Here is a 144179-nt window from a genome sequence, read left to right on the forward strand (position 1 = left end):
CATATTTTTTTGCAATGGTACAAGTCTGAAAGGTGTACCTGCAAGAGAGCTAAGTTCCCACTCGGCCATTGGCGGAGGTGTTTGCCTTTCCTCACGTTGCGAAGGCAGTCCAGCAGAACCCGGAGAGTGAATGCATTCCAATTAATCTTGGATATACGCTTCACATCGTCCACCAATGCGTAATATTGCTTTGGTACTATCTTGCTCGACATGGGAGCAAGAACTATTCCAAGCAACACGAGGACAACTCTCCGAAGGAAATCGTCGTCGGCAGATTTATTGTTTGTGATGTCCACAATCAGATCATCAATGACTATGTTACCTGTGGTCTTGCTCAGGAATTGAGGCGGCACTCGATCTTTAATATCCTCACCTTCCTCACCGAGAATACCTTCTGCCGACAGTCCGTGGTTCTCCAAGGCCAAGATGCACTCAACATCCACGGCACCGAGAGACACTTCGCCAACCAAGTCTTGTACAATGAATCTGCCCTTGCTAGGATCAAAAATCTCAACCATGTACTGGATCAACAGTGTACGCATCTTCAGCGAAGGTATCTGAAGCATGCTACGGAGTGGTGTTTCGGCAAGTGCGGCCCGTTGACTGGAAGATAGACCGGCAATAAGTTTGCACCATTTTTCAACGGCGCAAACAATTTCTCCGTTGAGTTCATCCATCCTGTTAAAAAAATATACTTGGTTACAGTACCATAAATTATGTAATCAACTTTTTTCCTAACATATTGTTGCATAAAACATAATAATGGAATACACTATCCCACAGTAGATAGAAAACTATACAACATAATTTATTCATACTGAAACATTCAGCGGAGACACGTGCAGCACATAAAATGACAGTTTAACAAGTACTTATTTAACCAATTAGTTTCATAATCAAAAGTAACATAATTTATCTAATCATTTATTTTCATATGGTACTGTACAAATAGATATAAGAATCGGTGACAGTGCCTAATTAACAGTAAATCGAAAAGAAAAAAACAAAATTATGCATACTGGAACATGCATCAAGCAAACGTGCAACACATACAAGATTAGTGGGCGTCTCATAGTTGCAACATGCATGTTTTAAGGCATTGCTATAACTTAAAGTGACTATGCTATAACTAACACTGATTAAAAATTGTTGTTTATTCATCAATCCAACCTACAAGTGAAAGACAACAAACAACATGCAGAAACTAATTTGCAATCGTAGGGCTATCTAATCTAATACACGCACAAACAAATCTAGTGTCATACGCCTATCTAATCTAATACACGCACAAACAAAAAACATCTACTCCAACAGATGTAATGCGAAGATTATGCGCTAATTAATCTTAGTCCTATCGAATCTAACACACGCACAAAGAAAAGCATCATGGATGCGGTACGGTTGCCAACATACTGGATCGCTCGATGACGATGGAAGTTGTCGGCATTGTAACGTGGACGCAGTTCGTCCACGACGGCCAGCACGCGCTGACGATCTGGATGTTCTCGACGATCTTGCTGGAGTTGGGCCGATGCTAGGGACGCAGCTGTCGTCGACTCGGCGGTAGGAGCCGTCGTAGACAACATGAAAGACGATGCCGAGACTATATAGGAGGAGGAGGATCTCCTAGGTCGTCGTAACCACCAGGGAAAGTACGTCCGTGATCTGCCTTCCTTGGTTGAGGAGAGGCAGTACGTGCTCCTTAATTAAAGGGATAGGCTTCCCACGCTCGAGTTTTTTTTGTAGATTCCGATCCGGGAATTGTGTAACAAATCGCAGCTGCTCCTCTCTTTGAGCGACGAGGGGCTCGTTTCATGTACTTTTTTTCTTTTCTTTTTCATATTAGAAAATTTTGATATCAAATAATTATTTAGACTCAACCAAATGGCCCCAATTTTTTCGCACAATGGGATGACCATGGACATCATGGATGCCAATTCTCATCGATTTCCGACACTCGATGCATTTACTAGGATTTTGCCGGTGAAAAGAACCCGAAACGCTGCCCGGACGTGACGCAACGTTCGTTCGGTGTCAGGAATGGCTCACATGTTGCATGGGGGCCTACATTGGGCATCCTCACATGGTGCCAAAGTTTGGTGTCATTTCATGCAGGCCATCACATAGCACATGTGCAATCACCATCATTCGGGTCTGCCGGAGGGGGAGCCCGAAGGACGTTGTTTTTCTGGACTCAACCAAATGGGCCCAAATTTTTTCACACAATGGGATGACCATGGACATCATGCATGCCAATTCTCATCGATTTCCGACACTCGATGCATTTACTAGGATTTTGCCGGCGAAAAGAACCCGAAACGCTGCCCGGACGTGACGCAACATTCGTTCGGTGTCAGGAATGGCTCACATGTTGCATGGGGGCCTACATTGGGCGTCCTCACATGATGCCAAACTTTGGTGTCATTTCATGCAGGCCAGCACATAGCACATGTGCAATCACCATCATTCGGGTCTTCCAGAGGGGGAGCCCGAAGGACGTTGTTTTTCTAGACTCAACCAAATGGCCCCAAAATTTTTTCACACAATGGGATGACCATGGACATCATGCATGCCAATTCTCATCGATTTCCGACACTCGATGCATTTACTAGGATTTTGCCGGCGAAAAGAACCCGAAACGCTGCCCGGACATGATGCAACGTTCGTTCGGTGTCCGGAATGGCCCATATGTTGCATGGGGGCCTACATTGGGCATCCACACATGGTGCCAAACTTTGGTGTCATTTCATGCAGGTCAGCACATAGCACATGTGCAATCATCATCATTCGGGTGTGCCGGAGGGGGAGCTCGAAGGACGTTGTTTTTCTAGAGTCAACCAAATGGAATTTTGAAAATAGAATGAAAATTATATTTAAGAAGTGAAACAGAAGACAACATACATTCATGGCATTTTGATTTTTATAACTATAATAAGAAGTAAAAGACAAAACATATACTTCAATTTTAAAACTCTAAGAAGAAATAACATAGAAAAAATATATTTGATATACCTTTTTTGAAATAGAAAACAGAAAAGATATATTATAATAAAGATGAAACATATTATATTGCATTTTTTGAATTTTAATAGTGTGAGAATAACTGAAAGAGTAAAAATATATTAGATTTTAAATTATTGTACATATAAAAAGAAAATAAATATTTGATTGAATAAGTGAAATACAAGACATTAATTTTTCATACACATTGAATAAGTGAAATATAACACATTGAAGCAGCTCGGTTTTAAATGTGGTAATAATCTGCGCGCGGGTGATGCTGGCCTGGGACGGCCCACCCGAATTAGGCCCAAGCGAGCGTCGCGCCGGGCACATCCCAGGGTGCTGGGAGTTTAGTCCCACCTCGCCAAGCGAGGGGAGCTCGCACCGGTTTATATACCGGGCTGAGCTTCCCTTTTCAAGTTCCTTTCTAAAGCGGGCATCACATTGCCTAACCCTGTCCATCCCTGCCCAGTGGGGCCTACTAGCTGCCTATTATCACAATCTGGCGGGCCTGCATCCTGGCCCATTAAATGATTGGGTTGCTAGTCGTATGCTGACCGTTGAATTGTGAAGTATGCAGCTAGTAGGCGGGCTTTTTTTGTCATATTTCACTTTTTGCATTTGTCACCATTATTTGTTGTTCTTCAAATCACCTCATAAAAGAATATAACACCACAATTTTTCGCACATTCACGAATTTTCTAACTGTCAGAACAAATAATATAGAAAAAAATATATGTGATTTAAAATCATTTCAAAGATAAAACTAAAAAGAAATATTTTAATTAACAAGTGAAATGAAAGAGAACGTATTATCTTGCATAATTTGAATTGTAAAACTGTCGGAATTAATGAAAGAGGAAAAATAGATTTGATTTTAAAATATTTGAAATATAAATAAGAAATGAAATACGTAAACATCATGGCAATGCACACATTTCCATTGCAACCAGTAATTTAGGCTAACTAGGATTGTTTCCAAACACAAATGTGAGATTATGATAACCTTGCAGGGTTAAGCTATGTATTTGAATCTAGAACCAAATTAACGCAACCTTAGAGTTGAAGAACTGGCTGATCCATATATCAATAATAATGCTCTATTTTCACTTCAAGCCAGCATAAACCTACATAACCAAAAGCCAGGATGGCCTGCAGTCTGCCTAACCCATCATCCTAGGCTTACAAAGTTCACGAGGACAGCAAAATAACAGCAACAACTACTAAAACATCGCAACAAAGTAAAGGCCACATCTTCAGCAGGAAGTAGAGTCTTCTTTTTTTATCCTTCCAGTCTTGCCACGTTGATTCTCCACCCCTGCTTCGCCGTGTACACTTCACTTGCTACTCGCTCTAGCAGTCTTGCTCCCACCTCCAGCACCTTTTTTGTGGCTCGTTTGTCTGCAAAATAAATCCATCAACAATCCAATGGCTCATTAGTTTGATTACAGAGATAGTAGAAATGGGATTATTTTTGAAAATAAAAGGATAACATATGCATTACATTAACAACTGCATTACATAACTTAATAGTTTGAACACATCACATTTGCACTACATAAACTTCATCACTACATAACTTAACACTTACTGCAGTTCTCTGGGTTTGGTAGCATGGTACTATATGAACCAACGTATTAAAAACTACAGTATTCTTGCGTATACATATGAGATAACATGGTTTGACTAAGAGTATTTTGGAGTATTCACAATACATACAACTGTTTGGTATGCTGTAAATTGTGCTGCTTAGCCATTGCATTTAAGCACTCACAAATTAAAAAGAGGTTACATTTTTCATGCAGAGAAATAACTATAGTTTTCCCAATACTGCAGTACTAAAATCACATTTATTAGGGGCAACCAAACAACTCACTGTAAATAAAACTAACGTAATCTCAAATACTGGAGTATTCTCAAAGAACTTAGAACATAGTATGCTATCAAACGGGTCCAAACTGACTCACACAGATAGACTAACTGAAGACACTGACATGCCATCACTCTGTTTTCTTGTCCTTCAACTTGTTGATGCACTCTGAGTGACGAATGCCCATACGGATGTAGGTCTCCGCTTCAATCGGCATGGTCTTGTCTCCGAGCTGCGGGATCCCTGGACCCACAATCTGCACGTCCGCCGGCTGCTCCTGGACAACATCATCCTGCTCCTCCTCTCCAGCACTGTCGTCCAGCAGCAGAACAACCTCCTCTTCCCCGCTCTCATACTTGCTGTGCTCCACATCTTCGCTATCACTCTCATCCTCGCTCTGCTCCACATCTTCACTATCACTGTCATCCTTGCTCTGCTCCACATCACTGTCAAAGTGAACATTGGACTGATCAACCGGAGCAGGCACCGCGAGCAACACTCTGACAAGATCTGGCACTGGAATAGGAGGGGCGCGGCGGCGGGAGCGGTACATGTACCACCTCGCACGCCGACGTGGATCCGGGGAGTTCTCCGCATCGTTCATAGCTCAGAGGAAAACCTGGACTGGAACAACTCCTCGAGCAGGACCAAACAACGATTTCTTCTCATTGCCCGTAAGCACTTTGATGAGACCCCTACCGTGGTCGATGAACACCTGCAAGCTGGGAAACCAGCTGCAGATCTCCTCCACATTCGCCCTCTTCTCCAGATCGCCCTGACAGAACTTCCCAACTGCCTCCTGCCACTTTTCTTGAGCGCGGCGGCAATCACTTGCCGACCGCGACCTCCTTCCCTTCTTGGCACCCATCGCCGGCGACGCCAGATGTGAGATTTGAGCTCACAGAGTGAATGGGGAACGGAAGCAAAGACCTAGGGTTCGTATCTGCCAGATGAAATAAGGAATTTTCCCCCTCTCCAGCTGATAACCGCGTGTGAGGCCGGCCTGGTACGGCCCACCCAAATTAGGCCCAAATCAAAGCCGCGACGGGCACTGTCTCGGGGTGGTGGGAGTTTAGTCCCACCTGGCCAACGGAGAGGAGCTCACACCAGTTTATAAACCCAGCTGAGCTAATCATCTCAGGTTCCTATCTAAAGCAGACAGCTCATTGCCTAACCAGTCTCTCTCTGCCCCGTTGGGCCTACCGGCAACTTATATACATTCACCGCGGGCCTGCATCCTGGCCCAATGGGTTACTAGTCGTATGCAGGCCGTGGGTTTCATATAAATGCTGTTGGTAGGCTGGCATTTTTTTATTATTTATTTAATTTTTTTGCATATGTCACATGTCTAATTTTGCACACAAGTTTGAAACTTTCAATAATTTTATTTTAAATTAAGTAGAAATTTGACTAAATTTGATAAATGTTGTGACCAACATTGGCACCATGTCAGGATGCCCAAAGTCATTTTTTAAATTTGTATTTATTATTTTGCATATGTCACATGTCTAATTTTTTGCATATGTCACATGTCAAATTTTGCACACAAGTTTGAATCATTAAATTTTCAAATTTTAAATTAAATATAAATTTTACAAAATTTGTAAAATATTTGGACCAAACATTTCCACCATGTGAGGATACCCAAAGTAATTTTTTAAATTTGTATTCAATTTTTTGCATATGTCAAATGTCTAATTTTGCACACAAGTTTGAAACAAAATAAATAGAAATTTGACTAAATTTGAAAAATGTTTTGACCAACATTGCACCATGTCAGGATGCCCAAAGTCATTTTTTAAATTTGTATTCATTTTTTTGCATATGTCACATGTCAAATTTTGCACACAAGTTTGAATCATTAAAATTTTGAAATTTTAAATTAAATATAAATTTTAAAAAAATTGTAAAATATTTGGACCAAACATTTCCACCATGTGAGGATACCCAAAGTAATTTTTTAAATTTGTATTCAATTTTTTGCAGATGTCAAATGTCTAATTTTGCACACAAGTTTGAAACAAAATAAATAGAAATTTGACTAAATTTGAAAAAAAATTGACCAACATTGGTACCATGTCAGGATGCCCAAAGTCGTTTTTTAAATTTGGATTTATTTTTTTGCATATGTCACATGTCTAATTTTTTGCACATGTCACATGTCAAATTTTGCACACATGTCAGGACCACCTCCAAATCACCTCAAATTTGGGGCACATGATCTGTTGCACAAACAAAGCTAGGTTTCCAAGGTTTTATATATTTTTTAATTTTTTTAATTTATAATGCCCTCTAGACTGACTGGTCAAAACATCGGTCTATACCTCAAGGGGGCATTGTAAAATATTATGTTTCCAAATTTTCTTTCATAGCCATGTTTGGCACATGTGGGTCACCATGTACAAGAAAATTTGGGTGATTTGGAGGTGGTGGAAAAAAATCACCTTTGTTCAAAAACTGGCTTAAGTTAAAGACCAAATGCCCCCCCGGAATGCGATGATTTTTTCGACCACCTCCAAATCACCTCAAATTTGGCACACATGATCTCTTGCACAAACAAAGCTAGGTTTTCAAGGTTTTATATTTTTTGAATTTTTTATTAATTTATAATGCCCTCTAGACTGACTGGTCAAAACATCGGTCTATACCTCAAGGGGGCATTGTAAAATATTATGTTTCCAAATTTTCTTTCATAGCCATGTTTGGCACATGTGGGTCACAATGTACATGAAAATTTGGGTGATTTGGAGGTGGTGGAAAAAATCACGTATGTTCAAAAACTGGCTTAAGTTAGACCAAATGGCCCCTCCGGAATGCGATGATTTTTTCGACCACCTCCAAATCACCTCAAATTTGGCACACATGGTCTCTTGCACAAACAAAGCTAGGTTTTCATGGTTTTATATTTTTCTGAATTTTTTATTAATTTATAATGCCCTCTAGACTGACTGGTCAAAACATCGGTCTATACCTCAAGGGGGCATTGTAAAATATTATGGTTCCAATTTTTCTTTCATAACCATGTTTGGCACATGTGGGTCACCATGTACAAGAAAATTTGGGTGATTTGGAGGTGGTGGAAAAAATCACGTATGTTCAAAAACTGGCTTAAGTTAAAGACCAAATGGCCCCTCCGGAATGCGATGATTTTTTCGACCACCTCCAAATCACCTCAAATTTGGCACACATGATCTATTGCACATGTTGTTTTTTGCACACACACACCATCTTTAACTACTATTTTATTATTATTTGATGAAATGATGGAATATGTGCTCAGTTATTGGAATATTTGATCATATGATGGAGTATTCGCTATTTTTGCTTACTCAAATTATGGAAAGATGTCATATGTGTGGATGAACAATTTCCACTTACTTCACTAAACAACATTAATTAACTTAACGCAAAGTTTTACATTTGGCCCGATTTGCTTATGGGCAGAGCATGTTGCACATGGCCACAACATGGGAATTTATTGCACCATTGCCACAGCATGTTCCACATGACCACAACATGGGAAGTGTTTGCAGCATGCCTGATCAGTGAAGCAACACTGATGCGGCATGTCTGATCATTGTAGCAGGTAAATTCAAGAAAATCATACATCTAAGGAACCATAATGGCAAATTGAAGGGACACAAATATAGATAGCAATATATATTACTACCATAGATAGCAGCATCCACACAGCACACTTGCTGATGCAGACACCTCCAAGTTTAGACCACTAGCATATTAGATAAGTTTAGACCACACATCACAGTACTACACTTAGATAAAGATACATTACCACTAAAAGTTTCCACCATCAGACTACCACATAAAGTTCACCAAAAGAACTGAGGCTTCCTCCATCATACGACAACCAGGGTCTAGGGCAACTACATGTTAGGGTTTCTCAGGACCTTGTGGAGGGCAGAATGCTGAGCCCTGATCTTGTACTCATCACTGCTCATGGATGTAGCCCGACAATGTTCCATCAGATGCTCCAGCAACCCAGACCTGGGCTTGGGCCTGCTGCAGTAGGGGCACCGGTACTTGTCTGTCCTCCAGTTGTAGTACATAGCAGATCCTTGGCCCCTGATCTTCTGCACCACCTTCTCTTCAAAGGACTCAACGTTCCCCTCGACCACATCATCTCCAGATTGATACTACACACATTAATGACTGACTTTAATACATTATGCATTCAAATACTATAAACATCTAACACTAACTCAATGCACAAATAACATTTCAACTAGGCCTTACCTCGTACGGCTCATCCTCATCACTGTCATAAGGGTAGTACCCAGATGAGTCCCACTTCCTCTTGTTGCCAACAAGATCCTCCTTCTGCTATATTGTCAACCAAGCAAGTCATTTACAGGGAATTGAATTGCAGTTCAAATAATGTCATTACAAACAAGTTGATTTTGCATAATGATGGAAAGCTCCTAACTATATTGAAAAGGTGCAAAGGTTACACATGGTATGTACATTTCAACAACTAATTCATAGACTATATATGAAGCTATATAGATACTAAACAATAGGGTTATGAACATACAAGTTCGTTCATATGGACATACAAATTCAGATTTTGCTTTTGAACATGCATATGAAGGTATAAATGAATATCATTCCTCTCTTATTAACCAATGAAATAGCAGTTTTTGACAGACAATGCAAATAGGACCTTTATATATAACTTCACAAACATGTCAGGTTTTCATTTCATTTGTAAATATTAATAAATATTTAGTTCAGAGCAGTTCTCAATGAGCACTCATATGTCAGAATAAGTGAAATGGTGAAGCCTAACTCCTACATCTAATTAAAATACCCTAACTCCAGCATCTAATTAAAAAACACTAACTCCTAGATCCACTGGAACATTGAATCACAAAAATTTACTTACATATATCATTGGATGTAAATGAATCCAGTACAAATAACACTAACTCATACATCTAATTAAAATATCATAACTCTTACTTCTACTGCACCATTCGGTCACACCATTTAATTACATTTATCTCTGCCTATAAATGAATCCAATACAAAAGAAACCTAACTAAACATCTAATTAAGAAACACTAACTAGTACATCTACTACATCATTCAAGCACATAATCTATATAACTGTCTATAAATGAATAATACAAATAAACCTTAACTAATCAACTAATTAAAAAACCATAACTACTACATCTACTGGATGATTCAATCATAGATCCTACATATAACTGGCTATAAATGAATCCAATACAAGAAAACCCTAACTAAACATCTAATTAAAAAACCCTAACTACTACATCTACTGGATGATTCAATCACAGATTCTATATATAACTGTCTATAGATGAATCCAATACAAATAAACCTTAACTAATCAAGTAATTAAAAAACCATAACTACTACATCTACTGGATGTGATTCAATCACAAATTCTACTTATCAGTGGCTCTAATTGAATCCAATACAAAAAATCCCCAACTAAACATCTAATTAAAAAACCCTAACTACTACATCTACTGGATGTGATTCAATCACACATTCTACATATCAGAGGCTATAAATGAATCCAATATAAAAAAAACCCTAACTAAACATCTAATTAAGAAACCCTAACTACTACATCTACTGGATGTGATTCAATCACAGATACAACATATCAGTGGCTCTAATTGAATCCAATACAAAAAATCCCCAACTTAACATCTCATTAAAAAACCTAACTACTTGATCTACTGGATGATTCAATCACAGAATCCAAACTTAACCTTCACTATAAATCAATCAAACATCTAAAAACCCTAACTATCAGAAGGGGATGCAGCAACTAGCAACAACAAAAAACCGTAACACCTAAATCTACTGCTTAACGGGGGTAACTAGCAACGGAGGGGACTGCTGGCAAGGATTACCTGCAGGTCCACGTGCTCGCCGCTGGCCTCCGCAGGTCCATCAGACGGGCCGCTCGACGCCGTCACGCCAAGCTCCGGCACGGCTGAGTCCGCCACGGCCACCTTCTTCTCCTCCAGATCTGCCGCCGCAGCGACCGATCCAGCGCGTGGGGATGCAGCACCTCCTGTACCCGCGCCACCGACGATGGTCTGCACGGCATCTGCCATGGTCTCCGCGCCCGTCTTCTGCAGATCTCCGTCCGTGACGGCGGCTTCGCCACGGCCTTGCTCCATCCGAGCCAGAAGCAAGCAGGAGAAGAGAGGGAGGCGGCGGTGGTGAGCGAGCAGGTGGGGTGGCCGGTGAGGGAGACGATGAGGCAGAGCAGAGAGGAGGGAGAGGGAGGCGATTTGGGGGAAATGGGGTGGGCGATGCGGCCGGTGCCTGTTCGCCTCCTCTTATACTAGGGGCCTTTTTTTGGAAACTATCCACGCACACGTGCACGCGCACGACCGCGGGGAAACGCAACCGCCAGCGAATAATACACACTACTAGAAATCCACATTTTACCGAGTCATATACCCTAGGGGAAATAGGAAAAACCATAGGGAAAGACTTCACCTTGGGCTTGCCCTAGGTAAAGAACCCTAGGTATAGTATAGTCGGTAAAGACCCCTTCCCCTAGGGTGTATCTAGCAAGCTCTAGGGAAAATTTCTTTACCTAGAGGCACAAGCCCTAGGGAAAGATTTCCATATGTATGTTGCAGTCCACGTGGATAGGTTGTTTACCTACAGCCATGCCCTAGGGAAAGATTGTGGGGCCCTTTTGCGCCACATCACCATACTTTCCCTAGAGTTACATACTGTAGGGAAACATATTCCCCATATGCAGACATAATTCAAACGTGTAATTTAAATTTGAATTCATAACCAATAATTCAAATAATTCAAATAAGTCAAAATGGAGCCATAATTATGAAATGAAAATAACATCAAATAATTAGTGTGTGTGTGTGTGTGTATATATATATATATATATATATATAGATACCAATCGTCACATGCATACAGTAGATGCCAAGACATCACCAGCCATCACATGTTTGACCAAAAAATAGGCTTGTTAGCTGGAGTTTGCTACATCTAACTGATTAAGCATCTCAATTAGCACGTACATACTGATGTAGGTCAACTAGAGTTTCCTACATTACAGAACATGTACTAGCATGTTAACTATACATGCACCAAAATATTACTCCATGCACTGTACATCCAAGAACATCAAGGAACCAACTGACTGCTCAATAGCGATAGGCTTAGTGCACCGGTTCCAGACTGACTAAAAAATCCCCCAAACATCCCTTCATCGTCTACAGCAGGAACACTTGCAGTAGTAACATGTTCCTGAAAAGAAAGATTCGCAAAATCTCAAAAGCTGGAACATGACAATAAGAACTTATTAGAGGAACTACAGGCAACTCTGTGTTCCAATGAAAATTAGTGAGTTACATCAAGTCGACAAAGTCTAAACAGAATTTCCTATTTCCAGTAATTAGAACAAAGGCATGCAAAATCTGGTATAAATTTTGGCAGCATAACAACTATAAACTGGACAATTGGACAAAAAATATATTATGATCCCTCCAACATCCTCACACAGCCCCATTAATCAACATTAATCCCAAATGATCCAGCACCACACAGGCTAGCATCACACATCACATAAGCATGCATATTGTCACAAGTATGTGAATAGGTATCTCTCAACTTATCCATACACACATAACTAATGCAACTACACACGCTGCATCGTTCTGAATCAGTTCACTGGTTGTTTTGGTACAAATAAATGAGACCAAAGACTATACTGAAGGAAGGATAAACATTTACTACCAACAATAGCCATGTGAAACTATTATTTGCACACAGAAACAACAATATGTACTACTATGTTTGAAGCACCCTATGGTGCATTGCATTCGTGTTTTATCCCAATCAAGAAATTATACTACAAACAACTCTAACATTCTCTTCTGAAAAGGAAAGAAGGCAAACATGCATTGTTCAATATACCCCTCTTACTAAGTTATTTAACCCTGGAAGGTCACAACGAACAGACCATTACTATTTGTATCATTTGAGATCAGTTATTTAGAGCTAGGATTTGTTTCTTTTTGAGCACATAAAGCTGGCGATTCTTTGCTATTTTCTAGAATCTGCAAAAGAAGAGCCAGGTTTTAGAAGTAACCCTTATCATGCTTTAAATGTATTAATGTGTGTGTGTGTGTGTGTGTGTGTGTTTGCTTGAGATGGATGATTACATACTTGGATGGTAGATCGTTGTGGAGATCCAGGAGGAGAAAGCGAACGAAAAGGAGGTGGAACCGGCGGCGGTGGTATTTCTCCAATAGGCACTCCTTGCTTAGTTGCCAAAGTCTGCAAAAAAAGAAAATTAACATAGTGGTTACTTTCAAATGCTAGCAAATTAATTGATAAACATGGAATGTATAACCAGCACCTGAAGAAACTTTTGTATCTCATTGCAGTGCTCGTACATGCCAACACCCCATGACAAGACATTGTTGGCATAAGCCTCTGCTTTTCGAGTCTTCTCGGACTCCTTTTGACGCACATCTTCAATTTCTTCAGCTCGACGACGCTTCAAGGCTGCTGAAGATGTACCAGTAGCTCTCACCTCAGAAATGACCTCGATGTCATTGACAATGCCATTAAAGAGAGACCATGTACCATGTGGCTTCCCATTAGAGCAATCATAAAGTGCCTTAGAACTAACATCATTTTTCAGGATATCATAGTCCTCTCCATTTAACTCTTTAGCCTTTTCTATGTAAAGTGCCTACTCAAGAAGAAAACAAAGGTACACAAATGTTTAGGAATTTCAAATAAGTGTAAAGCTCCTATTACACAATTTCACAAGTGGGCAGACAAATTGACATACAAATTGGACAAACAAGTTGACATGCAAAAACACTAAATTCAGGCCAGACTTCATAAGGATGTGTTTGGTTTGAGAAAAGTATATATATTGGCATTATTCCATGGTATTGCTAAAAAAAACATACCAAACATTTAGTTGCTTCTGGTGTGTTGAGAATTAAAGGTTTGCTCTTGTCCAATCCTCTATGTGTATGCACCCAAGCCTGAATCTGGTTAACATCTTCGCCGGTTTGTTCGGACTGCATTACACAAGATTCAAGACATGTAAGATATCTATAATTCTTTATATGATAAGTGATAATAAAGGAAACTACTAAGTTTAGTTGATAACCATTTTTTGAGTTATAGTAGTCATCGAGTTGGAACCACCCTTGTGAGGCTTGAACTTTGAGCTGCAACGATTGACACGGTATTTCTTTGATTTTGCAATCCACTCTTCACTGCACCACTCATCAACTACAACAACCCAAGCTTCTTTTCCTAACCAACCTTGCCTTTGCACCAAATACTGAGCTCTATCCAAATAGTATTGCCCAGCAAGCTTGTCATTCATGTTAGTGTTCTCAGTTTTTCGAAAATGATCAATTATGGCTTGGATTCTTGCATAGTAAAATATACTTGGCAAAAGTGCCTTGCAACATCTTCGAACATGTTGCTTTGCCTTCTCTGAGTATGCATCTTCATACTTGTACCTTAGCTGCAATGAGAATTGATAGATGGTTTAATATAAATAAGAGAAAATTACCTTGGTCAACAAAAGAGAGCAATTTAAATAGTTAATACCCAAAAAACATCTTCAATTTTGTCTGCAACAGAATGACCATTCGTGTCCTTCACCGCATGATAATGCTCCCACTCCGTTGCAACCACCTTCGCACCATCATAATCCAGAATACCGGGATGGTTACTTTTCAGAAGGCATGTCAATACACTTGATGGTCTTCTGCCCTTTCGAACAACAGGAATGTCCTTCCAATGCCTACAAAGAAGGAAGTTGTAAATACAACAAACAAGTATTAGAAAAGGAAAACATATTGCAGAACAAGAAAGTACTTATACTAAATAATAAGACTTACGTCTTGCCAATAGGTCGAATGATTGGACGATTTTCATCATTTGGAATAGCAGCAGGAAGATCTGAAACTCCTCTTATGTACCCATCATAAGTGCCATCAGCAGCAGTAGTGTTTCGAGCAGCAGGCGCTGGTTTGATCGCTACAGCAAGTTGAGATGCTTTTCTTCCAATTGTCATCCTGTAATGTGTGATTCTTGAAACAAATAAGATAAAGATAGCAAAGAACAGTTTACAACCAACAAGACAATCATGATAAACATAACAATAGCAAATAGATAAGTGTTTCTTGCCAAGTCTTCAACCACCCAAATTACAAACAACGATAATAAATAGAAAATGGGCTAGAAATCATCATCATCTTCTTCAATTTCCTCAATGATCACTTCATCATAGTCTTCATCCTCGATAACTTGTTCCTGAATCCTTTCACCACCCAAATCATGTCGGTTGCTAATATGTGACAATTCGGTTGGATCAACCACCTCATCTGAACCACGTACTGTTAAGTTGTCAAGTTGTGATCCTACTTGTATAATGAAATCATTGGCATCTAAACTATTCTCTTGGAACACATCTGCATTAGTGGGTGTTGCTGTTGTGTAGTCATCATCTGTGGGAGTTTCTAGACTGCCTAGAGGTGGTACTCTGTAAGCAACTTGCCAATCAAGAAGACTTGCAAGGGAAGTGCAAGCATATGGAACATAATAGACTAAGCTCACTTGGCTGGCAATAGCAAAACGCTCATTGGCTGGATTGGTTGAAGCAGGTGCTACTTCAACTAAGCCAAATCTGTTCAAATGTCTCACTCCTTTGGTTGGATGAAACCAGTGACAATCAAACATCACAAGACTGAAGTCCTCATCACCATCAAATTTAAGTTCTATAATGTCCTTAATAACACCGTAGTATTCAAGCTCCTCATTGGTTGCATCATCTATTCCAAGAGCAAGAACGCCGGTATTTCTAGATGAAAGGTCCCCTTCTCTGTGGTTTTCATATTTCTCTGATCGAAATCTGAACCCATTAACTTCATACATGTCATATGATTTTACTCTCATGCTACAACCTCGCGAAAGATCGCGTAATTCTTTATTAATAGATGCATCCTTTATGCACCGCAAGAAGACAATATATGTATATAGAGTTATTAGGCATAGAAAACTGTAGGGCGCTTTATTTGCTAGTATGTATAGGTGCTTTACCAAAGTTTTGAACCAATCCAACAAGTTTGGTTTTCCTAAACCAGCACCATCTCGCCTAAGTTTATCAAGTTCTTTTGTACTTGGTTGTCGAGGACGCCTCCATTGGTCAAGTTCAAATTGTCTACATATTTTGTGTAAACCATCAGCACCAATTTTTTTAATTGTACATGATTGTACTAGAAATGCTAATTTAGAGAACTTACTTCACAATATCATCCATTTCAGGCATGTTTAGTAAGATAAAAATCATGGCTGTCTTGTACTCTTCATGTGATAAGATCCTAGGTTCCCCTCTACCGATTTTCCATCCCTTGTCTCCAAACAAACTAAGAGTACTTGTGCTGGTAGTGCTAGATTGTGCATAACGTTGGGGGCGATTTCTTGAGGTAGGCACATCATCAGGAAGGTACAAAGAACTAAAGTTTGAAATCTCCTCAACAAGAAATGCCTCAACAATTGAAGCCTCCACACGTGCTTTGTTACTAACTTTTGCTCTAAGCTTTTTTATTAACCTACATTGCCATGTAACAAATTAATGTCCAAATAGGAAATACTACTACCATATGGACAGAATGCATGAAGAACAAAACATACCTTTCATAAGTATACATCCAACGATACTTAACAGGCCCTCCTACTTTTGCTTGATAAGGGAGGTGTATCATTAGATGTTCCATTGAATCAAAGAACCCCGGTGGGAAAATTTTCTCCAATTTACAAATTAGGACAAGAATGTTTTCCTCCAATTTATCCATTTGGTTAGGATCTATTTCTTTTGCGCAAAGCAGCCTAAAGAAATAACTTAGCTCAGCCAAAGCCTCCCACACATCATTATCTACATACCCCCGCAGCATGACAGGCAGCAACCGCTCCATAAATATATGGTAGTCATGACTTTTGAGCCCATATATATTAAGTTGCTCTAAGTTAACACCTCGCTTCATGTTGGCCACATATCCATCTGGAAATTTGAGCTGAAGAAACCACAACAGGACCTCTCTTATTTGGTTCCTCTTCAAGCAATATGGTGCTCTAGGCTTTTCCCATTTATCATTGGGCTTTTCTTGAAGGTTGAAATCAGTTCTGCTACACAGTACAGCTTTGTCAAGGTGGGCTTTGGCATTGTCTTTTGTCTTGTTAGGAATGTCAAGGACAGTATTGAATATTGCTTCTGTAACATTTTTTTCGGTGTGCATAACATCTATATTATGAGGAAGCAAAAGCTTTGGGAAGTATGGCAATTCCCACAGCTTAGGAATGTGTGTCCAATTGTGTGTTACTCCATAACCTTCAAAATTGTTGTCCTTAACTTCATTCATGTAAGCAAAAACTTCATCCCCTGTTAACCTACGTGGAGAAATATCCTTCACTACTGTATCTTTTAAAAAGGCATCACTCTGGGTCCTAAATACATGGTCGGCCCGCAGAAATCGCCTGTGGCTATCAAACCAACTCCATTTGTGCCCATTATCCAGCCAAATTGTTTGTGGATCTGCCCCACACTCGTAACAAGCCAGCCCACCATGGGTAGACCATCCAGCAACCATACCAAAAGCAGGGCGGTCATGGACAGTTGTATGCAAGGTTACCCTCATATTGAAATTCTGCTTAAGGAAACTATCATAAGTTGGTACACCCGCCCACGCCTCTTTCAACTCATCAAATAAAGGCTCCATGTACACATTGAAGTTCTTGCCAGGACTCTTTGGTCCAGGGATCACCATGCTAAGAAAGATATTTCGTGTTTTCAAGCAAAGAGCAGGTGGCAGGTTCAAAGGAGCAAGAAACACATGCCAACAAGAGTATTGTGTTAACCCGAAATTAAAAGGGTTGAAGCCATCAAAGGACTTGACTAGCTTAACGTTGCGTGGATCACTTGCAAACCCGTCCACATTGAAAGATTTCCATGATTCACTATCAGCTGGGTGCACAATCATTCCTGGATTTTCTCGGTTGCCTTCCATGTGCCATCTCATGTGCTTAGCAAATTCAGGCTGCATGAACAACCTTTGCAATCTTGGTAGAAATGGAAGGTATCGCAGAACCTTACGTGGGATGGGTTTACGCTTCTTATTTGGGCAGTCATTGTTAACTACCTTATATCTTGCTTCACCGCAGAAATCACACTTCAGTTTTCTCTCTCTATCCTTATAGTATATCATGCAATGGTTAACACATGCATCTATTTTCAGGAGTGGCATTTTCAAACCAGCTAAGATACACTTGCACTCATACAAGCTTGATGGCATTTTATTGCCTTGTGGGAGTGTATCTTGCCAAAGTTTCAGTAAACTATTTATGCAGTCCCCTGACAAATTGTATTGTGACTTAATTCCCATTAAGCGTGTAACAGTAGCAAAGCGTGAGGTTTGGGTGAACTCATGGAGTGGGTCTCTAACAGCTGACAACATGGCATAAAAAGCTTTGGCATCTGGTGTTGGCTCCTCGTCTACATTATCAACATGCATTGCATCCCCAAAGTCACACAACATGTCCTCTAAGCAATCAGTGTTGACAGACTCCACTCTATCTACATGAACATGATGCTCCCCATGTGCAGTCCATCTAAAGTAGTTGGGCATGAAACCCCAATGACAAAGATGAGAGGTCATCGATTGTTTTGTTCTCCTACTACCATTGCAACATTTTGAGCAAGGACAAGAAACTCCAAACTTGGCACTACGGACACCCTCAAAACATGGTTCACAAAAGCATTTGTATTGCGTATCCACTCATCAGAATGCCTTCCATTATCCTTCCACCCACTATACATCCAGCTATGTTGAGCATCCAAAGACATGGTTTGGTTTTGTACTTAAATCTGAAATAAAAATGAATTGCTACGATCACGAGTCGCATCCCAACAAAAAATGAATGCATCATACACACTAATATAGAAAACCACTCATCACCAACAAAAAATAACCCCACATTCCCACATCATACAAGTGAACAATGCATTAATCAACATAGTTTTCATGGAAAGAAGAAATCATAATGCCTACTTGATTTAGCAATGCCTTTCTTCTCTGTTGCTTTGATGCCACGAGCAGGGAACTTTTCTTCAAGCAAACAACACCCGACACTTGTTATTTTCTGAAAAAATGTAGAAAACCAATGAAGAATGTTAGAGGACTTCCATTTATTCATAACATAAAACAGAGACTCGGGTGGAAAAGCCCAACAATTGCGGCTACTAGCTTTCATATGGATAACTAAACAACAATGGTAAAACGCACACGCAATTTTGTCTACATAACTACAGCAATCGTAAAATGCAGTAATCTGACCACTGTTAACACGAGCATATATAGTAATCAATGAAGCTATTGTTTTTGTCATTCATGCAATTGCAGTAGCTATGAACAAATTCAACAGATAAACTACATGAAACACTTCCTGTTCACTGTGTTTAGTGTCTGCATTCTGACCACAATTTACATGGTTGAATGGCTCATTCATGTGTTCGTGCATCTCCATATCAATCAGTTCTTCTATTTCTTATTTTGCTAGAAATTTCTTTTATTCCTATGACCTTCCATACACCTTTTAACCAAGATGTTTAAACTGAAAACCCCACCTGCTCGAGAAGATACTGAACAGCGTCCACATGTACTGAATAGTGCACTACCTACTGCTTCCTTCGGATGCTAAAACCAAAACAACAGTTTTAGAATTTTGCTAGAAATACACAAGTACAACTATCTAAGCCTGCAATCAAACATCTTCCTAAACTAGAGGGGAAGAGAGATAGAGACAACCTTTTGGACAGAAGCGGCTGCGTACAACAGAGCAGATCGGGTGCTCGTCCAATCAGCAGGGGCGGCACCGTCTCCACATTCAAAGGGCGACGCGGTCAGCAGAGTTAAGGGCGTCGCGGATGCGGTCACCACGGGTGGCACGGCGCCGTCACCCCGGCCGGCGTGGCCATTGCCACCACGCCCGTCGCGACTGTCACCGGTGCAGTACAGGGGGAAGAAGGGGCGCGACGGAGGGGGGCGGGCCGGGGCGCAGCGGAGCGTGGCGGCGCGGGGCGAAGCAGGTCGCGGCGGCACGGGGCGGAGCAGGTCGCGGCGGCGCGGGGCGGGCGGGGATAGAAGATTCGTGAGAGAGGGGATTTTTTAGTCTGGCAGCGCAGCGCTTGGGGTTTGGGTGAAGCGTGAAGGAGGGACCTAGCCAAAAAAAATTCCTCTACGCGCCCTTTTTCCCTTCGTTTTCTCACTGATCAGTGGGCCCAACTTGTGCGAGGGGAAATAATTGGCGCGCAGTGTCGATAAAGGAGCGCCGGAGGCAATCTACGTGGCCACATCGAGGGCTTCTCTTCGGTCTTTTTTGGCTTCGATGGTATGTACGTGGCACCATCCTAGGGAAAGTTTAGTTTCTAATTTTTTTTGGCTGGAAAGACATGTTTCCCTAGAGGGTCCTGTTCATTTCTTTTCTATCCCTGAGTTAGCTAATGAGCTCTAGGTAAAGAGGTTGACTCTAGGTAAAATGTGGATTTCTAGTAGTGACACGTACACGCCCGGCGTACAATAGTACACGGGCCGGCGCGGGCTCATACAGGGCTCTACCACTGCTCTACGCGCGCTCTACACCCACCTGAAATGACCATCGTACCCCTCGTTACGAACCGCCATCGACGCATCTGGACCGTCCTTGTGTTTTTCCCACTCGCATTCAGCCCGGGAGGGAGTACCAGAGCAGAAACGAGTATATATATATCTACACAGCACACCTATCAGGACAACACAAAAGAAAGAACCTTACTGCTCATCTTATAACCTAGTAAATCATCCAAGTCATTTAATCCTATTGCTTTCAAAGTTAGGCGAGCTGTTGCTGGCATCGCAGTACTTGCTCCTCCTCCTTGAGCCATTTAATCCTTCTACTTTGGATGAAATCCTCAAACTTCCTGTTGAGCTCGTCGATCTCTAGCATCTCTAGCTCCTCCTCAGTTACTCCGCCGCAGGTTTGCTCCAACTCCAAGGCGACGATGTTGGCATCGTCTTCCTCGAGCCCAGCTGACTTGAACCGCGATGACACCGGCACCTCCTCTCGTTTAATCCCTTGCTCTCCCGAACAGCTTGCCGACGCACCTTTGGTGTTGCTACTGTAGCAAAGGCTCCATTGATAAGAACCACATGCTTGAGCTTGAACGGAACATGGCGGCAGTTCAGAAGCCATGACGACATCGTCACTCGTGGACGGGGTGGCCATGCTGGAGGCGCCGGGGAAGAAGCAGCAGCAATCGGCAGCGAGGAAGAGGAAGATGGCATTTGAAAGGACGAACAGCGCCTTCTTGGTCGTGACAAAACCGCACAAGGCCGCAAGCCGAGCTGATAGGGCGGCACCGAAAGGGAGAGAGGATGAAGAAGCCCCGGCAGCGGCGGCGCCGCACAAGGACGATGAGATCAATGAGAGGAAAGCAACGGCGGCGAGCGCAAAGGCGACCTGCGAGACACCGACACCAGCGCTGCAACGCGTGCCAGTAGTAGCCATTGCGGCGTCTCTTTGGTTGCCGCATTGCTGGTGCTGGTCTAGATGCATCATGTGATCCATGCTCTCTTCTTTTATTGCTGTGAGAGCAGGATCACTCAGAAGGGGAGAGGAAGGTTGTGTGCGTGAGTGTGAGGGTGTTGGTGCTCCTGAGGGGAATCAGGTGTACGTACGGTATTTATACTAGTTTTCACTACCGTGCTGGGGACTATTATCGTACAAGTCGTGAAGCAATGAGTGATACATGTTTGTTGGCTGGTTTCATTGCTGGGATCTATATATTCTAAACAAACAGAGAGCAGGTTCAGATGCTTGTATTGTTGGTGCACTTTCCTTGCAGTTGTTTATGCAGCGTTGCCACCTATAGCTAACTAAAGCCTTGTCATCACCTCCTTAGAGTAAGTACACCAGGAAGTCTCATGGAACTTGCTCATGCCTCCTATACGAAGTAAAGTAACTACTACTAGTTAATACTGCTGGTGACCATAGGTCCAGTAGATGCAGTGGAGTTCACGGTTGACAGCGACATTTTTTCTGTATCGTTCCGTCGTTACCACAAGTTACTTGTTTCAGCTCAACGCAGAAATTGCAGGCCACGCAGGACGGCACCGTCAGAGTTTCGTCGGCGACAGTGATGTCATTCTTGAGACTTCCGAGCGAATTGCAGGCCAGGGCCAGGAAAGTGCCGGGAGCATTCCAATCAGCAGCAGCGGCGCAAAGCAAATACTAGTAGCAGCACTACTCCTTTAGTACTAGAACAGATTGCTGGGGACAAACGAACGAACGGCTGTGTGATCAAAATCGTGCAACTGCCAGCGGGAACAGCGCATGTGCTGGCAGACATTACCTTAATCTCTTTGGGTCGCCAACAAGTCACCAAAAGGCATTGCACTTTCTGAATTCTGATGGCTTCAAGTTGTGTTGGATCTTGGCAGCGACACGTGGCGGCGGCGGTGGTGTTAGATCTGCTCCGCCGCGCATGTAGATGTAGGAGGGAGACAAGCAGCAGCAGTATCTGAACAAGTTTGTTAGTATCGGTTTCTAGCCTAACAATTGTGGTTGTGGGAATATATGTACTGTATGTAGGAGGATGATGTCTGGAATCTATCTGGGTGTGTGCAGTGCAGGGGAGGGAGTGAGGGCAGCCCGACAATCGGCGACTCGTGTCTTGTCCCTGCCCATACGTGTAGGTCAGCCAAATCGATCGCATTTGCAAAGGGGCAGCACACCTGTCTTGTCTCCCCTGGCTTCTGAGCCTTTTATGTCTCATTCATGTAGTGCTCTCTGGCCTCTGAGCCTTTTATGTCTCCCCTGGCCTGTGATGTGTAGGGTTTGGGATGTTACTCTGCGACCTGTTTTCCTTTTGTTTTGTTGTTAGAGGTGGTGGGATATTTCTAGTTTCAAGATGTTTCAGACTGTGTAATAAATTCTGACCCGCTGTATGGTTTCGTTTCCTTGCATAAAAAAGGAACCGGGGAGGCCCCTGCTTATATACATATATAAAAAAAAGAGTTCTAAAAGGTATTTCCTTTGTCTCAAAATGTAAGACGTTTTTAACACTGTGAAAGAGTATGTGTGACCGGAACATTGGCCAACTGAGCATTTTTTTTGGGCAACTGAGCATATATATAGCTCATTTTACTCGCCAAATGCAAGAGAAGAATAAACATCTACAAGAAAGTTTTTTGTTTTGCTTTACAAGCTGAAGAACACAAAAATTGCCACGAAACTCGATAGGATGCATGACGAAGGGCAAAGATCGATTGGCTGACCGGCATGATAAAAGTACAGACATGTGTTCTCGATGCCGTGTATGTCGCCGAATATCGCATACCCAAAATTATCTTGCTTGTTTGCTACAGAACTGTTGGTAACAATTATATCATATTGTGCTCACTCAACTTATCATAGTTTCTTTCCTTTTTTTCCCCTTTGATGACCAGGTAGAGATGATAAATGATGCATCAAGACGCTCGTATGAATTCTGGTACCTTTAGACCCAAAAAACGGGCACTCCTCAACTAAAACTTTTTCATCTATGGCTGAAGCAAATTTCACAAATGTCAAGCCTTAGGGTAAGCAAGACAGAAATATCGCCACAAAAATGGAAGGTACAAGGGCTTACCTGCACAGCACTTACGTCGGCAAAATAGCAAACAGGGGTAACAAGACACAATAAAAATTATAGCTATATAGGAATAAAATTCCAACTCTCATCAATAATTCACACCACAAACAACCTCACACACGTAGAGGTTCTGGGTATATATATCTACACAGCACTCCTATCAGAACAACACAAAAGAAAGAACCGTACTGCTCATCTCAACCTAGTAAATCGTCTAATTCCTTCATTTAATCCTATTGCTCTCAAAGTTAGGCGACCTGTTGTTGGCATCGCAATACTTGCTCCTCCTCCTTGAGCCATTTAATCCTTCTACTTTGGATGAAATCCTCAAACTTCCTGTTGAGCTCCTCGATCTCTAGCTTCTCTAGCTCCTCCTCGGCTACTCCGCCGCCACTGGTTTGCTCTGTCTCCAAGGCGACGATGTTGGCATCGTCTTCCTCGAGCCCAGCTGACATGAACTGCGACCACACCGGCACCTCCTCTCGTTTAATCCCTTGCTCTCCCGAACTACTCGCCGATGCAGCTTTGGTGTTGCTGCTGTAGCAAAGGCTCCATTGATAAGAACCACATGCTTGAGCTTGAACGGCACATGGCGGCAGTTCAGAAGCCATGACGATTCCGTCACTAGTGGACGGGGTGGCCATGCTGGAGGCGCCGGGGAAGAAGCAGCGGCAATCGGCGGCGAGGAAGAGGAAGATGGCATTGGAGAGGACGAAGAGAGCCTTCTTGGTGGTGACAAAGCCGCACAAGGCCGCAAGGCGAGCTGATAGGGCGGCGCCGGAAGGGAGAGAGGAGGAAGAAGAAGCCCTTATAGCGGCGGCCCCGAAGGATGACGACGAGAACAGGGAGAGGAAAGCAACGGCGGAGAGCACGAAGGCGACCTGCGAGACACTGACACTGGCACTGCTGCGCGTGCTCGTGGCCATTGTGGCGTCTCTTTGGTCGCCGCATTGCTGGTGCTGGTGTAGATGCATCATGTGATCCATATGCTCGCTTCTTTCCTTGCTCTGAGAGCACGCAGGATCACTCAGTCAGAAGGGAAGACGAAGGCTGTGTGTGCGTACGTGTTTGTGAGGGGGCAGATGCTCCTGAGGGGAATCAGGTGTACGTATGGTATTTATACCAGCTCACACCGTAGTGGATCGGAGGAGTATTATTGGTACAAGTGGTGAAGCAATGATACTCCTACATACATGTTTGTTGGGTGGTTTCCTTGCTGGGATCCAAACACAAACAGAGAGCAGTTTCTCAGATGCCTTGTAGGTGTACTTTCCTTGCAGTTATTTGGATCCGGCTTGCCTGCTCCCTCCCCATGCTCTCATCCGTGCTTCTACTTCATCCTACGGCTGTCTTTTTTTCCTTTTTCTTTCTTATCTAATCATCTCCCCCAGTTGTTTAAGCAGGGGTGCCAACTAATTAATTAAAGCCTCGTCATCTCCTTACATGGAGTATATGCCAGGAAGTGACATGGAACTTGCTCAACCTTAGCTAGGCACGTAGCGGATGCCTCCTGTACGAGGCAAAGTAATGATTAGTACTAGTGCTGACCATACGTCCAGTAGATGCACAATTGACAGCGACATTGTGAAACTCAATCAGTAACTCTTTTGCTAACACGGTTACTCTTGTCAGCTCAACGCAGAACTTGCAAGCCACCCACGCAGGTCTCGCACATCTGCACAGTTGACAGTGATGTTCCTGCGATCTACTCTCCTGCCTTGAGGCTTGGAGTAATTAATGACGGGGCAGAGCCAGGAAAGTGCCGGGAACATTCGGACCAAATACTACTGTATGAATTCACTAAAAGGCATTGCACGGCCGTCCTCGCCACCGACATCATGCAGCCAATGGCGGGAACCAGCGCATGTGCAGGCAGGTAGTAGTACGTAATATATTACCTTAATTAATCCCTTTGGGTCGCCCAACAACTCACTAAAAGGCATTGCACTTCCTGAGTTCTGATGGCTTCAGGTTGCGTTGGATCTTGGCAGCGAGATCGGCGCGGCGCGTTGTGGTGGTGGTGGTGTTGGATCGGCCGCGTGTGTAGGAGGGGGACAAGCAGCGGTATCTGAAAGAAGAACAAGTTTGTATGCAGGAGGAGGATGTCTGGAATCTATCTGGGTGTGTGCAGGGGAGGGGAGGGGAGGGGAGGGGAGGCAGCACGACAACCGACGACTCGTGTCTTGTCCCGTTCATCCGCCAGCTGTTTTCAAAGGACGCAAATCTTTTCAGGGAGAGTGCGAGCATGGGTTGGTAGAGATCACATTTCACAGCTATAAACGGTTCAGGCCACGCCAAGTGGACCACTCTTGTCTTGGATTCCAAGGGCCAAACTGGTCCGGATTCCAATCAAGGTTGCATAAATCCATGTTAGAAAAGCATTTCCTAGTGGGGCAGCACGGTTTCAGTCCCTCCGTCCTATAATAATATAAGTAAGAGCTCTTATATTATGGGACGGAGGAAGTACTTGCGACTGGATCATGAGTTAACTATATATACTCCTAGCTCATTTTACTCATCAATTGCAAGAGAAGAATGAACATGTACATGAAACGTTTGTCTGTTTTTTGCGAGCTGAAGAGCACCCAAAATACCATGAAACTTGACCAATGACCGACATGATAAAAGTAGGGACATATGTTTCGATGCCGTGTGTTTCGCCCAATATCGTATAATAACCAAATTATCTTGTTTGTTTGATACACCACTGTTGGTAGCAATGATCGATACTACTCCTTGGATGATGAGAGGTGAGAAAGATGCAACAAGACGCATCCCTTCGATCCCCTTGGTTCACCTCCTATCCACGCGGCTGGCCAGCCTCGAGGGCACCCACGCGGAACGGGACGCACCGAGACAGAGCGTCGCCCCTCCTCCGCCGCCCTCTCCTCCACTTCTCCATCCCCTCCCCTGCAAACCCTAGGGCCACGGCCGTCGGCCTTCTTGCTCCTCGTCCGACACCCTGCGGCCATGGCTCCGGCCGTTCTGCAGCAGTTTGATGGGTCCATCGATGAGACAGGCTGCCTCCATGGCCATCCTTCTCCTGTCCTACATGGCAGCAGTTTGATGCGTCCATCGATGAGTCTGTCTGTCTCTTCTCATTTGCAGAACACGGCAGTTAGCTTCAGTAGCCTTCTGGCCTGGTCTGCTAGAAGCAAGCTGAGAGTGTGGATTGAATCCATCCATCTGGAGCACTCATTGTTGTTATTGTTCCATAGTGTCATGGGCATTTTGGTTCTAGTTTAATTTATGGCCTCCCACAGGCAGATTGATGTATTTTTGGACAAGAACAACAAACAATGATAACCTCTGCATCCCCACATTTTTATTCATCTTATGTTCATTTGTATGCATTAACATTATCTGTTCGCTATTCTTTTTTATCAAATACAACAGTGTAGTATCTGTAACTGAATCTTAGTTGATTTTGTTTCGTGGCATCACACCTTCTTCTTGAAGCGACTAGAGAGAAGAGATGACAGATGCACTTGCAAATTGGACGTTCCATTCTTCTAGATTCATAGCAATCCAACAATGGATACCGATTGTCGGTCCCTTCTTCAGTATGCTTCATTTTGGTCCCCATCCATAAATTTGCAACTCATGCAGCACTCATGCACACTTGTAACTTGGTTACTTTATTACTAACTTAATCCTAAAACAAAGGCAGAATGATGATACATATAACAAAGCCTTTGTATCTAGTTGCTACTATTTCTTTTTCTCTAAATAAAATTCTCTAAAATAGTTGCTACTGTTTGTTAGGTCGAGGGCCTCATTTTTTAATCGGCACCGGGCCTCCGTTTTCTCGGATACGATCCTGATCATGAAGCTAGCTAATCTTTCGATTCACAAGATTCCCACATCTCACTTTTGTGCAACTCTCATACTCTAACATATATTTGTCCTGTTTATCCATCTGTACACATGAACTGTTTTTTTTTCTTGGTGCATAATCCGGGTGAGCAACATTGGTTCTCCAATATCAGAGTATATGTGGCCATCTAGCCTAGTCTGCTAGTACTATCTTCCATGCATTCATTATTTAATTCTCCACTCTCAGATTATATAACACAGTATGATTTTTTTTTTTGAGGGAAGGCAATACAGTATGAAAATTTGATGAACAACTAAGCAAGGAAATTCTGTTTGTAGTTTCAAGCCATTCAAAGTTGTTGTTGTGATAAGACATTGATTTCAAGTCATGCAAAATTATGTTGCTGCTGGAAAAAAACAGCTACTAAATTATTCCCATGTAGCAACTTTGTCTCATTTTTATTAGGTGATCTTTATAATTCTGTAGCAAGGATATAAGGGGAGTTAGTTACATTGTAAATTTGGATTTTTAAATGTTCTACACCATGTTATGTCAATATGACAAAACTTGCCTACCAAACAGAAAATTTAAACAAAGAGGATTGTGGATGGAGGGGTTTTGTGAATTCAAGGGGTTTTGAGGGGATTGGGTGGAAGGAAGGGATTCACCCTATCCCCTGAAATCCCCCCCTCCCCAAACCTCCCCAATCCACTTCTACTAAACAAAGCCTTATTGATAACACAGCCAAAGGTGCAATTGCAAGTTTACAGCGAGTTTACAGGCACAGGTCTCTCGAACATATAAGGGCGACGGCTTATGGACAGTTCTATTGAGGTAAGTGTTTAGTGTCCAACACAGCAACAGGAATCCAGACATCCTAAGACACATACATCGCTCATCAAACATGGCTCAAATTATGCACATCGAAATCTTCCCAAGAGTACACGAATGCCTAATTACATACAGTGAAATTTTGCAAAACTAAAACTTTAGAGTGGGGAACTGCCCTCAAACTTCAGAATGGATTACCACATTGGCGCGGCGGAGAACTTCTGCTACCAACAGATCCTTCAGAGAGATCAGAACACGCCGAAAAGCGTGGCGGCGGCGAATAACAAAAACAATACTCCTCCCAGCAGGCCAACCTGGCGAGAAAGGCACTTTCTTGTAAGTCATATGAACCAGAGCCAAGCTATCAAAGTAATGCAAAAACATGAGCCGGAGGTTACTAGCAATACGCTCTTTGTTATCTTACCAGCTTCTCGGATAGGTAGTTGGCTAGGAATGCTCCCCCGATGATCGCAAGCAAAGTTGCAACCAAGTGTCCAGCTATGGCCCCGCTAGCAACGCCCAAAGGAGACTGCAAAAAAAAAGGCCCGGTTTACACTTACGCAAGAGCTAAACCAAATCAACAAGCAAGTGATGTTACTGCGTATTCAACAGACCTGTGCGGCACCCAAAGCAATTGTAGCCAGCATAGAGCGATCCCCCCACTCCTGCATGTACACAAAGTTTGGCAGGCGATAAACCACTTGTTCATGAATTGACAAGATTTGAGCATCCAACCTTCTACGGCAGTGATTGTTTGACAGACAGTATTTCTGAACATGAGAGGCAACTTACCGCAAAGAAAACAAGACTGAAGGATTTCCAGAGAATCGCAAGAGGACTGGTGATTTTCAGTGAAGCCTACAAACCAAAACAACCTCCAGTAAACAAAAGATGGAAGGCAGGGATGGAACTTTCATTAACTTCAATTTTTTTTTGTCTGAGACATAACATAAGGAAATCCAAAATGCGCCACGTTCTAAGGATACAAATCTTTGCTAGTAAAGCAAAAGATTACGCTATATCTCTTTGGAAATAGGTGATGCTTTAGAAAGTGTGTAGCCAAAGTCAGACCTCCCAAATTTATCTTGCACTGCATAACAAAATATTAAGATTGGAAATGTGAAAAAAGTACCATAAGATTTGTCATGAAAAATATTTTCACAATACTACAACGCTGCAATGCTTCACTAACTTATTCATATGCAAAATAACGGTCAAAGTTGGATATTGGAGAGCAAGCTAATGTCTGAAACGTCAGAATCAAAAACTCTCGACAGAATCAAAATATCTGGAAAGCACAACCTTTTCCTTAACAAGCTCCTCAGCTTCAGCCAGTTCACCAGATTCAGAGCTTTCTTGAAGATCCCCATTCACTTTATCTGGAAGTGCCCATGCATCTTTAATTGATTTGAAACCAAAAAATGCAAGGAGCGCAACCGCTGCATATTCTCCTATGGGTAATGCTGCAGAAAAAACATGTTTGTGCTTATGTCTTAGTATATCTTAGCACAAAGATAACAAATACGGAGTATATGCTACAAACTACTCCCTCCGTCCCAAAATAACTGTCTTAAGCTTAGTACAACTTTGTACTAGAGCTAGTACAAAGTTGAGACACTTATTTTGAGACGGAGGGAGTATTTTATAGACAGTAACAGAGGAAGCACTGAAAATTTAATTTTAAAGCACGAACTAACTGACTTATTTAAGGTCTGTAGCGTTACTAACTTGTTTGAAATTGTGCTGGTACAGACTGAAAGATCCGTCCAATCACGACACTCACGATAGTCATCAGGGAAAGAGCAGCCATTGACCCAAGTAAAACCTGCTCATCAATGCACACGACGATATCACTAATTCACCATTAACGTAGTTAGCTAAGGAACTTTCTCTACAAACAACAAAACTGAAAGCAATGCTATCATCATCAGGTGAAAAATATATGTATCACTATCATTAATATCTTGAACTCTAGCTAAAAAAACAGTCTTTCTGCTCTTGGATGGATCCAACATATGTCTTGTGTTTACAAGAGGTTGTTCTCTGCTAAACTTTCAACACAACATGTAAGAGCACTGACCATTAGACGCCTCAACAGAATCCAGTTAAAGGTCATATATGTCTTTTGCATACACAAAACGGCATAAATAATTAAATACACTATTCTCTCAATCAATATGAGACTGACAGGAAAGGAAAAAATAGGTAAGAGCAGAATTGGAATAACTAGGCAATAAAGTGAGGCAGATATAAAACGTCAAGGTCCACAACATACCAATGCCTTTTGATACTGCATCGCGAGTAGTGCAGCAATGAAAAATGTCTGCAATGACCAAAAGGAACAGCCTGGTCAAATTTCTTGGTTTAATTGAATGTATTAAAAATATCAAATAAGCATCAAACTAAAGCATAGGATGTTGGCTGAAGAGAGGTCTAAATGCAGAGAACATTTTAGAAGAACATATAGCTACAACTGATGGTCTAAATTACATCACAATTATTCACTGTCAATGCAATATAACCCCTATATTGCAGAATTGGCAAGCACATTCTCTGATTCGCAAAATAGCATAAGCCACAATCAGAACTGTAGATGAAGCTGCATGCTGCTAGTGCTATGTGCCATGTTTCATACAATACATTAAACACCAATGGCTCATCATGTGTCACTCCACAAGAGGGGTTGGCAACATTAAAATAAGGTCAACTCTGAACATTAATGATGGAGCATGAGAATTATAACCTCTAAAAGGGGTTTACAAGGCAAGAGTGTAGGTGAAACCTAGACTTCTGAGTGAAACAAAAGTTCAGTTTGTTTAGTGAAATCAGTAACGCCAATTGTGTCATGAAGATCTTCCTTACACCACAAGGTTACCAAAGTACAAATTTGTCTTTTAAGAAAAAGTGAAAAACTCTTACTAAAGGCGGATAAGGAACATGCCAAAATGTACATAAAGGAAATATGAAGAGAAAAAGGCGAACTGAAATGGTTTATATACCTTATCCCCGATCTCGGATACAAAAATCAGCATAAATGCTGCCGTGAAACCTGACTTTGCTAGTGCAGCTACAACTGCAGATGGCTGTCCTTTAAAGAAAACGATAAAAGCAGATGCCAGGGCACACAGAAGTAGCACGGCAGCAATAGCTTGCATGTAACGAGATCCCGAAACTGGTTTTGCTCTGCCATGCATTGTCAATGATATGAGCTCAATGTTTTCTGTATCAGGACAGGACGAAAGCTGGATGAAAACCAGTTGAGGGGCGAGAACTCACGGTTCATTTGAACTTTTGGTACCAGAACTATCCAACTGTTCCCTGCGGCCACCTGCTTCATCTCCTCCATAGCTCCCAGCTCCAAGGTCTATGTTAGATGTTTGCACTCTGACATCATACCTTATTGGCTTCAACCATGACAACAACCTACATCTTACTGTTAAAATGAAAACATGTAACTAAAGATATATTTGCCTCACCAAAACTGAACAAGAGACTTTATAAAATGAAAAGGTCTTTATTCTGGCAGATTGCAATAAAGGCGATTTTAGGTGGTGTTATGCAACTATGCAAGAGTCCTTTGCCATAAAAATAGAGAATGCAAGTGCACGCCATTTAGAAGTTGGTGTGCATATGGGCAAGTGCGCCCATCATACAGATACGATGCTTCCCGAAAACATGGGTAGGGTGGCTGATGAGTAAAATCCCCAAAGATGCAGAGTGACCCTGAGAGAGCACAAACTGAGATTATCATGACGAAAATTATACATTCCTGGCCTCCTTGGTGTTGCTACGACCACAACTGAACTTATATATTTTCTAGTCCGTTCCGTCGCGTACACCAAGGATAATGACGGCGAACAATGTGACAGATTTTGTTTGGGCATTTCACCGAGCATGTCATGGGCACCAGCAGCCACCACTCATGTACATTGAACATGGGGTCACTGGGGTTGAGTTGGGACAAATCGGCTAGGCACAGAGTAAACTAGGATCAACCTTGAGCAGCTAAACAGAGCCATGGACGAGGATGGATCATATTTGGATATGGTTAGCCGCAGCAGAGGAAGACCCAAGCAAAGCAAGCAAGCTAGTGATCCTTCCTTACCGAGGCAAGACGAGACAGCCCGAGCCCCCACGCCAGCGGTCCAGCAGTGGCGGGGAGGAGGACGGTGACCGAATTCCAGGCCGGAGGCGTGTTGGCCGGCGCCAGCGCAGGCGAGCCGAGCGTGGCTCCTCCGGCGGGCGGCGCGCTGCGAGAGGCACGGGGGAGCGGCCGGCGCCGGGAGGAGGAGGGCGTGGCGGCGAGGCGCCGCGAGGCCGGAGTGGCCGCACGCTCCGGATGCCATGCGGGTTCGGGATAGGGTGGTCAGTCAGCTGTCCGTATCGCCTGAGGCGGAAGCAGCCTGTCAGTGTGCAGAGAAGTGAGACTGAGAGCGCGTGGTCCCCGTGACAGAAAAGCGGAGGGGATAGAAGAGAGCGTCTCGGTCAGCGCCGGCCTGGCGCGCGGTGGTGCGGAAGCCGGCCGCCGCTGCCGGCCGGATCCGGGCCGGCGGTGGGGGCACGAGGAGCTGAGACGAACCGAGAGAGGCCAATTGGCCAAGCCTACCTCCGCCGAGCCACTGGCTGGGGTCGTCGCGCCACACGCTAGTGCACTGTGGAAGCCTCCCGTTTGGCGGATCTGGAAGCTCTGCTCCATGAGACGACCATTGGAAGCATTAACGTACGCGGAAGGGGCGAGCGAGGAGGTAATCCACGTGTCCCTTATTACTGCGCGGAGGTGAAAAGGAAAGAAGCGTGCTTTTAGCAACGGAAAGAAGCGGTTGGGTTCAAGGGGAATTAAAGAGGAGAGAAAAGCGGTGGAGGCCGATCGAGAGAGGGGCTCGTTCTTCCCACCCCGAGTGAACTGCGCCCGCCTCGTCTCGCCTCACATAGGAGGAAGAGTTTCTCTTCCATGGCTGGCAGAGGAGCCGTCGCCCCCACCGACACCCGCTCCCTCAGCCTCGTCCTCGGCACCCACACCTCCGATGACTCCCCCAACCACCTCATGCTCGTCGACGCCGTGCTCCAGCTCCCGCCGCACCTGGCTGCGGCAACTGTCGCCGAGGGCCGCACCCCCCGGCCCCGTCCGTGACCATCGGTCACTCAGCGCCGCATCAGGGCGAGGCCAACCGCGCCGGGCGTCTCCCGGAGCTGCTCCGCCCATCTTCGCCCGCCCAGCAGCCCCTCCACGCCGGCTGTCCGGAGCTGCGCCGCACATCGCAGCAAGGTAGCCTCCCTCCTTGGCCCTTACTCATCATTTCTTCCTCATCTTCCAACCCCCTTCTCCCTTATCCCTTCTACAACGAACTGCTATGGTTAGCACAGATTAGTACTTTTGCGTGTTCTGATTTTTTTTTGGATTCCCTATGGATACACTCTTGCGTGATTAGTAAAAGTTTGTACAAATGATGTTGATTCATGAAGTACGTTACAACAAATTGCAATCATGTGTGTTCTAATTTTTGGCCACGCCGTGTCACGTCAAGGCTCATCTGCAGAAATTTAAGGATATGGATGAAATGTGCTCCATTAAGCATGGCACTTTTAAGTTGCTTTCTATAGGACGATCATTCCCAATATTTAGTCTTCACCGCTCTGTTCCAATGCAGAACGAATTTGTTTGCTTGGCACAGTGGGAAAAACGTTGCTTAGCTCAAGTTTAAATATGTTCCTCAATATAAGGAATCTAACTTCTAGATTGGGCTATATGCAGCAGTCAGTTGTCGTTCGTTGCTGGTTATGAACGATGAGTTCTTTGCCATGGGCACCCAGGGCAGGCACGCCAAGACTATTACCATCGCCACCCGCTGTCCACATCGATGCCGGTGAGGGAGAAATACACGGAGCTAGGCAACCAACTTCGATCCCCATCAACATCAGGTACAACCTTGGACTAGGCAATACCATGAACGGATCTCAGTCAAATGATTTATGAGTGACTGCTACTGTTTACTTGATGTTTGGATCAGAAAATAGGATCTAGCTTCACTTAAGTTAACCATCAATTTGTTTTAGGGTTAGTCTATTCTTATCCCATGTTAAGAGGAAACTTGTACTATAAATTAAGTGACACCATGAAATAATCTGGATCCATATAACAAAGAAGAATTACAAGTTTGACAAAGCATGGGGGATTAGAAGTACAAATGTTGTAAATGAATGATTGCTTGGTCATGTGGGTTATACTGTAATCGATTCCAGTGTGTGAGACAACAACCAGGAGCATACCTATCTTCATACTGGTTTATTCTTTGATCCCTTAACTCTAGATAACTGATGTGGATTATTGAGGAAATAAACATTTCAACAGTTTAGTTAATATTGAATTCATTTCGGTGGCTTTGTTTGTAAAGAAGCCATTACCGATTCTACTTCTGTCTAAGCTGAGTATATGCTTTAATATATTTCTTTAATGAAAAGCACCAGAATGTTTCTTAGAAGTTATCCTATTTATATTATGACATATGACATATTTTATTCTCAAGTAAACCACAAAGTCTAGATGTATATTGCAAAGGAAGTGCGCATATCTAATGTACATCAAATACTTAGGCCAGTCGGTGGCTGTTTTTTGTTGCTCTTGGTGTGTTCTATTTATGTTGATTTTGCAATCACACCAACTTGTGTGACAATCTGAAGTTCCTCTGTTTTCTTGTACTACAAGAGTTCTGACGATTTGTACTGCTTGGCTGCAAATTTATGCTGTTTGCATCACCATACGGATAGTGGTAAGAATGCAGCAGCAAATCTGACAGTATTTCACCAATGGTAATCTTGCTTTCTTTTATGGTTGCAGGTTGGGTTTGTTCTTCTGGCATCACTCATGGTTCTCATCATAGCCTTACGGAATGATGGCAAGTGGCATCTCTAAATTTATCATATGAATTATGACTTGCTTCGCTACTGACCTGTTGTGTGGGAAGGGTATCCTTTTACCAGAGATATAGATTTTAAATATGCTCCATTTCGTTCAGGTCTTTGTTCTCTCTATCCTTTTACCAGAGCTATAGATTTTAAATATGCTCCATTTCCTTAGGTCTTTGTTCTCCATCCTTGATTTATCTGAGTCCACTGGGGCTTCCCATGAATTACAGAATTTAGGCTTACAGTAGGATGAACTTCCTTCAGAATCAACAATAGAAAAGTTTTGGTTAATAGCAATTTTCAACAGTCAACACCCTATATATATTTTTTCATATGTTTGGGTTTTGGCCTGTATGCTTTGTTTGCCTATATTCTCTGTTTGGAACCTTCTATTCTCTTTTTGTCATGGTCTGAATTAATGGATAATCTTTTTGTCTCTTTAGCATGTAGTCCTCATGTTACAAGGTGTGTGGGCAAACACTGCACTGTAGGCGATCAAGTCTTTGCAAGATAGAATGTGTTCTTTTATTTTGGGCTTACAATGGCGAGTAATCAACAGTGAGGAGCATGCAAGTATGGACTTCGTATGAGAGGCTAAGATGGGCATGGCTACATGGATCATGGTAGTTGGTTTTGCTAGATTTCATGCTTCTATCTATCCATGCTATCTCCAGCAATGCGTACTTTTTTCATGTATCTTCCAATTGGCTAGAGACTTGGAATAACCAAGGGAACTTTCTCCGTTTTGTGTTTTCACTCTTCTCAGAATTTATGCTAGGTGTATAGACATGTATGCCATCAAACCCATTAACCATCGCGCAAGGGGCGGATGCTGGGCTATGCCACGTAGCGATATTTACTGTCATAGATATTGCTTGTTTACTCGAGATAACACCTCCCCTTACTGTGCAATGTTGACAGATAGAAAGAACAGGGAAAACGCGTGGATTAGCTAGGGCCCCTTCCATCTCTCACAGGCAGCCTGCTCTCCTCAGTCCCCACCTAGGGTTGCCGCCGTTGCCGCCCCATCGCTCCTCCGGTTCCCCGGTACCAAGGTGCGGCTCTGCGCCTCCCCACGACCCTGGCGGCAAGAGGTCGGCAAGAGGTAGAAGGTAGCCGGTGCCGCGAGCTCTCGTCCCGAGCAAGCCACGGGAGGACGAGGTCGATGTGGTCGTCGGTGCCTCCTCGCCACGGGAGGCCATGAGCGAGAGGAATGAGGCGTCGTCAGCTCCGCGCCCTCGCCCATGACACCTGGTCCCGCTTCGCCTCCAGTCCAGTCACACTACCCCCGCCCCACGACGCCGTTTGCGTCGATCTGAAGCCCCTCGACGGCAACGAACCTCGCACCGTCGGGCTCCACGGCCTACTCACCCTCCCCTGCCCCAGGCTCAGCCTTTGATTGTGTTTTCGCTGGATGTCGTGGAGCGCGCGTGAGGTGCTCCACTGATTGATTGTGTCCTGCAAGAGTCATGGACCACGATGGTGGGTCAGGTGACGGGGTTGTCGCTTTGCACGGGTACGCTCGGGACGGTGCTCCTGCTGTTCATGTTTCGCTCGGATTGATCTTTCCCATGGAGGTAGTACCGGAGCTGTTGCTTCTCTTTGTGTTTTTTTAGGGTAAGCTTCTCTTCGTGTTTTGATTCATGGTGCTGCCGCCTGTGTGTTTGCTGATGTGCGTTTTGTGTTGCCCAGGTTCCTGTGAGTTGAGCTGGTTGTTTGTTCTCATTCCCGGATCGAGCAATGGGTGTTCCTTTTAGTTTCATCCAAGTTGAACTTCGTCTGCCATTGAGGTGCGGTTCATTCTCTACATGTATGCATGTGCTGCTCCAGTGTTGTTTTATTAGTTATTTTTGTGGTGGGTTTGTGCTCGTCACCTATTCCTTCTTATTTCTCATGGTCGTGTGGATCTGTTCGTGATGTAGAGCAGTAGTGTAGGATTGATTCTGGCATAGCGTGTTGATTGCTCAGTGCTCTGAAATTTTGCATTTTTCTCAGGATTTCTGTGATTCGCGGCGGTGTTCATGTTCAGATTGTGGCATGATGATGACTATGGCACAGGTGGTCAAGGGCATGGTTATGTCCTGGGAGCTCATTTCGATGACGGCGACCGTTTGCTTGCCTACTATGGCGGCCAGCACGATTTGGAGGTTAGAAGGTTGTAGGTCATAACACCCAGGAGACAACAGTTATTCATCACACATTTGGTGGTCGTCAGCAATCTTGGGTCCCCTTTGTTTTCATGTTTGATTTAATATTTCAAATTATAATCAATGAGTCTGCCTTTCTGATCGCTCTATTTTTAATCAGCTCTAAATTCTTAAGGGATCTGTCTTCCAGTATGCATATGTTACAATTCATCAAATGCCTTAGTTTTGAATGGGATGTGCAGGTTCAATGTACTGCATGTGGAATGGTCTCAAATCGCTATGAGAATATGACGGATGGACTTGACTGTTGAAATTTAGTTCATTGATGTAGAGTGGCTTTATGGGGACAATAAGTCCAAATGTGATTTACCGCATCTATACACTTCTGTTACTTAGCAACAAATGTTACTGGTTCATATTTTGATATAATATTTAGAGATTATCTTTCTTTGCCATACATGTTATGCTTAAGTTCTTAGAAACAAAATAAAAAATATTTTCATAAAGCCATTAAGGAACAAAAAAAACTGAAATCCTTATTAATAGCAACATAATGACATCTAAATCTGTACATATAGTTTTGGTAATCTCTTCTAGAAACAATCTGTAGATTGTTACATCAGGTTAAAACTCTATGTACTTATTGCTGCTGTACACAAGCTGTTGACCTTGCTCTGTTTTCTTTCTTGGTTGAATTTGCAGACTAGGACACACATCCTGCTACATCCCAAAGTTTTTTTTTTCGGACATAGTGATGCTGAAAGAATCAGAAAATTCAGTGTTAATCCTAATATAGGACAATTTTTTGAATTTTTGCTGTTGTTGGTCGTCGTCACCGCTCCTTCCCTCCACGTCAAAGACCTTATGGTCGAGCTCGTCTCATGGTAGTCGCCGAGCTCATCTGGATTGAAGATCTATGTGTGCAATTTGGTTTGAATATCGCCCTTCCTTGATGTACCCTCTCTCTCCTACCCACCATGGGAATTTTTGGCACATATTCGATCCAGATGCATGAGTATTGCTGAGATCTTTCGATGATTCTGCTAGCACTTTAATATGGACCTCTGGAATATTGTTTTGATTTTGTTAGCACTACCATGCACTGATTAGGTCACTTGTTGAGTTATTCCAGAATCTATTATTCTTTTTTGCATTGAGTTTCTTTGGTTGAAACTGTCACCTGTGCCTATGTCTAATAATTCTTAAATATATCAATATATCTGCTCCGTCTACAGAGAATAGGGGGCTGCTCGGGCATGGAGCAGCCGGGCATGTCAATATAGTTTGGAGTCTGGGAAAGGGAGTGTTCTGCACCTAGGTAAATTAGCAACACAGTACACCTACTTCTCAAAATATGCATGTTTGGAGATTAGTTTTTATTTTCTTCGGATCTCTATAGAATTTTTGTCTGAATAACTAAAAGTATTTATTCACACTACTTTGATTTCTGAAAATTTCGGTCTTTAAAGATATATTCCATTTTCTTTCAGAATAGGATGCACTTTCCTTACAGGACAGACAACATGGATAAGAATGTGTACATAGCATCTTTTTATGCATAGATTCAAGCTTAAGGCTTTGGACAGGTTTGAGGATACATCTGGTCCCTTTGATTGTGGCTTCATATTTTTCAGCAAGTCTAGCATGGTGTGCACAGGTTTTTGCAGAAACATAGTACAGATGGAAATGTGACAAGAGTGAAGCTGCCAGTTAGGTTTATAACCTGCTTTTGATCTTGTGTAATTACAATCTGTCCAGTCCCACTTACAAATTAAATATATTTTTGCAGAAAATTGACTATAAGTTGGCTGCCATGGACATGCAAATTCAGACATGCTCTGACAGAACTCTGTTTCATGCAAATTCAGATATGCTTTGCATTTTTTTGTAGGAATTTTAAGCTCTAAAGAAATAATTATTCAGACTGCAAGTTTTTTGTTTTGGGTTTCACAAAACTGGACAGGCCTGTTTGCAGGACAACAACATCTATAATGTAGAAAGTCGATCCATCGTGCAAAGATTTGGTTCGTTTGCAAAGAGCAGTTAATCTGCATCAGGTAAAGAACTTTTGAAGTCGTTGCTTTGTAAACAAAATTGGTGACTAATAAAAAATGAAGCTTCAAAATCATTTAGCCAGTGTTTTTAGCAATCTATTCTAGGAAACTGACTCATTTCCATTGTAGGGACACAGAGTTTATATTGCATCATCTGTTGTTACTGCATCGTTGCTCCCTAATCCAAGCAATGAAATTATTCATCTGTCATCTCACCAGGAAGAGGTTAGTCAGATGATTCAATAACATCTTCTGATTTATCAAATATTTAAGCCTGTTCCATATACCACTTCATTTGGTTATCGACTGATTCGGTTAAAGGTTTCATTTTTCATTACATTTTTATGCTTGGAGCCTTTTTATTTTCTGTTGTTGGCATTTGAGTTAACTTGATTATTGTCCCAAACTGTGTTAGATGTTCCACGAGATGGTCCAATGATCCTGTTAGTTTTGTTTCATGTTCCTGTTTCATGTAGAAGTGTACTTTGTTAGTTATGTTCCATATTCTTGTTTACACGTATATTCATTAATTTCCCCATTTGAATCCCCTTAATTAGTAAGGTGGTCAGCTCACAAACTTGGGTCCTCCACAAGAACTCGAGAAAGGCATCATACATTCCATGTTCTTGTTTACATGTATATTCATTAATTTCCCCATTTGAATCCCCTTAATTAGTAAGGTGGTCAGTTCACAAGCTTGGGTCCTCCACAAGAACTCGAGAAAGGCATCATACATTCTGTCTGCAAGACACTCACAACTTCGGATACGAGTGCCCATGGTGGTTTCTCTGTTCTTAGGAGACATGCTGAAGAGTGTCTTCCTCTGTCAGTTAGCATTGAAAGCAGTTTTTGACTCCAGTTGATGTCTACACAATTTATGGCTTATTGAGTGGTATGGTTGCTTTGCAGGACATGTCTTAGAATCCACCATGTCAAGAACTGGTAGCCAAAGATCTCCATGGAACAGGGTGGCATTTTCGTCTCATATTTCGTGGTGATTTTATTTTACAATTAGAGCATTCAACTTGAATACCCTTTAAACTTTCCGCCGATATGCTCGTATTGTTTTGGTGTAGCACTTCATGTCACAATTGAATGTTGAATTCTTACCGCAGAAACTTGCAGCATATACTAATTCATTAGTTCATGAGTATGTGTGAGCTCTCTCTTTTTCTGGTTCTATCTCATGTCTTCCGGTGTTCCATGTTTTAGATGCCCTAATCTCTTTGTATTTGAGTGTCATTTATTTAGCTCTTTCTAAATTTGTAGTGCAACTTCTTATATTACATGTCATGTCCATGTGTTACCAAGATAGCAAGAAAGCAAGCGTAATGGGCGCTTGCCAACCTAGCACCGCCCAGCTTCCTCTCAAGAGGCGCCACCAGGTGGCGCCCCAACCCCTAGTGACCACCATTGTCAGCTGACTGGGGCCACAGGTGAGCGATGGTCTAAGATGTAAAACACCCAACAGTGTTGACACATGTATCATCATCATACCCACCTATGTTTTTTACTAGTCCTAGAAAGAGACGTGGATCCTCTGACTTATAAATCCCTGCCATACTCTGCGTTTGAGTCACTGACAGGTGAACCCCATGCTCTATGGGACCCGTGTGTCAGTGACTCAAAGGTAGGCTAGCCCACGGCAGGGGATCCCCGGTCAGCTGGTGTCTTGCATGTCCTTAGACTCCTAGTCACAGAGGACGCATCAGTTGGCATGAGGAATCTTCTTACGTGTGAGGCAGTTTGGCGTCCAACATTTGTTCTGAAGGGGTGAGCTTGATAAAAAAAACCTTATACTCATAGCGGCCCAGGATGTTCTATATGAGCCGCCAATGAGGAGGGTGTCGAGCCAAGGAGAAGCGTAGCATAACCAGGCTTGGACGAATACTTCTCGGTGGAGGTCCAACTCCACCGAAGCTCGTCCAGGGTGGTATGACGTTGTCGACGTGGAAGCTCGATGTACTGAACCATCATGGTGGGGCCAAGCATGCCCCTGAACCAAGAAGTGAAGACCTGAACCAAGAAGTGAAGATGTAAACCTTGTGAATTGTGTGGGCCTTTCGATCGACAGTGGTGTGGGAACACTGGCATAGACTAAGGGAGTCAACTTCGAGATGGACTTCCCATCGATATAGCGATCTATCCAGAAGAGGTCAGAGCTGCCATCTTCTAGAGCCTAAGAAATGGGGGTGCGGAGTATTGCCTGGATTTCAGGGTCACAGGGGAGGTGCAAACTATGGCTTGGATATCACAGTCAAAGGGGAGGTGCAGAATATGTCATGGATCTCGAGGTCGCAGGGTAGATGCAGATGCCTCGAAGGATGGACCGGGTTCGTCTTTTGGAGATAAAGCTAGTGATCTCGCAGGGTGATTCCTGAGCACTGGAGATGTCAGGTCCCGAGCCCATCAAGTAGGGCTGGGTGGCAACAATATATTGCTAGTTGATGAGACACTGGACCTCGTGTGCGTTCTTGCGACCAACCTAGAGGAAGTCCTGAATGACATGGTTCACCTGCTTTAGGATCGTGTTTTTTAAGGCGATGGGATGAGGTAGTGGACCAAGATGGCACTAAGGACATGTCGAGCAAGAGAGTGCATGTCGCCACGAGAAAGCACTAAAGCCCACAAGGTGGAGAGCTTCTTCTCGAGCTTGTGAACAAGTGGATGGAGACGGAAAGTCGACACCCTATAGATAGAGAGAAAAAGGCCAAGATATTGCAACGGAAAGGTGGAAATGGGTCACAACCTCTCCTCGAAGATGACAGTGAGATGTTCGTCAGAACACTCAACAAGCATAGGGGAGCACTAGTTGTCGGACCATCGAGATATCATGGCTATTGGGGCGAAAGATAACCACATCATCGACATAAAGGGACACGCTAGTTGTCGCATGATGGGTAGTGAGCCTTGAATAAAATGGGAATCGGTCGCACGCTGGATCATGGAATCGAGGACGTTGATGAAGAGCGTGAAGAGCATGAGCAATAGAGGGTCACCCCGTCAAAGACCCTGGGTATCAGTTCTTCAGCAAATTTGCCAATGGAGGGGTAAATAGCCTAAAACACCACAGTTCATCTCATGGTTTCCAAAAGCTACCACTTTTTTTGACAAAACACTACCACCCCGAAGGTAATACGATGCAAAGAACTACCACTTTCTGTTAGAGACTGGTTGGGCTCAAACTAAGCACACTTATGACAGTTATGGCCCACCCATCAGGGCTGATGTGGCACAAAAATCAATTCGGTTAGATTGAACCATTAAGTTGGGAGTTATGACAGAGATGCCCTACATGTCTGTTTCTATTAAAAAAATCCCAAACCCTTTTTTTCCCAAATCCCTCTTCTCCGTCTCTCCCCTAGCACCTCCACGCGTAGGATCCGACGCAGGCCCGTGTAGGGCGTAGATCGGGCCTGCTGTGCACCACCTGCGCCCCTGCGGTAGACCGTCTGCTCCGTCTTGACCTTGGGGGGGGGGGGGGGAGTGCGGGCACGAGGCCACGGCGGCAAACCCAAATATGTCTCGTGTTCTTGGTGACGCGGGCCGAGGAGACCATGACGACCAGACCCAGCCCTGAGGGGGGCAAGGGGCGACCGCCGCGAGCCACCAAAACCAAGGGGCCCGACATGTTCTCCTTAGTCCAACCATTCTTCTAAAGCTGAAGTAGGAGTACCAGCACATAGGCGCAAGAGACGCGCGGCTGCTAAAAGAAGGCCCGACAGTTGTGCCTATGCGTACAAAGATCGCTCTATTCTGGTGAGTGCAATGAACTTCTTATCCCCACAAAACCCTGAGATCCACCACAACTCATCACGGCGACCTCTCTCGCGTCGACAAGTTACGTGGCGACCCCATCTTTCCTTCCTTATCCTCCCTCGTCCACCCATCTATTCCTCGTACCCTCAGCTTGGCTCAAGCACACCATGGCACCGGCCCTCCACCACTCGGCTCAAGGATGGCAACCACCATGGTCCACGACTCTCCCTCCTAGGCGTGGCGACACGGTCTCGACCACAGGGGCGACAAGAGCACGTGGCAAGATCACCGTGATGCCCTGTGCTCTGGCGGCACACTCGTTGGCTCAGGAGAAGACGACAACCACCCATGATAGGGCCAATATGAGGCGATGGCGGTGCCTGGCTTTAACGAGGTGGCATCCCCGCTGCGGCGAGAGGCAGATGCGTGATCCATGGAGGAGGTGGATCCGCGTGGAGAGAGGTGGATTCCGTCCATGGGATGGGGAGGTGGATGCTGGAGTGGATGAAAGAAGAGATACCTTCCTCCCGTGCGTTGGCCTGGTGTTGTTTTCCAAAAGCAGCAGGGCCACATGTCATAACGGTTCAGTCTAATGGAGAACTCTAATCTGAATTGTGATGGTTTTATGTTCCATCCACGTCCATTTAATTACACATCACTTACTGAATCCCAATATGCACAAAACGTGCTACCTCTAGCAAGCCATTTAATTGAGCACCACTTAATTAGATCGCACATGACATCATTTTCCTTCCTTCCTATGTACTCATTCTCTTCTTCTCACGTCATCATTCTCATGCCCCGCTTATTGATTCCCAAGCCGACTTATTGAGTTGATCGATGACAGGTAACTCCAACACGTATATAAATTGATGGTTTTGATTCTAAGGAGGTGAGGTGGTACTATATTTTTGGGTGATGCGGTGATCCGTTTGGCCCTTGGAACCCAGAAACATAGTGACTTGGTCTGAACCGTGGACTGTGTGTGGTCTTGCGATTTTACCAGACCCGCACGGGGACAGGAAAGACACTGCCGGATCATGGACTGTCGGACTACCCTCCGTTGCACACACCCTAATTCCAGACATCCTCTTCCTACACCCCAACGATCATCAGACGAGACCATCGACCATAGACAAGATAAACTCGATCTTCCGAGATACTGATGCCTGCACTAAAAAAAAAGAGAAGTACTGATGCGTGTGTCGCGCGGCGATCTAACACCACGACCACGCGTCGTCTGCCAAGATCAAACACGACCTGAACCCTCGAAAAGTATAATGCCTTGTAGTGAGTCGTTGGGCGACCCAATGGATTAATCTAGTACAAACACTCCTGGCTCCTGTCCAGGGATCCGGATCGTGACGACGCACATGCGCTGGTTCCGGCCAGCGGCTGCATCCATGATTCCGATCATGATCAGACGGCGTTTGTCCCCAGCAATCTATTACTACTATTTGCTCTTCTGCTGCTGCTGCCGGTTGGTCTAACTGAATGTTCCGTGTACTTTCCTGGCCCTGCCCCTGCCTGTCATCACTCTCGCTCGGAACTCTGAAGAATGACATCACCGTCGCCGACGAAACTCTGATGGGGCCGCATTTGTGTACACATCCGGCCGTCCTGCGTGGTCTGCAATTTCTGCGTTGAGCTGAAAGAAGTAACTTCTGGTAAGTGGTAACGACTGAAGAGTTGATTGAGTCTCAGAATGTCGCTGTCAACCGTGAACTCCACTGCATCTACTGGACCTATAGTCAGCAGCAGTATTAACTAATCAGTTATTACTTTACTTCGTAATATAAGAGGCATGAGCAAGTTCCATGAGACTTCCTGGTTGGTATACTCTTTCCAAGGAGATGACAAGGCTTTAGTTAGCTATAGGTGGCAACGCTGCTTAAACAACTGCAAGGAAAGTACACCTACAATACAAGCATCCCTGTTTGTTTACACTTTAGATCCCAGCAAAGAAACCAGCCAACAAACATGTATCACTCATTGCTTCACGACTTGTACGATAATAGTCCCCGGCACGGCAGTGAAAACTGGTATAAATACCGTACATACTCCTGATTCCCCTCAGGAGCACCAACACCCTCACACACAGTCTTTCTCTTCCCTTCTGATCAGAGCAACTGAGCAAGTAAAGAAGCGAGCATATGGATCGCATGATGCATCTAGACCAGCACCAGCAATGCGGCGACCAACGAGACGCCGCAATGGCTACTACTGGCACGCGCAGCAGTGCTGGTGTCGGTGTCTCGCAGGTCGCCTTCGTGCTCGCCGCCGTTGCTTTCCTCTCATTCATCTCATCGTCCTTGGGCGGCGCCGCCGCTGCCGGGGCTTCTTCTTCCTCTCTCCTTTCCGGCGCCGCCCTATCAGCTCGCCTTGCGGCCTTGTGCGGCTTTGTCACCACCAAGAAGGCGCTGTTCGTCCTCTCCAATGCCATCTTCCTCTTCCTCGCCGCCGACTGCCGCTGCTTCTTCCCTGGCGTCTCCAGCATGGCCATCCCATCCACGAGTGATAACGATGTCGTCACGGCTTCTGAATTACCGCCATGTGCCGTTCAAGCTCGGCCGTGTGGTTCTTATTCAGGGAACCTTTACTACTGCTATAGCAACACCAAGAGTGCATCGGCGGATTGCTCGGCGGCAGAGCAAGGGATTAAACGAGAAGAGGCACCGGTGTCGTCGCGGCTCGAAACAGCTGGGCTCGACGGAGACGAAGCCAACATCGTTGCCTTGGAGACGGAGCAAACCTGCGGTGGAGTAGCTGAGGAGGAGCTAGAGAGGCTAGAGATCGACGAGCTCAACAGGAAGTTTGAAGATTTCATCCAAAGCAGAAGAATCAAATGGCTCAAGGAGGAGGAGGAGCAAGTATTGCAATCCAGCAGCAACAAGTAGTCTAACTTGTAGCACTTGTGAGAGCCATATATAGGATTAAAATGACTTGGATGATTTACGCTGAGAAGAGATGAGCAGTAATTAAGGTTCTCTCTTTCTGTACTGTCATGTTCTGAACTATAGGTGTGCTGTGTGGTGTAGATAGATATACCCAGAACCTCTATTACGGTGTGAGGCTGTTTGTGGTGTGAATGGTGTCAGCGGTTTGAATTCTATTGCAGAATCGTGTGCACATTTCGGAGCTGTATCACGCACATTTTTGCAATTGATCTCTGTCTAACTGAAAAGACTGAAGTTTACTCTGTGCAAGTGCAAAAATTCAGTTTTTGTAAGTGCAAAACCTTAAATTTGGAAACTGAATATTTAGTATTCGTAAGTGCAAAAGCTTTTTCCATCAGAACTGTGTGTGTGAGCAATGGACAATGGTTGGAATGCCAAACATTCAGGCTGAAGACGTTCTGAGATGTGATGTTCCATGGTTCTTGTGCACGAGGATTATGCATATTCGTTGCCAAGTGGTCTAGAACACGACGCATGTGGGCGTTTGTCTGTGTTCGGCATTGTCAAGGATTGAAGGAATGAAGGGGGTGGTCCAGTGGTTGCAACAACACTTCAGTACCGAGACTGGAGTTTCAGGGTGAAAACCCATGGTGTATCCTTCGCCGGTCATACCTGGCAATGGCGGTATTTTGATATCGTTACCTTATTGAAGACATTGCATGATGTTGCTCAGTTCTTCTCTCAGGGTGAAAACTCAGGATTTAATATTTGACTGAATCCGGCAATGGTGATACTTGTGTGTCCTTATCTTCTTGAAGACGTTGCTTTTGGAGAACCTACTCGCAGCCCGTGTGTTGTCACGGTAGTGCTTGGTATCGTTGTTGGTTACGGCATGCCTTAGATCTCTTTTTTGCTTTTGTTAATTTTTCTTTCTTTTGGCTGTGTGCATCCTTGATGCCTCGAGTTGCTCGTGGCATTGAGTTGTTGCAGATGCCGGGTGTACTTGATATCATCTTGATATTAATATATTACCCTTTGTCAAAAAAAAAAGTGCAAAAGCTTTACATTTGCTGCATGGAAGTACAAGAACTGAATTAGTATGCTCTGTGTATGTGCAATAAATGAATATATATGCAATGTTTATTCAGCAAGACGAACCTTTACTTTGTTTAACTAGATAAACTGAAAGTATGCTCTGTTTTAGTGTAGAAACTGATTGTTTGCTTTCTTTCAGTGCAGAAATTGAAGTGCACAAACTGAATGTTTGCTTTATTTATTTATTTATTTTGCATTGTAGGTCTGGATGACCGAGTGTTCACTATTGAGCTCCATCATAGTGGATTTTTCTGTGGTTTGGGACGTAAAAGAACATATATCGATACAGTGGCAGATCCAGGAGCTTACTTTGGGTGTTCAAATTTTTTTTTTGCACTACAGCGTTTTTTTTTCCAGTATCAGCCTAGTGTTATTCTCCAAATTTTCATTTCTTAGTTTTTTTTACTAACGAACACAAACAGATCAGGACAGTGACATGTACTACGTATATCTCTCTAAATAAAAATGATACATCTTTTTTGTTGAGAAAAGCTTGCTAGGCTTTTATTGATTAGCTAAAATGTACAAGTATTGATATGCCATATATGTACTCTAATGTACATGTATTGCATAAATATTGTGTGTACTTGATGGGAGAAGGGGGGGGGGGGGGGGGGCTAGTGCCCCCCTCCGCTGATGTACAAGTGTTGAATAAATGTTGGCGTAAAACACAAGAAGCAAGAACACAAGGCACCAAACACGCTCGCAACAGGAACATGTCGCTCATCATTTTATTGCTGGTTCCCAGGCCGGATCAAGTACGCTAGCGGTGGATAAACACGCACACGGACAACCTATGCGAACACATAGGCCAGAGAGGTTTTTGTGACGTGTAAAACTTGCGTCTTTTCTACCCCTTCCTTTTATTCTCTGGTGCATGATTACTTAGCTTGCGACCGATTCCTACGCCTACCGTGATCCTCTAATGTCATGCCATCCCACGACTCTGGATCACACCAGGCTTTCAACAATAAAAGGCTCTAGTAATTGTTATGAGGCTTTTATATTTAATTTAATATCAATGGGCCTTAAAAGGTCATGAGGTACTCACGGTGGCCACCAGCTGCTGAGACGGATGCCGGAGGCGCTCGTTGTCCGATCATCGGCGCATCGGTGGCTACTTTGCTGGTACGGCATGGTACGACATGTTGTACTGTTCAACGAACGAAGATTTCGATAGCCTTAGGGCATGGCCAATGGGCCACGCTAGACGGACGCCCCATGTGCCACCTCCTCATTTAGTAGTTTAGTAGTTTTATAAGTTCCATTATGTCATACCGTAGGCCTACATGGAGTACACACGCCAGAAGACCATGGCGTGGCACGAGAGCCTTTTTGCATTCCATGAGTAGAACAATAGCATGATGCAGCACGCTCTTCAGGAAATGGCGGCCAGCAGGGTTCCTCAATTGCAACCAGCACCATCTCCTCCACCACAACCAAGGCTGCTTACCTTTGAGGAGTTTCTGGCACAGAACGCTGGCCCCTCGCCGGTTAGTTCATCCCCAATCTATTCACCCAAAGCATATCGTTTATTCAACACAGTCATATATCCCATTAACATGTCTTTTCAACATCCAGGGAACTGGTAGATCCACCGTTGGTGGTGGTCTTCGCAGCACTCCCGAGTCACGGAGCCCGATCACTCTGATCTACGGAGGCGGAGGCGGTCTTGGCGGTAGCGCTGCCGCTAGCAGTGACGACTTGGGCTTCGGCGGACTTGGCGGTGACGACCTCCGCGGTGCTCGACGCACTGGCGCTTAAGCCTTTGGGTGACTTGTGGCGGTCTTGGTGGTGATGATACTTATATGCTTGTGATGTTACTTATTGTTGTTTGTGAGATTCTTATATGCTTGGTGGTGATGATACTTATATGTTTATGCTTTGCGACGCTTCTTATGTTGTGTGATGATGCATATATTGTTGTATGATTCTTATATATGCTGTATATATTCAAATGAATTGAGCTGAAAAGAAACAGAAAAAAAAACACACACACACAAACTATGCCGACGGCATAGGGCTAGCGCAAGCTACAGGTGCTTGACACGTGGCACCTATGCCAACGGTTAGGCCATCGGCATAGGTGCCACGTGTCAAGCACCTATAGCTCCTGGGGCAGGGCTATGCCGACGGTCTGGCCGTCGGCGTAGGTTTGAAACTATGCCGACGGTGGGCCGTCGGCTAGGCCGTCGGTATACATGTGTCACGTGTCAAACAGCTGTTGGGTAGCACTTGACGGCGGCCACCGTTAGGCGGGAACGTTGCCGACAGCCGAGGTACGGACAGCGTCGGGATAGGATCTATGCCGACGGCCTCCCAGGCTACGCCGACAGATATGTTGCCGGCGGCCCTATGCCGACGGGGGCCGTCGGCATAGGCCTGTCCCGGCGGGGATCAGGGCTATGCCGACAGCCAAGGCCGTCGGCATAGGGGGCGATTCTGGTTGTGCTGAAGCGCACGAACAATCAATCAATCAATCTGGCGCCTCAGTTGATCACTGTTCCTGTTCGGTCCGACTCCTTGGCCTGCAAAACAGACCAAGAAGACATGCTACTAGTTTCAGATGCACTAGAGGTCAAACCAAAACAAGATCTTCTACACGGGGACAATGCAAGACACGGATCAACGGCTGTCGGACTGCCCACATCCAGATTCCAGACACCCACCTGCATGCATGCCCACGATTAATTATCAGATAGTAGATAAACTTGTTCTTGTCAGATCCTGCCTGTCTCGGCCGATCTAACATTAACATAGCACCGCCACGCGTCCCTCGCCGCGAGGATCAAACGAGTACTGTCCTGAGGGATCCGGATCGTGATGCACATGCGCTGGCTCCGGCCAGTGGCTGCATGCCTGATTCGGATCAGGATCAGACGGTCATTTGTCCCCAGCAATCAGTACTAGTAGTACTATTTGCTCTGCCCTGCTGTCGCTTATTGGTCTAACTGAATGTTCCCTGCGCTTTCCTGCCCCATCATCACTGAACGTCACTGTCAATCGAGCAATTGTACAGACATTTATTTACTCCCTCCGTTTCAAAATATAGTGCTTCCTCTATCCCCGTGCTTCAACTTTGACCAAAAATTTAACAAACAAGACCGATTGCGGCGGAGCAAAAGTTATACCAGTGAATTCGTATTCAAAAGAAGTTTTCAATTATATAACTTTTTCTCCCGCCGCAATCTGTCTTGTTGGCTAAATTTATGGTCAAAGTTAGACCTCGGAAAGCGTGGGCGCACTATATTTTGGAATGGAGGAAGTACTAAATAGGCCTTTCGGCCCGCTACATATATAAAGCAATGATCAATACACATTTCCTGTAATTTTTAATTCACAAGTTAATCACTCGGGAAAAAATGTTGTTGCACTAAAGCGTTCCGCATACCAAGTTGTTGTATTATCATGTAGTTGCCTTGTCTAAAAAAAGAGTGCAATTGCCTTCTTATTTTCTTTTGCGAAACACAGTATAGACGTAGACGCTCAGGCCAATTCCACCGCACGACCCCAAACGGACGTCCGTTTTGTCCGGATTCTGTCCGTTTGGGATGGCAATCGGTGGCAAAACGGACATGCATGTCCGGATTAAGTTGGAGGCGCCCAACGCGCTGACCGACCCCAAAATATCCGCCTCGTCCTCGTGCCTCAACCGCACGCGAGCTTGCGCTCTAGCTCCGCCGGTGCAGCCGCCGCTGCCGAGCTCGCCCGCTCCGCCCCGCACCTGCCCGTGCCCCCGCCGTGCCCCCGCCGCGGCTTGCCAACTGCCGCGCCCGCTCGCGGCCGCCCGCACCCGCTGCTCCGCGCCCCGCACCAGCCCGTGCTCGTGCCCTCGCAGCAGCCTGCATGCCGGCGCGCGCCGCGCCGAGCCCGCCCGTCCCGTGCCACGCCGCGCCGCGCCCCGCGCCCGCCCGCACCCCACGCCCCCGCCGCGCCGCGCTCCGCCGGCAGGACCACCTCGGGGAAGAGAAAAGGAGGAGAGAGAGGGGATGGGTGGGTGGGTGGGCCCTTTGTTTCAATGACTAGCAGGCCAGGCCTCGCATGCAAAAGGACAGGGGCGGACGAGGACCACGCAAAAAACGTCCGGGCGTGTCCGTTTCAGACGCAAAACCAGACCAAGTTTGCGCCTAGGATGGGGCGAGCCGGACCAGAAACGGACGTTTTTTGCAGATGGGGTAGCGCGTTGGGACGTCTTGTATGTCCGTTTAACCCCAAACGGACAGCCCTGGACAATTTGGGGTCGTGCGGTGGAGTTGGCCTCACAAACACGTTCGTGCACTCACCCTTAGAGCATCTCCAACAGCCGCCCAACGCGCGGCGAGCGAAAAACCAGTTTGCAGCGCGCCCATCGCCTGGTTTGGCGCGGCGGGCAGCGCTGGCTCCAGCAGCCGCGGTAAAATACAGCGCGCGCAAAAATGCAGCGCGAGCGAGCAACCGGCGCATGCCATATGTTGCATTTTGGACACAAAATGAATTTCAAACATCACAAAACAAAGACATGGCATAATTTAAATCACACAAACAAGTTGATGACTAAAAGTTCATGCCCACAAGTTCAAATTCATGCCCACAACATCATCCAACCAAGTTCAAAATGCAAACCAAGTTCATGACACAAACGAAAGGCACATCAACAATCAAGCCTCGTCCTCGTCTTCATCCTCATCTTCCTCCGATTCATCTGACTCCTCCGAAGACGATTCTTCCTCCTCCTCTTCATTGCCGCGCGCCGCATCCTCATCACGTGAAGCTCTGAAGATGTTGGCAAGATGTTCAACGGCATCTTCATGCGAAGGTGTGTGAGGCACACCGGAAGACATTCTGCCCATGGCACCCGGAGGTGCACCCATGCCTCCCATGAGAGACGCAAAACTCATGCCTCCCATGCCGGCCATGCCTCCCGGAGGTGCTCCGAAGCCACCCATGCCTCCCATGGTCTCCATGGTAGCTCCAAAGCCACCCATGGCAGCCATGCCGCCCATGGTAGCTCCGAAGCCACCCATGCCTCCCATGCCGCCAAGGCCACCGCCACCCATGGCGCGAATCATTGCTCTTTTTTGGATCTAGACTTCTTCACGGGCAAGATTGACATACTCCTTTTGCGCCTCATTGAGGATAGATGTGTCCAAGAAGAACAAGTGCTTCTCTCAATCCAATAATCTAGATCGCTTCTCCATGCCCACCTTCCTCTCCTCCAATGTCACCTTCCTCTCCTCGGCCGCCACCCTCCTCTCCTCAGCCGCGGCATCTCAGCCGCGGCATCTTGGTTCCTTGCCATCTTCCTCACCTCGTTGGCTTCTTTTCTTGCCTTCACAATAGCTTCCATAGCATTTTTTAGCTCATCATCTCCTTTCTTCTTCTTCTTTTCTTTTGCGTATTTCTTGGTCCCATCCGGTCGTTTTGGCTTCGAGTATGAAACCGAGTTTGGTGTGGGGCTTCTCTTGCCATCATCACTTGATGCCTCCTCCTCATCATCATCCAAATCAATTGTTCGCTTGCGTTTGTTGCTTAAATCCAAATCATCCATATCATCACGCTTCTTCCATTTCTCATCATCCTTCAATGCTTCATAGCAATGAGGCAAGGTAAATGGCCTTCCTTTCTTGATCTTCTCCTTCTTGGTCCTCTTCTCCTCTCCTTTGAACAAGTTTTGTGCAATATTTAACTACATGAAAACAAAACAAGTTAGCACTACAAACACCAACAACAAGCATGATGAACATGGATGAAATGGCACTTACCCTATCTTCATCATTAGTGCCACTTGAGTTCAACTTGTCAACCGCCTTTTGTGCGGCCGCCCACTTTTGACAATCCTTGTTGATTGTCGACCACCGGGAGCGAAGAGATCGATCGGAGCGGTCAATTCCACTCTCATTGCGTAGATCAAAGTGTTCCTTCATCCGGTTCCAATAAGCATCTCTACTTTGATCACCTCCAACGGACGGATCCCTCGACACTTGCAACCAAGTTTTGCATAGCAAGACGTCTTCTTCGTTGGTGTAGTTGCCTCCTCTTCCTTTCGGTGCGTCGACAATGCCCTCACCATCCTCGTCCACTTCGAAATGCATGTCATTGGTTTGAGACCAATGCGAATTGTTGGAGCCAACACCCATAGTTGACATGTATGCCTCATCGTTGACACTACAAAGTATATAGAACAATGCAAATAAGCTATCTATATGTATGCATTCAAAAAATAACAAAAACAAAAAAGTTGGCGGAATTTTATACCTTTGGGGCCTTTCCTCGAACACATTGTGCTCGCCGACGCTTCGGTAGCCGCCGCGCCCGTCGCACACCCTGCAAGCTTCTTCCTCGACGTCTTCGAGGAGCCGGAGCCGTCCGCCGCCTTGTTCTTCTTCGCGGATGTCTTGCCCTTCTTCGGTCGCGCCGCATTTGGGAGCTTCGACAGGGGGCACGTGGCTTCACGGTGGGCGCCGGCGCGACGCCACCCGCCGTCGAGGTCATCCGCGGCGGCATGAAGAGGCCGCGCGCGATGCCGGTGCTCGGAGGAGCTCCGGCGGAGGTGAAGCCAAAGCTCCCCGTGCTAGGGTTTGCAGCGGCGGCGGCTGCGGCGGTGGACAGCTCGCGACTGTAGGAAGGGTGAGGGGGGTGCCGGCGCGGGCGTCCATCGGGTCAATTTGCCGGCGGCAGCGCGTGCGGGGCGAAGGTGGCGCGGCGGAGAGAGTGCGGCGTGAGCGCTCGAGTGTGCCGCGCGCGGAAGCGGGCGCACCAAATACACAGCACGTGATGGCGATTCGGACCGCACGCCCAACTCTATATGCCGCGCGCGCTTATTGCGCGTCCGCTGGAGCCCCTCTACTGATTGCGCGCACGCTAAAAAGGGCAAATTTGCGGCGCGGCACTTATTTAGCACGGCTGTTGGACATACTCTTAGAAACGCACACCATTTTCTTATGTGGACCTTTGAGAGACTGGCCGACATGTTTTGAAATGAGTAAAATGCATCATAGGTCCTATAACTATCCAAGGTGTGTCACTTTAGTCCTATAACTATCAAAGTGCAGATTTGGGTCCCAAAACTATTTTGAGTCGTTCACTGCAGGTCCTATGGTCGCCCCAGCAGTGTTGACCGTCCGACGTGTCACCTGGACCGGTGCCACATCGACCAGAGGGGCCCACCAGGCTAAACAATGAAGCGTTTATTTGCAGGAAAGCCCTTGAAATCTCAGCTCGTCTCATTCTCAGACCCTCCACCTCTCTTCTACGAACGAACTCTCTGAGGCGGCGATATGATGGCGACCGGCGGCGTTCGCGATTGATGTCCAGCGATTGGAGGCGCAGGACGGGAGTCGGGGCTGCTAATCCGACCGCGGCGCTGGTCCGATGGCTCCATCACGGCGGCTTCCCAACACCCCTCCTCCGGAGTATGGTAAGAACCCTAACCCCAGTCCCTGCTGCACCCCCTTTTGGCTTAGAGATTTCAATAGAGTAGCAAGATTTGGCACGATTTGGGCATTACAGCTTAGATATTGTGTCGATTCAGTCTGAATGTACATATGGCTTCTCTTCCCGTACTGAAATCTTCTGTCTGTACTGAAATCTATTTCAAAAGAGTTGGGCATCTTCCTGTACGTATGGAGATTTGGGCATCTTCTTGTGCGTATGGTGATTTGGGCAATATTTTTCCTGCAGTATATAATCTCTGTTGTAACTGAAGCCTTGTTATGTACTGCTGATGTATATATGTACTAGTGGTGATGCAAAAGAAATTGTACTGCTGATGTATATATGTACTCTGTTTTTTTTCATGTAATAGGACCCAAGGAGGAGCTGTTCTCAGTAGAGATTAATCATGGTGGGGTTTTTCTCGGCTTTGGAGCAAACAAGAAATACATGGATTGCAAAACAGATTTCTTTGATCATTGTGAGGTTGAAACCTGGTCGCCGCTGTGGATTAAAGATTTTGTGCAGCAGCTTGGCTATGATCCAAGTAAAGTGCAGTGTTTCTGGTTACTTCCTGGAATGAATTTGGATAATGGACTGAGAATTATTGATAGAGATGCAGACTGTCTTAGTATGACTGCTGTTGTGCCAAAGTTCAAGCATTTCAAGTTGTACATGGATCATGGTGATATTTATAGCGAGCTGAATATGGATGACATATGCATAATTGGCTCACCTACAATGCCTGATATCATGAGTCTTGTGAAGCCACAAGAAAGAGGTACAAAGAGTTATATTAGGAGTAGTCCTAGGATCAAGAGCAAGGCACAAAAAGGGAGAACTAAAGAACAAGTGCAGAAAAACAATGACAGTGATAGTGATGATAGTGATAGTGATTGTAGTTATGAAGATTGGGCTGACTCAGACAATGACTTTAAGAATGGCGATGATAATCTGTTTGAGGAGTGGGTTGATGACTTCAATAAGGATCTCAGAGCAAAGAAAAATAAAGCAGTACAGTACGAGAGGGATAGTGACTATGACACTGATGAGCTAGAACTGCCAGCTTCAGAGAATGAGGGAAATGAATCAGAACATGAGGTTGTTATGGAAAAAGGGAAGAAAAAGAAAAAGAAGAAGGTGAAGCTCAGGTCTTTCAAGCCAGAGGACATGAAAGCACAAATATTCAAATTGGGTATGAAGTTCCCTACTGCAGCTGATCTTAGAAGGGCAATTCGAGAGTACGCTATTCAGAATAGAGTTGCAATCAAGTATGCAAAGAATGATAAACAAAGAATTAGGGCACACTGCTCGGATGACTGTCCATGGTATTTATTCGCAGCACCTGACAGCAGAACCACAAGTTTTGTGGTGAAAACTTATGTGGGGGATCACACCTGCAGTAAAGAATGGGAGGTCAATGGATTCACATCAAGATATCTAGCTGGCAAGTATTTGGAGAACTTCAGGGCAGACGAAAAGATGACATTGATGAATTTTGCAAGGTTGGTGCAGAAGGACTACAACATGATCCCTACAAGGAGCAAGCTAGCAAGAGCAAGAAGGATAGCAATAAAGAAGATTCATGGAGATGAGGAGAAACAATACTCGATGATGTGGGACTATGCACAAGAGATCAGAATGTCAAACCCTGGAAGTAGCATGTTTATCAAACTCAAAGATGGCAGATTCCACCAATGTTACATGTCATTAGATGCTTGTAAAAGAGGCTTTTTGGCTGGATGCAGGCCTGTTATTTGTGTTGATGGGTGCCATCTTAAAACAAAATATGGTGGACAATTGTTGACTGCTGTAGGGATTGATCTAAACAACTGTATTTTCCCCATTGCTATGGCTGTAGTTGAAGTGGAGGACACACCAACATGGAAGTGGTTTCTACAGACTTTGAAAGATGATCTGCACATAGTGAACACAGCACCTTGGACAGTGATGAGTGATAGGCAAAAAGGACTAATAAATGCCGTTACTGCTTTGTTCCCTCATGGACAACACAGGTTTTGTGTGAGGCACCTTTACCAAAATTTTGCAAAGAAGTGGAAGGGCGAGAACCTGAAGAACAAGTTATGGGCAATTGCAAGGTCGTACAATAAAATTGACTGGAGAAAAAACATGGATGACATGAAGGAATTAAATCTGGAAGCTTATGAGTACTTAGAAGCAATTGAACCAAGTTCCTGGTGCAGGGCCTTTTTCCAAGAATTACCAAAGTGTGACGTGCTACTAAACAATAATTGTGAGGTCTTTAATAAGTAAGTTTCCTATCGCTTTTTCCATTCTAATATATTTTGGTATATATTTTTCCATTGTAGTTCTACATAGTGCACTATCTCGCTGCTATGTCGGGGATATATCTGGTTTGAATTTACATTCTGAACTGATTTGTTTCTTCTCAATGAAGGTGGATACTTGATGCTAGAGAGCTGCCTGTCATGAGCATGTTCAAAAAAATCAAAAATCAATTGTCGACAAGGTTTTATAGCAAGAACAAGGAAAGTGAAGAGTGGTGTGGAACAATTTGTCCCAAGATCAAAAAGATACTTGATAAGAATGCAGAAATGGCTAATAATTGTCAGGCATTGCCTTCTGGCAAAGGCATCTTTACTGTCTTGGGACTCAGAGGCGAGTACAAGGTTGACATAAACAAATACACATGTTCATGCAAAGCTTGGCAGCTAACAGGCATACCATGAGACATGGCATCTCTTGTCTCAGAGGTGAAAGAATCAAACCAGAGAATGTTGTCTCTCCATGCTATAGTATTGCAGCATTCAAGAAAGTATATGGTGAAGTTATTATGCCTTGCAGAGACCCAAGAGAGTGGGAAAAGGTGAATGCTGCTCCAATCTTGCCACCCCTATACGAAAAGCATGTTGGGAGGCCTAGCAATAAAAGAAAGAAGAACCCTGTAGAGACTGATGAAGGAAAGTTGAGCAAGCATGGTGCGGTTTCTCACTGCAGTATTTGTAGGTCAGTTGATCATAATAAAAGAACTTGCCCTGAAAAAGGTAGACAGGAGCAACAAGATGAGGCAAGGCAAGGGGAGCAGCAAGAGGCAGGACAAGTGCAGCAAGGTGAGGCAGTTCAAGGACAAAACTCAATTCCAAGGCATATTGCCAAAAAGGCAAAAATACCAGTGAAGAGAAGGATTAGTTCAACTGATCAGGTAACAATTACTAGATAATTTCCTTTATGTTACTTCTAGTTAGTTAGTTGCTAACTTAAATCCAAAACTACTCTGGAATTGTAGACCACATCTTCTGCAAGTGTGGTTGGATCTAGTGTAATACAAGTGTGGGAGCAGAACATGTCTGTGTTCGACATACTGATGCAATCCGTAAGTTCTTTTCAACTTTTGTAAATCTCATGGAAACTCTCCTATTCCAAAACTGATGTAACACATGTTTTCACATTTGCAGTCACAGCCGTCCCAAGAATCCCAGGCACCAAGACCTCTTCCTGACAATCAATTTCTTGCAAGCCAAATAGAGGATCTACAAATGACAAAACAGACCACAACTATAATCCATGTAGCAGCAAAGAAGAAGAAAAGGAAGGAGAAGATCACGGAGAAGGAGAATGTTATTCCTAGGAAGAAGAAATAGAAGATGAAGTGGACATGCCTTCTATTGGACAGAACCTGGTTTCTTTTTGAACAGAGTTTGGTTTCTTTTGGATAGATAGAGATGGTTAGGGCCTTCACAAATTGTTAGGGCCTTCACAAATTGAAGGCTTTATTTTGGACGGAGGTACTACTTATGTAATGTGGTACTGCATCATGCAGAGTGCAACCCAGTACCACATTACATAGTTGCAAGCTTTAGTGTGTATCTATGTTTATGTAAGAGCACTCTTTATGTAATGACAATATGATGTGCTACTTCCTGGAATTGTGGCAATTCTCATCTATATATTTGCCTGTTAAGTTGCAACATCATTTCTCTCTTCTATGATTGTCCAGACCAAGTATCATTTATCATTTGTAATCTTAGAGAGAGGGTGTGAAATATATATTCATTTGTCATTTGCATGATCATTTGCCGCGCTGGCTTGTTCCTGCTACATCTTGCTGCCGTCGAGCTTGTTCCAAACATGGCAGAACTGATGAAAGAGAGATGAGATTGCAGAGAGGAGGGCTGCGGCTGGAGAGCAAACAGTTTGATGGACCAAATTGCAAAATGTATCAACCACCAATGGCGGGAAATCTTCCACCACGCGCCCTGGGTCGTTGTGGCACTGGTCCAGGTGACACGTCAGCCAACAATCATGGCTGGGGCGACCATATGACCTAGTTTTGGGACCCAAATCTGCACTTTGATAGTTATAGGACTAAAGTGACACACCTTGGATAGTTATAGGACCTATGATGCATTTTACTCTTTTGAAATTAACAAAGTCACCACAAACAGGTCGTTGTCGACGAGTCCCTCGCTTACCACCGAGAAAATAAAGATGTTTTATTCTGAAATAAATCCAGAAAAAATACAAGCACCATACAAAGTCTAGAACATTTCTCTTTTTTTAACTCCGCCCTCCGGCATTTTATTCATTGAGCAGAAGCATGTCTGCGTGCAAAGCGAACGTCAGAAAGCCAGGGGCTACAAAGTCATAAACTTTGAAACCGGGGTGGGCAGGTTCAATCACAAAGAACCTGCCTAACTGAGTGTACTTGGCTCTTTTTTCTCCTTCGAAAACAATGCAAATGCCTCTGTAAAATAGGGGTTAATACCACTGTACCTAGCTATAATAAAGTAGACGATTTCCTCAAGGTGATGTACGTTTATACCAAGACAAGGCATGGATGGAATCAAACCATGCTACCAACAAGGCACAACGTGGTAGACACTACATATATAATTGGCAATTCTTGTCTCCATCCTGATGAGATCGATGAGACCTCGGCCGGCATGGTGGAGAAACACGTGGTTGTGATATGCGCCGCCGTGGGCGCCCTGGCTCTCGCAGCAGCCGTGCTGGGTATCATCGGCGAGGCGACCAAGTCCAGGTCCTTCGTCAGGTACGACGGGGTGAACTGCGTCTACCGGAGGACGCCGGCGTTCGACTGCGGGATCGCGGCGGCCGCGTCGCTGCTCACCGGCCAGGCCATCCTCACGGCGGCCGCCGGCTGCTGGGACGGATGCAGGCAGAGGCGATCGTCGTCCAATCATCGGCGCGTCGGTGGCTACTTCGCTTCGATACTCTCATGGTACGGCATGTTGTACTGTTCAACGAACGGAGATTTCAAATTTTCAGTTGCATTATTTGTTCGGTGGTACTGAAAAAGGTCAGGCGCGCTGCATGCAGGTTTCTCACGATCCTGTCGACGTGCGCCTTCCTCGCCGGAGCTCTCAGGAATGATAGCACGGAACGGCGACCCAAGGAGGGCGTCGCCTCTTACTACCAGTGCACCGTCCTCGTGGCCGGGGTGTTCGCCGGCGCCTCGTTCCTGTCGCTCGCCGCAGCAGTCGTCGGGATCGCCTCCTACGTCGCCATTGAAGGAGCGGCGAGCACTGTGGTGTCACCGTCGGCGGAGCTCCGGGTAGTGCTGGGGCAGCCACAGCAGCTGTAACTTCGTTAATGATAACCCGCCGGCGACTGTCCTACGTGTGGGTAAACAACCGCACACCAGCGTACCAGGTCGATTGTTATTGATTTTGATTTGTTTGCTCTATGTATAAGAACAGTTTAGAAGTTGATCGGGTGGTTCAATTTAGGTCCACTCGTCTTTTATCTCGATTCAAGATCGACTCAGAAAACAAATATGTTGAGTATCAACTTTTTATGTAGCTCGATCAAGAAACAAATTGATCTTAAGCCAACACTGCTCACGTGATTTTAACTCGATGTAATATGGTTATACTACCTGAAAATGCTAAATGGAGGGCGAGCTTTATGGAGCCCTTTATTTTGAAAATTTTAAAAATTATAATTTGATGTTCCAAAATATTCTAAAAAACCATACACTACATCTGTGTAAAATTTGAAGATGGTATAAATTGCAGTGAGAGCTACAGGAAAAAGACAAAACAATGATTTTGAAAATTGTGAACAATAATGCACTGTTTACTACTCCCTTCATTCCATAACGTAGTGCATATAAATACGGAGTACTAAAACGTGACTTGATACATCCGTATCTAGACAAATATAAGACAAGAATTTTGGGACGGAGGGAGTACATATTAAAAGGAAATAGGACAATTTATTACCATATATGTTGTGTATGATTTTTATTCATTTTATCTACTAGCAAATATGGAAGCTTAAAGCGCGGAGAAAATTTAAACCTCAAAATGGTACATGATCAGCCGTCTTTTAAATATGTTGTTATTGATTGCCAAAGTTTTGAGAGCTGGCACACCTTTGTCTCTTCTCTTGCTAGTTGTTAATTACTCCCAATGACGCATCCAGATTGACCATGAGCTTCACTTAATTTGAGCTCGTCCAAACTTTGATATAAGTTGAGATGAGCCCAAGCCAACTTGCTCGAATTCGGTTCATTTGCAGACTCATTTGCAGCCCTAGTTTAATTAGGCGTACAATTATATAGCATTAAAACAACACAAAAGTTACATTTAGAAAGGAAAAAAAAAAGAGCTGGGCTACAGGCCTACAGCCCAGGGGAGGGGAGGCCCACGAGTAGCACCAGGACGACGCCTCCACACGAACGAATCAATCTCTGCGCCACTCGTCCTCTACAGCCGCCGCCGCCGCCGCAGGCTCCCATTCCCAACACGATCAACTTCCAAGCCCTGAGACGCGATGTCTTCCGCCGCCGGACAGCCGTCGGCGAAGGCAAAGCCACCGCGGCGGCATCCCCAGGCAGCCGTTCAAGGTCGACGACGTCGCCTCATACACCTTGCACGCTGACAAGCGCAGCTTCCTGATCAGCACCAAGACGGATGCCGCCGCTGCGGCCACCTTCGCCTTCGACACGAAGGCGCTTTCGTGGAAACTACTCGGCAATTGGGCGCTGCCCTTTGCCGGCCGCGGGCACTTTGTCCCACACCTCAGGGCCTTTGTCGGGCTCTCCAGAGACCCGGACACGCTCGGCCAACTCTACTCTTGCCATGTGCCTAGCTTTGATCATGCCGGTGACGGGCGGTGCCCTGCCCCTGCGTCGAGGGTCTGCGATGAGAAGCTGCTCAGCCGGGACCCAGCCGAGAGGCATGTAAGCGCTACCCTTGTCGACATGCGATGCGATGGTGAATTCTGCCTTGTAGAGTGCGTCTCCATTGCTGCTGATCAGGCCCTCGTTGAGGAGGGAGATGTGCGCCTACCTGGTCGTTGTTTCTATCGCGTGGCTACATTCTTTCTCACGTATGGAATGAATGGAGACCTGATGACTCGCAAGAGCCGACAAGCGCAATACTACCAAGTGCCTGAAGCAACCTCTAAGTCGTTCCTCGCTGAAGATCCCGTGGCATTTTGGATGTAAAAGGCTAAATTCATTTCATGATTATCATCAGTTCCTATGTTCAGTTTGTCACTCTGTTAGACTCATGTCATGGAGCGCCTGTGTCTATTTGGATTCTTTTTCAATATAGAAAGACATGAATCATAAATCTTAATTGAATTTGCATCTATGACTCGGTACATTTTTTAGCAACAGAAGAGAGGTGAATTTTAACCATACACACAAACATGTACCAACAGAAGAGAAGTTGGATTGCGATCAGTTTCGCAAAGTCTAATGACCCCAGAAGGTCCTGATCCTAGCCAAACAGATTCAACTTTCCTCGGTTCTTCTTTAATTTCCTTCGGGGACCCCTTGTGGGCAACCTCTTCTTCTCCATGGTGCTCCAACAAGTTCAAGGTGGTTGGATCTCTCGGATTGGTGACCCCACAGAGCTCAGGTTGGAGGTGATAGAACATTGCGCATCTAGGCAACAACCAAGTTTTTTATGTAAACCTGCACAAGAGTTTAAGGATAAATAAAGTTGTTTTGTTCCATGGTAAGGAATTAAGGTTGTGTGTACACAGATTTCTGTTAAAAAGCTTGGCATATGCTACTCAGCCGGTTAACTACCCAAGCAACATTCCTAGACTGTATCGGATCACTTGACTCGAAGATGCTAAGAAACTACTAGAGATTATATGTGTCTAAAATCAAATGCTAGTTCTTGAGTTAATAGTCCCTAGTGCACATTCGTTGCTTTGTGTATTCTGATGCACCACCTAGTTGAACTTGCTATTTTAGTGATTTATAAGTGCCAGTGCAATTTTGTTTATCACAAGTAGATCAATTTTATACTTTTTACTGCACCATTTTCTCCGAACCATTTTGATCATTGTTAGGTCTTCAAGCCTCAAGCATTGTTAAGTTCTGACCGTGAGAATACCTTTTACTCTGTAAAAGTAGGTAACCACATGCCATTCACTAGCTGAATGCCCCGTGCGTTGCCACACAATAATAAATTATGACATGAAGACATTAACAAAACATTAAACATCATTGTAATTCATAATGTGTCACATGGCTTAAGACGGAATTGTGAGAAAATATTGCTTTATGATAAACTGTGGCAAAGCTGAATTGGGAAACTCAACAAATTTAAATGCTGCGTGACAAAATGGAAGCAGCTTCCGGATTGTAAAGCTTGAACTTGCAGGAAGACCAAGGATCGGATTAGCCATATCATATACTCCCTCCGTTTTTATGTACTCCGCGTATTCGAGTTGACTGAAGTCAAACTTGACCAAATTTATAAAAAAGAATATAAATATTTAGCATAACAAATCTATATGATGTGGAAGTACATTCAACGAATGAATCTAATGGTATTGATTTGTTATTGTATATGTTAATATTTTTGTCTATAAACTTTGTCAAAGTTTGTAAAGCTTGACTTTGACCAAAACTAATATGCGGAGTAAATAAAAACGGAGAGAGTATATATATTGATTTAAATAGTTGTATTGATAAGCATGACGGTCCACAGTAATTGCACATCCGCTGGTTCATCACAGCGCAACCCTCTTGAGGAGATCATCGAAGTTCAGTTCAACTAGCATCAGCTGAACATCACGGTAACCAAATGACATAACTGGCAGGTCAAGTATTTCTGAATAATCAGAGAAGCTACTTCCAGGATAATCTAATTCTGCTCTCAGACTAAGCAAAACAAGGTATGCACCCACACAGTAAGGTCTTGTTTAGCTTCAGAAATACTTGCAAAACATTAACTGAATTTAGGATTCTGGTGTCCACGGCATGGTGTTGTTTAGTAGTTTCCTAGATACTTGCAAACCATTAACAAAATTTAGGATTCTTTTGTCAACGGCCATGGTTTATCAGCACGAAACGGCCGTTTCACTGCTGGGGGGATCACCGAGCGGCTCAAAAAGATCAGCCCAGTCAGCCTGCTTCATCTCGATTTCCTGCATTAAAAAGCAAAGATCACGACACGGTCAGAACAGTGATGGTGCTGCTTTGCTACGAGAGCACCAGTGACTCTTGTACGGTGGCTTTGGAAAAGAAGGTTTACCTGGCAGACTTCATTCCCAATCTGGAACTGCTCCTTCATGACCCCCAGCGTGGTTGCCGAAACATGCACGGTCGAGTTTCTGCACGGGTACGCCGGGGTAATGATGGGCATGACATGCGACCGGTCTTCACCGTTGAAGCGTGCATCCCAACGGGAAAACCAAGCTCCCAATCTTCATGAATGGAGCAGAGCATCACCGGGTTCGGCCAGTACCACTCGCCGAAGATGCTAAAGAACATCGTGACCAGCGTGCTCGGCGCAGCATTAGGGTAGGCCTGGCAGATACGCGCAACCATCACAGCGCAATCGACCTCTCTGAGATAACCAGGGGCCTAGCAAAGCACACAATTAGCTCAGCGTAACAGCTCAAGCAGGCGTTGCCAACATGGTGATTAAACCTGACTTACATTAACGCAAACACCTCTTCTTTTCGCCCAGTACTTCACACACCTTAAAGTTGTTCGGAAGTTCTACAGTCAAGTGCGTGTATATCATTGTGGTGCCATCTTTGAAGAAGAAATAAAGGGGGGAAATGGAGTGGAAAACAAGAGCCAACCTCGATATTTGGAACAAGATCAAGAATTTGGTCTGCCACTCTGCACTCGCTAAGACTGAGGAGATTTACTTCATCAACGCCATAAAGCACTGAATTTTGAGAGATATCCAGATCCTTCAGCAGTACATTAAGAGCAAAATTTATCGCTTGAGATATTCGATGTAAAACAGGGCAGAGGGCAGGAAGTTGGCTTCAAGATAAATAATTTTCTTTCATTATTTAAGACAGAATGGCACAAGCAGCTAAGACTGAGGGCCACAGGGGAGGTGCTGCATTGTAAATACCCAAGACTGTGTTGGAGAAGAACTGTCAGTTAGACACGTGTATCCAAATATGATGGAAGATAAGGAATGAACACTCTGTTATACGCATCTCCCTAGCACAAAACATCAGAAGGTATCCATAAACACCCAATGGCCACAACTAAATGTGATGATTCTGCCAAAAAAACGTGAAACCCGTAAATCATGATGAATGGAAGATTCAAGTTTTTCACTACTGAATGTTAAACGGCAAGAAAGTTAGATTGCCATCCAAGATACTATCAATGCTGCAATAACTGACCTACACCAAAAAAACAGGTATGTGATTGGGAAATTCTACAGCAATGTATGCATATCATTATATTGCCGTCCTAGGAAAAGAAATAAGGAAATTTTTGGGGCACAAAACAGAAGGCATGTATAGGAAACAAAGTCAGAACACCAGGACAGTGGTAACTGATAAGCATCCCCATCTAATACTCCCTCTCCCCCAAAATATAAGGCATGCTTGACTTCTTTCGGTCTTCATCACACAACTTTGACTATGATTTTTATTTATTGTATGTCTATAAAATTACTATAAAGACATGAAATAAAACTGTTTTCCAAAACAAATACGACAATACCATTTATACAAAGATAGTGCAAATTCAAGCGTACTTATATTTTGGGAAGGAGGAAGTACATCACATCATACAATGGATGGCCAGATACAACTACTCTACATACCTAACTAAGCTACAACATTAGCAGTCTAGCTCGTAACTTGGACTTCTGTTTTTACCATAAAATAAATACACGTATAATAGACAGTAATGCATAGCTATGTTTAAATTAAGATAGTAGGTGCTAGAACAAAATTTGCTTACATATTTTCTTACTAAAATATGCTTAATGGATAAAAGTTAAAAACATCACACAATCACATATACCATGACACACATAAATAAGAACTTAAGGTATGTATAGGAAAGCAAACAAGTGCATGTAAACTTATTAAAAACTTACCGATGGCACTACTGCAAGAGAAACATTGGCATAAAGAAGGTTAATTGATATTCCGTGGAGCTTAAATTTCATAGCAGGGAAATGTGCATCAGGGAGAGGTTGCAGTTCAGACACTTCTTCCATTTGTGCCAGTATTCCACATAGTATAGTAAAGAAATCCTGCTGAAGTAAGAGCAGTATGTCAGGAAATAAAAATGATTAAAGTTAGTATAAAGTTGGGTCATCTATTTTGGAACGGAGGGAGTATATCTTAAGTATAAACAACACTTATTGCACATGATGAAAGGAAAAAAGATACCTCACGGTTCACATACTTTGGTCCAACACATAAAGTATCTATGTCAGCCCCAGGTTCATCAACCTATCAATGCAGGAATACCAAATTATGCACATGTGAATAATTTCATGAGTAGGGCAAACACTCAATTCTATGCAACAACGTAGACAAAAAAAAATAGCTGATGCATTTGAGGTCATATGCTCTTGAAGTGGTCATACAATGTGTTTGGCATTCCCATATCATGGTGTCCTTTTTTCCTTCTAAGGAACACATACTGTCTGTGGTATTGTGTGGTTATACTAACTTACTAACTCACCGGCAAGCAATCTCAAAAAAGTATCAGCAAAAAAAGGGTTACTTACTAACTCAAAGCCTGTTCTTTAACGCAGCTAAACAAACATATGCTGAGATAGGTAAAACACCCTTTAAAACAGGACTGATTCCAGAGTCTATGCTGTTCACGAATCAACGTGGTGCTCTATATCTGTGACTGAGAACTGAAAACAGAGTATACTGAAAAAGCAGAACACTCAGTTCTAAGCAGCGACATAGACGGAAAACAGGAATAGTTCAGACAGATGCAGTTGATCCTGTTGGCATACAATTGTTAAGAACCAAATTATGGGTGTGTGGCATTTCCATATCCTGGTCTCTTTATCTCTAAAGAACACTGATACTCTGTTTGGTAATATTAAGTTACTAACCGGAAGCCTCTTCTAGTGCAGCTAAACAAATATATATATGCTCAAATACGTTACTACCTATTCTCTAGAACAGTGCTGATTCCAAAATAACCAAAGCAAAGCATGTGCATTACCCCTAGATGGTATGACCCGAAGGTGAAAAGCACGGCATTTGCGTCGATTTGGCCTCTCTGAATAGCCAACTCCTTCACCCACTCTTTCACAATCTGCATTTCAAACATGGATATTGTTCACCAGACGATAAATTACCAGAGGTAACGCCAACTCGCATGTGGCAGGAGGAAACAGCTACCTTGTCAAGCTTCCCCAACACCTCTTCTTGCCTAGCGGCCTTCTAAGTAACAGAATCTTAGCGTCGGAGCGAACAAGCTGAAACAATAATCGAATCAGAGCGGCAGATCGGTTCGAACCTGCTCCAATTCCTGCGTGCTGTGGAGGTCCGTCGAAGGACCTCGCGGGCGTCACCCCCAGCTTCCTCTTGGGGAAGCTCGTTGGGGCAGAGCTCCTCATCGGGCCTCACGGGAACCGCGCGCGGAGCCCTGGGCCGATCCTCCGCCGTCGGAGGCCTAGCTAGGGTTGGCGGTCCGGCGATGCAGCAGGTGGGGAGAGACCGAGAGAGAGATGGGTGGGGATTGAGGAGGGGAGGAGGGGGTTAAGGTGATTCAGCGCGAGAATTCCCTCCGGAAGGAGGTTTTTGGCAACCCGGCCACCAAACCGGACACACTATCTGTGTGTGGATTCGTCCGGCGTCCGGACACATCCGTGAACACATCCAATTCTGTTCTAAGGGCATCTCTAACGACGACCCGTAAATTTTTTCTTCCGTCTGTCTATGGTCAAGGGATCAATCCACGTTCATGGATGCCGGAGGCCGTTGCAATCGTAGCCGCATACATTCAAACTCTTTTTCAACAAACCGGATGAAATTCATGCAAACACGATCGAATTTCATATGACGGATTTCATTACATTTACATCAACTAAGTGACGCTCATCCGGCTCTGGAGGTATGATTAACACCTAATCTAGATGATCCGTTTCCCGTGTCCGGCCATGAGCCCCGAGAACTGAAACTTTGCCTTCTTCAATTCCACCTCAGCGCTCTCCAGCTCCGCCTCCGGAGACCCAGGAAGTGAAGTTGTCCGCCTTCACGTTGCCATCAAGTGACTAATCCGCCGACGATGCTCAGCCCACCAAATTTGGCGTCGACAGGAGGGAAGGAGCGGTGGCCTTCTTGGGACCCGAGCAGCGGTGACCTACAGTGCACTACTCTTCCTTGCTGTCGGCGGCGCCCGCGGACGTGCCTGGTTCGTGGTCGTGGTGGCGGGGCGGGGCCTCGGCGGAGCCGGCGATGTCGTCCTCGTCGTCGATCTCGCCGAACACCGCCTCGCGGAAGAAAAAAAGAAAACACGTTTTTTTTCATTTCCGAGCGGCACGGTCATGCCTTTCGCGGAAGGAAAAAAAAGCAAACACATTTTTTTCCGTTTCCGAGAGGCACAACCATGCTGCTCGCGAAAGTAAATTCGTGTTTCTCGTGGAAGCAAAACAAATACGTTTTTTCGCGCAAATATTTTTTTTATTTTTTCCCCAAAAGCTAAGAAAAACCGGTGAAAAGCGAAAACCCGAAAACCCAAAAAAACCCATCTAAAAAGTCAAAAACGCATGTGAAAAAATAAAAAAAAATCCAGAGGAAGCGTCCAAAGCATGGCACATTACGACGGCTGAGAGCCCACCCCAAATGACCCATGAAGAGGCTTCCGAAGAAGCGCTCGTCAATTAGTTGCCCCTAGCTTTCCGGACGAAATACGAATCAAATGTTGGCTCGGGCTTGAGGTTTCTACCTCGGGCTTTTGTAAGCCCAACCAGAAATCTGGCCCGGCCTAAGTGATGCCCAGGTTTACACACAAGAACGGCCTTGTTATCCCAAGAGGTAGAAACAAAGTAGAGATCCAAGCACAGGAAGACGACTTCAATCAAGAATTCACAAAGGGGACTATGTAGTATATAGTGCCCAATCTTGCAGCTTAGCACATCAGCACATATCCTCCAATATCCTAACGTACAGGAACATTTCTAGCACTAAAAACATAATGAGACTTGAGCAGTGCTAAAGAAAATTCAGTTAAAAAAGTGTCAAAGAAATGGCTATGCAGAACCAACGGTCCTCCCAAAATGTCAACTTCACACCACCATTTTGCACCTTGATCGAGCTTACAGAAAAGCAGTAAAAACATCCACCCCTCCATGATCAAGGCAGGAGGCATCTTACCTCCCAAACCAATGGCCTTCCAGAGAATTTATTACTCGCCTTAGTAAATTAAGCATGACAAATCAGAATACTCGTGTTGGGAGTTGGGACACAACTTTTCAAAAGCAACAAAAGGTAGCATAGTTTACAAATACTCGCACAATCGGAAAAGCAGATTACTAAAGTGATCTGCCAATGTTGCTTCACATCATCACTATTAATCAGTAGTCTCTCTCTTTTTACTTATTACAGTTTCAGAATAACACGCTGCCCAAATGGATGGCAGAATACGAATGTGATAGTGGCCCAAAACGCCAAGACGAATGAAACAGCAGTGACCACGTAGATGATCGGATCAGAATCGCCACGCGCATTTCCTCCCGTGCCATTCCGTGCAACGGGATATGAACTGGAAGTGCATGACCTAAGGTTGCCGTTCCCTCTGTAACTGTCCACATCAAATGTGCCGAGCTGACCAGTGGCTGGTAGACATCCAGATAAGTTGTTGTACGCCACAGAGAACACTTCCAATGATGATAACCGAGTTAACTGCCATGGTATGGTTCCATCCAGCTTGTTTCCTGAAAGGTCTAAGCTTTCGATTTCACTCATGTTACCGAAGGTTGTAGGAATCAGTCCGGTCAAGAAATTGTTTGACAAATTGAGAGACTTTATATGGCTCAAATTCCCCATCTCCTTCGGAATATCACCTGATAGCATGTTCGAAGAGAAGTCAATGCCAGACATCCACATGAAGAAGTTTTGTCCATATGTGTATGAGTTCCCTTTAGTCGTGAAGGTGAAGCCTTGGGGTTCATAATGACTGCTGTACATGCCCACGGCATAATCTCCTGTAGAGTAAGTTATCCCAATTGAGGGCCAACCGTACTCGTAATCATCAGGGTCTTCAAGTGCAATGCCACCAATACATGGTGGTATGGAACCCGAAAGTATGTTGTGGGAGATGTCAATTATACTCAAGCGTTGGAGACGACACAGATTTGAAGAGATCTGTCCCACAAACTTGTTCCTGCTTAACAAAAGTACACTGATTTGAGAAAGATATTGTGCCCACTCAAGGTTGCCTGTGAACTGATTATGGCTGAGATCCAGAGCTGTAATGGACGAGCTGAAGAAAAACGCACTCGGGAAGCCTGACAGTGAATTCCCAGATACACTCAGAAACTCGAGAGGTAATACAGTGCTGCAGTTTGGAATATGCCCCGTAAAGTAGTTTTCTGACAGATCTAATATCCGAAGTTTTGTTAATGTGCAAATTCCTGGATGAATGGCACCAGTTAAACCATTACAAGAAAGGCTCAAAGCTTCCAGTGAAGGAAGAAACCATAATGAAGTGCTCAGTTCTCCTGACATCTTGTTACCATGTAAATCCATGAGGGCTATATCACCAGACAGATTTCTAGGGAGAGTTCCTTCAAATTTGTTGTTGTCGAGGTATATTGCCCACAGGTGACCAGAGAAGCTACTAACCCCATCAAGTATCTTACCCCCGAGACTATTGTTTGAGAGCTTCAATACATTCAGTGCGTAAAAATCAGTGAACAAGCAGGATGGCACTTCTCCTGTAAATCTGTTATTTGATAGGTCCATAAGTTGTATGCTGCTGTTGCAGAGCGATGGTGGTATCGTTCCAGATATAATATTGTGGGAAACATCAAGAATTGTAAGATTAGGAAACATCAAACTGATGTTGGCTGGCAGCTGTCCTTCAACTAGGTTCAGAGATATGTTAACTTGTTTAAGGTAAGTTTGGTGTTGCCATACCCGATCTAGCGATCCAACTAGTGAGTTGTTTGCAAGATTCAGGTAAACCAGTGTGGCTTCATTTGTGAACAACCAGTCAGGCATGTTTCCCGGCAAATTATTGTTGGACAAATCGAGAAAACGTAGATGATGCTGTGTGCGGAGGAAATTTGGCTCAGTAATCATGCTCTTATCAAGGTTACACCAAGAGAGCCTTAGTGTATTCAATTGAAATTTTGGTACCCAACCATGCAGTTCCACTTGAACGACCAAATCAGTATTCCGGGACAGATCTATCTGTTTGAGCTTCACACAGTTTCTTAACCAGAAAAAAGAAAATTTACCGCTTAGCTTGTTTTTGGATAACCTGATAGTTTGAAGCAATGAGGAACACTTTGAAGATGAGTTTATGGGTACATATCCTTGCAAGAGGTTGTCTGAAAGATCCAAGTACTCCAGGCATGGAAGTGCAAACACTGATGCTGGGATGCTACCACTCAATTTATTGGATCTCAGACGCAATTCTCGCAGGTTCCAAGATGAATTTATAGGTATATGTCCATGCAAGAGGTTGTCTGAAAGATCCAAGTACTCAAGGCGTGGAAGTGCAAATAAGGATGCTGGGAGGCTACCACTCAATTCATTGGATCCCAAATGCAATTCACGCAGGTTATGGAGATTTCTGAGACCTGAGACGAATACATGACTTATAGCAAGTAAAAAGTAACTGTACCAACTGAAAGAGAATGTTAAATTTATTTGTTTCAGTACCTGTACTATGAAGAGTCCCACCCATGACGTTTCCATTGAGATTTATGACTTCTAGAGAAACCAGCTTACCAACAGATCCTGGGATGCCCCCTAGTAAACTGTTGAAACTGAGGTCGAGATACTTGAGCTTACTCAATCCTTGGAGACCTGATGAATCATTTGCTTCAGAATGATGAATCGTAATCAAAAAATTTGGATGAATAAAAGTGGAGTTTCATGGATGCAACAGGAGTTACATACCCTCAAAATTATGTAAACAAGCGAACAGTCCTGAGATATTTAGTAGCTGAAGCTCTGGAAATAAAGAAAAGATCGTCAAGCTAAGGTGCCAGATGCATTCACCTTCCATTTCTTCCATATGGTCCATATCTTGGTCGATTGGGGAAAGGTCGAGATGCGATATTAGCCCTGTGCTATTGTCGCATGTGATCCCTTTCCACGAACAGCAGTCATCACCGACTCCCCAAGAACTGTGCATCTGATTCTCATAGTCATGCCCAAAGATTATGAGGCGAGAGCTAATATCCATGAGGGACGCTCTCTGCTCCAAGAAGCAGCCCGAACAACTCAGAAACATGGAGTTCAGAGTGCAGAGGACCAGCAATAGACATCTCCATGACAAGTAGTAGTCCATTTGGAAGAAAAATGTTTCTACATTATCATGTGAATTCTACGCTGTAGGTTTGGGAGCAGGATGCGTGCCTCTATTTCTTCTTCTCCTTGCTTGTTGTGGTATTTATGTTTAGCCATCCCTAGGCTATAAAGTAGCTTAGTAAACACAGTTTAGTCCATGGTCAAGGAGAAATGCTTGATCAGCAAAGCAACTTTACTATTGGCACTATTGACTTGTTGACGAACATTTTGTTCAAGTCCTCTTTGGAGAATTGACCACAACATTCACTGATGGCCAAACATGGACTATGACTTCACGGCTAAGCACTAATCTTGAGGATAGATAATATATTGATCTTGGGTCCAAGCACCTTGTGGACTTGACTACCGAAGCTCCTGCACTGGATATCGAGGCCAAGAATGGCAGAAATACACATGAATTTGGAGTTGCCCTTTTTTTCAGTTTGAGCATCTTATAAGTTTCAGCACATATAATAATTGAGTGCCTGGGTTTGAACAGATTTAAACAAAGAACCATATTATGTTTTGATTTTAATGTAGTTTAATGTATCTTCCTCCCTTTTGGTCTGAATCGACCAAAGGGTTTCCTTCATCATGACATGCTCTTCCATGTTGGGCTTATTTAGGGTCTGATTCTTGGATTTTCTTTTATCATAAGTAATGCTATCAGCTCTGCATGGTCTAATCCAGTTGGTTCATTTGATTGCTTGATCTCTTCATTGCTGTAGAAATATTAATTTGCAGGCAATATTTCCTCACTACTGAAGCAGACGATTTCAAGGAAAGGGTCGCATGAGTTCTGGGATGTAATTTGAGAACATGCTGCCTGCTTATTTGTTCTGCTCCTTGTGGTGTTCATAACTGACTATCCCCAAGATTATAAACAAAGTTTAGTCCATGGTCATGGAACGTATGCTTGGGTTTGACAACAAGTTTAGCTAATGGAACTGTTATATTAGCTTATTGAGCAACATTTTGTTCATTCAAGTCTCTGCAAAAAGACATCGCACTACTGATCAGGACCGAACTTGGAGCATGACTGCACCATTAAGCACTAATCTTGGGCATATATAATATTATCTTCCAGACACTTTGTGGACTTGACTGCCAAAGCTCTTGCACTAGATATGGAGGCCAAAAAGGCCAGAAATTTTGGTGATTTTGGAGTTAACCATAAAGCAGAACGCCTGTCTTACTACAGTCTTAGTTCTGGGTGCAGAACCACTAGTCAATGCTACAGACTTCAGATTGCATTTGAGTGTAGGGACAAAAAAGCTTCAAGACAAGCATACGGTTTGCTAAAGGGTTACAGTTGCCTTCCAGGTTTCAGGGTAGCTTTTTCACATGCCCAGCTTTTGGGCCTGGTATATCAAAACCAAACTGTGTAATGTAAATCGTAGTGAAGCCCCGGGTCATCCAGAATATGATGGCAGTGCCAAATTGCCAATAAAAATTAGGGGGTAAGGTAAAGGTAAATCACAGATTCAGACTCGGTAGGAAATATACTAGTAGAAGTACTGAAGAACACTACTTATGCTTGCACATGTTTTCTGAAAGGAATGCGTGAATTCAGATCAGAGTTAACCTTAAGGAACGTCGTAAGCCATTCACTTATATATTCCGCCCCGCTCCGCGCTTGCCCTTGCCCTGAGTCTGAGTGGGTGCGTGGCAGCCGGCGCCTCCCCGGCTCGGCCGCACATCCAGTCCCCCACGGCGCCGTTGGCGAGTGCGGCATCCATCTCCCTCCCACTCTCCGGTCGCCGGCGATGCTCACCTCCTTCCTCTCCTTCTTCGAACTAGTCATCCACTCAGCGGTGGTGCGGTCCGGATGGAGGGTGATTCCGGCCGGCGTGGCCCGGCGTGGGGAAGGGAAGACGAGGAGGAGGCCTCTGTTCGTCCTCTTTTTTTTTTAGGGTCTTTTTTTTGTTTGAGCGGACCCTCTCTGTCCGTCCGTCCGAAGGGCCATTTCCGTGGCTCGGCCTTGTGCGTGAAAATTTATTTATTTAAATCGGCCCACCAGCCAGGCGCATTCACGAGGGCCCGATTTACAAAGGCCGACCAGACGCCCATGCGAGCTGCAACCGGCCACCGGTACTCCTACGACCATGCCCAGCGACGCTACGACAACCACCAGACACCCACCGGAGATGCTACGACGGGCACGACGGGATGCTACAACCAGTGGCGGAGCTTCAAAGAAAAAGTTGGGCGGGCCGATGTAAACAATAGCACAATTTTTTTTAGGCATTATTGAGTATTCGGTACATTTTGTTCTCATTGATTTTCACCTTACAAGAAGGGTTGGGCGCGCTTTGCTGCGCCAAGGTAAAGAAAAAGTTATTGGCAAGATACTAAAATTTTTGTCTTAGATTTGTCAAAATACGAATGTATTTAGTCACATTATAATGTTAGATGCATCCGTATGTAGGTAAATTTAAGATAAATATTTTGAGACGGAGGTGTACATTGTTATGCCTTGTTTCAGTTATCTTCTTAAACTAAAATGCATTGGCACAGTCGTCGCGAGCTGAACATGGAGCTCTACTCAGTGTCGGCAGCAGACTAGCAGTCCTGGTTGGTAGTGCAGCGGATTGCTGCGGTAGTCAGTAGAGGCAGAGGTCGGAGGCATATAGGCGGCACCATGACAGGATCCCAACGGCCGGGGTCAGGACTGGCCAGTGAGGAGGCCGGAGCTAGGGGAGGGAGGATGGCGCCACGGCGAGGTTGCGTGGAAGCGGGCGGGCGGAGCCGTGGAGCAGGCAGCAGGAAGTAGGAAGCATGCGTTTAGCAGCGAGGAAGTTGTGTGATCTGTGCGCGCGAGATCTGCCCAGCGTGAGATGCATGCGGCAGTGGCGTCGTCCTGGCCGGCTGGTGGCCCGCTGCTCCTGCTGTGTCCGCTCGTGCGAAACCTTGAATTGCATCGATTTGTAACGGTGCCTTTGTCTCTTCGGCTGAGTGGGCTATGAAGCATAGTATACGTACAAAAAAATGCAAAAAACCTGGGCGGGCCATGGCCCGGTCCGGCCCCAACGGAGCTCCGCCTCTGGCTACAACCAGCGACGCTGGAAGTTTCGACCAGTCACGACGGAAACTACGAATGGCGACTGCCAACCGGAGAAAGCAGCGTCCGATGTTGGGGAAAGCTGCAACCGACAACGACGAAAGTTATGACTGGAGACGACATAAGCTGCAACCGGTTAGGGTCAAAGTTACCGAGTTACGTCGCTAGTACGAGCGGGGCGAGCCACCGATGCTGTGAGGCTGGGCGACGATGAACTGGCGGTGCTGCGAGGGCCGCACCGGCGAGCAATGCTCCGGCGAGGGAGGCGGCTTCGTGAGGGATCCGGCGAGGCGGGTGTTGCGACGTCAGTCTACCTCGAAGGCGACCGGCAGAGCACGGTGGAGCACAGCCGATGACTGGAGAAGCAGGGCTAAGACGACGAGCTCGAGTGCTGCCTCGCGGCAGAGTTTCTCTCTACGTTCACCCACCCATCCATATCCCCTCCCGTACGCGTCGATGGGTGCAGGGGATATATAAGACGTGTGGGGATTTTTTTTCTGTTTCCGGGAGGATGACGCGGCGGAAGAGAACCAACGGCTATGCTTTCCTTCCATCGTACGGTGTGCGTAGGGTCCCCAATCGGGACGGGGTGCAAGTGATAAATGTTTGGCCACTCATTGAGGAAGGAAAATCGATCAGTCGACTCGTGGGATGTCAAATCTGACAGAGTGAAATCTATTTTTAACCTTGAACTTGTAGAGGTCGTTGGAATTGAAGCTTAAACTTTTAATCCCTGAAAATTGGCAACATATACTAACTAATCCTGATCAATTACAACCTGATCCTAGATGGGTTTGGATGACAATCATGTCGTTGTTTCTCTCGCTTACCAGTTACCACGCGGGGCTATATGCCATGTCCATCTTCTTCACCGATCTCTCTTCTCCTTTCTCTGTTGGCCTCTGGCCTACCACACATTCACATCTTAAGTTGCGCAGGCTCCACCTTCGGCCGCATGCATCCCGACAACATGACGCCGATGGGTTACATGATGCAGCTCCATGCCAAGTAATTCTGGCAACAACGACGAGGAAGCTTGGTTTGGCATGGAGTTGTTTCCCTAAGATGAGAAAAGGGATTTATACATTGCTAAAATAGAAATAAGTTGTTGCAGGATGAGAAATTATGCTGAGATGATTAGCTAAGAACGCAAAAGAAAAGAGCGCGAAGTAAGCAATGCAGCACACGTGAACTTTCTTGAATAAAAAAACATAGACAAGGGATTTACATGAAACATGATACAGACAGGAAACGAAGTGAAAAGGGTAAAACGGGATAAGTACTCACGGTCAAGGGCTTGGAAAGAAGAGAAAAAATATGTGAAAGGGCTTGGATAGAAGAGAACAAAATAGCTAAAGGACCTGATCACAAACAAAAAGGACACAGAGGTACAAGGAGCCCTAGGGGCATATCTGTAAAATATTTAGGGACCAGCGCGCAAAATCTTAAAAAATTTGGACCATTTCTTGATTTGTGTGTGTCATCCTTGCGCAGGGGCCATGCTAATCTTCTCTGTATCGTTCCAATTTTATCGGATGTCCCCGAAGGGACGTCATGGCTGCAAGGACGACGCTTATAAACCGGTGCAAAGCTCTATCGCCAAGCAAAGTGGGACTAAACTAGGTGCGTTGTTGTGTCCACAAGCCACAGCAACCGTTGGATGGTACAAATGGGCCAGTGGGCCGCATCTGCGTGCAGTGTGGCTCTTCCTCCGGTGGCCCAACCTGGGCCCTATCCAGCAGCCGCAGATAGATTGTGGCTCTTTCTCTATCTTGAGTTGATCTGAGATGCATGATAGTTCTAAAAAAACCTGAGGCCCTGTTTGATAGCAAAGTAATATAAAAACCAAAGTATCCAAAACTACAGTAATTTAATCTCTAGGTAGAAAATACCATGGTTTTAATATAACAACGATTTTTGAAGTATTCACGATATAGAGGACCTGTTTGGTTACCCCACAAAACGCAGTAAAGTCTCCTTCACCGCACGCACAGGCAGGCAGCAATGAGTTCGACAGCGAGAACAGCAGTAGATGATAGGCTACGGCTGTGAACGTGTAGTAGCTTGATGAAAAATATAGTGGATGGAAGTAGCACCGTGATGTAGTACTAGAATATATGGACCGGCCAGACTAATGATGATTAGCGGCAGCGACGACGGCCGAGTCAGTAGCAGATGGATAGTAAGAACTAGTATAAGTAGGAGGAAATAAAGATGCGTGCTTTGCAGATAGCAAGAACCGAGTTGTTGAGCACAACGGCGAAGATGATAACAACGCCAGTCCCTTCTTTTCAGCTCCTCAGTTTTTTAAAAAGAGGTCCGAAGTTCTTTTTTTTATGCAGAGAAAAAACTACAGTTTGATCAATACTGTAGTATTAAAACTATAGTTTTTAGGGGCAACCAAACAACTCATTGTAAATAAAACTATGATAATCTCAAATACTGTAGTATTCTCAAAAAACTTAGAAAATACTCTGCTATCAAACAGGGCCAGAGATGCATGATGTTATTTTATTATCGAGTTGGAGAGAAGCATGATGTTACCTTGCAGTTGTGATGCAAACCCTTCATCTTAATTAACTGTGCACCATACATGATGAGAGCGCCCAGGAGCAGCTGATCAACGTGACGGACATAGTTCTTCGCTTATTTTGCTGGCATTTTTTCTGTCCAATTTGCCTCATATATTAAATAAGAAGGAAAATAGTTTTACAAGCGCCCACATAAGCGGCATGGCAATTACTCTGCGACATAATAATCTCTATTTTCTTAGCACCCGCGGTGATCCAAAGTTTCACCTCATCCATGTAAAGAAGAATCAGTGGTGGCGCACTCTTATGGCGAAAAACGCGGGAGTTTCTCTCGTTCCAGATCGTCCAATAGACGAATATGACGAGGAAGGCCATCGCACGTCTGTTGGGTTTTTGCATGTCGTTTCGCTTATCCCACCACTCAAAAACGTATACCAAGAGGTGGCCACGGGCTTGCTACGGCCTACGGAGCAGGACCACGCCGCTGAACGTCTCATCGGCCTGTGCTGCACCTAGTCCTCCTCCTCCTCCATCACGGACAACAACTTCTCCAACTCCAACGGGCAACGCCCCCGGGACGACGAGCCCTAGATACATCCATTTCTGTGACAAGTAATTTGGAACGGAGGGAGTACTACCAGCGCTGCCGAGATGACAAGGGGAAGAGCAAGGCACCACGCGGGTGAATCATGTCATGTCATGTCATTAAATTCGTGTACATATCCAACGCCGGTGAAAAACCTTGCATAGGCAAGCAGCTGTCTTGCGAGGAAGCATCCAACGCAGGCAGCATCACGTGCACCAATTCAAAGCGAATTTGAACTTTCTTCCTCCCCGCCTCCAAAGATAACATTTTTCTTTTCTTTCTTTCTTTCCCGTCAGCCAACCACACTCCCAAGCGGAAGAACTTGCGCGCCACTTCACCGCATCACTTTTTACTTACTTAATTCCTTCGTCCCGGCGAGAAGAGCCGAACGTGCTCAGGCACCTCACCATGGACACCGCAGACGCCACCGTCCAAGGCACCGGCGCCGGCGGCCGTGTCCTGCTCCTGCCGTTCCCGGGCATGCAGGGCCACGCCAACCCCATGCTCCAGCTCGGCCGCCGCCTCGCCCACCACGGCCTCCGCCCCACCCTCGTCCTCACCCGCCACGTCCTCTCCACCACCCCCGCCCCCACCCAATGCCCCTTCCCCGTGGCCGCCATCTCCGACGGCTTCGACGCGGGCGGCATCGCCTCGTGCGCCGACACCGCAGAGTACCTGCGCCGCATGGAGGCCGCCGGCTCCGACACGCTCGCGTCGCTCCTCCTCGCCGACGACGTCCGGGTGCTCGTGTACGACTCGCACCTGCCGTGGGCGCGGCGGGTGGCGCGGGAGGCCGGCGTGGCCGCGGCCGCGTTCTTCACGCAGATGTGCGCGGTGGACGTGGTGTACGGCGAGGTCTCCGCGGGGCGGGCCGCGCTGCCGCTCGCGGACGGGCGCGCGCTCCGGGGGAGGCTCTCCGTGGAGCTCGGGCCGGACGACGTGCCGCCGTTCGTCGCCGCGCCGGCGTGGTACCCTGCGTTCACCGAGTCGGCGCTGTCGCAGTTCGACGGGCTGGACCAGGCCGACCACGTGCTCGTCAACTCCTTCCGCGACCTCGAGCCATTGGTGAGCACCAGCGACCACCACCTGTTTGTTGTTTTGACCAGCTGAAATCATGCCGCAGGAACAGAGCCATATGCTTTGAAATTCAAACATTGGGCCTCCAACAGCAAACCATTTTTTATCTGTATTTGAATGTATCACTAGATTCGGAATTGCACAGCAAAGGATGTCCTAATTTTCAAATGCCAAATTCATTGCTTTGTCTAGAGTCTAGACAAACCATTAATTGTACACGAATTCAGACTGCTGTTTTCTGATTGAGCAGGAGGCAGATTACATGGAATCGAAATGGGGCGCAAAGACCGTCGGCCCGACATTGCCATCGTTCTACCTAGACGATGATCGTCTGCCATTGAACAAGACCTACGGCTTCAACCTCGTCTCAAACATGGCTCCATGCATGACAATGGCATGGCTCGACAAGCAGGCTCCTTGCTCTGTGCTTCTTGCATCCTACGGTACAGTCGCCAACCTCGAGACGACCCAACTAGAGGAGCTAGGCCATGGATTGTGCAATTCTGGACAGCCTTTCCTTTGGGTGCTGAGGTCCAACGAGGCAGATAAGTTGCCCCAGGAACTCCATGAAAAATGCAACAACAAAGGCCTAATTGTTCCATTTTGCCCTCAGCTGGAGGTATTGGCTCATAGAGCAACAGGTATTAATTGATCCAAAATTCTGCGCATACAGCAACAAGCCTGACGATGATAGGTTGAATTTGACGATGAATACAAATTAAGCTTGCAATTGTCCTGCTTTCAGGTTGCTTCTTGACACATTGTGGATGGAACTCCACAACGGAAGCAATTGTCACTGGTGTGCCCATGATTGCAATACCGCAATGGGCGGACCAACCGACCGCTGCAAAGTATGTGGAGAGCGCGTGGGGAATCGGCCTGCGTGCGCGTCGAGACCAGAAAGGGTTGGTGAGAAGGGAAGAGATGGAGAGGTGCATCAAGGAGGTGATGAGTGGAGAAGAGTATAAGAGAAATTCTTCTAAGTGGATGCAGAAGGCCAAAGAGGCTATGCAGGAAGGAGGGAGCTCTGACAATAACATTGCAGATTTTGCAGCCAAGTACTCCCTCCGTCCCATAATATAAGAACGTTTTTGACACTAGTGTAGTGTTAAAAACGTTCTTATATTTTGGGACAGAGGGAGTATTTATCAAATTAAGACCATTTTCCACTGAGAGATAATCCTAAGTTACTAAGCCTGCACTGAACGTTTTGAGTCTCTTTTGTTGTAAAACCGACCGGTTGCTAATAAACCGCTACTTATTGAGATATGGAACAATGAAAATAAGATATCTGATTAGTAATGCTCATGTAAGATCCAGAGAATTAGTGACAGAATATATAGAACATTGCAGGTTGTGTATCCATATATATACACACCACATAGGCGAAAATGTGAGCATGCAGATGTTTCATACGACGTGTATCTGATCTTCACCAAGGTTGCCTGGTGAAACACACCATGGATGGGAGCTGATACTTCTTGGCAGTAATCAACAAGGCCCAAGCCGATACTTGATTTCTTCTTTGTCTCCAACAAAAAATATCGAGTATACCAAAAACTACTCCCTCCATTCCTAAATACTCCCTCCGTCCGGAAATACTTGTCATCAAAATGAACAAAAAGGGATGTATCTAGATGTATTTTAGTTCTAGTTACATCCCCTTTTATTCATTTTGATGACAAGTATTTTCGGACGGAGGGAGTATAAGTCTTCCTAGAAATTCCACTACGGACTACATACGAAGCAAAATGAGTCAATCTACACTCTAAAGTACGTCTATATACATCCATATGTAGTCCGCATTCTTATATTTAGGAACTGAGGTAGTATAATGGTAAACATTTTCTTTTCAGAATGTAAGTGTATGGAACAGAAGTTCAGATCTTTTGAATTGACAGTTTGGAAGACTGAGAAGGACCCGCCCAAAACAAATTGCATATGAAAGAAAATCACAATAACCTACATAGTGGAAAACAAAATGGACGATCTCCACCGCCCCCAAGAGAGGCCGGCACCACCTCACCCTCGGCTCCTCCCAACCGGCCGCAACATCGTGCGCCCTTTGCCAACAGAATGGCATGGCAGGTGGAACATGTTGCCATGATATGGTTCAAGGAGCTTATATAGACAGGGAAACTGATAACCCAGGTTACACAGGCGAGCGAAATATCAGTTGATAGTCTTCTTACATTATCTTACCCACCAGGCACCAAGCCACCAACTTGACAAGCCAACGCAAGGGCACGGCTAGCGCAACACACTTCATGGTTTCCATCGAGAACCGGTCCAGTACACTGTGGAAAAGGGGTCGAGGACAGAAAAATCTGCACCATCTTCGAACCTCCAAACCTCACCTTTTAAGGGACCGTTGCACCCAAAGACAGTGATTTTGCAGGATTTACTTGCCCTGTTTCTGGAGCTATATCTCACTTTGGCAAACGCCTCGTCTTTCAAAAATGGTATGAAGCTTGGACTGGCCAGATAAACAGACGCGGTCTTCAGCGCCCCTGCCCTCCGGCAGAAGAACTCGAGGAAGCCAACCTTAGCCGGGTCCCCTGTGAAGTCTTTGAAACTCATCATGCTGATGCGCGAGTGGATGTTCTCGATGGGACCAGACTCCTCCCAGAACACGAGGGTGAGGTAGTCATCAGTGGGTTTATCACATTTCTCACTCTGCAAAAAATTGGTGGAATCAGTCAACAGGTGTACAGTTCCCCAGAAGTATTCTTCCAGATGTGAGCCATGAAAATCAGTTAATAATTAATTACCTAACTGGAGACAAGTGCCACATATTGTGCAATTAGTGTAGTAGCATCAATTTGGAACTGAGTGGTATGCTATACACTACAGACCTCCAGAAAACTGTAGGCAGCAAATGTGCTAGTTTATTATGTGTAGTTTAATCCGCTTGAAATAAGCATTACATGCCATTTGCATCATCCACATTCCACAGCACAAAATAGTGCTAGCTAGTATCAACACAATGGGGAAAAAACTAAAACAAGAAAATCTAAACAAACCAGAAAATCAAGAAGCAAAGTAATAGAAATCAAAATAATGGCACTATAAACTGTGGCGCAACAAAACTTTGGTAACAAAGGTCTTAACATAAACAGGCGAACATGCAACCGCAATAATTCCAATTGCATACTCTAGTCTGCATGCGTAGAGATAGCCTGATGGTTGAGAACAAATGCCAATGCTTGGCCTTTTAGATATATTGGTCAAGAATGCATAAATGGCAATGCTAATTGCATAATCATACTGATGAAGTTATCATCATCTTATTCTGATATTCGTGGGGAGATTACTTAGCCTAGCACGCATAACTGCATACATGGTTCACATTTCACAATAGAAGAAATTAAAAAGAGCATAAAGAACTCTTATTATAATTGACTCGACAGATCTATGCAAATAAGTGAGAACGATGCAAGAAACAAAATCTGATGCAAGATGGTAACAAAAATTCAAGTGGCATGTACAGGAAATTATTAAGAATATTTGCAGAGCAAAGAATAAGCTGAGATAAATCTGTCCACATGTAGTTTCCATTAGCTGCTGGAAAGAAAAGGTTTGGAAAGGCAATGGTATTACGTAAATATATTTTTTGTGAGCAAATGGAGCATTTTTGCAGCTAAGATTCAGAATCTACCACATGCAGTGCTAACTGCTCAACAGTAAATACTGCAAATTATACTGGTCCGTAGCCAAATAGTGCAAATTATACTGGCCCATAACTAAATATTGGATCCAGTTTAAAGGAGAAGTAAAAACTAGGACAACTCCATACTCCAATGGATGTAAATAGCCTAGTAGTGCAACGGAAAAAAAAAGAATGATGTATGCCCTGAAGAATTCATGGAGAGCAAATTAAGATATATGTGAGGCTGCAAGCTCCAGTCCACAATGGACGACTTTAGTCTTAACAACATTTTGCCAGATAAATTCTTTGATACAAATTTCCGGGTGTGAGGTACAACAGCTGCTTTCTGTAATAAATTAGTTGGGATAAGTTCTACAGTACTAATATGATCAAACAAGTGTACTAGCACAAATATGGCAATTATGGTATACCAATACCGGAACAGCCTCAAGAACTGTAGATATGAATGTGTTAGTTTACTTTGTGTAACTTTCACAAGTTTGATATAAAGCATTGTATCTGTTACATTACCATAGCACAAATATACTAGTAGCTCGTATGAACACAGTGAAAAACACTAGAACAAGAAGATCTGTACATTTGCAAAGAAGCAAAGCACTATAAATAAAGATATCTGAACAATAATCATTGGCCTCAAGAAAAAATTCTTACCAAATGCCATAACATAAACAGATCAGCATGAAACCCTTCATAATTCCAAATGTGTATTCTAGTCTATAGATGGTCGAGAAGACATGATGGTGGCTGAGAATAAATGGCGAGGCATGGAATGTAACCTATAACTGGTCACACATGTACATGTTACGCATCATACATAACAGTGCACAAAACCCAAAAGACGATATAAAGAGATATCACGATGATGGACTTGAAGTATGCAATCAATCATATCCCCTTCGTCCCAAAATTCTTGTCTTAGATTTGTCTAAATATGGATGTATCAAGTCACGTTTTAGTATTAGATACATCTGTATCTAGACTAATCTAAGACAAGAATTTTGGGATGTAGGGAGTATTATGCAATCTCTCCACAACCACATACAAAGAGCTTTTACTTTGTGTTTCATTTTCAGTGAAAACTGAACCGGCCGTGAGCCCGTTGATCGAAACAACATATAAAGTGCTATCAGCCTGTCACAACCGGCAATAATATGAAGAGAACATGAATTTGTGACAAATACCATAATATACAATGTTTCCACGTTAGGGAAGCATCTCAGGAAGGCGGGCAGCAGCTTGACCTCCTTGCGAACTCCGAAACGTACACTCAAGCTCAGAATCTTCACGCTTGTGACCATGGTACTTGCGCTGCTTGTTATCCCAGGCTGAAATTTGCCCAATCCAAGAAGGAACATCACACAACCGAATCATGGACGTCCACCAATTTAACATAAGTATTTGCAACCTCAACAAATGGAGACTAGGGATTTACCATGATGATGGTGTCTCGGATCTGTAGGACCTTTGTTGGCTCCAAGAACCCAAGCACGTGCAGCTTGGGGGCATCACCAATCTCGATTCTGGTGGGCAAGCGACGAGCCACTCCGCAAGGTGATGAATGGATGAGCCGCTCGAGGCGTGGAGCCTTGACCACGGCGATGGTCTCCATTATCGAGCTGCACGCACCGTAGGCTCTTGCTGACGATGCGGAGACGCAGCCCGTCGACGCATTCCAGGATGTTGAGGATCTCCAGGACGGGGCTGCTGGCGACGAGGGAGTCGAGGACGCCGTGCTTCATTCCGACGCAACATACGCCGAGCTCGCGGAGGTGGGGGAAGGAGGCGCCGCACGCGGCCGTGTCCGGCAACTTCCACATGCCGACGTAGAGGCGGGTGAGGGTGGTGATGGTGAAGAGCGTGGGCGGGAGGGTCACGTCGCGCGGCCACGGGCGGTTGACGAGGACGAGGTCCTGGACGCCCTTGGCGGCGAGGAGCTGGAGCCAGCGCGCGAGCTGGGCGCGGTGCGCGGCCATGTTGTTGCAGACGAGGTGGACGCAGCGGAAGGGGCCCGGGTGAGCCTCGAGGATGCGGGAGACGGCGGGGGCGGCGGACGAGGAGTAGCCGGGCGTGGGCGACCAGCGCTGGCGCTCGGGGAGGAGGTGGCCGTCGGCGAGGACGAGGGGCGTGGAGGGCCAGAGCGCGCGCCAGGAGGAGGAGAGCACGGTGGTGCGCGCGGCGTCCTTGACGGGGAGGCGGGCGACGATGTTGCGGAGGAGCTCGTCGGGGAGGCCGCTGATGCGGTCGTGGAGGGGGGGGGGGGGTTGTACCTTTGTGGATTTGGAGTGGACTGTGGGGCGAATGGTCGGTCAGTGCTCGGTTGGTTCTAGGCTTCCATGTTTTGTTGGACCGAATTCCTACACGGGATTGGTAACGGGCCAGTGCGTATGGATCCACGGGCGAATGGTCTGATCCTTCGTAAGGGCCCACCCCAACTTCTTTTTTTGTGAAATTTGCCTAAAAACTCACCTTTTGAAATTATTAAACTTTTGTCCATCTAGCCTATCTCTTAAAACAGTTGGGCGAGTTTAACCTGCGGGAAGACAGTCTCGAAGGGCGGCAAGGGGACGGTGTCACCCAAGACCACGCGAATGGTGTCGAGGCCGTGCAGGAACTGTGTGGTGAGGTTAACCTCGGTGACGGCATGGTCAATGTCCACGAGACCGGCGGTGAGGAGCTTCATGTGGCAGGCGTACTCGTCGACGGAGAGGTCGTCCTGCTTGAGGTTTCTATACTGCCGGTTGAGCATCATGTAGCAAGCTGCATGATTGGCAACTCTTTTTAAACGAGTCGAAGTCCAGTCTTGTCACTTTCCAAAATAATCTCGCATCCGTGTCCAGAGAGCATAGGCGGTGGTGGCTCCGATCACGTCGTCGATGGTTTGATCTGTAAGAGTGGCATACACAGCGAGGGCGACATGGGCATCGAGCTCTATATACTAGCTGTCGACATTGGGAGGGGGTGGATGCTCGACACCGGATGTGATGGACAACTTCCTCAGTCTCAACCACCGTGGGCAGTGGAGACAGGCTGAGCCGAGATTTTGAGACAAGTCCCCGAGTGCAGTGACCTACCAGCATTATGCAATGCTGGACATGTAAGCCCAGCCCACCCAATCAGTCAAAAAAGAGCCCATGGCTTTTCTGAGTCGTCCATCAAAAGCCCATGTATCATCTCAACAACCTTTTGCAAGAAATCAGAACAGAGGAGCAGCAGCTGTTTGTAGAGATGAAGATGGCTATTTCTTGGGAAGTTCTGCCTTGGTGATCCTTGGAGTTACAGATCCTGCAATAATGGAAGTAATTGCATGTCGTGAAGCCCTTTCGTTTGATTTGTTGATACAAAGCTTTGTAGTAGCCTCGGACTCGAAGCAAGTAGTGGACGATGTCCAGAAAGGAACCAAGGGTGTTTATGGCACTATAATTGCTGAGATCAGGTATAGGGCTTCAATGTGTAATTGCAAGTTTACTTTTGAAGGCCGAGCTGTTAACAACGACGCCGATAGGTTAGTCAAGTTCTCCAATTCTCTTGATCAGGGGAGGCACATTTGGATGATTCAACCCCATGATCCCTTTGTAATACCACTTCCTGTTGACTTTGAGCAATAAAACTTGGCTATACCCCTAAAAAAAACTTTGCTCAAAAACAAAAATGTCAACAACCTTACTGCGTGTGATTTATTCTCAAAGAAAAAACAATATACTACCTTCCGCTCCAAAAAAGGGGGGAAATTGGTACGTGCTATTTGGTTTCATATAAAGAATCCATAAATTTCATTTATCTAATCATAATTTTCAACATTTATAAAACAGTATACCGTCACTTTATAAATTTTATGAACATATGAACACAATATATAATTCAAATATTTACACTCTATGATAGCGTTAAGTCGAACTTGAACCGACTATGTCAGTAGGGTTTCCAAAGACCTTACATGAATGGGAGCAGGAAAAGCGTCAATGAAAAGAACGCAATGGTTGAGGTAATGAGGTTGATCTTGTGATCGCCATTTGCATAGGCTTGTTATATACTCAATGTGCTCCAGCCCTCCATTTATCAAGGCTTTCCAATTATACTTTGTAGCAGCTTGATAAATTAACACCTTACCAATTGTCGAAATTCAAAAGAAAAAAAACGTACGTTAGAGCATCTACAGTCGGACTTGGCAAATCCGACCTCTATACGTCTGTGGACGCGCCTAGGCACGCCCGTGGGCTCATCCGGACGGGCCCTCATATTTTCATCCCCACATCCATATATTTCAAATCCGGACTCTCAAATCCATGCAAAAACATGCACGTTGATCATACAAGCCAATGTCACACGTAAATAGCAAATGTTGGTACGAAGCATAGATAGTGTTTACATAAAATATATTTGAAGTGCCAAACTCAAGCATTGGCTTCTTGTTTGCCATTGTGGTTCCACATGTGCTCCACAAGACCATTGAGTAGTTTGTGTGCACTTGCTGATCTCGAAGATTCTAATGCATCTGAAGAAAGTTCATCAGCTGAGCCGCATCTTGATCTTCTGGGATTTCAACTTGTTCTCCAGGTGCTTCAAATTCATGGGTTTGGGCTACACCGTCACTCTCATCCTCGACAATCATATTGTGTAGAATAACACAACATGTCATCAGCTGTCACAAAGTTTCTGATTCCCACATCATTGCAGCACTCCGCATAATTTCCCAACGTGCTTGAAGCACACCTAATGCCCTCTCCACATCCTTCCTAGCCGCTTCCTGCATTGTTGCAAAGTGGCTCTGTTTCTTGCCACGCGGCTCGGATATGGTCTTCACAAACGCCGCCCACTGAGGATAGATACCATCAGCAAGATAGTATCCCATGTTGTAGTCTCGGCCGTTGACGGTGTAGTTGCATGGCGGTGATTCCCCATTGCAACCACCTGAACGCCGGAGATCGTTGAAGCACATTGATGTCGTTGTGAGAACCTGACATTTCAAAGAAAGCATGTCAAATCCATAAGTCATGTGATGCCACCGCTAGTATGATGGTGTTCTCTCTGGTGTGACCTTGATACATTCCCGGCAAACCTTTGGGGCAGTTCTTCCATTGCCAATGCATGCAATCAATTGATCTGAGCATTCCTGGAAACCCCTTGCCTGTCCAATAGCCAACAACTTCTTCGTGCCCTGCACATTTGGTTCTCTGAGATACTCAGGTCCAAACACCTCCACCATGGCGCGGGTAAACTTGACTGTAGTCTTCAAGCACGTGCTCTCCCCCATCCGACCATCTCACCAACGACATCTGCAGCAGTACCAAGTGCAAGCATCCTCAGAGCAGCCGTGCACTTCTGCTTTGGGAGAGAAAAAGAGTTGTCCGCAACAATCCCTTGTGAGCTTGAACTAGTCGTCGTGTGCCTCCACTCCCTCCACAATGCGCAAGCACAATGGTTTCCTCATGCGAAAACGGCGATGAAACCATGGATCATCCGGGAAAGCAGGCTTGGGAGCAAAGTAGTCTCTGTACAGTAGCTTTGCTCCGGACACCCTATCCCGATTTATCACTCTTCTTCCTTTGATTGAGCCCTTGAAGTTGAGAATATTTTCCACTTGGCGGTCCAATTCCTCTTGCATGCCCATGAGCATAATCATGTCCACTTCTTCGTCCGAATCTGAGGAATCGAAGAACTAGCCTTGAATGACTTGGTCAAGCTCCGTCGGTCCATACTCCTCGTCTGTCGTAGCATCGGAATCCATCGTTTTCCCTAACAAATTTACCGGTCAGACAATGTGTTGAACACATCAGGCGCAAAGCGGAGCCAGAGAGTTGTCGGACGTACCGCGGTGGCGTCCGGGCCGAAGACGAAGTCCCCCGCGGCGAGGAAGGGAGAGAGGACTGCTCTGTCGGAGCTGCCGACGCAGAGGCCACGAACGGCTGTGGAGCGCGCGCGGCGGCGGAGCTGCGAGCCAGACGATGTGGAGGAGGAAGACGAGAGGAGAGAGTAAATGGATCCGGTAGCTCGGGGTGGGGGGGGGGGGGATTTGGTGCAATTTGGGGTGGGAGGGGGGGGGGGGTTGTTGGGTCCGACGTGGCGGACGTACCCGGGCGCCCCCATATCCGCCCCTATTTGGGCCGGATATATAAGGGGTGTCAGTCAGTCCGGGCGTTTGAGGGGGTTGTCTGAGTCAAAAAAAGTGTCCGGGCGGCCCGCCCGGGCGTATGAGGCCGGTTTGAGGCGCCCGGCGCTCTTACCAGCTGTATTTGTAAGAGGTAAGCACACGACCATAGGATCTAGTACTAGGAGATAAGCACACAATTACATGCAAAACCTCTCGTGCAAACGAAGAATATCTTATTCTAACATAACGCTACAAGATAAAAGGGACAGGCATGTGAATATGCGACCCATAGGTAAAATTCTACTTGTGATTCACAGTAACATGCAAAGCAGCAAAAGCCCTTTCAGATATGTGGAAGGCCTGAAAGGAATGGCAAGGCTCTAATTCTACTTGTGATTCATCGGAGCACTCTATGATCATACATGCATATATCTTTGAACTGATTGTCAACTCAACCGGGGTGAGAAGATGCAAATCTGCATGTCCTGGAACATGCTGCCAGGTGGAACACACATTTGAAGGAGGGAACTTAGGGAAACTGATGGCACAGATTAGACAGCAAGCAAAATACCAATTCCAGTATCAATCAGGCCACAAATCGACGCAAAGTTTGCGATGTAAGGCCACCAAAGTCAGGGGCGGCTACCAAAAGAAGCAGATACCATGCCCAGTTCATAGTTCAGCACATCCAAAGATCTTCCACTCCTCACAGGCATTGTGCAGCAGGCGTCATGCCTGTTTCCTACTTCATCAAATCCAATAAACTTCGACTGCTCCGGAGTGAACAAGCTGCTCTCCACTGTTGAGAAAGGGTCCTCGCATGAAAAATCACTTCCTTCTTTAAAGCTCCATGCTTTGCCTCCTTCGGGCCCTGTACTCTTAAGAAGCAGCACTTGGCAGCACCTTATGACCTCAGAAGCCTCCTTCAGTTTGGAGAACGCCACGGCTACTGAAAATGGCGTGAAGCTTGGATTTGCCATTATAATCACCGCGGTCTCCAGCACCTTTGGGAAGATCGACTTGAGGAAGGCAACCTCGCCTTGCTCCCCTCGGAACTCACGAAAATACATCTCTTTGATGTGCAACATAGCACTTTCAGTGGGACCCTCCTGGAAATTGAGGCTGGGCTTACCAGTAGACCCATTACATTTTCTGGACTGGAAAAAAGAGATCAAATCAGTTAATAATTGGAGAGAAACTGAGGGAGGTGCACACATTTGGTGAATTAAGAAAGCCTTAACATGTGTTGCTTGAATAACTACATACGGGATTCACTTTTCACAGCAGAAGAAAACATAGACAGTAAATAGCTCTGATGGTAATTCACTTGACAGGTCTGTGCAAATCAATCAGAACAAATAATCTACAAGTGATAAAATCTGCTGCATGAAAGAACAATTATTACATGTAATATCTAGAGGAAATTGGTAGGAATGTAAGTAAAACATGAATTAGCTCCTCAGATACATTGGTCCACAGTTGCTATTAGCTGTTTCAGAAGAAGAAGAAATTATAATTATAAGGTAACAGTATTACGAAAGTGCGTCTTTTCGTGAACAAGGGAGATTTACTTTTGGCAGCTCAGGTTCATAAATTACATGAGAATGCTCAACTCTAAAAACAGTATGTCACATACATAACTAAATGCTTTCATGTGCATGATGAAACCAGCAGAAAGTGCCAACAACCAAGTAGCAGCTAGCAGTGCCGAGATAAAAAAAATACAAAAACTAAGATGGTGCGTGCGTTATTCGGCCTCTCATGATTATCGTCCATGCATAAAAGAAGAAAGAAATGAGGCTGCAAACTTTCAATATTAAAAAATCGGATATACATTCCTGAACTGATGCAACTAGTATTATGCACAGATTAAAATCACCCGCGAAAGTGCAGCTATTGCGGCGCAATCGCTGCCTGGGATGCTTCCCGCGATGCTATGGCCAAAATTACCTGATCTGCCGCGAGGCCCGTGATCACGTTTAAGTTTTCATTTGGAACCAGAACATGGCAGGCTCTTGGTTCCCATGTTTGTGAACTAGTGATGCTTGTTTGTAAGTTGTAGTTGGTGATGCTTGTTTCAGTTTATGTCTAAGTATATACTGCAATCCTCTGTTTTCCTGCTGAAAATACCCTGTTTTCCTGCTGAAAATATCCATGTACTAGCTGCCGCTAAATGGCTTAGCGGCCACTATTGCGTAGCGTTTCGGACAAGCTGCCACGAAATGGAATTGCCAGTGATTTAAAACTTTGGTATTGTGTTATATCATACAGACCACTAAGAAACTGTAGACAGCAATGTGCAAGATTACCATATGTATCTGTCATCAGTGTGAAATAAGCTTAGCAGGATTGCCATGTTGCTACTAGCTTGCAACAGCTCAAATGCATCAGTGTGAAATAAGCAAACGAACATTTAGATGCTGAGTTCCAGAAAAAGATCTGGACATGCCAGAATTCAAGAAGCAAAGCAATAGAAACAAAAACTGGTAAAATAGCATAAGAAGATGAGCATGCAATCCCCAGAATTATATAGTCAACGTATAAAGAAGACATAATCGCTGACAATGAATGGCACCTTAACATGTGGTAAAATTGCATAATCATCAGCATTCACCATAAAGAGCTGTGATGCATAAATGACTTGAAAGACCTATGCATTCAATCAGAACACACACCATTTACAAGTAATAACACGTAAAACTAAAACTTGAATTGGTGGAAATTACCATGATATGTAGTCGCACGACATTGGGAAAGCATTTAAGGAACATGGGCACCATCCTTGCCTCATTGGGGAGTCCAAAACGCACATTTAAGCTCAGGATCTTAACGCTTGCGACAATGGTGGCCGCACTCTCCTTTATCCCAGCCTGAAATTCACCCAATTTAAGAACAAAGATGGCACATTTAACTCATGGAGCTCCCACAGTGACAACTGCACAAATGGATACTCACCATTATGACGGTGCCTCCGATCCCCAGGACATGATTGCCTGGCCCCAAGAATCCAAAGAAATGTAGCTTGGGGGCATCAAGAATGCTGACCATGGTACACATGCCACTAGCAGCATGCCGACCTCCCTGCAGGATGAGCCGCTCGAGGCATGGAGCCTTCACCACCGTGACATTTTCCACAACAGAGCTGCAGATTTGCACGCACCGAAGGCTCTGGCTGACGAGGCGGAGGCGCAGCCCCTTGTGGCTTCCCTGGATGCTCAGGACCTCCAGGACGGGGCTGCTGGCTACGATGGTTTCGACGTCCCCCTGCTCCATCACGACGGTGCAGATGCCGAGCTCGCGGAGGTTGGGGAAGGAGGCGCCACGCAGGCCGGCCGTGTCCGGGAGCTTCCAGAGGCCGATGTAGAGGCGGACGAGGGAGCTGATGGTGAAGAGCGTGTCAGGGAGGGGCACATCGCACGGCCACGGGCGGTTGACGAGGACGAGCTCGCGGACGCCCTTGGCGGCGAGGAGCTGGAGCCAGCGCGCGAGCTGGGCCTGGTGCGCGCCCATGCGGCAGCGGGTGAGGTGCACGCGGCGGAAGGGCCCGGGGTGCGCTTCGAGGATGCCGGAGACGGCGGCGGCGATGGCCGGCGAGTTGGCGTGGTCGTCGGGCCGGAGGAATGCGTCGATGAGGACGGGCTCGGTCGACAGCCAGAGCCGGCGCCAGCGGGAGGCGAGGACGGCGGTGCGCGCGGCGTCCGCGATGGGGAGGCGGGAGACGATTCTGCGGAGGAGGGCGTCGGGGAGGACGCCGATGCGGTCGACGCTGGTGGGGATGGCGGGGTCGTGCGCGGCCTCCGTGATGAGGAGGCGGGAGAAGATGCGGCGCGGGGGGCGTCGGAGACGGGCGGGGCGATGGGGAGGAGCTCGGTGCAGATGTAGGTGAGCAGCTGCTCCGTGGCGCGGTCCAGCTCGTGGGGGTCGAAGCCCAGGTGCCGCAGGTCGGCCGCCGTCGCCGGGTCCAAGTTGGTGAACGGCGTACGGCCGGCCATGGTGGTCGGCGGCGAGGGTTTGGGGCTTTCCCAGCGAGCTGTGAGTGAAATGGGAGACTGGTCCGTGACTCTCTGGAGGCTCGTAAGCTTAGTTGGGCCAAATTCAGCGCCCACGAGTTTGTGACTGCTACTAATTTGTTTTTTGTCTAAAAAAACTAATTTGTTTCTTTTTTAACTCTCCATAATTAGTTAATCATTGCTCCAAGTTCTCAAAAAAAAACTCCTCCACCAGATCATTTCTTTCTAAAAAAAATTGAGAAAATTTCAAGTCTATTCATCTTCAATCATAGCAGTAAAACGAACACCATAAATTATAAAATTTACATTCAGATCCGTAGACTACCTAGCGACGACTATAAACACTGGAAACTAGGACGTGTCGTCATCATCCCTCCCTCCCTCGCCAGAGCAGGGCAAAACTTCTTGTGGAAGACAGTCGAGAAGTCATCATGCTAAACCCAACACACCAGTGCAGCAACCGGTGCCGATGAAAAGGATCCGACCTGAAGACACATGAACGTAGACAAACGAAGACCGGATCCGAGTAAATCCACCAAAAACGACCACCGATCAAACCCTGTGAGATCAGCCAGAGACACACCTCCACGTCCCGTATGAACATGCACTAATAGAAAACAGGGCTTTGGTTCGGCCAGAAAAGAGCATTAATCCCGGTTGCATTACAAACCGGGACTAATACAGGCATTAGTCCCGGTTCAAATGGGACCTTTAGTCCCGGTTGGTGCCACGAACCGGGACTAAAGGGTGCGATGCCCATTAGTACCGGTTCATGGCACGAACCGGTACTAAAGGTCCCATTTTCAAACTCTACCCCCCCTGTGGATCGCCTTTTCAGTTTTGTAAAAAGCAAAAGAAAATGATAAAAACTTCAAAAATTGAAATCCTTCCAGATGTAGTTATGTTACTACATGTACTAGTTAGGAAAATTTAAAAACTTAAATTTGGACATGTTTTGCAAAAAGTGTAGGGAAAATGTAAAACGGCTATAACTTTTGCATAAGATGTCAGAAAAAAACGTATAATATATCAAAATGTTCAGCACGAAAATCCGCATCCGATTTTGACCACCTACGGCCTGTTTGCAAATTTTTAGAATCCTCAAATTCTAAAAGGAAAAAAAGTTATGCTCACATTTTAGTTTTTTTTTGAATTTTTGTTAAATCTGGTCAAACTATGGTCAAACTACTTATTCAAGAAGTATTAGTGTTACTAAATAATTATTCAAGAATATTAGTGTTACTAAATAATTATTTCAGTTTTTTTGAATTTTGGTCAAATTGTGGTCAAACTGTGGTCAAACAATGGTCAAACTAATTATTCAAGAAATATTAGCGTTACGAAATAATTATTTCAGTTTTTTTGAATTTTGGTCAAATCTGATCAAACTGTGGTCAAACTATGGTCAAACTAGTTATTCAAAAAATATTAGTGTTACTAAATAATTATTGTTTTTTAGAACAATGGTTTCAAACTCAAACAGAGAAATGTGTGACTTCATGCTCAAGCTAAATTCCTGAGGGTTAATAGGATTGACATCTTACTATTGTCAGGAAAACAACAAGTGCACACTTGGAAACGAGGGAGAATACAACCCAGAAGTTAAGCGTGCTCAGGCTGGAGTAGTGAGAGGATGGGTGACCGTCCGAGAAGTTAGATGATTTGGAATGATGAGGGGTGATTAGAGATTAGAGGTTAAATTGAGTAGTGATGAGGGGTGATTAGAGATTAGAGGTTAAAATAATTCAGAAATTTGAAAATAAAAAATAAAAAAAACTTTTCAAAAAAAATTCAAAAAAAATCATAAAAATTTATTTTAGTACCGGTTCGTGCTACCAACCGGGACTAAAGGTGGACCTCCAGGCAGAGGCCACGTGGAGGGCCTTTAGTCCCGGTTCGTGTAAGAACCAGAACTAAAGGGGGAGGCTTTAGTAACGACCCTTTAGTCCCGGTTTCCAGAACCGGAACTAAAGGCCCTTATGAACCGGGACTAAAGGCCCTTTTTCTACTAGTGATGGTTCCACGCGCACCCATGTGAATAGTAAATTTGAAAAAATACTAGGAAAAAATTAAACAAATCTGAAATTTCGGAGTATGAAACTTAGTCGACCATTCTACCCACGTGTGAAGTTTCGTGATGTACTGACACTCATGGTATTCTTAGTGAAGAAAATACAATTGGGATCATACTATTCATCAAACAGTGTTTTCTAATATAGTTTCGATTTTGTCATTTTTGCCCCGATTACCATGAAACTTCATATGCGAGTAAATCAGCGTACAAGTTTCGATTTTGATGACTATGTATATTAAAAAAAATATTAAGATTTTTTATTTTATTTCTAGTATTTTTTTTTGAATTTACTATTCACAAGGGTTGCGCATGGAACCATGTTCACCAAATCCGTGTCCTAAGAATATGTTTTTTTTTACATTTCAAATTTATGAGCATTGATTTCATACATTTATTGATAAAATCAGCATACAAGTTTCTAAAGCTCTCGTATTAAACCTTTTAATGCTCCATTTGAAGTTCTCGCGCCGCCGCCGCCGCCCACTCCTCGCCCCGAGAATGTTGGCCTCCGCCCATATGCATCGCCCCCCTTCCCCTCGATCAAGAGCAATACTTAGCGTCACAGAGCTTAGTTTTAAAAACCGGACCGGTGATTGAACCCGTGACACCACCGGTTCAGTTTTTTACTAGTCGGACCGCCGGTTCACGGGTTAATTTTATGGTTTTGCAAGCCATGAAAATATGTAAAAGTATGTCACATATATTATTAAGTTTCTATCCTTTGACAACTTAGTTGGATGGGCAATTTGGTTGTTTGACCCCCAGGGGACACAATTATTCTTCGTCATTCGTAATGATTCTAGCGCGAACTACCAGTTTTAGTTTTTCTTCCGGTTCAAGCAAAAAACGGCCGGTTCAATCGGTTATGTCCGGTCCGTTTTGCAAAACGGTCTGATTAGCTTATAAAACTGTTGGCATTGCTTGTCTCGGTTCTTCCCGGTCCGGTTTTTTAAATTGGGAGCTGGGGTGTTTCAGAACATGCCTTTAGTTTCCTCTTCCCGCCTAAAAAAAAGAAACAAGTTAATGTTTGAAGCAGAACATTTGAAGCACAAGATCCCAAACGGGCAAAACAAGGAGTTTACAGTAACTAGTAAGATGTTACATTGTCGATAGGTACATCTCAAACACAAGATTAAGTGAATTTATTTCATAGTCAGAAACCCGTATTGCCATGGACAATAAAAAGAAAATATACCGAGAGATAATAAGGATATGTACCTTGCTACAGAAAACAAAAAATATACCAAGACATTGACTGAAGTGATGTTACATTGTCGATAGGTAAGATGTTACATTGTCGATAGGTACATCTCAAACACAACCAAACAAATGGTAGAGCCATTTTTGCCTACTAAGCCAAACATGTTCTTCTCCATTTTTGCCTTGTAGAAAGAATTCTTGTTCTCCCTACTCACCTTTCACATTGCTTGCTCTATCCTATATTGAGGGGATATATAACATGCATCAAATAGAATCCGTCCACGCACACGTGGAAACTTGCGACAACTATTGACTTCATCCTTCAGCCCTGGGCTTAACCTGTTAGCCATACCCTGATATGCCACCCATTTCGTGCATATGTAATCTCTCCATGGATGAGAGCATTATACAATGCAACATTCCACCAATGGGCAAAATATAATGATAAATGGCACATATGTTTTGAGCAAAGGGCATACTATGCTTGACAAATTATTCCATGGCCTCATAGATGCCTAAGGTATGTAAATATGTGCCATTTATCATTATATTTTGCCTATCTGTTCACCTAAAAGAACATCAGATAATCACTACTGCATACATAACTATCTGGGTTATATTCAGACAAAGGGGAAAAAATGAGCCTGTAGAGGGTCTGTAGTATATTTAAACAAAGCAAAAGAACAGGGAACAATACTTGCAACACATTTTGTACCAAGCAAAGAAAGAAAATGTACAGTAAAACATGCTTTGAAATCATGCGTATATAGATGGGGCGAGTGCACATGTACATACACATACAAAAAATTAGTACTGGACCTCTTATAACTTTATTATACAACAACCGGGTTTCTTGAAAAAAAAAAGATGCCGAGAACACACAACAAGGAAACAAATGTTGGGATGTGACCTAAAAATTTAGATGTGGAGCTACCAAGCAGAGAAGGGGCGTCGATGAAAAAGAGGCCTTGTATAGGTGTCATCCAAAAGTTTTGAACAGAGAAAGTAACAAAAAGAACTACCAAAAAATAATCAAAACAAGCATATGATTTTTTAAAATATCATGAGCAATAAAACAAGTATCTAAGTTATATTTTTCTGAAAGTCCTTTGCACAAACTTCAGAACAATATATGGGTAGCAATTTTAGATGACTCGCCCTAGTTAGATAGATTGAATATTTACAGCCACCAAATTGTACTTGATTCACACCTTGGACTACATGTTGAGAACTTCTTTGTCGACTATTTATATTAGATTCGCCGTATCAAAATACCGGTTCAGGAAGGCATACACAAACATTTCCAATACTCAAAATTTCATTCCACAAGAAGATTCTGGATAATAAATTGGAACCAAACACTGTCGTAGTGGACATCGCTTATGGATACAATTGAAGACAGTTCCATTACATATATGAAATTGCACAAGTAAAGATTGGGTAACAAAGATGAAGCAAGGGTTGACGAGAAATAAAGAAGATTTTACTATTCGTCCATAGCCATACCTTTGTCGTTCACGAAGCAGCGAATGGCAATGAATCATACCTCCTCACACTTCATTCTTTCTGAATATTGTGTGGCTTCTTGGGGTCTAGTTTCAGCAAACGTGAGTCCCATATCCCTGCCCACTTTATATTGGGCTACATAGTCGTTTCTATATGGTTTGAGATGGGCACGTGGATTTGAACTTTGGGTGATGCAAAAACTGAAATTAGAATTGGGAATGGGAAGCAATTGCAACGCATATTACCTCCATGGCAACCATCACACCGGATCGGCATCTCCTAGACGGATTCCACTGAAGGAGGACACGGGTGTGGAGCTCGTGTGTGGCGTTTCAATTGCAGGTGGGGTAGTGGCCCTCGGGGAGTAGCTCGTACTCGAATTGGATGGACGCGAAGCGCATCAGGAGGGAGGAAGAGGTGGTGGTTGTGGGCGGCTAGGCCACTGCATGAGAGGCGTTGCAGAATTGGGGGCGGACGACGCCGGGGGCATACTTGTCAACGTCGCCCCAGAGGAGATGGGGTAGGCGAGGTTGTGGGCGAAGGCGCTGCTGCATCAGCGAAGGAGGCGGAAGAGGGGTCACGAACTTGGGGGGTGGACGACGCATGCGGCGTACTTGCCGACATCGGCGTAGAAGGAGATGGGGTAGGCGGAAGAAGAGACGACGGGGAGGAGGGGAAGAGGAGGTGGAGGTGGTAGTGAGTGGTGGGGCTGTTGCGGCGGAGAGTCAGGCGAGGCCTCCGGTGCAGCCGGCGCCGGCGGCGGGTCAGAGGCAGCGGCCACCAACGACCAACTCGGTTCCATTGTTTCTCCTCTTTTCTGGAAGGATCTGCCTCTGGTGGGATGTGGTGGAGATAGATACAGCAGGATGTAAAGAAGAAGGGTGTTTGTGCAAATGTGGGGTGGGATTGTCTCCCATGCGTCGGATTCAGATCTGATGGACAAATTTGGGATTGCAAACACAGCATCACCACCAACTCAGATTTTTATAGGAGTAGAGATTAAGACGGCTTAACAAAAGAGACCAAATGAGTGGCTGACTGGTGGGTCCATGCTCATGGGCCCGTTAGCAACCCTGTGTCGGAATTCGGCCCAACCAAACAACCAAACCTTAGGGCCACCATCCAGCCCAGCCGAGCACTATATATAAGCAAGTTCACACCCGCACTCCTTTTGCTTCCACACTCCTTTTCAGCTCGCCAGTCGCCACTCCGAAGCTCCAGATCCGCAAACCCTCGCCGGCGGCCATGGCCGAGCAGGCACGGTTCTTCAACATGGACCGAGCGACGGCGGCCGATGCACGGCGCAAGGGCTGCGACCCGCACAGGCTGGACCAAGCTGCGGAGAGCATGCTGTGCTACATCTACGCCAACCTCCCCAGCCTCCCCGTCTACGAGGGCACGCGGCTCGCCGCCCTCGCCTCCTCCGCCTCCCCCGACGGCGTCGACCGCATCAGCCGCCTCCTGCCCGAGCTCCTGAGCAAGATCGTCTCCCGCCTCCCGTCCGTCAAGGACGCCGCGCGCGCGCTGCCGTCCTCTCCTCCCACTGGCGCCGGGTCTGGCTCTCCACACCCCTCGTGCTAGCTGACGCCCACCTCCACCCCGAAGCCTGGGGCTGGCCGCCCAAGCCCGCCAGCTCGTCGGCCGTCACCGCCGCCGTCTCCCGCATCCTCGACGCGCACCCGGGGCCCTTCCGCTGCGTCCACCTCGTCTGCAGCTACATGAACGCGCACCGTGCCGAGCTCGCGCGCTGGCTCCAGCTCCTCGCCGCCAAGGGCGTCCAGGACCTGGCCCTCGTAAACTGCCCGTGGCCGCGCGACGTGCCCCTCCTGGCCACGCTCTTCGCCGTCACCACCCTCACCCGCCTCTACCTCGGCATGTGGAAGTTGCCGGGCACGGCCGCCCTGCGTAGCGCCTCCTTTCCCCACCTCCGCGAGCTCGGCCTGGGTTCCTTCGAAATGGAGCAGGGCGTGGTCGACTCCCTCGTCGCCAGGAGCCCCGCGCTGGAGATGCTCAACATCCTGGGATGCAAGGGGCTGCGCCTCCGCCTCGTCAGCCAGAGCCTGCGGTGCATGCAGATCAGCTGCTCGAGAATGGAGGACGTCGCCGTAGTAAAGGCTCCATGCCTCGCGCTCGAGCGGCTCATCCTTTTTGGATCTGGCCAGAACAGTATTTTTTTAACCTCTTTATTCAATAGATAATAATGTTACATCATTCACCATGAGAGGTACAATAGAGGGGGGACGATCATCCAACCAAACCCTACTGGTCTGGAATTTAGCTAACTGGGCTAGTTCATGAGCTACATAATTTGTTTCCCTATTCGCATGCTCATACTTAACCCTAACAAAGTCTGACTCCATAGAAAAACAATCATGATAAATCGTTGCAGCAATACCTATAGGGGCCTCTCGTTTTTCATAATTTCTATTAATTCACTAATATCAGAACTCACAACAACTCTATTACAACCAATGGATTCAGCTAAGAACAAGCCGTGCTTGAGCGCCAAAGCTTCCGCCGACAAAACATCTTGAACCATATCCAAACGTGCATTACACGCGACGATGAACCATATCCAGAACAGTATGCTTCCGTGTGGTCAGACAAAGATGTAACCAACTCAGTATCAAACTATCAATGCATGGCATCGGATCTTCAAGCAAAATCAACGGCTCATGGAGAATTGCTTTTCTCTTACAAATGATCAATTTTTTTTGTGGCCGACCACAGCTAAAAAAAAAATTGAAAAAAGAAAGGTGGCTGACCAGTGGGTTCCCTACTCATGGCCCGTTAATTTTGGCCCAACCAACATCGAAGCACAGAACCGAGAGCGTCGCCTCCACACACACACACACGACACTCAGAAACCCCAAATCCACAAACCCTCGCCGGCGCCGCCGCCGACGACGGCCATGGCCGAGCAGGAGCAGCCGCCATTCGCCAACGTCGACCCAGCGACGGCGGCCGATGCGCGGCGCCAGGGTCGCGACCCCCGCAAGCTCGACCAGGCCGCAGAAAACGTCCTATCGTACATCTACGCCACCCTCCCCAGCTTCCCCGTCTACCCCGGCACGCGGCTCCCCGCCCTCGCCGCCTCCTCCGACGGCGTCGACCGCATCAGCCGCCTCCCCGACGAGCCCCTGCGCAACATCGTCGCCCGCCTCCCCGTCAAGGACGCCGCGCGCACCACCGTGCTCTCCTCCCGCTGGCGCGCGCTCTGGCCCTCCACGCCCCTCGTCCTCATCGACTCCTTCCTCCTCCCCAAAGGCCAGGGCTTCCGCCCCACCCCGGCCAACTCGCCGGCCGTCACGACCGCCATCTCCGACATCCTCGAAGCGCACCCGGGGCCCTTCCGCTGCATCCACCTAATCTGCACTCAGAGCGCGTACCGGAACCAGCTCGCGCGCTGGCCAGCTTCTCGCCGCCAAGGGCGTCCAGGACCTCGTCCTCGTCAACCGCCCGTGGCCGCGCGACGTGCCCCTCCGGCCCACGCTCTTCACCATCACCGCCCTCACCCGCCTCTACCTCGGCCTGTGGAAGTTGCCGGACACGGCTGCCCTGCGTGGCGCCTCCTTCCCCCACCTCCGCGAGCTCGGCCTCTGCAGCGTCGAAATGGAGCACGGTGTGGTTGACTCCCTCGTCGTCAGGAGCCCCGTCCTGGAGGTCCTCAACATCCTGGGATCCATCAATGGGTTGCGCCTCCGCCTCCTCAGCCAGAGCCTACGCTGCCTGCAGATCAGCTGCTCGAAAATGGAGCACATCGCCGTGGTAAAGGCTCCATGCCTCGAGCGGCTCATCCTTTTTGGATCTGGCAATATCGCTGGTGGCTTGTGCAGCAGACTCAAGATTGGCGATGTCCCCAAGCTGCACGCGTTTGGATACTTGGATCCAGGTCAGGTCATGCAGGTCCGAGACACCATCATCATGGTACATCTCTCATCTCTGGTTTCTCCATTTGTTCAGTTACTAGCAATTATGCCCATGACTCAATTGTGTCATATTCCTTCTTGAATTGAGGGAGTCTCAGCCCGGGATAGCAAGCACGAGCACCATGGTGAGAAGCGTCAAGATTTTGAGCTTGAATGTCCGTTTCGGAGTTCGCAATGAGGTCAAGATGGTGCCCAAGATGCTTTCCTAACGCGGAGAGACTACATATTTTGGTATTTATCTCCAATTCATGTTCTGCTTGCATTTGTATGGATTTTTCACTTCTTTCAAATACTTATTCACCAAGATGGCATGTGGAATGTGGATGATGCAAATGGCATGCAATGCTTATTTCAAACTGTTTAAACTACACATATAAATGTCTTGGCACTCGTACCTACGTGGTACGAGTAACACATTTGCTGCTCGTACCAAATGTGCTACTCATACCATGTAATGCTTATTTGGCACGAGTGGTATACGGTACAGACCTACTGGAATGCACATTTGCTGTCTTCAGTTTCTTGGGAGGTCTGTACATTATACTGCTCATTTCAAATTGGTGCTACTACACTGATGCCACAATAAGTGGCACTTATCTCCGATTAAGTGATAGATTATTAACTGGTCATCATGGCTCACATATGGAAGTTTGTGTTGGAGAATACTTCTGCCATACTTTCACCTGTTTAAGGCCTCGACGGTAGACTGAAACACTGCTGCCTCACTTTCTAATTTGTTATAGATTATGTTTTGTTACTTTTCTGTTCGACTAGGCTATGTTGTGTTACTGTTCTCCAACAACATATAATTTGAGGCTTCCTTTATTCACCATGTCGTCAGCCTACCTTCCTTGAATGCTTTCCCAACTCCTTACTTATTTAATCTATTCTTTGCAGAGTGAGAAATGTGATAAACCCGCTGGTAACCACCTGAGCCTCAAGTTCTGGGAAGAGTCCGGTCCCATTGAGAATGTTCTCTCGCGCATCAACATGATGAGTATCCGTGAGTTCAGAGGGGACCCAGGTGAGGTTGGCTTCCTGGAGTTCTTCTTCCGGAACGCGCGGGCGCTGAAGACCGCATCTGTTTCCATGGCCAATCCAAGCTTCACACCGTTCTCGGCGGAGGAGGCGCACGCCAAAGTGAAATACAGCTACAGGAACAAGGCGAGTAAATCCTGCCAAACGGTTGTCCGTGGGAGTACCGGCCCTTCAGGAGGTGAAGTTTGGAGGTTCAAAGATGGGGCAGATTTTTCTTTCCATGACCCCTTTTCCCAATTGTTGGTCAGGTGAGCTTAGTTTCTATTGGGAAGTGGGCTGGCTGTTTTCTGATGCAAACTGTGAAGTAAGTATGGTGTCTGTCTCTTGCTAGCCGTGCCCAGTGCCCTTGTGATGGTCCGTCGAATTTGACGCTTGATGAGCTGATATTTTGCTTGCCCTGCATGTAACCTGTGTTTACCGGTTTCCCGGTCTATCTATGTATGCTCCATGAACCATTTCATTTGTGGCGACATGTTCAATTCCTTGCAGTTGCTGGGTTTCCCTGTCAGAAACTGAACTCTGAACCCAAGTGTCGCTTAAATTCAGTTAACTGTAGCGTATCGGTTCGGCTACAGTTAACTGACATCTGGTGGCTGAGACAACGCGGATGCTGATCAACGGCTGGGGTGAAGACACTGCACGTTTAACTGCTAATAGTTAGTTTTTCCGTTGTGATTCACTATTTACCTTCACCCGCCCGCGACTGCCAACCATTGTATCAAAAGCTAAACCCTCGCTCTTATCTGTAGACTCTACTGTAGCAAATTCCCCAATTGATAGAAGGGTCTTGATATCGGGAGCTTATCGTTATCGTTGTCCTGTGTGATCTGTGATTTGGTTGTTTGATCCGTAGCGGAATCTGACATTCCCCCTCTTAGATCAACTGAAAGCCGCCATTTCTGGGTTTCTGATGTAGTTTGTTTGAGAGCCATTTCTGGTTGTAAAAAGTCGTATCAGTTCTGAAAAAAGAGGTTTAAATTGACAACATAAGATTTGTTTTTTTTTCTATGACGTGTGGACAGCTGTGGTCATCAATCTTTCTTATCTATTCCTCCTCTGTTCCAAAATAATTGGTCAAACTTAAACAAGTTTGACGTAAGGACAAACCCAGAACTTCAGTTATTTTGGAAGTTCAGAAAAAGATATTAAAATGAGAACATGAAATTGGTACTACTGAATATACCATGAAATGCCCTTTCAATATTTTATAACAATTTTTTGCCAAAGCAACTTACTTTTGTAGAAATTAATGTTCAAAGCATCATATTGAAGACCGCATCAATGTCCTGAAGGACAATAATTTGAAACTTCACAAAAGATGTTAACAAAATGATATATTATAAAACATCAATAACTAAGTCAGATGCATCAAGATAACTGCCCATCAATTTGAGTTTTGTAGTACAATTGTTTCATAAAAGCGTTAGTTAACATTGGTTGTCGATAGCAATTTTATTATCTTTTAGAAACTTCTCTGAATTTTAAAGTTAACTTTACTGGGCTTTTTATTTATATATATTTTTCTACCACCCATTGCAGAATGTAAAGTGCATTTGAGTGCATAGTTGTGAAGCTGAGCTTGAGGATGATTGCTTCACTCCCCCTAGAGTGGATATCGTGAATAATCTCATGGAGGGTTAGGATCCCATCAAAAATAAAGCGACCTTTAATGAAGGCGGTTTGAGTATTACTAATCGCACGGTGGGCCACTAGGGAAAGCTGAGTGGCGAAGCATTTCACTGGGAACTTAGAGAAAAATATTAATTAAGACAATAAGTCTAAATAAACGAATATTATCAGCTGCCTTGACCTTAGGAATAAGGGATTAATTCAGACGTTCGATGTCAGACCGTGCCAAGACAGAAACCTATAACATCTTTGTAGACGAGGGGTTTGAGGATGTTCCAAAATTTCCTGAGGAATGTAATCGAAAACCTGTTTGGGCCAGGAGCCGAATTGGATTTTGATGAGGAAACCGCCTTATCAATTTCTTTCTTGGAAGGAGCCAAATTTCTTCTTTCTCAAAAAATGGCAATAATTGCCTAGTAGTATACAACACTCCCCCCTTGGTAATTGTTATACCATGACCAAGAAGCTTGATGATCACCAGACTTTGCAAACGCCGTGTCTATTCCTATGCCTGATCTAAGTCGAAGTAAGTTCTAGTAAGTAGAAACAGCAAAACCTGGGCTAGCTAGAACCAAAGAGGAAAACCCTGGCCTGGTGGTCTCCTGTTTGAAGTTCTATCTAAGCTGCCGTAGGAGCTCTGCGACTGCTGCGGTTGTGAATTAGGTCTTGCAGGAAGCGCCCGGCCTCCAGAACAGGAACCATGAGGTTGTTGTTGCTGCTGCCACTGTCGGGCTCCTGCATACGGCGCAGGCTGGTAGCTCCCAGCATACGATGGCGGTTGCCCGTATCATCCAAAACCCGATGACGGAGGAGCATGATATGATGAATATGCGTTGCTGCTACTATTCTGATGGTATCGAGATGGATGCCGGCCCGCTCCTCTTGAATCGCTGTGGCTGTCTCTTGCATATGGTTGGTGCCTTCCGCGATTATCCCTTGTATACTGGTGACCTGATCCTGATGGCAGCACATAGGCCGGTGCCTGACCATAGGGTAGATTATCACTAGGAACATGCCAACCAGGGTGTCCGGCAGGCTGCTCCATCCATGGTGGCATTCCATTTGGATAATGCAGACCACTCATTATAGTTTGATATGGCCTAGCCGAGGTGTATTGCCCGCTGCTGCGAATATTCAAGCTGTTTGCAACTAATCGGTGTGCAGCCTCCCCTAGTTGGCGGCCCTGCTGTATTGATCCTGCAGGGTTTTGCCTGAACCATTTCAAAAGTTGGTTACGATTTGCAATGTGGAAGCAATGATTGACTAAATAGGGCCCAAAACTCATACACTACCTGCTGCTGTTATCACAATGCCTCCTGGTATCATCATGAGGCCTCCTGCCATTGTCTTCATGCCACAGCACAGGTGGTGGTTTCAGATCACCAGCTTCAACAATCTTCAGAGCAGATTAAACAACGCTTGTTAACCGTGAACACTTTAGGAGTGGAATGGTAATACTCATGTCGATGTTACATGAAAATAAACAACAGTTCTGTACCTTCTTGGGCATGATAACACCAGCAGGTGGACGCGCTATGTGCTTGTGAGGATCCGGAAGCTTGTAAATTGAGCATCTAGAGAAGGCAAATGTCATAATCTTGAATTCAAGTGCCACTAGATCATATCAATAATACAAGGGGGAAATAAGCTTACATCACTTGATTGTCCATAATATCCTCCAGTCCATCCACAGGAGATCTGAAGACAGGCGGACTTGGATCCCCACCACAAAGTGAGATGTAACCACTCATTCCTCCACTGCACAAGATAAGCAAGAGCAGCTAATTAAGTGATATTGTAGTTATAGCAGCTCATATAAGAGGTGCTTATTTATTACTCCTATACTATAATATGGTGGAACTACTACAGTTAAACAAGAAAATACTATCTGCAGTGAATCAAGAATCCTAGTAGGGTTAGCTAACCTGGCAGAAGGCTCGAGTGGCTCTTTAATTTCATTTCGCTCATTATCGGGCAGATGTCCGAATTTGTTGCCGAGAGAGTAGATATAAGGCGCAATTGGGTGCAAGCTATTCACAAAAAGCATGTTGTACATTGTACTGTTTCGTCTTGCTTCTTCAGGCTACACAAAAGATGAGGAAAATATGGAAATCTTAGAAGTTAAAACAAGATCTTCTAATACATGTATGCCATAAAAACAAGAACACACGAGACACTGTTCCATACCGTCAAAGTATGCTCGACCTTTTCAATCTCAGACAGCAACCTAGCTTCATCAATGAAGGGCAGTTTGGCTATCCCCTGTAAAGTAAATTTTTTAGTTAAACTAAACATGAAAGAAGTATGATATACATGATTATGCTTACTAAGATAAATGCACCTGCCAAGAAAATCTCTTTCCATTCATATCTACTTCAAAATCTGCAGCATACGTACAAAGGTTCAACCGGATTAGAATTGGCTTAAGGTTGTAGCTAGGAGAATCTGATACTATTTGTGATTATATCTTTGAAAAATAAGCATACCAATGGGATAAAAATCAATTATCGACGAACTTTGATCAGTCATCAACTGCCGATACCGTAGAGGGAGTGCATGTGAGCTGAAATGTAATGAAACAAATGATTGAAGAAAAATAATATTAGCATATTCACCTCGCCGCTGGGAATACTCCCATAAGCTGATCGAAAGGTTTGAATGGTGACCCAAGTTCAAAAGATATATTAAGCTGGCCTAAACCTTTTAAATCCGAAGCAAAAGGGGCATAGTGATAAGGGTAAAACCTACGCATAGTGAGAATAAATTAGAATGAAACAGGTATTGGTGGGATGAGTAGAGGAATTAATTAAAAATATCAGCAATTGTGCCACAAATATAAGTGTGTGGCATATAATTGGCCAATTAAAACATGCTAAATTACCATTGCCATGAGCAGACACCTTCATAATAGTAGTGCATTACCCAACACAGACCTTCAGTATATTTGAGAACCTGAAGGAGCATAGAGCACATCATATAAGAAGATAATAGAGAATTAGGGAAAATGTATTTTTTAAATAATGATCAAGTGAAAATTTCTATCATGAATTCAGAAATAATGGCAACGAGGTATGTTGTCGATAATGAATCAAGAATGTAGTTTGCTTTTATTCATGAATGCAATATATTAAAGACACTTCCACGATACTTACAACATCTCTACGTATTTCTTCAATTTGCTCAGGTGTTCTTGCCCCAAACTTGTCTTCATAATACCTTTCCCTCCATCCTGGTTCTCCAAGCTTTATCTGAATATTAACAAATAATGTCATCACTTGAGTAAAATATAAAAAATAGTTTCAGAAGATCCAAAAAATTAGTGGTGTACTTCCAATTCCCAAAGCCCCAAATATCTTTGATAACTTAGTGTTGTGTGCAACATATTAGAAGTTCCAAAGACAAGGGATGGGGCACTAGCTCCCACAGCAGGGAGTAGTCTGTGAGAACTTATATTAGGACAAACTTGAACTTACAACTGCAACCAACTGATACAGCAGCAGAAGAAGACTTGTGCACAGATGACCAAAGACATACCTTGTCCTCCTCTGCATTTTCAGAATTAAAAAGATCTGATTTATCACGAAGTGCGACTTTAAGCATTGACTTCAGTTCTTCTTTGTTTTCATGTGCCTGTAAGAGACGCAGCAAGATTCAGATGAAACCATAAAAATATCTTCAAAACAAATATAATACCTTCTCAAACAAGATCAAATTAAGTACCTGTGCCTCGACGCTAATTTCAGCTTCAACAACAGCAGCAGAAAGGCTGGAATCTGAAGATGATACACGTGCTTTCTGAGCTCGACCGCCCTTTTCCGTGCTATCTTTATGAGGTCCATTATGTTCATATGGTGAAGCCACAGCCCCAGAGGCAAGGCGAGACCCTTGGAACCGCGCAACAGGTACAATAAGATCACCACTGACATGGGGATCCAGATCATCGCCTCGCTTTGCTTGGGCTTTATCACGTTTTATTCTTTCAGCTTGACGCTGCAAAGGACAGCATCGTTGTAAACGTAAAGTGTCAGTGAAAGCACACACTACTAGTAACAGCTGAGCATCAAGTGCATATAGCTAAGAAATGTCATATAGGCATATTGCTCTTCACAATATACGCCAGGTATAGCTGAAGTTAAGCAAGATTGACAAGCAAAATCAAGATAGTCATCATTTTTATACCTGGTGCAAACGAGCTCTTTTCTGAAATATTTTATCCTCGTATGAACCAACTGCTTGAATGAAGTGTTCAACTCTATTCAGATCCGGCTACAACAATGAAGATAAAATGTGTTATTGCAGATGAAATATCCATGAGGTTCATTTCAAATAAAACAAATTTCTGACGAAGAAACCACATGGGTCAGATGATGTACAATACCGTGCAAGTGTCAGTTAAATAGCCACCCATATTAGGAAATTCCTTCTTGTATACAGCAATTAGCAAATTAATAGCTCCCTGCAGACAGATATGAGAGTAACCATTGTGTCAGTGTGACAACAATCTAAGAAAGGAACTAAAACAGAGGAATGTTTCAAACTTTGAAAGAAAAAAAAAGTAACACTACATAAACTAACCTCACGAATCTCTAGTGTCGGCATGTGTGGAAGAAAATCATTGCCAACAAAAAAGCACATGAAGATGAAATCATCAATGATGTGTTCAAGATCAATCTTGAAAGGTGGATTTGGCATGCTGAACTCGTATTCTAGGTACTCTCGTAGGGTCCATATATTCAAGAACTGTGAAAGCATGAAAGTGGAGCAGTACAAATGAGAATAAGTCCGTCGGTAAGTCCACTGAATAGCGCCACACCACAAGCTGCAAGTAAAGAAATTGATCATTATTACCTGGTAAGGTTTCTTCGGTACTATTTCATCACCCTTCTCATCAAACTCCCCAGCTTTCCGTTTTGCCTTTCCTTCACACTTTGCTGCTAGATGTCCAACTTGACCACACAGGAAGCATTTGTCCTGCTGTCCAGGTGTAAACACCACCTGCAAACACAAAGTGTATGCAAATAAGATTTCATGGCATAACATCGAACAAAATGTTCAAGGAAAAAGAGTGCTCTAAAAAAAAAAGGGCAGCCCGGTGCATGTAGCTCCCGCTTGCGCAGGGTCCGGGGAAGGGTCCGACCACTTTGGGTCTATAGTACGCAACCTTTTCCTACATTTCTGTAAGAGGCTGTTTCCAGGACTTGAACCCGTGACCTCATGGTCACAAAGGCAACAGCTTTACCACTGCGCCAAGGCTCCCCTTCAAGGAAAAAGAGTGCTCTAAAAGAAAGAAAAAACTTTAAAATAAAATAAAGTAGAGTAGCAACATAGACAACAGTAAAATTCAAAAAGGCGGCTGTGACATGTATAATATGGTCAAAAAGTGTAAATTCTGTATCTTGAGAAGAGAACCTCTCTCAGTATGGAGAAGTGTACTTCGTGTGTTGCTAGAGCTAACATGATTAGATCTGCATCCTGCATTCATGAGATTAATTTATATGAGACTAATACAGATAAAACAGCCAACAAGAAATAGAACATTAAGCATACAAAAACAGAACTTACCAGGCCATACAGGCAATATGTCGGGTATTTGCGTTAAGTTCATTACAGAGGTTCCTATTGCCACGAATGTAGGACATGATTTTGTGTTCCCCTTCACCAGGAACATTGGCATCAGAAAGAATAACCTTCAAAAGATTGTAAATCAGGACACATATTATTTTTACATAATTCTAATAACAATCCATAGAGTTTCTGAACCCTAAGTAAATATGACTAATTAAGCATATTAACAAATGTATTTAAAAGCCAAATTAGTAAAGAAAAGTCATGCTTACTTTAATTTTTTTCCATCCAAGATCATAATTCAACCTGAGGTGGATGTAGTACTGCAAAGCAACTGATAGAACAGCCATGAACTCTGTTCCGGGAGTAATAACATTAGAGTCACAGGTTTGTGATTCCTGCTTTGGAGGAAGCTTTCTTCCTTCCCTCTCAAACTCTTGACGCAGTTTTTCTTCTTCTTCGGCCTGAACATAGGAGGCAATTGACCAGTGAGTGCAATCATAATGTTGCAACTGTCCAGGAATAACAATAGATACGGCTGTACAATTGTACACAGAATATGAGAAGATGATTCCATTAGAATACTGACCGCATCAGCAGCATCTTTTGCAGCTCTGAATCGTCTAGAGGGTTGCTGGTTCATCTTAGCACGAGGAGCCACACCATCTGTAAGCAATTGTAGTATAATACAAAATGGAGAAGAAATTGTTTAATGTAGGTACATAGATACAATAGTAACTAGTAAGTTGTTCAAAGGAAAGCTTAACAAGTGAAGGAATATGTCGCCATTGTTCAGAGAAGAGGATGCCTATTCATTCTAAAGGAATAGTAGTATGACTGTCATGTGAGCGTATACACATATATAGTTGCATTAATTATGGCAAGGTGTTGTGCATAATAATAGTAACAGAGTCTAAGTATACTGAGCACTCCCAATTATTTCTACCACTGATCAGTATACGAACGAAATCAGTTCAAGCAACATTAGAGCATGCAGCAAGCCAAACAGAAAAAATGAGCGAGAGAATTCCCTCCATATATGACAAACAGATGAAACACATACCAATGGCCATGTAGAGAAGCTTGCGAGGGCGAACCATGACAAAGAGCCTGTCTATGTAATCGAACATGCACTGGAAGACCTCAGCAAATGTCGTTGGCGAGGGCTGTGGCAGAAAATGCAATAGAAGTGAGAAGCACGGTCAACGTAGTGGTTGAATATCGGGTGTGGCTAGCTCTCATCCAGATGTGGGAACTAACTAAGATCCACAATTAATCTGCAGGACTGTTGGTGAGTAAACCGGGAAATAAAATGTTTCCGGTAGGACTGTTGCTGATACAGTAGCAGTGTGCAATCCACAATTAATCTGCAGGGTGTACTAACTAACTAAAATAAAATTGAATCTTGTTGGCAGATGCACTTGTCCAGAAATTAGTTTTGCAGTGTAGATAGTTTGATGAAAAACAGAAGAACCGGATTGAATCCTGGAACTGCATCATCAAATTTGTGTAGTTGAACTATAGTAACATCCTCCTGCAACCTCAAGATGATTTGGGGACAGCATTGAATTGCAAAAAAAAAAACTATATATGATTCTATAAGTAATTAAGTAAGACCCAGGTGCGAATCGAACAGCTAGCTAGCCCAATCAAGTAGGAGTAGGTAGGTACCCTGTCGTCGGGGTGGAAGCAGGGGTGTATAATCCCGTTCATGTCGAGGTAGAGGTTGTCGAACTCGAGGCCGTTGGCCGGTTGGGCTTGGAGGTGTCGATGGGCGCCTTCACGCCGTCGATCTCGACGGCCTCCTCCTCCACCACGTCCACCACCACCATCGGGTACTTCTCCGCCAGCCACCGGTAGAACGCCGGGACGCCCATCCTGTCTCCCTCCGCCGCCGGCGAGAGGCAGGTCGAGCGAGCTCGCTCTTTCGCGGTCTGGTCTGGACCTCGTACCTCGTGCGACTTCCTGAGGCGGTGGGGGCGGGCCGGGCCGGGCCGGGCCGGCCGTATCAAATAGAGAGGGAGTCCGTCGCAACCCAGGAACCGGTTTTGGGACCTTTCAGAGCTTCTTTTTTTTACTTTCTCTTTCCCATCGGTTTTGGGATGATCCAAAGTTTCATACAGCTTCATGGAACTGGCATTTTTCTGGGTTTCCTTTTGCCAGTTTTTTTTTCATTTTTTCATTTTTTTCATTTTTTTTTGTTTGTTTTTCCTTCTTCGTTTTTTTCACTTTTTATATACTCATCAACAGTTTTTGAAATTTGTGAAAAATGGTTACATTTTGTGCAATTTGTTAATTTAATTCCTAAATTTTTTTGAATTCAAAACATCTTTTAACACTCGAGGACATTTTTTAGATTGATGAACATCTTTTCGAATCCAGGACACATTTCAAATTCATGGATATTTTGAAAATTTGTGAATGTTTTTTTGAAATTATGTAAACAATTTCAAATTCATAAATACTTTTTGAAATATCAAGAACTTTTAAAATTCATGAATATTTTTTCAAAGTTGTGAATTTTTTTATTTCGCAAACATTTTCAATATCATTCACATTTTAAAATATTTTTAAATTCACGAATGTTTGAAAAAATTCTTTCAACTTTATGTTTTATTAAAGTGCAAACATTCTTTAAAATTCATGAACATTTTTTCGACTTTACAAACAATTTTTCAATTTTCTGAATATATTTTTAAGAAATTGCAAACATTTTTCGAATTTGCATGAACATTTTTTTGAGCTTACACACATTATTGAAATTAAAATCATTTTTGTATAGTCATAAGTCTTGGCATCAATGCCAAAGATAGGGCCTCCACACACACAGATCAGGCCAATGACGAAGCGCTAGTCAAGGAGCTCCTGGCCGGCATACTCCCCAACACATAGTATACTCGTTGGTGCACGTGGAGTGTTTCCTTGCCCGATAGAAAGTCGTCAAGGACAAACCGAAAGCCTCACCACCCTCATGCTATGTGTACTGAGCTGGTGATCTGCCATTACCATATGTGTCAATAGTGTGTTTCTCAGCAACCTTTGACATGCCAAGATCCTCAAATTGAAGGTGGCAAGCATCGAGGACATTGCGGTAGACGAGGACGTGCAACATGAGTACTTGGTTCCCTTTACTCAGTCTGGGACGATTGGAGCTTGAAGGTCCATTTGACCCAGGCCGCAAAAACGAAGTAGCTAGTGACATTGCCAATTTGCTCCAGTGTTGCCCTGTCATCCATGATTTGCAGATTTGGATTATTAACGAAAATTCTAATGGAATTTTTAAAGAGGATGTGGCACTACACGCCTTTTGATGCGTCTCTCGACTTGTTCATGAGAAGGTACACCAAGGATACCACGATCATGATCGATGGTGACGATGGTTCCTAAGATACCACAAAGCTCCTAGAGTTGAGTGCGCTCAAGCAAAGGAAACAAATGGAGCAATATTCAGCCTTTTTTTGGACAAGGAGCAATATTCAGCTAAAGTGTCAAAACAGACATTAAAATGAAACATCATGCCGGTGGGCAAGAAAAGGTAAGATTTGTTTTAAAAAAATGTGCTCGATTTTTTTCCTTGTTGAGAAACGGGGTTCTTAAATTTCATGTAGAAGAAAGAAAGTGTGTTTTGTTTATGCTCTCGTTTGTGCCATGAACCTGAATAGTTCATTTCTTGGATCGACAATCGTGTTGGAAAGTTCGAATTCAATTCTCAGTTTTTTTTTGAACCGAAAAAAAAAATTCTCAGTTTTTTTAGGGAACACTTCTCAGTTTTGTTTGATATATTCAATTTAGATGTCTTTGCATCGATCGGACGCAACGTCTGCATGCACACGCTCTTTCTTCTTCTTTTTCTCTCGACGGAAACGAGCGAGCGCAACCTGGCGGTCTCATGGGCGCACTTCCTTTAGGCCCACTCCCTCATTCGGCCCGATGTGATGTGGACTGCCGCCGTCCCGTCCCTACCGAGCAGTCACGCACGGGAAAGACGGACGGACTTGCCGCTCCATTTGTTGTCCACCTCCGGAAACCCTAGCCAGGCTCGTCATCCACCGTTATCCTTCGCCATAGGCAGCTTCCATGCTCGCCCGTGCCGCCCGCTCCGCTGCGGCGGCCGCATGTCGCTTCGCCCGCTTCCGTGAACCAGCAGCCCTCTCCCTCTCCACCAAGGCCGAATCTCACGATGCTACTAGTTCAGATTGTGCCGCCGTCGCCGTGCCTCCACCCGCACCCGCCTCCCCGACGTTCAGTCCCTTGAAAGGTACGTACTACGCCTAGATCCAATGCCTCCCTTTGAGGGCATCCATCTTAGTTTAGCATTTTCTAGCCTGCAAGAATCCACGCTCTTATTAAACACAACTACCTTTGCCTAGATGAACCATCTGATAAATTCCATGGGTACAACGGCCGCATGCATGCGGATGTAGGTCAATAGGGACTCAATATATTATGGGTGTACTGCTCGTATAGTTTTACTAGTACTACACCAGGCTCTGCATGCCTATTAAATTCAAATCCATTCGATATAAGACTGCCATTTCTTTTTCGTGTAGGACAACATATCGTGGGTGTTCTACTCATAGTTTTTTCCCTTACATCCGACGCCGCGGATTATTTTGCAATTCCACACAAGACTACTTTTCTTGGTTATTACAGATCAAAAGCCGGAAGGCAGGGTGAAGTTTATGGCGGAGGAGAAGGACCTCGAGTCAGACCAAGCCCTCTGGGCCCTGTACGAGCGCTGGTGCAAGGCTTTCGACCAAAGAGCGTGACCGCGAGGAGATGGCTCGCCGGTTCGACACATTCAAGAAGACCGTCCTGGATGTCCAGCATACAAACAAGGCTTACCCGTCCCACAAACCGAGGACGATAACCAAATTCGCTGATGGAAAGCTGATGAGGCCTTGCGGTTGCTCTCACGCCCCGCTTCTGAAAAGGATGGCAGAGGAGCTTGACGACAATCCATGTGAGCTCATACTAGGTGACGACGACAAACTTTACAAGCGAGTCTTTGCGGACTATAAAGTGGTTGATGACAGATTGTATGTTCATTTGCCTAAGGGGGTTGATGTGAAAACCATAACCACAAACCCTGAATGGCCTACTTCAGAGTCCTGAGCTGGAACCCATCACCAGTTCACCACCACCCCTGAATATATACCCTATTTAATTAGGAGTATGGTGCTATAGATGCTACTATTATGCTTGCGTGTACTAATATTTACCCAATGTGTACTAAGTTGTCCTTGCGGCAAAGAAAGAAATGCATTTGGACTAAGGGCATGTACCAAGGAGGCATCACCTTCCTAATGCCTCACCTCTTCCACCTAAGTAAAGATAGATGAGGCACCATTTAGTTTCTCAAACACTCAGCGCATAGAGCTGCCTTATCAGGGCCATGTATGACGTATACATCCTTATTTTGCCTTACTTTACATGCACAAGGAGACGCTGGCTTACCCATCTCTCGCTTTTGCCCTCTCTCTCTTGCTTTTGTCAGCCAGGACGTTGCTTCCTCCGTAGGATCACGTTTTGATCTGCAAGCTACTGGTTGTGCCTACGTGGACAAGCTAGAGTGACATCAAGCGCCGAGGCAGCCGTCCACAGTGGCGCGCTGGCCATGCCCTTAGTTGTGCTAATTTGCCAATGGGTGCTTAGGGCATCTCCAAGGCTGACCCACAAATCTCTTTAGTATATGTCCGTTTTTATGTCCGGACGTGGTCCGCAAATATGATGCGGGAGTGAGTCATCCAATGCTAATCATAAAGTATCCGGTTGGAAGAAGAAAAAGTAGGTGGGGATCATGCATGTGGTGGGATATTTGTGGTTTTGTGTCCGACTGGGAGGAGAGAGAGGAGAGGAGACCATGCATGTGCGATTGGAAGGAGAGAGAGAGAAGAGGGGGGACCATGCATGTGATTGGTCAAGTGCATGTCCGGACTCCATAAAGCCCCCCACGTTTGCCTCTTGGATACTAGAATTCTACATTCAGACTGCTAAGCGGACATATGCAGGTCCGGTCCCCGTTGAATAACAAAAATGATCCGGATATATAGCGAAGGTTTGAGGGTCCGTCTTGGAGATGCCCTTAGGTGCATGTGTGCAATAAGTTGTATATGATTTTGTTCAAGTCATGAGAGCTCCATGGCATTGTGTAGATTCTCCTGCGTCCGGCTATGTGTACTGAGCTGGTGATCCATAGAAGGTGACCAGCAGGAGCAACAATGAAATTACATGCGGGGCTGACCATTGATGATGAGGAACATGAGAGACAGTGCAAGACCTCGTTGTTAAGATGTGGAGAGGATCAGGCAGGCAATGATAAGATAGGGTGGACGACGATAGGAATGGGCCGACAATGATCGATGTGGTCATGTCGGTCATATCTGATAATTATTAAAAAAGGCAGTAGTTCATGCAATGAAAATACTGTTGGGGAACGCAGTATTTCAAAAAATTTCCTACGATCACGCAAGATCTATCTAGGAGATGCATAGTAACGAGAGGGGAGAGTGTGTCTACATACCCTCGTAGACCGAAAGCGGAAGCGTTTAGTAACGCGGTTGATGTAGTCGAACGTCTTCGCGATCCAACCGATCCAAGTACCGAACGTACGGCACCTCCGCGTTCAGCACACGTTCAGCTCGATGACGTCCCTCGGGCTCTTGATCCAGTTGAGGCCGAAGGAGAGTTCCATCAGCACGACGGCGTGACGACGGTGATGATGAAGTTACCGGCGCAAGGCTTCGCCTAAGCACTACGACGATATGACCGAGGTGTGTAACTGTGGAAGGGGGCACCGCACACGGCTAAGACAAATCTTGGAGTGCCTTTGGGGTGCCCCCTGCCCACGTATATAAAGGAGGGAGGAGGAGGAGGCCGGCCTAGGAGGGGTGCGCCCATAGGGGGAGTCCAACTAGGGGGAGTCCAATCCTAGTTGGAGTCCCCTTTCTTTTCCAAGAGGGGAGAGAGGGAAGGAGTAGGAGAGGGAGAAGGAAAGAGAGGGGGCGCCGCCCCCTCCCTAGTCCAATTTGGACTTGCCCTTCTCTCCTTTCCCGTATGGCCATTAAGACCCACTACTTCCCCCGACGAATTCCCGTAACTCTCCGGTACTTCAAAAAAAAAAATACCCGAATCACTCGGAACCTTTCCGATGTCCGATTATAGCCTTCCAATATATCGATCTTTACATCTCGACCATTTCGAGACTCCTCGTCATGTCCGTGATATCATCCGGGACAACGAACAACCTTCGGTACATCAAATCACATAACTCATAATACAAATCGTCACCGAACGTTAAGCGTGCGGAACCTACGGGTTCGAGAACTATGTAGACATGACCAAGACACATCTCCGGTCAATAACCAATAGCGGAACCTGGATGCTCATATTGGTTCCTACATATTCTACGAAGATCTTTATCGGTCAAACCGCATAACAATATACGTTGTTCCCTTTGTCATCGGTATGTTACTTGCCCGAGGTTCGATCGTCGGTATCATTATACCTAGTTCAATCTCGTTACCGGCAAGTCTGTTTACTCGTTCCGTAATGCAACATCCCGCAACTAACTCATTAGTCACATTGCTTGCAAGGCTTATAGTGATGTGCATTACCGAGAGGGCCCAGAGATACCTCTCCGACAATCGGAGTGACAAATCGTAATCTCGATCTATGCCAACTCAACAAACACCATCGAAGACACCTGTAGAGCATTTTTATAATCACCCGGTTACGTTGGGACGTTTGATAGCACACAATGTGTTCCTCTGGCGTTAGGGAGTTGCATAATCTCATAGTCATAGGAACATGTATAAGTCATGATGAAAGCAATAGCAATAAAACTAAACGATCATTTATGCTAAGCTAACGGTTGGGTCTTGTCCATCACATCATTCTCTAATGATTCATTCTCTAATGATGTGATCCCGTTCATCAAATGACAACACATGTCTATGATCAGGAAACTTAACCATCTTTGATTAACGAGCTAGTCAAGTAGAGGCAGTTCGAAATATGCCCTAGAGGCAATAATAAAATGGTTATTATTATATTTCCTTTCATGATAATTGTCTATTGTTCATGCTATAATTGTGTTATCCGAAAATCGTAATACATGTGTGAATACATAGACCACAACATGTCCCTAGTGAGCCTCTAGTTGACTAGCTCGTTGATCAACAGATAGTCATGGTTTCCTGACTATGGACATTGGATGTCATTGATAACGGGATCACATCATTAGGAGAATGATGTGATGGACAAGACCCAATCCTAAGCATAGCACAAGATTGTGTAGTTTGTTTGCTAGAGCTTTTCCAAATGTCAAGTATCATTTCCTTAGACCATGAGATTGTGCAACTCCCGGATACCATAGGAGTGCTTTGGGTGTGCCAAACGTCACAACGTAACTGGGTGGCTATAAAGGTGCACTACGGGTATCTCCGAAAGTGTCTGTTGGGTTGGCACGAATCGAGACTGGGATTTGTCACTCCGTATGACGGAGAGGTATCTCTAGGCCCACTCGGTAATGCATCATCATAATGAGCTCAATGTGACCAAGTGTTTGGTCACGGGATCATGCATTACGGTACGAGTAAAGTGACTTGCCAGTAACGAGATTGAACAAGGTATTGGGATACCGAGGATCGAATCTCGGGCAAGTAACGTACCGATTGACAAAGGGAATTGTATACGGGATTGATTGAATCCTCGACATCGTGGTTCATCCGATGAGATCATCGTGGAACATGTGGGAGCCAACATGGGTATCCAGATCCCGCTGTTGGTTATTGACCGGAGAGTCGTCTCGGTCATGTCTGCATGTCTCCCGAACCCGTAGGGTCTACACACTTAAGGTTCGGTGACGCTAGAGTTGTAGAGATATTAGTATGCGGTTAACCAAAAGTTGTTCGGAGTCCCGGATGAGATCCCGGACGTCACGAGGAGTTCCGGAATGGTCCGGAGGTAAAGATTTATATATGGGAAGTCCTATTTTGGCCACCGGAAAATGTTCGGGATTTTTCGGTATTGTACCGGGAAGGTTCTAGAAGGTTCCGAAGTGGGGCCCACCTGCATGGGGGGACCCACATGAACGTGGGTAGTGGGGGCAAGGCCCCACACCCCTGGTCAAGGCGCACCAAGATCCCACCTTAGAAGGAATAAGATCATATCCCGAAGGGATAAGATCAAGATCCCTAAAAAAGGGGGATAACAATCGGTGGGGAAGGGAAATGATGGGATTTCTTTTCCCCACCTTTGCCAACGCCCCAATGGACTTGGAGGGCTAGAAACTAGCCCCCTCCACCCCTATATATAGTGGGGAGGCGCATGGGAGCAGCACCCCAAGCCCTGGCGCCTCCCTCCCTCCCGTGACACCTCTTCCTCCCCGCTTGCGCTTGGCGAAGCCCTGCCGGGATCCCACTACTTCCACCACCACGCCGTCGTGCTGCTGGATCTCCAACAACTTCTCCTTCCCCCTTGCTGGATCAAGAAGGAGGAGACGTCCCCGCTCCGTACGTGTGTTGAACGCGGAGGTGCCGTCCGTTCGGCGCTAGGATCATCGGTGATTTGGATCACGACGAGTACGACTCCATCAACCCTGTTCTCTTGAACGCTTCCGCTCGCGATCTACAAGGGTATGTAGATGCACTCTTTTCCCTCTCGTTGCTAGAAGACTCCATAGATCCTTCTTGGTGATGCATAGAATTTTTTTAATTTCTACAACGATCTCCAACAGTGGCATCATGAGCTAGGTCTATGTGTAGTTTCTATGCACGAGTAGAACACAAACTTGTTGTGGGCGTAGATGTTGTCGATTTTCTTGCCACTACTAGTCTTATCTTGTTTCGGCGGCATCGTGGGATGAAGCGGCCCGGACCGACCTTACACGTACGCTTACGTGAGACAGGTTCCACCGACTGACATGCACTAGTTGCATAAGGTGGCTAGCGGGTGTCTGTCTCTCCCACTTTAGTCGAATCGGATTTGATGAAAAGGGTCCTTATGAAGGGTAAATAGAAGTTGGCATATCACGTTGTGGTTTTACGTAGGTAAGAAACGTTCTTGCTAGAAACCTATAGAAGCCACGTAAAAACATGCAACAACAATTAGAGGACGTCTAACTTGTTTTTGCAGCATGTGCTATGTGATGTGATATGGCCAGAAGATGTGATGAATGAAATATATGTGACGTATGAGATTGATCATGTTCTTGTAATAGGAATCACGACTTGCATGTCGATGAGTATGACAACCGGCAGGAGCCATAGGAGTTGTCTTTATTTTTTGTATGACCTGCGTGTCATTGAATAACGCCATGTAAATTACTTTACTTCATTGCTAAACACGTTAGCCATAGAAGTAGAAGTAATCGTTGGCGTGACAACTTCATGAAGACACGATGATGGAGATCATGGTGTCATGCCGGTGATGAAGATGATCATGGCGCCCCGAAGATGGAGATCAAAGGAGCAATATGATACTGGCCATATCATGTCACTATTTGATTGCATGTGATGTTTATCATGTTTTACATCTTATTTGCTTAGAACGACGGTAGCTTAAATAAGATGATCCCTCGCAATAATTTCAAGAAAGTGTTCCCCCTAACTGTGCACCGTTGCGAAGGTTCGTTGTTTCGAAGCACCATGTGATGATCGGGTGTGATAGATTCTAACGTTCGAATACAACGGGTGTAAGCCAGATTTACACACGCAATACACTTAGGTTGACTTGACGAGCCTAGCATGTACAGACATGGCCTCGGAACACGAAAGACCGAAAGGTCGAGCATGAGTCGTATAGAAGATACGATCAACATGAAGATGTTCACCGATGTTGACTAGTCCGTCTCACGTGATGATCGGACACGGCCTAGTTGACTCGGATCATGTTTCACTTAGATGACTAGAGGGATGTCTATCTGAGTGGGAGTTCATTGAATAATTTGATTAGATGAACTTAATTATCATGAACTTAGTCTAAAATCTTTACAATATGTCTTGTAGATCAAATGGCCCACGCTAATGTTGCCCTCAACTTCAACGCGTTCCTAGAGAAAACCAAGCTGAAAGATGATGGCAGCAACTATACAGACTGGGTCCGGAACCTGAGGATCATCCTCATAGCTGCCAAGAAAGATTATGTCCTAGAAGCACCGCTAGGTGACGCACCCATCCCAGAGAACCAAGACGTTATGAACGCTTGGCAGCAGCGTGCTGATGATTACTCCCTCGTTCAGTGCGGCATGCTTTACAGCTTAGAACCAGGGCTCCAAAAGCGTTTGAGCAACACGGAGCATATGAGATGTTCGAAGAGCTGAAAATGGTTTTCCAAGCTCATGCCCGGGTCGAGAGATATGAAGTCTCCGACAAGTTCTTCAGTTATAAGATGGAGGAAAATAGTTCTGTCAGGGAGCACATACTCAAAATGTCTGGGTTACACAACCGCTTGACCCAGCTGGGAGTTAATCTCCCGGAAGACGCGGTCATTGACAGAATCCTTCAGTCGCTTCCACCGAGCTACAAGAGCTTTGTGATGAACTTCAATATGCAGGGGATGGAAAGGACCATTCCTGAGGTATATTCAATGCTGAAATTAGCGGAGGTGGAGATCAAAAAGGAACATCAAGTGTTGATGGTGAATAAAACCACTAAGTTCAAGAAAGGCAAGGGTAAGAAGAACTTCAAGAAGGACGGCAAGGGAGTTGCTGTTGGGGATCGTAGCAGAATTTTAAAATTTTCCTATGCTCACCAAGATCCATCTATGGAGTATACTAGCAACGAGGGGAAAGGAGTGCATCTACATACCCTTGTAGATCGCGAGCGGAAGTGTTCCAATGAACGTGGTTGATGGAGTCGTACTCGCCGTGATCCAAATCACCGATGACCGAGTGCCGAACGGACGGCACCTCCGCGTTCAACACACGTACGGTGCAACGACGTCTCCTCCTTCTTGATCCAGCAAGGGGAAGGAGAGGTTGATGGAGATCCAGCAGCACTACGGCGTGGTGGTGGAAGTAGCGGGATCTCGGCAGGGCTTCGCCGAGCTTCTGCGAGAGGGAGAGGTGTTGCAGGGGAGGAGGGAGGCGCCCAAGGATGTAATGCTACTGCCCTCCCTCCCCCCTTTATATAGGCCCCCTGGGAGAGGGGGGAGCCGGCCAAGACCCATCTAGAGGGGGGGGGGCGGCGGCCAAGGGGGGTAACTTATCCCCCAAGTCAAGTGGGGCGCCCCCCCACCCTAGGGTTTCCAACCCTAGGCGCAGGGGGGAGGCCCATGGGGAGCGCCCCAGCCCACTAAGGGCTGGTTCCCTTCCCACTTCAGCCCATGGGGCCCTCCGGGATAGGTGGCCCCACCCGGTGGACCCCCGGGACCCTTCCGGTGGTCCCGGTACAATACCGATAACCCCCGAAACTTTCCCGGTGGCCGAAACTGGACTTCCTATATATAATTCTTCACCTCCGAACCATTCCGGAACTCCTCGTGACGTCCGGGATCTCATCCGGGACTCCGAACAACTTTCGGGTTTCCGCATACTCATATCTCAACAACCCTAGCGTCACCGAACCTTAAGTGTGTAGACCCTACGGGTTCGGGAGACATGCAGACATGACCGAGACGCCTCTCCGGTCAATAACCAACAGCGGGATCTGGATACCCATGTTGGCTCCCACATGTTCCACGATGATCTCATCGGATGAACCACGATGTCGGGGATTCAATCAATCCCGTATACAATTCCCTTTGTCAATCGGTATGTTACTTGCCCGAGATTCGATCGTCGGTATCCCAATACCTTGTTCAATCTCGTTACCGGCAAGTCTCTTTACTCGTACCGCAATGCATGATCCCATGACTAACGCCTTAGTCACATTGAGCTCATTATGATGATGCATTACCGAGTGGGCCCAGAGATACCTCTCCGTCATACGGAGTGACAAATCCCAGTCTCGATCCGTGCCAACCCAACAGACACTTTCGGAGATACCCGCAGTGTACCTTTATAGTCACCCAGTTACGTTGTGACGTTTGGCACACCCAAAGTACTCCTACGGTATCCGGGAGTTGCACGATCTCATGGTCTAAGGAGAAGATACTTGACATTGGAAAAGCTCTAGCAAACGAACTACACGATCTTTGAGCTATGCTTAGGATTGGGTCTTGTCCATCACATCATTCTCCTAATGATGTGATCCCGTTATCAATGACATCCAATGTCCATAGTCAGGAAACCATGACTATATGTTGATCAACGAGCTAGTCAACTAGATGCTTACTAGGGACACGTTGTGGTCTATGTATTCACACATGTATTACGATTTCCGGATAACACAATTATAGCATGAACAATAGACAATTATCATGAACAAAGAAATATAATAATAACCATTTATTGTTGCCTCTAGGGCATATTTCCAACAGTCTCCCACTTGCACTAGAGTTAATAATCTAGTTACATTGTGATGAATCGAACACCCATTGCGTCCTGGTGTTGATCATGTTTTGCCCTAGGGAGAGGTTTAGTCAACGGGTCTGCTACATTCAGGTCCGTATGTACTTTACAAATTTCTATGTCTCCATTTTGAACACTTTCACGAATGGAGTTGAAGCGACGCTTGATATGCCTGGTCTTCCTGTGAAACCTGGGCTCCTTTGCAAGGGCAATAGCTCCAGTGTTGTCACAGAAGAGAGTCATCGGGCCCGACGCATTGGGAATCACCCCTAGGTCGGTAATGAACTCCTTCATCCAGACTGCTTCCTGTGCTGCCTCCGAGGCTGCCATGTACTCCGCTTCACATGTAGATCCCGCCACGACGCTTTGCTTGCAACTGCACCAGCTTACTGCTCCTCCATTCAAAATATACACGTATCCGGTTTGTGACTTCGAGTCATCCAGATATGTGTCAAAGCTAGCGTCGACGTAACCCTTTACGACGAGCTCTTCGTCACCTCCATAAACGAGAAACATATCCTTAGTCCTCTTCAGGTACTTCAGGATATTCTTGACCGATGTCCAGTGTTCCATGCCGGGATTACTTTGGTACCTTCCTACCAAACTTACGGCAAGGTTTACATCAGGTCTGGTACACAGCATGGCATACATAATAGACCCTATGGCCGAGGCATAGGGGATGACACTCATCTTTTCTATATCTTCTGCCGTGGTCGGGCATTGAGCCGTGCTCAATTGCACACCTTGCAATACAGGCAAGAACCCCTTCTTGGACTGATCCATATTGAACTTCTTCAATATCTTGTCAAGGTATGTACTCTGTGAAAGACCAATGAGGCGTCTTGATCTATCTCTATAGATCTTGATGCCTAATATATAAGCAGCTTCTCCAAGGTCCTTCATTGAAAAACACTTATTCAAATAGGCCTTTATACTTTCCAAGAATTCTATATCATTTCCCATCAATAGTATGTCATCCACATATAATATGAGAAATGCTACAGAGCTCCCACTCACTTTCTTGTAAACACAGGCTTCTCCATAAGTCTGTGTAAACCCAAACGCTTTGATCATCTCATCAAAGCGAATGTTCCAACTCCGAGATGCTTGCACCAGCCCATAGATTGAGCGCTGGAGCTTGCATACTTTGTTAGCATTCTTAGGATCGACAAAACCTTTCGGCTGCATCATATACAACTCTTCCTTAAGGAAGCCGTTAAGGAATGCCGTTTTGACGTCCATCTACCATATCTCATAATCATAGTATGCGGCAATTGCTAGCATGATTCGGACGGACTTCAGCTTCGCTACGGGTGAGAAAGTCTCATCGTAGTCAACCCCTTGAACTTGTCGATAACCCTTAGCGACGAGTCGAGCCTTATAGATGGTCACATTACCATCCGCGTCCGTCTTCTTCTTGAAGATCCATTTGTTTTCTATGGCTCGCCAATCATCGGGCAAGTCATTCAAAGTCCATACTTCGTTTTCATACATGGATCCTATCTCGGATTTCATGGCTTCTAGCCATTTGTCGGAATCCGGGCCCGCCATCGCTTCTTCATAGTTTGAAGGTTCACCGTTGTCTAACAACATGATTTCCAGGACAGGGTTGCCGTACCACTCTGGTGCGGAACGTGTCCTTGTGTACCTACGAAGTTCAGTAGTAACTTGATCTGAAGTTTCATGATCATCATCATTAACTTCCTCCCCAGTCGGTGTAGGCACCACAGGAACATTTTCCCGCGCTGCGCTACTTTCCGGTTTGGAAGGGGTGACTATCACCTCATCAAGTTCCACTTTCCTCCCACTCAATTCTTTCGAGAGAAACTCCTTCTCTAGAAAGGACCCGTTCTTGGCAACGAAGATCTTGCCTTCGGATCTGAGGTAGAAGGTATACCCAATAGTTTCCTTAGGGTATCCTATGAAGACGCATTTTTTCGATTTGGGTTCGAGCTTTTCAGGTTGAAGTTTCTTGACATAAGCATCGCATCCCCAAACTTTTCGAAACGACAGCTTAGGTTTCTTCCCAAACCATAATTCATACGGTGTCGTCTCAACGGATTTCGACGAAGCCCTATTTAAAGTGAATGCGGCAGTCTCTAAAGCATAGCCCCAAAATGAGAGCGGTAAATCGGTAAGAGACATCATAGATCGCACCATATCTAATAGAGTGCGATTACGACGTTCGGACACACCATTTCTCTGAGGTGTTCCAGGCGGCGTGAGTTGTGAAACTATTCCACATTTCCTTAAGTGTGTACCAAACTCGTGACTTAAATATTCTCCACCACGATCTGATCGTAAGAATTTTATTTTCCTGTCACGTTGATTCTCAACCTCACTCTGAAATTCCTTGAACTTTTCAAAGGTTTCAGACTTGTGTTTCATTAGGTAGACATACCCATATCTACTTAAATCATCAGTGAGAGTGAGAACATAACGATATCCTCCGCGAGCCTCAACACTCATTGGACCGCACACATCGGTATGTATGATTTCCAATAAGTTGGTTGCTCGCTCCATTGTTCCGGAGAACGGAGTCTTGGTCATCTTACCCATGAGGCATGGTTCGCACGTGTCAAATGATTCGTAATCAAGAGACTCCAAAAGTCCATCTGCATGGAGCTTCTTCATGCTCTTGACACCAATGTGACCAAGGCGGCAGTGCCACAAGTATGTGGGACTATCGTTATCAACTTTACATTTTTTGGTATTCACACTATGAATATGTGTAACATCACGTTCGAGATTCATCAAGAATAAACCATTGACCAGCGGGGCATGACCATAAAACATATCTCTCAAATAAATAGAACAACCATTATTCTCGGATTTAAATGAGTAGCCATCTCGAATTAAACGAGATCCAGATATAATGTTCATGCTCCAAGCTGGCACTAAATAACAATTATTGAGGTTTAAAACTAATCCCGTAGGTAGATGCAGAGGTAGCGTGCCGACGGCGATCACATCGACCTTGGAACCATTCCCGACGCGCATCGTCACCTCGTCCTTTGCCAGTCTCCGTTTATTCCGCAGTTCCTGTTTTGAGTTACAAATATGAGCAACCGCACCTGTATCAAATACCCAGGAGCTACTACGAGTACTGGTAAGTGAAGGAAATATGCCCTAGAGGCAATAATAAAGTATTATTTATTTCCTTGTATCATGATAAATGTTTATTATTCATGCTAGAATTGTATTAACCGGAAACATAATACATGTGTGAATATATAGACAAACAGAGTGTCACTAGTATGCCTCTACTTGACTAGCTCGTTAATCAAAGATGGTTATGTTTCCTAGCCATAGACATAAGTTGTCATTTGATTAACGAGATCACCTCATTAGGAGAATGACGTGATTGACTTGACCCATTCCGTTAGCTTAGCACTCGATCGTTTAGTATGTTGCTATTGCTTTCTTCATGACTTATACATGTTCCTATGACTATGAGATTATGCAATTCCCGTTTACCGGAGGAACACTTTGTGTGATACCAAACGTCACAACGTAAATGGGTGATTATAAAGGTGCTCTACAGGTGTGTCCAAAAGTACTTGTTGGGTTGGCGTATTTCGAGATTAGGATTTGTCACTCCAATTGTCGGAGAGGTATCTCTGGGCCCACTCGGTAATGCACATCACTATAAGCCTTGCAAGCATTGTGACTAATGAGTTAGTTGCGGGATGATGTGTTACGGAACGAGTAAAGAGACTTGCCGGTAACGAGATTGAACTAGGTATCGAGATACCGACGATCAAATCTCGGGCAAGTAACATACCGGTGACAAAGGGAACAACGCATGTTGTTATGCGGTCTGACCGATAAAGATCTTCGTAGAATATGTGGGAGCCAATATGGGCATCCAGGTCCCGCTATTGGTTATTGACCGGAGACGTGTCTCGGTCATGTCTACATAGTTCTCGAACCCGTAGGGTCCGCACGCTTAACGTTACGATGACCGTTTTATTGAGTTTTGATGTACCGAAGGAGTTCGGAGTCCCGGATGAGATCGGGGATATGACGAGGATTCTCGAAATGGTCGAGACGTAAAGATCGATATATTGGACGACTATATTCGGACTTCGGAAAGGTTCCGAGTGATTCGGGTATTTTTCGGAGTACCGGAGAGTTACGGGAATTCGTATTGGGCCTTAATGGGCCATACTGGAAAGGAGAGAAAGGCCTCAAAAGGTGGCCGCACCCCTCCCCATGGTCTGGTCCGAATTGGACTAGGGAAGGGGGGCGCACCCTTCCTTCTTTCTCCTTCCCCCTTCCCTTCTCCTACTCCCACAAGGAAAGGAGGAGTCCTACTCCCGGTGGGAGTAGGACTCCCCCCTATGGCGCGCCTCTCCCCTTGGCCGGCTGCCTCCCCCTTGCTCCTTTATATACGGGGGCAGGGGGGCACCCCAGAGACACAACAATTGATCCTTGAGATCGCTTAGCCGTGTGCGGTGCCCCCCTCCACCATATTACACCTCGATAATACCGTTGCGGAGCTTAGGCGAAGCCCTGCGTCGGTGGAACATCATCATCGTCACCACGCCGTCATGCTGACGAAACTCTTCCTCAACACTCGGCTGGATCGGAGTTCGAGGGACGTCATCGAGCTGACCGTGTGTAGAACTCGGAGGTGCCGTACGTTCGGTACTTGATCGGTCGGATCGTGAAGACGTATGACTACATCAACCGCGTTGTGATAACGCTTCCGCTGTCGGTCTATGAGGGTACGTGGACAACACTCTCCCCTCTCGTTGCTATGCATCACCATGATCTTGCGTGTGCGTAGGAATATTTTTGAAATTACCACGTTCCCCAACAGTGGTATCAGAGCCAGGTTTTATGCGTTGATGCTATGCACGAGTAGAACACAAGTGAGTTGTGGGCGATATAAGTCATACTGCTTACCAGCATGTCATACTTTGGTTCAGCGATATTGTGAGATGAAGCGGCCCGGACCGACATTACGCGTACGCTTACGCGAGACTGGTTTCACCGTTGCGAGCACTCGTTGCTTAAAGGTGACCGGCGGGTGTCTGTCTCTCTCACTTTAGTTGAACCGAGTGTGGCTACGCCCGGTCCTTGCGAAGGTTAAAACAGCACCAACTTGACAAACTATCGTTGTGGTTTTGATGCGTAGGTAAGAACGGTTCTTGCTAAGCCCGTAGCAGCCACGTAAAATATGCAACAACAAAGTAGAGGACGTCTAACTTGTTTTTACAGGGCATGTTGTGATGTGATATGGTCAAGCATGATGTGATATAATGTGTTGTATGAGATGATCATGTTTTGTAACCGAGTTATCGGCAACTGGCAGGAGCCATATGGTTGTCGCTTTATTGTATGAGATGCAATCGCCATGTAATAGTTTTACTTTATCACTAAGCGGTAGCGATAGTCGTAAAAGCAATAAGTTGGCGAGACGACAACGATACTACGATGGAGATCAAGGTGTCGCGCCGGTGACGATGGTGATCATGACGGTGCTTCGGAGATGGAGATCACAAGCACGGTGCTTCGGAGATGGAGATCACAAGCACAAGATGATGATGGCCATATCATATCACTTATATTGATTGCATGTGCTGTTAATCCTTTATGCATCTTATCTTGCTTTGTTTGACGGTAGCATTATAAGATGATCCTTCACTAAATTATCAAAGTATAAGTGTTCTCCCTGAGTATGCACCGTTGCGAAAGTTCTTCGTGCTGAGACACCACGTGATGATCGGGTGTGATAGGCTCTACGTTCAAATACAACGGGTGCAAAACAGTTGCACACGCGGAATACTCAGGTTAAACTTGACGAGCCTAGCATATAACAGATATGGCCTCGGAACATGGAGACCGAAAGGTCGAGCGTGAATCATATAGTAGATATGATCAACATAGTGATGTTCACCATTGAAACTACTCCATCTCACGTGATGATCGGACATGGTTTAGTTGATATGGATCACGTGATCACTTAGAGGATTAGAGGGATGTCTATCTAAGTGGGAGTTCTTAAGTAATATGATTAATTGAACTTAAATTTATCATGAACTTAGTCCTGATAGTATTTTGCAAATTATGTTGTAGATCAATAGCTCGCGTTGTTGCTTCCCTGTGTTTATTTTTTGATATGTTCCTAGAGAAAAATTATGTTGAAAGATGTTAGTAGCAAAGATGCGGATTGGATCCGTGATCTGAGGATTATCCTCATTGCTGCACAGAAGAATTATGTCCTTAATGCACCGCTAGGTGACAGACCTATTGCAGGAGCAGATGCAGACGTTATGAACGTTTGGCAAGCTCAATATGATGACTACTTGATAGTTTAGTGCACCATGCTTAACGGCTTAGAATCGGGACTTCAAAGACGTTTTGAACATCATGGACCATATGAGATGTTCCAGGAGTTGAAGTTAATATTTCAAGCAAATACCCGAGTTGTGAGATATGAAGTCTCCAACAAGTTCTATAGCTAAAAGATGGAGGAGAATAGCTCAACTAGTGAGCATGTGCTCAGATTGTCTGGGTACTACAATCGCTTGAATCAAGTGGGAGTTTATCTTCCAGATAAAATAGTGATTGACAGAATTCTCTAGTCACCATCACCAAGTTAGTAGAACTTCATGATGAACTATAGTATGCAAGGGATGACGAAAGTAATTCCCGAGCTCTTCGTGATGCTAAAATCGACGAAGGTAGAAATCAAGAAAAACATCAAGTTTTGATGGTTGACGAGACCACTAGTTTCAAGAAAAGGGCAAAGGGAAGAAGGGGAAATTCAAAAAGAATGGCAAGCAAGTTGCTACTCAAGTGAAGAAGCCCAAGTCTGTACCTAAGCCTGAGACTAAGTGCTTCTACTGCAAAGGGACTGGTCACTGGAAGCGGAACTGCCCCAAGTATTTGGTGGATAAGAAGGATTGCAAAGTGAACAAAAGTATATTGGATATACAGATTATTGATGTGTATTTTACTAGTGTTCGTAGCAACCCCTCGGTATTTGATACTGGTTTAGTTGCTAAAGAGTAGTAACTCGAAATGGGAGTTGCATAATGAACAGAAACTAGTTAAGGATGAAGTGACGATGTGTATTGGAAGTGGTTCCAAGATTGATATGATCATCATCGCACACTCCCTATGCTTTCGGGATTAGTGTTGAACCTAAATAAGTGTTATTTGGTGTTTGCGTTGAGCATGAATATGATTTGATCATGTTTGTTGCAATACAGTTATTCATTTAAATAAGAGAATAATTGTTGTTCTGTTTACATGAATAAAACCTTCTATGGTCATACACCCAATAAAATGGTTTGTTGGATCTCGATCGTAGTGATACACATATTCATAATAATGAAGCCAAAAGATGCAAAGTTAATAATGATAGTGCAACTTATTTGTGGCACTGCCGTTTAGGTCATATTGGTGTAAAGCGCATGAAGAAACTCCATACTGATGGGATTTTGGAATCACTTGATTATGAATCACTTGATGCTTGCGAACCGTGCCTCATGGGCAAGATGACTAAAACGCCGTCCTCCGGAACTATGGAGAGAGCAACTGATTTGTTGGAAATCATACATACAGATGTATGTGGTCCGATGAATATTGAGGCTCGTAGCAGGTATCATTATTTTCTGACCTTGACAGATGGTTTGAGCAGATATGGGTATATCTACTTGATGAAACACAAGTCTGAAACATTTGAAAAGTTCAAAGAATTTCAGAGTGAAGTGGAGAATCATCGTAACAAGAAAATAAAAGTTTCTACGATATGATCGCAGAGGTAAAATATTTGAGTTACGAGTTTGGCCTTCAGTTAAAACAATGTGAAATAGTTTCACTACTCACGCCACTTGGAACACCACAGTGTAATGGTGTGTCAAAACATCGTAAACGTACTTTATTAGATATGGTGCGATATATGATGTCTCTTACCGATCTACCACTATCGTTTTGGGGTTATGCATTAGAGACAACTGCATTCACGTTAAATAGGGTACCATCTAAATCCGTTGAGACGACATCTTATGAACTGTGGTTTGGTAAGAAACCAAAGTTGTCGTTTCTTAAAGTTTGGGGTTGCGATGCTTATGTGAAAAAGTTTCAGCCTGATAAGCTCAAACCCAAATCGGAGAAATGTGTCTTCATAGGATACCCAAAGGAGACAGTTGGGTACACCTTCTATCACAGATCCGAAGGCAAGACATTTGTTGCTAAGAATGGATCCTTTCTAGAGAAGGAGTTTCTCTCGAAAGAAGTGAGTGGGAGGAAAGTAGAACTTGATGAGGTAACTGTACCTGCTCCCTTATTGGAAAGTAGTTCATCACAGAAATCTGTTCCTGTGAATCCTACACCAGTTAGTGAGGAAGTTAATGATGATGATCATGTAACTTCAGATCAAGTTACTACCAAACCTCGTAGGTAAACCAGAGTAAGATCCGCGCCAGAGTGGTACGGTAATCCTGTTCTGGAGGTTATGTTACTAGACCATGACGAACCTACGAACTATGAAGAAGCGATGGTGAGCCCAGATTCCGCAAAATGGCTTGAAGCCATGAAATCTGAGACGAGATCCATGTATGAGAACAAAGTATGGACTTTGATTGACTTGCCCAATGATTGGCGAGCCATTGAGATTAAATGGATCTTCAAGAGGAAGACGGACGCTGATAGTAGTGTTACTATCTACAAAGCTAGAATTATCGCAAAAAGGTTTTTCGACAAGTTCAAAGTGTTGACTACGATGAGAGTTTCTCACTCGTATCTATGCTTAAGTCTGTCCGAATCATGTTAGCAATTGCCGCATTTTATGAAATATGGCAAATGGATAAACAAAACTGCATTCCTTAATGGATTTATTAAAGAAGAGTTGTATATGATGCAACCAGAAGGTTTTGTCAATCCTAAAGGTGCTAACAAAAATTGCAAGCTCCAGCGATCCATCTATGGACTGGTGCAAGCATCTCGGAGTTGGAATATACGCTTTGATAAGTTGATCAAAGCATATAGTTGTATACAGACTTGCGGTGAAGCCTGTATTTACAAGAAAGTGAGTGGGAGCACTACAACATTTCTGATAAGTATATGTGAATGACATATTGTTGATCGGAAATAATGTAGAATTATTCTGCAAAGTATAAAGGAGTGTTTGAAAGGAGTTTTTCAAAGAAAGACCTCGGTGAAGCTGCTTACATATTGAGCATCAAGATCTATAGAGATAGATCAAGACGCTTGATAAGTTTTTTCAATGAGTACATACCTTAACAAGATTTTGAAGTAGTTCAAAATGGAACAGTCAAAGAAAGAGTTTCTTGCCTGTGTTACAAGGTGTGAAAATGAGTAAGACTCAAAGCCCGACCACGGCAGAAGATAGAAAGAGAATGAAAGTCATTCCCTATGCCTTGGCCATAGGTTCTCTAAAGTATGCCATGCTGTGTACCAGATCTATTGTATACCCTACACTAATTTTGGCAAGGGAGTACAATAGTGATCTAGGAGTAGATCACTGGACAGCGGTCAAAATTATCCTTAGTGGAATAAGGATATGTTTCTCGATTATGGAAGTGACAAAAGGTTCGTCGTAAAGGGTTACGTCGATGCAAGTTTTGACACTAATCTAGATGACTTTAAGTCTCGGTCTAGATACATATTGAAAGTGGGAGCAATTAGCTAGAGTAGCTCCGTGCAGAGCATTGTAGACATAGAAATTTGCAAAAATACTTACGGGTCTGAATGTGACCCGTTGACTAAAATTATCTCACAATCAAAACATGATCACACCTTAGTACTCTTTGGGTGTTAATCACATAGCGATGTGAACTAGATTATAGACTCTAGTAAACCCTTTGAGTGTTGGTCACATAGAGATGTGAACAATGGGTGTAAGAATCATTACTGTGTAATCTAGATTATTGACTCTAGTGCAAGTGGGAGACTGAAGGAAATATGCCCTAGAGGCAATAATAAAGTATTATTTATTTCCTTGTATCATGATAAATGTTTATTATTCATGCTAGAATTGTATTAACCGGAAACATAATACATGTGTGAATATATAGACAAACAGAGTGTCACTAGTATGCCTCTACTTGACTAGCTCGTTAATCAAAGATGGTTATGTTTCCTAGCCATAGACATAAGTTGTCATTTGATTAACGAGATCACCTCATTAGGAGAATGACGTGATTGACTTGACCCATTCCGTTAGCTTAGCACTCGATCGTTTAGTATGTTGCTATTGCTTTCTTCATGACTTATACATGTTCCTATGACTATGAGATTATGCAACTCCCGTTTACCGGAGGAACACTTTGTGTGCTACCAAACGTCACAACGTAAATGGGTGATTATAAAGGTGCTCTACAGGTGTGTCCAAAGGTACTTGTTGGGTTGGCGTATTTCGAGATTAGGATTTGTCACTCCAATTGTCGGAGAGGTATCTCTAGGCCCACTCGGTAATGCACATCACTATAAGCCTTGCAAGCATTGTGACTAATGAGTTAGTTGCGGGATGATCTGTTACGGAACGAGTAAAGAGACTTGCCGGTAACGAGATTGAACTAGGTATCGAGATACCGATGATCAAATCTCGGGCAAGTAACATACCGGTGACAAATGGAACAATGTATGTTGTTATGCGGTCTGACCGATAAAGATATTCGTAGAATATGTGGGAGCCAATATGGGCATCCAGGTCCCGCTATTGGTTATTGACCGGAGACGTGTCTCGGTCATGTCTACATAGTTCTCGAACGCGTAGGGTCCGCACGCTTAACGTTACGATGACAGTTTTATTGAGTTTTGATCTACCGAAGGAGTTCGGAGTCCCGGATGAGATCGGGGATATGACGAGGAGTTTCGAAATCGTCGAGACGTAAAGATCGATATATTGGACGATTATATTCGGACTTCGGAAAGGTTCCGAGTGATTCGGGTATTTTTCGGAGTACCGAGAGTTACGGGAATTCGTATTGGGCCTTAATGGGCCATACGGGAAAGGAGAGAAAGGCCTCAAAAGGTGGCCGCACCCCTCCCCATGGTCTGGTCCGAATTGGACTAGGGAAGGGGGGCGCACCCTTCCTTCTTTCTCCTTCCCCCTTCCCTTCTCCTACTCCCACAAGGAAGGGAGGAGTCCTACTCCCGGTGGGAGTAGGACTCCCCCCTATGGCGCGCCTCTCCCCTTGGCCGGCTGCCTCCCCCTTGCTCCTTTATATACGGGGGCAGGGGGGCACCCCAGAGACACAACAATTGATCCTTGAGATCTCTTAGCCGTGTGCGGTGCCCCCCTCCACCATATTACACCTCGATAATACCGTTGCGGAGCTTAGGCGAAGCCCTGCGTCGGTGGAACATCATCATCGTCACCACGCCGTCGTGCTGACGAAACTCTCCCTCAACACTCGGCTGGATTGGAGTTCGAGGGACGTCATCGAGCTGAACGTGTGTAGAACTCGGAGGTGCCGTACGTTCGGTACTTGATCGGTCGGATCGTGAAGACGTACGACTACATCAACCGCGTTGTGATAACGCTTCCGCTGTCGGTCTACGAGGGTATGTGGACAACACTCTCCCCTCTCGTTGCTATGCATCACCATGATCTTGCGTGTGCGTAGGAATTTTTTTGAAATTACTACGTTCCCCAACAGTAAGGTACACATCAATTACATGTATATCACATATACCTTTGGTGTTTCCGCCCTTCTTGTCCGCTAAGTATTTGGGGCAGTTCCGCTTCCAGTGACCACTTCCCTTGCAATAAAAGCACTCAGTTTCAGGCTTGGGTCCATTCTTTGACTTCTTCCGGCAACTGGCTTACCGGGCGCGGCAACTCCCTTGCCGTCCTTCTTGAAGTTCTTCTTACCCTTGCCCTTCTTGAACTTAGTGGTTTTATTCACCATCAACACTTGATGTTCTTTTCTGATCTCCACCTTCGCTGATTTCAGCATTGAATATACCTCAGGAATGGTCTTTTCCATCCCTTGCATATTGAAGTTCATTACAAAGCTCTTGTAGCTTGGTGGAAGCGACTGAAGGATTCTGTCAATGACCGCGTCATCCGGGAGATTAACTCCCAGCTGAGACAAGCGGTTGTGCAACCCAGACATTCTGAGTATGTGCTCACTAACAGAACTATTCTCCTCCATTTTACAGCTGAAGAACTTGTCGGAGACTTCATATCTCTCGACCCGGGCATCAGCTTGGAAAACCATTTTCAGCTCCTCGAACATCTCATATGCTCCATGTTTCTCAAAACGCTTTTGGAGACCCGGTTCTAAGCTGTAAAGCATGCCGCACTGAACGAGGGAGTAATCATCAGCACGCTGCTGCCAAGCGTTCATAACGTCTTGGTTCTCTGGGATTGGCGCTTCACCTAGCGGTGCCTCTAAGACATAATCTTTCTTGGCAGCTATGAGGATGATCCTCAGGTTCCGGACCCAGTCCGTATAGTTACTGCCATCATCTTTCAGCTTGGTTTTCTCTAGGAACGCGTTGAAGTTGAGGACAACGTGGGCCATTTGATCTACAAGACATAGTGTAAAGATTTTAGACTAAGTTCATGATAATTAAGTTCATATAATCAAATTATTTAATGAACTCCCACTCAGATAGACATCCCTCTAGTCATCTAAGTGAAACATGATCCGAGTTAACTAGGCCGTGTCCGATCATCACGTGAGACGGACTAGTCAAGATCGGTGAACATCTCCATGTTGATCGTATCTTCTATACGACTCATGCTCGACCTTTCGGTCCTCCCTGTTCCGAGGCCATGTTTGTACATGCTAGGCTCGTCAAGTTAACCTAAGTGTATTGCGTGTGTTCCGAGGCCATGTCTGTACATGCTAGGCTCGTCAACACCCGTTGTATGCGAACGTTAGAATCTATCACACCCGATCATCACGTGGTGCTTCGAAACAACGAACCTTCGCAACGGTGCACAGTTAGGGGGAACACTTTCTTGAAATTATCATAAGGGATCATCTTACTTAGTACTGTCGTTCTAAGCAAATAAGATGCAAAAACATGATAAACATCACATGCAATCAAATAGTGACATGATATGGCCAATATCATTTTGCTCCTTTGATCTCCATCTTCGGGGCACCATGATCATCTTCGTCACCGGCATGACACCATGATCTCCATCATCATGATCTCCATCATTGTGTCTTCATGAAGTCGTCACGCCAACGATTACTTCTACTTCTATGGCTAACGCGTTTAGCAACAAAGTAAAGTAATTTACATGGCGTTATTCAATGACACGCAGGTCATACAAAATAATAAAGACAACTCCTATGGCTCCTGCCGGTTGTCATACTCATCGACATGCAAGTCGTGATTCCTATTACAAGAATATGATCAATCTCATACATCACATATATCATTCATCACATCTTCTGGCCATATCACATCACATAGCACATGCTGCAAAAACAAGTTAGACGTCCTCTAATTGTTGTTGCAAGTTTTTACGTGGCTTGTAGGTTTCTAGCAAGAACGTTTCTTACCTACGTATGACCACAACGTGATTTGCCAATTTCTATTTACCCTTCATAAGGACCCTTTTCATCGAATCCGTTCCGACTAAAGTAGGAGAGACAGACACCCGCTAGCCACCTTATGCAACTAGTGCATGTCAGTCGGTGGAACCTGTCTCACGTAAGCGTACGTGTAAGGTCGGTCCGGGCCGCTTCATCCCACAATACCGCCGAAACAAGATAAGACTAGTAGCGGCAAGAAGAATTGGCAACATCAACGCCCACAACTACTTTGTGTTCTACTCGTGCATAGTAACTACGCATAGGCCTGGCTCATGATGCCACTGTTGGGGATCGTAGCAGAATTTTAAAATTTTCCTACGCTCACCAAGATCCATCTATGGAGTATACTAGCAACGAGGGGAAAGGAGTGCATCTACATACCCTTGTAGATCGCGAGCGGAAGCGTTCCAATGAACGTGGTTGATGGAGTCGTACTCGCCGTGATCCAAATCACCGATGACCGAGTGCCGAACGGACGGCACCTCCGCGTTCAACACACGTACGGTGCAGCGACGTCTCCTCCTTCTTGATCCAGCAAGGGGAAGGAGAGGTTGATGGAGATCCAGCAGCACGACGGCGTGGTGGTGGAAGTAGAGGGATCTCGGCAGGGCTTCGCCGAGCTTCTGCGAGAGGGAGAGGTGTTGCAGGGGAGGAGGGAGGCGCCCAAGGCTGTAATGCTACTGCCCTCCCTCCCCCCCTTTATATAGGCCCCCTGGGAGGGGGGGAGCCAGCCAAGATCCATCTAGAGGGGGGGCGGCGGGCAAGGGGGGTAACTTACCCCCCAAGTCAAGTGGGGCGCCCCCCCACCCTAGGGTTTCCAACCCTAGGCGCAGGGGGGAGGCCCATGGGGGGGCGCCCCAGCCCACTAAGGGCTGGTTCCCTTCCCACTTAAGCCCATGGGGACCTCCGGGATAGGTGGCCCCACCCGGTGGACCCCCGGGACCCTTCCGGTGGTCCCGGTACAATACCGATAACCCCCAAAACTTTCCCGGTGGCCGAAACTGGACTTCCTATATATAATTCTTCACCTCCGGACCATTCCGGAACTCCTCGTGACGTCCGGGATCTCATCCGGGTCTCCGAACAACTTTCGGGTTTCCGCATACTCATATCTCAACAACCCTAGCGTCACCGAACCTTAAGTGTGTAGACCCTACGGGTTCGGGAGACATGCAGACATGACCGAGACGCCTCTCCGGTCAATAACCAACAGCGGGATCTGGATACCCATGTTGGCTCCCACATGTTCCACGATGATCTCATCGGATGAACCACGATGTCGGGGATTCAATCAATCCCGTATACAATTCCCTTTGTCAATCGGTATGTTACTTGCCCGAGATTCGATCGTCGGTATCCCAATACCTTGTTCAATCTCGTTACCGGCAAGTCTCTTTACTCGTACCGCAATGCATGATCCCGTGACTAACGCCTTAGTCACATTGAGCTCATTATGATGATGCATTACCGAGTGGGCCCAGAGATACCTCTCCGTCATACGGAGTGACAAATCCCAGTCTCGATCCGTGCCAACCCAACAGACACTTTCGGAGATACCCGCAGTGTACCTTTATAGTCACCCAGTTACGTTGTGACGTTTGGCACACCCAAAGTACCCCTACGGTATCCGGGAGTTGCACGATCTCATGGTCTAAGGAGAAGATACTTGACATTGGAAAAGCTCTAGCAAACGAACTACACGATCTTTGAGCTATGCTTAGGATTGGGTCTTGTCCATCACATCATTCTCCTAATGATGTGATCCCATTATTAATGACATCCAATGTCCATAGTCAGGAAACCATGACTATCTGTTGATCAACGAGCTAGTCAACTAGAGGCTTACTAGGGACACGTTGTGGTCTATGTATTCACACATGTATTATGATTTCCGGATAACACAATTATAGCATGAACAATAGACAATGATCATGAACAAAGAAATATAATAATAACCATTTATTATTGCCTCTAGGGCATATTTCCAACAGTTGCCGCGCCCGGTAAGCCAGTTGCCGGGAAGAAGCCAAAGAATGGACCCAAGCCTGATAGTGAGTGCTTTTATTGCAAGGGAAGTGGTCACTGGAAGCGGAACTGCCCCAAGTACTTAGTGGACAAGAAGGCCGGCAACACCAAAGGTATATGTGATATACATGTTATTGATGTGTACCTTACCAGCACTCGTAGTAGCTCCTGGGTATTTGATACCGGTGCGGTTGCTCATATTTGTAACTCAAAGCAGGAGCTGCGGAATAAACGGAGACTGGCAAAGGACGAGGTGACGATGCGCGTCGGGAATGGTTCCAAGGTCGATGTGATCGCCGTCGGCACACTACCTCTACATTTACCTACGGGATTAGTTTTAAACCTCAATAATTGTTATTTAGTGCCAGCTTTGAGCATGAACATTGTATCAGGATCTCGTTTAATTCGAGATGGCTACTCAATTAAATCCGAGAATAATGGTTGTTCTATTTATATGAGAGATATGTTTTATGGTCATGCCCCGCTGGTTAATGGTTTATTCTTAATGAATCTCGAACGTAGTGTTACACATATTCATAGTGTGAGTACCAAAAGATGTAAGGTTGATAATGTTAGTCCCACATACTTGTGGCACTGCCGTCTTGATCACATTGGTGTCAAGCGCATGAAGAAGCTCCATGCTGATGGACTCTTAGAGTCTCTTGATTACGAATCATTTGACACGTGCGAACCATGCCTCATGGGTAAGATGACCAAGACTCCGTTCTCTGGAACAATGGAGTGAGCAACCAACTTATTGGAAATCATACATACTGATGCGTGCGGTCCAATGAGTGTTGAGGCTCGCGGTGGCTATCGTTATGTTCTCACTCTCACTGATGACTTGAGTAGATATGGGTATGTCTACCTAATGAAACACAAGTCTGAGACCTTTGAAAAGTTCAAGGAATTTCAGAGTGAGGTTGAGAATCAACGTGACAGGAAAATAAAATTCTTACGATCAGATCGTGGAGGGGAATATTTGAGTCACGAATTTGGCACACACTTAAGGAAATGTGGAATAGTTTCACAACTCACGCCGCCTGGAACACCTCAGCGAAATGGTGTGTCCGAACGTCGTAATCGCACTCTATTGGATATGGTGCAATCTATGATGTCTCTTACCGATTTACCGCTCTCATTTTGGGGCTATGCTTTAGAGACTGCCGCATCCACTTTAAATAGGGCTCAGTAAAAATCCGTTGAGACGACACCGTATGAATTATGGTTTGGGAAGAAACCTAAGCCGTCGTTTCTAAAAGTTTGGGGATGCGATGCTTATGTCAAGAAACTTCAACCTGAAAAGCTCGAACCCAAGTCGGAAAAATGCGTCTTCATAGGATACCCTAAGGAAACCATTGGGTATACCTTCTACCTCAGATCCGAAGGCAAGATCTTTGTTGCCAAGAACGGGTCCTTTCTGGAGAAAGAGTTTCTCTCAAAAGAAGTAAGTGGGAGGAAAGTGGAACTTGATGAAGTACTACCTCTTGAACCGGAAAGTAGCGCAGCTCAGGAAGATGTTCCTGTGGTTCCTGCACTGACTAGAGAGGAAGCTAATGATGATGATCAAGGTACTTCGGATCAAGTTACTACTGAACTTCGTAGGTCCACGAGGACACACCGGAGTGGTATGGCAACCCTGTCCTGGAAATCATGTTGTTAGACAACGGTGAACCTTCGAACTATGAAGAAGCAATGGCGGGCCCAGATTCAGACAAATGGCTAGAAGCCATGAAATCTGAGATAGGATCCATGTATGAAAACGAAGTATGGACTTTGACTGACTTGCCCGATGATCGGCGAGCCATAGAAAATAAATGGATCTTTAAGAAGAAGACAGACGCGGATGGTAATGTGACCATTTATAAGGCTCGACTTGTCGCTAAGGGTTATCGACAAGTTCAAGGGTTGACTACGATGAGACTTTCTCACCCGTAGCGAAGCTGAAGTCCGTCCGAATCATGTTAGCAATTGCCGCATTCTATGATTATGAGATATGGCAAATGGACGTCAAAACGGCATTCCTTAACGGCTTTCTTAAGGAAGAATTGTGTATGATGTAGCCGGAAGGTTTTGTCGAACCTAAGAATGCTAACAAGGTATGCAAGCTCCAGCGCTCCATCTATGGGCTGGTGCAAGCATCTCGGAGTTGGAACATTCGATTTGATGAGATGATCAAAGCGTTTGGGTTTACACAGACTTATGGAGAAGCCTGTGTTTACAAGAAAGTGAGTGGGAGCTCTGTAGCATTTCTCATATTATATGTGGATGACATACTGTTGATGGGAAATGATATAGAATTCTTGGGAAGCATAAAGGCCTACTTGAACAAGTGTTTTCCAATGAAGGACCTTGGAGAAGCTGCTTATATATTAGGCATCAAGATCTATAGAGATAGATCAATACGCCTCATTGGTCTTTCACAAAGTACGTACCTTGACAAGATATTGAAGAAGTTCAATATGGATCAGTCCAAGAAGGGGTTCTTGCCTGTATTGCAAGGTGTGCATTTGAGCACGACTCAATGCCCGACCACGGCAGAAGATAGAGAAAAGATGAGTGTCGTCCCCTATGCCTCGGCCATAGGGTCTATTATGTATGCCATGCTGTGTACCAGACCTGATGTAAACCTTGCCGTAAGTTTGGTAGGAAGGTACCAAAGTAATCCCGGCATGGAACACTGGACAGCGGTCAAGAATGTCCTGAAGTACCTGAAGAGGACTAAGGATATGTTTCTCGTTTATGGAGGTGACGAAGAGCTCGTCGTAAAGGGTTACGTCGATGCTAGCTTCGACACAGATCTGGATGACTCTAAGTCACAAACCGGATACGTGTATATTTTGAATGGTGGGGCAGTAAGTTGGTGCAGTTGCAAGCAAAGCGTTGTGGCGGGATCTACATGTGAAGCGGAATACATGGCGGCCTCAAAGGCAGCACAAGAAGCAATCTGGGTGAAGGAGTTCATTACCGACCTAGGGGTGATTCCCAATGTGTCGGGCCCGATGACTCTCTTCTGTGACAACACTGGAGCTATTGCCCTTGCCAAGGAGCCTAGGTTTCACAGGAAGATCAGGCATATCAAGCGTCACTTCAACTCCATTCGTGAAAATGTTCAAAATGGAGACATAGATATTTGTAAAGTACATACGGACCTGAATGTAGCAGATCCGTTGACTAAACCTCTCCCTAGAGCAAAACATGATCAACACCAGAACTCTATGGGTGTTTGATTCATCACAATGTAACTAGATTATTGACTCTAGTGCAAGTGGGAGACTGTTGGAAATATGCCCTAGAGGCAATAATAAAATGGTTATTATTATATTTCCTTGTTCATGATAATTGTCTATTGTTCATGCTATAATTGTGTTGTCTGGAAATCGTAATACATGTGTGAATACATAGACCACAACATGTCCCTAGTGAGCCTCTAGTTGACTAGCTCGTTGATCAACAGATAGTCATGGTTTCCTGACTATGGACATTGGATGTCACTGATAACGGGATCACATCATTAGGAGAATGATGTGATGGACAAGACCCAATCCTAAGCATAGCACAAGATCGTGTAGTTCGTTTGCTAGAGCTTTTCCAAATGTCAAGTATCATTTCCTTAGACCATGAGATTGTGCAACTCCCGGATACCATAGGAGTGCTTTGGGTGTGCCAAACGTCACAACGTAACTGGGTGGCTATAAAGGTGCACTACGGGTATCTCCGAAAGTGTCTGTTGGGTTGGCACGAATCGAGACTGGGATTTGTCACTCCGTATGACGGAGAGGTATCTCTGGGCCCACTCGGTAATGCATCATCATAATGAGCTCAATGTGACCAAGTGTTTGGTCACGGGATCATGCATTACGGTACGTGTAAGGTGACTTGACGGTAACGAGATTGAACAAGGTATTGGGATACCGACGATCGAATCTCGGGCAAGTAACGTACCGATTGACAAAGGGAATTGTATACGGGATTGATTGAATCCTCGACATCGTGGTTCATCCGATGAGATCATCGTGGAACATGTGGGAGCCAACTTGGGTATCCAGATCCCGCTGTTGGTTATTGACCGGAGAGTCGTCTCGGTCATGTCTGCATGTCTCCCGAACCCGTAGGGTCTACACACTTAAGGTTCGGTGACGCTAGAGTTGTAGAGATATTAGTATGCGGTTAACCAAAAGTTGTTCGGAGTCCCGGATGAGATCCCGGATGTCACGAGGAGTTCCGGAATGGTCCGGAGGTAAAGATTTATATATGGGAAGTCCTATTTTGGCCACCGGAAAATGTTCGGGATTTTTCGGTATTGTACCGGGAAGGTTCTAGAAGGTTCCGAAGTGGGGCCCACCTGCATGGGGGGACCCACATGAACGTGGGTAGTGGGGGCAAGGCCCCACACCCCTGGTCAAGGTGCACCAAGATCCCACCTAAGAAGGAATAAGATCATATCCCGAAGGGATAAGATCAAGATCCCTAAAAAAGGGGATAACAATCGGTGGGGAAGGGAAATGATGGGATTTCTTTTCCTCACCTTTGCCAACGCCCCAATGGACTTGGAGGGCTAGAAACCAGCCCCCTCCACCCCTATATATAGTGGGGAGGCGCATGGGAGCAGCACCCCAAGCCCTGGCGCCTCCCTCCCTCCCATGACACCTCTTCCTCCCCGCTTGCGCTTGGCGAAGCCCTGCCGGGATCCCGCTACTTCCACCACCACGCCGTCGTGCTGCTGGATCTTCATCAACTTATCCTTCCCCCTTGCTGGATCAAGAAGGAGGAGACGTCCCCGCTCCATACGTGTGTTGAACGCGGAGGTGCCATCCGTTCGGCGCTAGGATCATCGGTGATTTGGATCACGACGAGTACGACTCCATCAACCCTGTTCTCTTGAACGCTTCCGCTCGCGATCTACAAGGGTATGTAGATGCACTCTTTTCC

At 45.2% G+C, this 144179-nt stretch overlaps 5 protein-coding genes, 1 long non-coding RNA gene, 1 other non-coding gene and 4 pseudogenes across 7 annotated transcripts; 4 read left to right on the forward strand and 7 right to left on the reverse strand.

The window, feature by feature from the left end:
- Window positions 1-28156: 28156 nt before the first annotated feature.
- LOC123051315 (GDT1-like protein 2, chloroplastic) lies at window positions 28157-33034 on the reverse strand. Its single transcript, XM_044474167.1, has 11 exons — window positions 32876-33034; window positions 32375-32672; window positions 31546-31702; window positions 31269-31452; window positions 30545-30592; window positions 29998-30094; window positions 29572-29732; window positions 29062-29127; window positions 28884-28934; window positions 28694-28798; window positions 28157-28583 (listed from the first exon to the last, which is right to left on the reverse strand). Exons 2-11 carry the CDS (start codon window positions 32613-32615, stop codon window positions 28518-28520), a joined length of 1176 nt encoding a protein of 391 aa, XP_044330102.1. The 5' UTR covers window positions 32616-32672; window positions 32876-33034; the 3' UTR covers window positions 28157-28517.
- A 4139-nt stretch (window positions 33035-37173) lies between these two features.
- LOC123048513 (uncharacterized) lies at window positions 37174-39594 on the forward strand. Its single transcript, XR_006423309.1, has 3 exons — window positions 37174-39028; window positions 39109-39376; window positions 39503-39594. It is a non-coding gene; the product is annotated as an uncharacterized lncRNA (long non-coding RNA).
- A 23859-nt stretch (window positions 39595-63453) lies between these two features.
- LOC123051316 (nuclear poly(A) polymerase 4) lies at window positions 63454-67300 on the reverse strand. The gene is made up of 9 exons (XM_044474168.1): window positions 67262-67300; window positions 67144-67182; window positions 66965-67057; window positions 66166-66228; window positions 65868-66026; window positions 64597-64710; window positions 64448-64510; window positions 64041-64372; window positions 63454-63933 (listed from the first exon to the last, which is right to left on the reverse strand). The coding sequence occupies exons 5-8, from the start codon at window positions 65988-65990 to the stop codon at window positions 64076-64078; spliced, it is 597 nt and encodes a 198-aa protein (XP_044330103.1). The 5' UTR covers window positions 65991-66026; window positions 66166-66228; window positions 66965-67057; window positions 67144-67182; window positions 67262-67300; the 3' UTR covers window positions 63454-63933; window positions 64041-64075.
- Window positions 67301-69265: 1965 nt separating this feature from the next.
- Window positions 69266-74171, reverse strand: LOC123051317 (receptor-like protein 15). Its single transcript, XM_044474169.1, has 3 exons — window positions 71875-74171; window positions 71635-71781; window positions 69266-71552 (listed from the first exon to the last, which is right to left on the reverse strand). Exons 1-3 carry the CDS (start codon window positions 72266-72268, stop codon window positions 69346-69348), a joined length of 2748 nt encoding a protein of 915 aa, XP_044330104.1. The 5' UTR covers window positions 72269-74171; the 3' UTR covers window positions 69266-69345.
- Window positions 74172-76776: 2605 nt separating this feature from the next.
- Window positions 76777-76879, reverse strand: LOC123056256 (U6 spliceosomal RNA). The gene has a single exon (XR_006426687.1). It is a non-coding gene; the product is annotated as a U6 spliceosomal RNA (small nuclear RNA).
- A 1891-nt stretch (window positions 76880-78770) lies between these two features.
- LOC123051318 (UDP-glucosyltransferase UGT13248) lies at window positions 78771-80824 on the forward strand. The gene is made up of 3 exons (XM_044474170.1): window positions 78771-79510; window positions 79773-80163; window positions 80268-80824. The coding sequence occupies exons 1-3, from the start codon at window positions 78854-78856 to the stop codon at window positions 80603-80605; spliced, it is 1386 nt and encodes a 461-aa protein (XP_044330105.1). The 5' UTR covers window positions 78771-78853; the 3' UTR covers window positions 80606-80824.
- Window positions 80825-81787: 963 nt separating this feature from the next.
- On the reverse strand, window positions 81788-88443 carry LOC123055580 (putative F-box/FBD/LRR-repeat protein At5g22670; annotated as a pseudogene).
- Window positions 88444-89586: 1143 nt separating this feature from the next.
- On the reverse strand, window positions 89587-93272 carry LOC123048514 (F-box/LRR-repeat protein At1g06630-like). The gene is made up of 4 exons (XM_044471601.1): window positions 93116-93272; window positions 92236-93047; window positions 92007-92150; window positions 89587-90437 (listed from the first exon to the last, which is right to left on the reverse strand). The coding sequence occupies exons 1-4, from the start codon at window positions 93270-93272 to the stop codon at window positions 89913-89915; spliced, it is 1638 nt and encodes a 545-aa protein (XP_044327536.1). The 3' UTR covers window positions 89587-89912.
- Window positions 93273-99315: 6043 nt separating this feature from the next.
- Window positions 99316-100264, forward strand: LOC123055582 (atherin-like; annotated as a pseudogene).
- Window positions 100265-100898: 634 nt separating this feature from the next.
- LOC123048515 (putative F-box/FBD/LRR-repeat protein At5g44950) lies at window positions 100899-103516 on the forward strand (annotated as a pseudogene).
- A 1476-nt stretch (window positions 103517-104992) lies between these two features.
- On the reverse strand, window positions 104993-112191 carry LOC123048516 (5'-3' exoribonuclease 3-like; annotated as a pseudogene).
- Between the last annotated feature and the right edge of the window lie 31988 nt (window positions 112192-144179).

Source organism: Triticum aestivum, chromosome 2D (assembly GCF_018294505.1).
Source record: "Triticum aestivum cultivar Chinese Spring chromosome 2D, IWGSC CS RefSeq v2.1, whole genome shotgun sequence".
Lineage (NCBI taxonomy): Eukaryota > Viridiplantae > Streptophyta > Magnoliopsida > Poales > Poaceae > Triticum > Triticum aestivum.

What these genes read in the sequence shown, in the direction of transcription:
- LOC123051315 (XM_044474167.1), bottom strand. Translation starts at nt 32,615, where the DNA reads ATGGCATCCGGAGCGTGCGGCCACTCCGGCCTCGCGGCGCCTCGCCGC. An exon ending in GGCTGTCTCGTCTTGCCTCG is followed by an intron (nt 31,703 to 32,374) that starts GTAAGGAAGGAT and finishes TCATTTTAACAG; the next exon opens with TAAGATGTAGGTTGTTGTCA. An exon ending in ACCAGCACAATTTCAAACAA is followed by an intron (nt 29,733 to 29,997) that starts GTTAGTAACGCT and finishes TTTTTTCTGCAG; the next exon opens with CATTACCCATAGGAGAATAT.
- LOC123051316 (XM_044474168.1), bottom strand. Translation starts at nt 65,990, where the DNA reads ATGGAAGAAGTGTCTGAACTGCAACCTCTCCCTGATGCACATTTCCCT. An exon ending in ATCTTGTTCCAAATATCGAG is followed by an intron (nt 64,511 to 64,596) that starts GTTGGCTCTTGT and finishes ACTTGACTGTAG; the next exon opens with AACTTCCGAACAACTTTAAG. An exon ending in GAAGAGGTGTTTGCGTTAAT is followed by an intron (nt 64,373 to 64,447) that starts GTAAGTCAGGTT and finishes GTGCTTTGCTAG; the next exon opens with GCCCCTGGTTATCTCAGAGA.
- LOC123051317 (XM_044474169.1), bottom strand. Translation starts at nt 72,268, where the DNA reads ATGGACTACTACTTGTCATGGAGATGTCTATTGCTGGTCCTCTGCACT. An exon ending in TTGTTTACATAATTTTGAGG is followed by an intron (nt 71,782 to 71,874) that starts GTATGTAACTCC and finishes ATGATTCATCAG; the next exon opens with GTCTCCAAGGATTGAGTAAG. An exon ending in TGGGACTCTTCATAGTACAG is followed by an intron (nt 71,553 to 71,634) that starts GTACTGAAACAA and finishes TATTCGTCTCAG; the next exon opens with GTCTCAGAAATCTCCATAAC.
- LOC123051318 (XM_044474170.1), top strand. Translation starts at nt 78,854, where the DNA reads ATGGACACCGCAGACGCCACCGTCCAAGGCACCGGCGCCGGCGGCCGT. An exon ending in TCCGCGACCTCGAGCCATTG is followed by an intron (nt 79,511 to 79,772) that starts GTGAGCACCAGC and finishes CTGATTGAGCAG; the next exon opens with GAGGCAGATTACATGGAATC. An exon ending in ATTGGCTCATAGAGCAACAG is followed by an intron (nt 80,164 to 80,267) that starts GTATTAATTGAT and finishes TCCTGCTTTCAG; the next exon opens with GTTGCTTCTTGACACATTGT.
- LOC123048514 (XM_044471601.1), bottom strand. Translation starts at nt 93,272, where the DNA reads ATGGCCGGCCGTACGCCGTTCACCAACTTGGACCCGGCGACGGCGGCC. An exon ending in TCGGAGGCACCGTCATAATG is followed by an intron (nt 92,151 to 92,235) that starts GTGAGTATCCAT and finishes GGTGAATTTCAG; the next exon opens with GCTGGGATAAAGGAGAGTGC. An exon ending in TCGTGCGACTACATATCATG is followed by an intron (nt 90,438 to 92,006) that starts GTAATTTCCACC and finishes TCTTTTTTCCAG; the next exon opens with TCCAGAAAATGTAATGGGTC.